The following is a 102,644-nucleotide window of genomic DNA, read 5'->3' on the forward strand; positions in this document are numbered from 1 at the left end:
TTATTGCCCGGGTCTTGTTCTTGCCATTGAGCTGGCTTCTGAGGACTTGCCTCACCCGCTGGAGGTATTTGGTCGTAGCCGCTTTCCTTGTTGCTAATTCGAGGTTGCCATTGGCCTGTGGTATACCGAGGTACTTGTAGCTGTTTTCAATGTCTGCTATTGTTCCTTCAGGGAGTGAGACCCCTTCAGTGTGAACTACCTTGCCCCTCTTAGTCACCATCCGACTACATTTCTCCAGCCCGAATGACATTCCGATATCACTGCTGTAGATCCTGGTTGTGTGGATCAGGGAATCTATGTCCCTTTCGCTCTTAGCATACAGCTTGATGTCATCCATGTAGAGGAGGTGACTGATCGTAGCTCCATTTCTGAGGCGGTATCCATAGCCTGTCTTGGCGATTATCTGGCTGAGGGGGTTCAGTCCTATGCAGAACAGCAGTGGGGAGAGTGCATCACCTTGGTATATGCCACATTTGATGGACACTTGCGTTAGTGGCTTGCCATTGGCTTCAAGTGTGGTTTTCCACATCCTCATTGAGTTTGCAATGAAGGCTCTCAGGGTCCTGTTGACCTTATACAACTCCAAGCATTCATTGATCCATGTGTGTGGCATCGAGTCATATGCTTTCTTGTAATCAATCCAGGCTGTGCACAGGTTGGTATGTCGGGACCTGCAGTCTTGAGCGGGCTACTGGAACAAAGATGGACGAGATGCGATATATATATATATATATATATATATATATATATATATATATACAGTAAAGTCTCGTTATATCGATATTCAAGGGAGTCCGAAAAAATATCGATATAACCGGGACTATCGATTTGTTTGCATGTAATTTTCTCAGTGCGTGCATAGAAATAGTATCGATATATCCGATATCGATATCGATATATCCGATATATATATATATATATATTTATATATATATATATATATATATATATATATATATTTTTTTTTTAACATGACAACTCTGAACCTCAATTTAACAGGAACTAGATATAATATTTGAAGGTTTTGTCCATTTTGCGGCTTCTGCATGTGCGTTCTGTGTGTGGTCAAACTACGGGAAATCAGCCTTGGAATGCTGCACATTAAAACACGGCCATATTGTTTCAACGCCATCTCAGCGGGGCTGATCTTCTTAGCTCACTCTTCTCAGCTAATCAGGAACATCTTTGGGCACTAATCTATGCACCCCTTGCGTCCTTCCGCCCATCTCATTAGATTAACAAAATGGCCTTGCGTACGCGCTCGTGCACACGCAGACTACCTGACCGCATTTGTCTTGAAAGGTAGTTAAACGTTATTGTTTGAAAGGGGTTGATTTCAAGGCACGGCACATTTTTGACAATCGGTGAAGCTCTTTGACCTTGTCACCGCTCACCCCCTTAAAAAAGACTTTTATGATAGTGATACTGAACATTTTTGAATACAAACAAAACTTCCCTCTAAATTTATTCTATGGTTATACAGTGAGACCTCGGTTGACGAACGCCTTGGCTTACGAATTTTTCGGTTTACGGACATTACATTTATGAAAATTTTACCTTGGCAGACGAACTATTTTTCGGGATACACACGGAGCTGCCACAATGAGTGATGTGTCGTTCGCGAACGAGCCCGTTCTCCTAACAAGAAAATGGTGGCCACTGTGTTTGTCCTCTATTCCCCGTCCCCAGTCTTCGGTTAAAGCCACGTGATTGGTCAAGAACACAGCAGTGGGGAATCGGGTTACAGACACAGAGAGAGTGAGGCCGTTCTCCAAAAAACAAAATGGCGGCTTCGGTTAAAGCCACGTGATTGGTCAAGAACCCAGCAGTGGGGGGGGGGGTGAACAAACAAAAGACAGGCAGACAGAGAGAGTGAGAAACCACACACACACACACGAAAGGGAGATGACAGAGCTTGAAACAAAAAAAAAAAACAAAAGTGTGAGATTGTGAGAATAGTAAAAAAATGGATAGAAAACAATTGAAATATGTGGGATATATGTTTTCTATCCATTTTCTCACTATTCTCACACTCTCACAGTTTTATTCAGACTCCACAAGTCATCTGTACACTTGATGCAAAAAGCTATCAACCTAGCTAAACAGATCACAATTGATGAAGAACTAGATACAATTATCACAGCGAAAGCACCTACAAGGGATTATTCCTCAAGATGGTGAAAGAAGCCTATGTTCCTCATCAAGTGTTTAATGCTGAGGAAACCGGACACTCCATGCCATCAAGCCATTAACGACCATCACAAAGGTAAATAAAATTACTTTATTGTACAGTACAGTTTATTTCTTTCATCATAATACTATATAGCACATTTATTATACATAAAGCAATGTATATTTTGTGTCGTTTTAAGGCTTAGAAAAGTAGAAAATTATTTTTATGGGGACCTGGGAACGGATTATTCTGATTTTAATGGTTTCCTATGGGAAATTAATTTTCGGGATAGACACTTTTCGCCTTACACACTCTGTCTGGGAACCAATTAAGTTCGTAAGCCAAGGTCCCACTGTACTTCAAGGTATTCTTCCTCTGTGTTTTTAAACAACCAAATAAAATCTATATACTCTGTATACAGTTTATTTATCTAATTTAATGAGCGTTATTACATTAGTAAACACATTGACTTGCAGTCTGAGGTGAGGCATAGTTATATATACAACACATTTTATACCTCAGTAAACTCCCACAAACACGACAACACACAAAAGCAGTTACAAACATAATTAACAACATTAAGAAGCACACCAGAGGGGGAAAGGTTGGGTGCAAAAATTACTTCCAGGACATTACCGCATATGTGTGTGTGTGTGTGTGTGTGTGTGTGTGTGTGTGTGTGTGTGTGTGTGTGTGTGTGTGTGTGTGTGTGTGTGTGTGTGTGTGTGTGTGTGTGTGTGTGTGTGTGCGTGTGCGTGTGCGCGTGCGTGTGCGTGTGTGTGTGTGTGTGTGTGTGTGTGTGTGTGTACAGCAAACATATGCAACCAAATTAAAGCCTTAAAGCTGGTGAATTGAAGAGGATTTGAAGCGGAGCGCAATTCATGGGAATTAAGCAAATTAGGTCTCCAATTAGCATTTGACATTGAATAGGAAGATTTGGTGGACCTGCTTCTCAACCCCCCCACACTCCTCAAAAAATAAATACAATTAATTTGCTGGATTTGTTCTATTTTTTCTTTTCAACAGTAGCCAAAATGGAACTGTATAGTGCCACTTAGCAGTTTTTTGACGACGATACTAGTGCAGCGTGTTCTACCGGAAACAAATTCCTTGTGTGTTCTACATACTTGGCAATAAAGATGATTCTGATTCTGATTTTTTTCTAATGAACATCATGCATCACTGTGATCATAACGCGTTCTTCTCTTCCCTTTCCAATTCTGTCACGTGTACCATTTGTTCTCCTGTGATCTAATTTCACACCAAATATTGCCTTATTGGAATATTCGATCATTTGTCTGGACTAACAAAGTTGACAAAAGTCAATCCGTAACCTTTAATCCTCCGTAGGCGGCGTGGATGTAAATGCCAATCATCAACCGGTCATAGAGGAATTTCACTATTGATGGGTTAAAACAAAGACATTAGATAGGCATCAGTATTGCAAAAGATTAATTAGCAGTGAAATATGTTTGCAAAACTATTTGCAAAGCTATTTAGATGTCATCAAAGTTGCCATGTATTGTCTGAGTTTGAAAACTTGATAAGAGAGTCCAGGAAAGGAAAGTTTTCTCTTCCAACTGTAAATAAAACTAGTATCTCAGAACCGAAAAGAATTTAACCTATTTTCTTTTTCCAGTAAAATACAGCCAAAATTTAAACTGCTTATACTGTGACCTTTGACACAGATTATGAACTATTGTCACAATAACCAATCACAATTGTTGTGCCTTTCCTTACTGGAGATACTGTCGCCATCTTGTTTTCTCATCATGTTCCAATTCCCCAATTAATTAGCAACCTCCCCTCTCTTCATCCTTCCCTTTTTCCTCAACCCCCCGGGGGCCTCCTCCCCTCTTTCTTCAGCAGTGGTAGCGGATTACGGTGTGTGATAATCTTCCTATTTCTTGAAACTGCTTGGGATTGTCCAGATTATCCGGACTCATACACTCAGGGGTCGGCTTTGGAAAGACCACCCCTCCCGGTCCCAGCCGCCGATTTGGGTCTCTTATGCAGCAGGAGATTTTGCATCCCGACAGCTTTTGACTAATTAGCATGTGACGACGGGTGGTGGCGTTAGCATCGGGCTCACTTTTCGTACCATCCGAACAGATACGCACACGCCCAAGCACATGCACATGCACATGCGCACACACACACACACACACACACACACACACACACACAGTCATATCATGTAAGTATTTATTGTGATATAATATGTGATATACTGTATAACCGAACAGTTTATGTTTTATTAAAAAAAATACAGCTAAGTGTAATTGTTACCTGTGATCATTGACAAAACATCATACAGTATACTGCGAATGTTTTATTTCTGGGTCTCTTTTTTTATTGGTTACTGAGCTGCAACAGAAGATGAGAACCACACAAAATTGAAAATAAAATAACATGCAAATGAAGAAAAAATAGTAATGTGAGAAATAGGCTGTTTCCTTCATGAATGGATTGAATTTATTTGGAAGACATCTTGTCATTGCCCATCAAAATCTTGGGCGTGGTACAAAAGACTTGCTCATTTAACCAACGACAAAAAAGTCACTGGGTGTTCATTAAGTCTAGACTCGCCACTCATGCATAGCCTACCATCTCCCGATGAAAATCGTTCAACATTGACAAGAGCAAAATGACGTGTGGCCCATCTTACATGAAAATTAAATCTTAAAGGACAAGCGACGTCACTTTTTTGTTTCTTAACTGACATCAGAAAAACGTTTTATAGCATCTAAAATACCCAAAACACGCAGTATGATATTTTTATTCAAATGCAAAACACCAATAAAAATGACTTAAAGTTTCCAAAATCTGCAAAAAAATGTGAGCTGCGAATTGGGCATTTTCAGAAAGTGCCGCCCCCAGTTCGTGACGTCACGCCAAGACGTCTTTCATTGCTGCAGAATCAAAACAATGGCTTCAGATTCGGAGAATATGCTTTCTTGTTACACATCCAGTTATAAATACGATTCAAATAGTTCTGAAGAGGAAAGCATACATGTTTGCAATCGATTAAAGAATTTATTCCGTGCCATTATGAGGCAACATTGACGGGAGATATCTCAATGAAAAAGAGGCACAAAATGGCGACCTCCTGTGGCCACCTCCGTTTCCACAGGCTGATAAATTCCTTATATGGAGCTTGGACGCCCTCTTCTGGCGGCTTTTGTGTGCAACACAAGGTCCCCAGACCAAAAAAGTACAGCAAAATACATTGACGTGATGGAAGGACCTACAATGCGTCTTTTTTTCGGTCAGGGGCGTTCCTTTAGTGATGTCACGTACGGACTCGTCACCAACTCAAAAACAAGACTTCCTGAATATTCAGCGCGAGTCTTAAAACTTAAAATATAGCTATATGCGGTGGAATCTTATTAAAATACGCTCAGTAGAAGTCATTTGAAGCCATTTTACAAATTATGGACACAACAATACAATACAATAGATATTGCTTTATATAGCGCTTTGTTACAGAACAAAGCCCTTAACATGGACAGCTAACATAAACAGGAAATAAAGCAGTCACAAAAATGAGGACTAACATGAGTACTTTTCGATCACTTTGAGAAATGCGTTTTTCGTTTAACTCTTTTAGTCCTACATCCAAATTAACTTTCCATGCACAGATATCAGAGTCCACATAAACACACCTTAGCCTAAAATTCCAGGGAATCAATATGAAATTGATCTTAATCCCATTAAATTGTAGTGACTAAAATTTCAACCTGTAGGTCCCGAGACATGCAGACCAGGGTGAAAGGCTGTCACTTGTCCACTTGACCAAGGCCAGTAGAGTCTGGTGGCCACGCAGGATAAAGGGAGGGAGTGCACCTGTGGGCAGCACCAGCAGGGCGCCCTCTGGTGGTGGGTTCCTTGGTACGGCAAGCCGAGGGACGAGAGGAGAAGCTGCCCGGCCGCCCTGCGGACCCTCCGTCGTGTCCTCCGGCAATGGTAGTCCCCGTTGGAAAAGTTCTCGTAGTTTGATGGGTGGATGGCCCAGAAGTGGCCTTTGCCGTTTTCGCTACGTCCAACTTTGATGAAGCAGTCGTTCAGGGACAGGTTATGGCGTACGCTGTTTCTCCAGTTTTTATCCTGCGTGCGCACAAGAGTTGCCAAAAGGGGTGTCACTAATACGAAAGAGTGGGGCATAAACGGGTGTTAAATTGATCTCCTTCGAGATGTCACCTTGCCTCGTTCTTGGCAAAGTTCGCGTGAGGATGGTGTGTCAACAACGAGTATGATCTCGACAAGACACGACACCCGGCGTTACTTTTTTAGCACGTCAAAGCAGCCAATCAAGCATAATCCAATAGAACCACCTCCAATCTGCCATACCACCCCGTGCACCTGCTAAAGGTTTGCAACCTAGCAACCAGATTACGTTATTTGCTAGTTTGCCAACAATGGGATTGCGCCTAATTGTCTCACCGTGCACTCGGACAACATACCTGTGCCAAGTAGGTTGCTCTGTTCGCAAAATTGCTTTAAGAGCCCTTTGCGATTCTTTTGTCATTTCAGGCGTGTTGCAGGAACCGGTTGTTGATTGTTTACAGCTTTATATATTATTTGTCCACAGGCAATGGGAAGAAAAGAATAAATAAACAAATAAACAAGCAAAAGAAATAAAATAAAATAAATTCACTCATTCACTGCCAGCCGTGACAAAAAAAAGTATCGACTCCTGTGCCAGGCTTTCCGTCATTGTCAATTGAATTCCAGGACCGACAGAATACTGAGTTTCAGGACAACATAAACATAAGCATTGGAAACCCGAGACTCCCTTCTTTCATAAAAATGAGTTAAATCCTAAATTATATGGGTCTGAAGTTATATGAGCTTGAAATGAGGGCAGCTGTCCAAAATACAATGCAATACAAACATATTGGTTTATATAGCACTTTAACAACAGCTGAAGCTGGAACAAAGCGCTAACATGGAAAAAATGGAAATGCTGCCCCCTTGTGGAAAAGAAAAGCCATTGCCAGAGGCCATGCCCACCGCTCTATCGGCACCCAAGCATGAAAAAAACAAAACCAGAACAAAGTAAAGCAAGCAAACAAGATAAATAAATAAACAAATAAATAAACAAATAAATAAATAAAACAATGAAATGGTCTTCCACTAGGTGGCAGTAAGTATCATTAAGCCACTGGCATTCATACCAATGAATAAGCCATTTCACACCAAGTACAGAGACCATATCATCATTTTGTAATAATATTTTTTGTCATAAGAACCTTTCAGAGGACGCTGAGATTTGTCACGTCTAAAATGCGCTGAATAAAGGTTGGGATCGAGAATGGCTGATACCTTGCTCTTGAAGTAAGGGTAGTGGTCCATGATCCACTGGTAGATGTCACACAGCAGCAGCTTCTTCTGCTTCGACGTCAGGATGGCTTTTGAGATGAGCGCGATGTACGACTGGTTGGGTTTTTCGTCAGACGTGGCGATAGTGGTAGTGGTCACCTCCCCCTCCTCTCGTTGCTCTCCATCCCCCTCTTCTCCTTTGATGTCTCTTTCTCTGGTCTCTGCTGACCTCTCCTGCATGGTGACCACCTCTTTGGGTTCATGACGATGGAGCAACGTCCGTTCAGACGTCGGTTCTCTCGTGGAATCTTTGGTTCCCTTATTGAACAGCAGGTAGTCGATGGTGAATCTCAAACCGAGTCGCTCTCGGTTGCTCCTGTCTTCCGTCGTCATCTCCGGTGTTAAATAATTTGCACTCATCACTGACAAATTGGATCTTTGAGATGATATGCGAAAAATTATTTTCAGTCTTTGGAAAAAGTTGGGCTTTTACAGCATGGCCCGATATCACACCCCTGGTAGCTCTCGTCCGAGTCCTTGCGTTGACAAGATCACAGATAAAGATGAGCCTCTCAACTGTCGTTAAAGTTGATGCGCTCATCGGCGACACGATCTCTACGGTTGGAAATGACGTCAGTCGGTCAGGTTACACTTGGCAACTTTTTCGAAACACCGAATTTTCCCAAAGCGTCGTCACCACTTCGGCTAGCCCGACTTTCCTCTCCTCCTAAATCAAAGTTGGGCTTCACACTATTTATATGACGGCAAATTGATCCCTCACAGAAAGGGGCAAAGGAAGCACAGGGGAGGTCGAGGTAGGGGGTCTCAATTTAGGCGGATTATTTTTATTAACCTAAGCAAATCTGTGTAATTACGGGAGATTAAACACTCAGGACTGCGAGAGACACGGAGCACATGGGATGCATGTTGTAGAGTCAAAGGCCCTTTAGATGCCACTGTTATCCTGTTAAAGTTGTTTTGTCCAGTTGGGGAGGCTGTCCGAAGACTTACTGCAATTACAATGGAGCAGTAATTAAACTTTTTTCCATCATGAATGTGACAAACTAGCAAATGACCTCCTAGCCTAAAAAAAGCGTGTAACAGAAAAACTGGACCAAATGGCTTTGAAATGACTCTCTCCAGCAGGAACAACTGATGTAGAAAATGTGCCATGTTTATTTATTCTCATCTCATCTCATTTTCCGTACCGCTTATTCCTTATTAGGGTTGCGGGGGTTGCTGGAGCCTATCTCAGCTGTCTTCGGGCACGAGGCGGGGGACACCCTGAATTGGTTGCCAGCCAATTGCAGGGCACACAAAGACATACAACAGTCACTCTCACACTCACACCTAGGGACAATTTGGAGTGGTCAATCTGCCTGTCCTGCATGTTTTTGGAGTGTGGGAGGAAACCGGAGGACCCGGAGAAAACCCACGCGGGTCCGGGGAGAACATGCAAACTCCACACAGGGAGGCCAGACCGGGACGTGAACCGGCGACCTCTGCACTGTGAAGCCGGTGTGCTAACCACTCGACTAGCAGGCCGCCCTGTTTATTTATTTTATTTATTTTTGTATTTATATATTTATTTATTCAACAGATGAAGAAAAAGGCAAAATACATCACACAAGGTATTATGTTCTTTTATTGGCAAGCACCAAGCGCCTATGCAGGGCGGTCCTGTATGGAGCCTGCATGTTCTCCTCGGTCCTGCGTGGGTTTTCTCCAGGTCCTCCGGTTTTCTCCCACACTCCAAAAACATGCATGGCAGGCAGATTGACTACTCCAAATTGTCCACTCCAAATTGTCCCTAGGTGTGAGTGTGAGAGTGACTGTTGTACATCTTTGTGTGCTCTGCGATTGGCTGGCAACCAATTCAGGGTGTCCCCTGCCTCGTGCCCAAAGACAGCTGAGATAGCCTCCAGCATCCCCCGCGACCCTCATGAGGAATAAGCGGTACGGAAGGTGGATGGATGGATGGATGGATAATTCTCTATGCATGTCACAAAGAGCAAGATAATCTTTATAACATATCCAAAATGTGTAAAAAAGCTGTAATTTCTGCACTCTGAACATTTTCATATTATGGATCGTAGATGAAATCCCTGAATTCACAGTAATTGTATATTTATATATATTCCAAACAGGTGTTTTTTTTTTTTCAAACATTCTTAAACTTTCGTTTTTGCTGTCATAATTAGTGGAATGTGTTGCGGCCATAAAAGGTAACACATACCTGAAAAGCAATAACATTTATCAGTTTGAATATTACATTTCATGTTGTCATGTATTCAAATGTATAGGTAGTACATTATTTTGCATTGTTTTACATTGATATGAACGCTGCCACGTGTGGCTGCCGCTGCTCACCAGCAGAAAAATTATCCTGACTGTGGAGTGTCCTTGAGTTTTTAAAGGCGCTTATAAATGAAATATATTATATGTTTAGCATATCAAAACTGCATTGGAATTGGGTATGCCTATTTTCTGCAAGACCTGATTTTTTTTGTGTATCTCTTGTATTAAATGTTTTTGTTGATCCAACCACGTAAAGCACTTTTTGAGTCATTTCGTGAACACTATTATTTAAAAATAAAATAAAATATACTTAAATATGTCTACATTTATTTGAGAAACTCACTATATGTGAAATGTAGTGTAGTGTCTGACGTGCGCTTTATCAGTCACTCATGGTCACTGTCCACACAATTTAGTCTGTCACGTAATGATGAATTAGACCATGTTGCCCTCTTCTGTTTCAAATTAGGAACATGAAGTGTACTTCTAGGTCCATTTTAAGCAGACTTGTTCGTCGTCCTGTCATCATTGCTGGGAGGATCTCTCTCTTGAAAAAAACAGACACAGCGATATTGATGAGACATAATAATAATAATACATTTCATTTATAAGCGCCTTTCAAAACTCTCAAGGTCACTTTACATAAAACACTTACTCATGCATCTTGATCTACCATGTCAAGTTCAGACCGTCGAAAGAACAGTATTGCTTTATTGACATATTCCAACTTTGGGCGATGGCAAAACAAAACACATGTCATGATATTCCTATCCCATCAATTGATTAGCGAGTGGGACTCGAGGGCATATCTTTGCCACGTACTGTTAAAAAACCAGGAGTGGATCTTCAAAGGGAGTGGATAAATACTTGTTTCTCTATGAATTCGTTTTAAAGGCACAAACATGGCACCCTTGAAATGCGACTTTAGGCACCTGGTGGCACGTATTTAACCTCGACTAATAAATGTTAGATTGCTGATTTCGTGCCTTCTCTTTACATCTTGAAAGTCACCGCAGACAAAGCGACGAGTCCACATTTCCAGAACCCGCAGTGGACTTTGAAGCTCGGACGGGATTCCATCGCACCATGCGACCTCGTCCACTTGACATCCCGTGATTTCCATCCATGACGGATTCAAACTCAAGCAGTGGCTTAGTTTGACCAAACCGCGACATTATCAACGCGTATCACCGGGAATATCGGAATATTGTCACCGGTCACTTCACGAGTGGGCACCGCGGCCTAATTTGGAAAGGAGACCCGTGTCTTAGTATTTTTTTAAAATCTTACACTGTCACCTTAAAACACTGTTGCCCTGCCCATTTAGAAAGGAGTGCTTCGGGTCCCAGCATGTCCCACTCGGCGATTGGTCGAAAGGAATTGCCACTCAGAGGCAGCTGGACTCCCCATTGGTGAAAGCCTAGCAGTCGGCTGGGACTCTCGCGGTACTGCTGCGTGAAGATGGCGGCCGAACTGGTGGAGGCGATGGCAAGTAGAGCCTCATTCGCTTTGGTTTAATGGGAAGCCGGTCGAGAGAGTGTGCGTCCCAACACCCGGCGCGGACGCTGGGAGTCTCGGTGGCTTTGTGTGAAAACGACATTAAAACGCGTACTGTCACGAATGTGGCGTAACAGGGTCGCGTCGAAAGCGACCAGCCTCTGTTGCTAACGTCGCTTTCTACCTAGTTAACTTAGCAAGTACGAATGGCATAGCTTCCTAGCATCACGCTGGCTCCAAAGAAGACGCCGAAAATGAATGATGGCCAGCCTGGCGCACTTGAGGTGTCTGTGCTATCACACTTGCTTGCGTTTCGAATCGCTTGCAGATAATATTAACTCGTGTGTTGTGCACTTCTTCTGCCAATCCGTGCACCTGTCAAAACGTTCGCTTGCCATGATTGAGCACCGAAGAGGCAGTTTTCCCAGCAGAGTTAGCCGGTTAGCAGCGTAGCTTCTATTGATAATGTTTAGTGAGGGCGCGTTGGATTGACCAAACAGTGTTCCTTTCTCCTCAAATAGAACAACCAAAGGCTGCTTTTGCAACGTGTTAGTTGTCTGTATGTCAACGCCGTGTACCGGCCGGTGTCGAGTTTAGCGCCTCTGTTGCTAACTGTTTATTTGTAAACACTTCTTGGTTGCTTTAATTTGTATGGGACACAGAGGAAGTAACATAATTACATGACGTTAAAACGTTTTTGACGCCATTGCATGCAACATTTCAATTTGTATATAAAAGCTTTTCTCTGGCTTGTGCTTTCTGTTGGAGATAAGTGAAGTTGCGTATGATTGTACGGAAAGTTGGAGTCGTCACAAAGGTGCGTTACAGTGCGCCTTTTTACCCTTTGTCTTTGCATATACAAGTTTGCCAGTGCTGTCCAGGCCTTATAATTGTGTGTCAAAAGCTGCACAAACATTGTTTTGAATCTGTGTTACCGATAGCGAGTTAAATTGAAGTTGGGTCTCAACAATTGATTATTTTGTTCATTAATTAATCTTTTGAAGAATCTTATGTGTAGCATACCCCAAAAGTTTCAGTTTCCATTTCTGTCCCCAGAACACGTAATTATTTCAAGCCACACATGTAACAGAATACGGAAATAAATTTATATACGCTAAGCTGTACATCAGAGAAGTGGAGTAATAGAAAAGTACTATCAACTATTTACAGCATCAGTAATGTTTGTTTTCACAGTCGACACTTTAATTCTGATTCTGACTTTGAGGTATGCAATATAAATGTTGTGAAATTATCTAACAGTAGGTGTTTTAGTTGTTTTTACATTTAGATTTGCTTTTAGAAAATAAGATGCAATCTTCGGTACAATGTGAACAAGAGCTAATAACTTGATTATCTTTCAATATTCTTATTGTTTTACTTGCTTTCCTGGCATTAACCTGCAACATTTTGTTCTAAAATTATCTAACATTAAGTGTTTTATTTATTTTTAAATTTAGCTTTACTTCTAGACAAGATGCAGTCTTCGATACAATGTGAACAACTATTATTTTTCAAAATTCTTTATCTTTAACTTGATTTCCTGGCATTAAGCTTCACCATTTTTTGCACTGATTCAGGATCAGATCGTTTTTTCTGTACCACACTACATTTCCAAAATTGCATTCATAAATTAACAATAGTCTTATGTGTAACACAGTAATAGCTACTTTAGAAATAAAGGGAATGTTCAGAATCAAGAATAAGTTTGTTTCTGAAATGTCAAAGGTAAACATTACTGATTAATGCCATGTGTGATTACCAGACTGCTTTAAATTCAACTTGTTGTCAGTTGCAGGTTATTCGAACCTTTTTCAAGAGGTGTGCTGTGAAAACAATGTAGTCAGTGTAAGAGATGAATTTGCCTACAGAAAGATCTAGACACCACTAGCCAATCACATGTTGATGACGTCGCCCTCCATACTATCAGTCTGTGTCACAGAAATGCAATTTTATGAAGTTACATGTTGTTGCTTTATTTTTATGTTCTTGTCATCCCTTGTGTGTGTGTGTGTGTGTGTGTGCGTGCGTGCGTGTGTGTGTGTGTGTGTGTGTGTGTGTGTGTGTGTGTGTGTGTGTGTGTGTGTGTGTGTGTGTGTGTGTGTGTGTGTGTGTGTGTGTGTGTGTGTGTGTGTGTGTGTGTGTGCGCGCGCGTGCGTGTGTGCGCGCGCGTGCGTGTGAGAGAATGAGAGAGAGAAAAACACTGAACATAATGTCCTTTCCTTTATCATTTGTTTAATAAACAAAGGGCCTCGTCAACTCCATCAAAGAATTTGTTTTGACTTTTCGGGGTAATAGTTGTTGCATTGTTTGTGCCCAGGTTGATTTTGTGTTGATTACCATTTCTGTAGAATGTTTTAGTGCCAACATGTTGAAAAAGAAGTTAAATAGTTGGGGCAAAGGTGAATAGTTAAACAGTTCATTTGCAGCTGCAGCTAGAATATTTCTCATTTTGCACACCCAAGCGTCCTCTTGAGCACCATCAAAGACATTCTTGTTTTTATCACTCATCTAATATCTTCTTATATTTTGTTCTCAATCCAGAACATGGTCAAAAGTTTCCGGGTCTCGGACCTGCAGACACTGCTGGCCTCCATGGGCCGCAGCAAGAGCGGCTTAAAGCAGGACCTGGTGGGCCGGGCTCTAAGGCTGGTCCAGACGGAATACAGTCCCGAGCTACTCAAGAACGTGCGGCAGCTGTACGAGTCTCGCTTTCCCAAAACATCTGGTTGGCTGGCAGTGCGGCGCCCAGAAGGCATCCCAGTTTCGTACTCTGCGCTCAGCTCGACCCCGTCTGCCCCCGCTCAGGGCGTTGAATACCTCAACGGCATTACCAAACCATTGGCCACTCCAACTCAGGAGGTCAAACTGGTGCCGCTGCCGTTCTATCAGACTTTGGAAACATTGCTTCCACCTACAGAGCTCAGTGAGTATACGCTTAAATCCTTTACATCCACTGCTTGCCTTGCTTAGGGTCTTGGGCTTGTGCGGTTAATCAAGATATGTGCGATTTTGGAGCAGATATTGGGGGGTGACATGACATTCATCGTCCTATAGCAACGAAAACTGTCTTGCAGTGGAGAAATTTACTTTTCACAGCAGCATCCCATTATGATCATGCATCCCAAGTAACCACTCAAGCTAGCTGGCTATCTATTAGCTATCTATTAGCTCGCCCACAGAAAAACTTATCCTGTGACTGTAAAGTGACCTTGAGAGTTTTGAAAAGCGCTTATAAATGAAATGTATTATTATTCTTACCAAGCCCAGGACTTCAAACAAAGTGCTGCTGCAACATTTGGTTTGCAACAATCTCTGCACCGACTGTCAGAAATGGTCACGGAGAAGTTCATGTGATTGCTCAACAACCTATTTTGACCCCACTGCAGTTTGTCAGGTGATCAAATCTTCAGATTTGATCATATCTTACACTCACGATTTTCACCATACGAGGTGGATCCAAATAGCATGTTATCTCATGTGCGTGTGTAGTTTACTAATGACAACCTTGTGGAGAGAGTGATCCCTGGTAGCGTTGGGGTTATGCTATGGGCATGGGTATGTTCCGGTGCATTGTATTGATGGCATTTTGAACAGAGATATGATGATGAGCGCCTGAGGCCAGTTGTCGTGCCATTCATTCGATACCATCACCTCATGTCACAGTTTTATTGTGTGTGGCCCTCTTGTGGCATCTTCTAATACTGTTGCTCGGAGCTGTCAAGCCAGTCAGGGGCCAGGGCTCGCATCTCCACCCTTTACATGGTACTGTAAAAGTCATTTCTATGGTTTTTTTTAAATCATGATGTAACAAACAGTTGAGCTGATACCTATTGGCACGGCATCTGTCCTCCTTAACACTGATTAATTTTCCTTCTAATGTCCTGTGCTGATTAGTCAAGGGGGCTGTTAAACTGTTCACCCCTGCCAAGTCTCTCCCCATCTGTACTTGAATAAAACTAGGGAGGGCAGAATAAAAACACTGTTGGCTACAGTGGGTGGAGATAGGATGTAATGAATGAATGATTGTTGTTGATGTATTCCTATTGATGTGTTATGACAGTTGCCCAGAATAACGAGAAACTGCAAGACAGTCAATGCATGTTTGAATTCACACCAAATCAAGCAGACCAAATCAGAAACGCAAGGTAGGAATGTGGAGCGTTTCCTATGCCCCACCCTCCCACATACACCACTGCCTTTTTTAACTTGCTCCCCTTGAGTCTGATATAACTTGTGGTCTTTGTTTATTACAGTGAAGTACGCCCGGGAATTAGATCAATCCAGGTGGTTCTTAGGTAAGAATCAACTGCCGTTGAATTTGAGCACTTTGGGTGTCATTTTCAGATAGTTAAAATGTGAGCCACCACATGCTTCTCATCGTTCACTTAATCATTCTTTGAAAATCGGCAGGTTTAGTTTCATTCTTATTCTGGGAGTGTTTTCTTTGTTGCAGAATATGTTACACAGACTCCATTGGGGTTCAAGAGGACCAATATCCTCCTAACATCGCCGTCAAAGTCAACCAGTCCTACTGTCATGTTCCAGTGAGTTCTGTATATAATGCGTGTCAGAAACATGACTGGGGTTTTTTTTTTAAGTAATGATTGTCATTTGTTTTTCAGGGCTACTACCCGTCGAACAAGCCTGGCGTGGAACCTCGTCGTCCTTGTCGCCCTGTCAACATTACTCCTTGGTTGCATCTTTCCACGGTCTCCAACAGAATCACTGTCACTTGGGGAAACTTCGGCAAGGTTGGCATCTATACACGATCCTGCCCATGAGAACTTCTGGTCCACCGCATACATGACTTTTGAACACATGCTTTCAGCGCTACTCTGTGGCGGTGTATTTAGTGAGGATGTTCACTGCGTCAGACCTCTTCGGCCAGCTCAAACTCTGCTCTGTCGAGAGCGCGGAGCGCTGTCGTGAGCGCAGTGAGTGTTAATCGCCGTCCATTAAAGAACTTTTTCCAAAATTGTTTGTTATAATGCTCGTACGTGTATTTATTTGTAGTTCAAGACAAGCTACGTTTTGACCCAGAGAGTGAGATTGCCACCACAGGCCTCAGGGTTTCTCTCATTTGTCCAGTGAGTATTGTTCTTTGCATACTGGGAGTCTCCCTTGTAAAATTGTTGATACATTTTGCTTGCAAAATAGTTGGGGTTCTCATAGAAATTGAATATATTGGCCTCCTCTAATCTAAAAAACACACCGCCAGAATACGTCTGTATAAGCTCTCAGTCGTACAGGAGTGGTCCATCGATGAAAAGGTTTCTTCAGCCTTCATCTGTACTTCTTTGAAGGTGTCGGACGGTAGTTTAGGCCCTATATATATATATATATATATATATCCCTACTGTCCAGACATGGCGGTGCCGGACTCTGCGATGATAGGTCCCTGCTGTCAGGTTGGGGGGAGCAGAGGACTGCTCCCTGCAGCTGCTCCACTGATAGTTCCTATCGTTCTGACTAACGACTGACCTGATTGCCCCACTTCGACCGGTATCACCTCATCAGCATTGCTAATCCTCTGTTTCCTAAGCGGGCTATTGTACGAACGATCCAAATTGAACATCGCACCACCATATCAGTTTAGTGAAGGATTTAGCTGTTTTATGAAAATCGCTTCTTTTACTCCCCTTTCAGACCATCTATGTTCTTTCGCTAAGATTTTAACCCCATTGTCGTCAAATGAGTGGTTGCTAGCTTTTAGGTGCATACCCGCCAGACACCGCCAGAATGAATGCTCAAGTGAAAATTGAACATGCTCCGTGAACAATGGCCACAATACTTACAGATTTTTTTTCCACAGCTGGTGAAGATGCGCATCGGTGTTCCATGTCGAGTTCTAACCTGCGCCCATCTACAGTGTTTCGACGCAGTCTTCTTTCTGCAGATGAATGAAAAGAAGCCCACATGGACCTGCCCCGTGTGTGACAAACCGGCGCCCTTTGAGCTCCTCACGATAGACGGGTAAGGTTGTGCCCATTTGAAAAACCATATTCTTAATACTTCGCTCAATTACAGTACTCATGATTAATTAGCCGCTTCGTTTACTGGTTTAATTGGGATGTGGTTTAAACCTCAAAATTATATCGTACTCATGACACTGACTTCATTTTCCTATGACAAAATGAAAATGTCAATGTCAATGTTTGGGCTAAAAACACTTTTTTAGCAAGATTTGTTTGCAAGAAGGGAAGAGCGATCTACAACTCAGTAATTGGCGGGGGTGGTGAATGTTAAATTTCATGCCGACTATTTGATTTACTATGTTTCTATTACTTTGACTTTCTGGAAAACAATCACAAATTACACACATTTGTTTGTGTACCAACTCATGGATGAAAATCCATCCCTTATGGTGCAAGTGTCAAAGTCAAGGCCCGGGGGGCAAATCCGGCCTGCGAAAGCAAATCAAACTCGTGAAATTCCATCATGCTTTCTAATATCCTAACCAAAATTTCATATTTTTGGATGTAAACCACAATAACAGTCATTATTCTTGACTTCAGATTTGAAAACTAGTTATTCATTAATTTGTTGTGCCCTCTATATGTAATATGTGGAGAGGATTAAACATTTTAATGGCTTCCCCAAACACCCCTGCCTTATGGGAAACTGATATTGTCCCTAAGGCAGTGGTTCTTAACCTGGGTTCGATCAAGCCCTCGGGGTTCGGTGGATCGTCCGCCACAGAGGTCCTCCCCGCAGTCTCGTCTGCAGTTAGTCGGCACAGTCATTGAAAGAAAGGTTCGGTGAATGAGCATATGAAAATGGTGGGGTTTGGTGCCTCCAACAAGTTTAAGAACCACTGCCCTAAGGTAATAATGGAAATGGAAATAATAATTTATAAGTTACATTTTAACAGTCATACAAATATGTTCAGAATCAGCTAAATAAACAAAAATAACTAAACAGAAATAATCAAACACTCACTCATTCACTGCCAGACGATGTGCAAAAATGTGTCCACTCCAGTGCCAGGGTTTTTGTCATTTTCACTGAAATTGCAGGAACCACAGAATATCGAGTTTTAGGAAGAATGGCTGTACAAAATATAATACAATACACACACACATTGATTTATATAGTGCTTTAACAACAGCTTAAACTTCAACTAAGTGCTAACATGTGCAAAAGGCAAATGCTGCCCACTCGTGGAAGGAAAAAACGTTGCCAGAGGTCTGACCAGAAACCCCCTGCAAGAAAAAACAAGACCCGACCAAATTCAGGAATGGCGCTCCATGTCATGCTTTTCAATTCCCAAATAAATTCGGCAATGGCAGTGAATGAGTTAATCTAATTGTACCTATCATCATGAACAATGAACCAAAATATTCCTTGTTTTTCTTTTAACATTCTAAATTGTCATGCAAGGACTTTTACCTCATCCTTCCCATAATGCCTCTTTTTGATGGGGCCACTTTGGAAAATAGGTGTCTCCAACAGCCCAAAATGCGCGTGTGCGAATCAACTGATGCGATGTCTTTTGAGGAACCACAAAATCTCACTTGCTAAATCGCCACTTTTGAGGAGTATTTTTCATCAAACAATTTGGTAGCATGTCCACCACATGTCAGGTGATTTGCTTGACTTGTCCTTGAGGATATTGTCATGCTGGAACGAGATGCAGCACTGCATCTGTTTTCGACTCACTCATGATGACCATGTTTTTGTTTCAGGTTATTGTCTGAGATCTTGAAAGAGACAAGCGAGGAAATCGAGGAGATCGAATACCTAACCGATGGCTCTTGGCGACCAATCAGCGACGACAAGGAGAAGGAAAAGGAAAGAGAACGCAGCGATACGCCAGAGTACTCGATGGTTGATATGTGTACGTGAAAAACACTCACTGTTTTTTTTCCCCACATTGCACCAAGTTTCCCAAAATGCACTTGAGGTGAAATTCGCAGATCGAGTTTGGAGCTTAACGTTTGAACTGTTTCACAAAAGTCAACAAAATAGCCATTTTGACGTTGATTCTAGGTGAAGAGCGAGTCGAAGAAAGAGCCACGGAACCTTGCCCAGTTTTTCCAGGGGCCTTAAAAATTGATTTGATGACAGTTCTGAATGTCTCGGCCATTGGGTTCAGAAGTTGTGGTCGAAAGCTTCACATAAAAATGAGTGGCATGTCCCTGCCAAGGGGGCGTCGTCCCTTGATGGTTGAGGCCATGGCCAATATTTGGGTTTGAATCATTCGATAGGAGTTCAGAAGGTTGAGAATCCACCCAGAGTCTGAATGAAATCATGTTTCAAAATTGGGGAAGGCTTTTTGATATTGCGCTCGGGGTATGAGTTTCACACTGGACGGTATCATGCAGCATTGGATGAAACTCGAGGAGATCCACACCGACATTCAGCCACTCCCTGGTCTCTTCTCCAGGGCTTATTCCACAGCCTCCCACGCCCATTTTATTAATTTACTAAATTGGGGCACTACTTTACTAGTTGGCCAGATATCTTAATGCCGGGAATTTTGGAAAGTAGGAAGTGATTGTGAGGTTGCCATTTTCTCAATCTTCCTCCCATGTTCTGATTTCAGGGGTTCCAGAGACAAACGGCCACTCGCCGGCCCACAGCAGCACGAGCCTGTCAGGCAAATCCGCAGGGGCGGCGGCGGCGGGCGTGGTCAATACCGGGCCCGCCGCGCCGCCCGGAGGAGTAGTGGTGGATCTGACTCTTGACTCGTCCTCTGAGGAGGAAGCTGGCGGGGGCGGCGGCGGCGATAGCGAGGACACTGAGGACAGCGCGGATAGCCCCACCCCTAAGAGGGGCCGATACAACTACGACAAGGACCTGGTCACTGCGTACTGACCCCCGGAGCTACTCTAGAACCCACCTCCCTCATGGATTTGACGGAGGGGTGGAGGTGGGGCGGGGGGGGGTGAGCACAGAGAATGGAACAGTAATATACTAGACACACTGACCCCCGCATCATCAAAAAAACATCACATCCTTTTAGCAGTTCCACACCCAGATAACGAAAACAGTCTAGCATCGTTAGGATTCCCGTTTGTTCTCGACTCAACCACTGGAAGCCAACCACTTGGCTGACCGTCATCCTGCAGCAAATATTAGTTCTGTACTTCCCTCAATGAGAGAAATTCAGCGGATCAACCCATCACCTCTAAACTTTCTTTTTCTTGTTGGACGTCGTCATCTTTGCCGTCTGATCAGGAACAAAAAAGCTGTTCACGCCACTGCGCGTTTGATTTTTGGCACATTTGAACTGTTTGCGCTTCTCAGTTCAAGGGGAAGTCAAGTCAAATATTTACACTCTGTTGTATGCGGCCCCACAATTGTAAACATGATTCGACGATTCATATCACGTTCATGAAAAATGAATGAAGGCGCAAAATACATATTCTATCCCAAGTCTGCATGGCCATTTTGCCACTTGTTGACTTCAAATGACATCATAGTTGCTTCAAGGGATCAGGTCACGATCAATCACAGCTCAGCTTGTCTCGTGACCAAACTTTGAAAACATTTGAGCTGCGATTGGTTGGTATCTGCGCCTTGATCAGATGTGATGTCCTTTAGAGTCATCACTCTAAACAACAAGTCAACACTAAGTCAACTAAGTCAACACTCAGTGCCAACCTGACTCCCTCCTGAGGTGGAATTTAAAAAAAAAAGTGTGTTTTGCTGTCCACAACATTACCCTTACTGCCGTGTTTGTGCGACTGGGCTGCGAAACATTGTCAAAAACATATTTTTGACTTTGTTGCCCCTCCAAAGATGGAAAAAAAGAAAATAAATGGCAAAAGAATAATCTAAATGTGATGCAAACCTCTCCCGCGGCATGTTTTTTGAAGTTAAGATTGAATCCATTTTAATTTTCAAATTAGTACATTAATCTGGATGTGTGATGCTTTCCATTTCCTTGATTTCTTTTTTAGTTTTTTAGATCTTAAAAAAAAACAAAAAACTACCTCAGTCATTTCACACAGCAGACTGATCGGAGACCGAGCAAAGGACAGCTTTTCTGAAACCCATTTTACACTGGAGATTCCCCCCCCCCCCCCCCCCCCCCCGCTTTTTTTTTGTATTTTTTAATTTCCATTATTTTTCTATGCAGTTCATCTTGAGTGGAATCTGTGCTGTCATCTGGCTTTACCTGGGAGATCCCGTTCCAGGAAATGGTTGAAGTATGGTAGCCTTTGGCTGTTCAGTTAGCAGAAGAGAAGCCGCTCTGCTTGTGCTTGTTCCCCTTTATGAGGAAGGATTTAAATTATTCACAAATGCTGTTATCATCTGCCCCTTTCTTTGCGTTCCTACCATGTCTGTTCGATCGCATTATTCAATTATTGAGTGCGGTTTGGACATTGAGCTAACTTATTCATACGACTTGACTATTTTGCAGTGGGTTTAAATCGTCTGACTAACATCGGTAAATGTGAGGAAAGTCCCCGTCTACCCATATTTCTTCAGTTCAGTTTGGATAGGACTTTAATTTAGGGCCCGGAGTTGTTTGCACACCTTTTGTTTGACTTTAAAGCCATTATGTCGTGAGTATCCATCCAAACACCTGCCACAGCACAAGGACCCGTGAATTGCGCTTAGCTGGGGGATTTCATTGATACTCTGCATCTAGAATTTTTGTCGTGCGCTGAGTTAAATCTGGTCTTCCAACTTGTTTTCTCGCCCACACGTCCAGGTTATATGAGGTCCCACAGGTGCACGTTTGCTTCTATGGAACTGAGCTAGATTTTATTTTATTTTATTTTATTTTTGGCGATGGTGGGAGGGTGAGTACGAGGGGCCCGAGTCTGGTTATGATGACAATATGTTGTGGCATCTCTTATGGTAAATACATAAGGTAGCATGGACAGATGCTTACAATCCATGATGTAAATGTTTTTGTTTGTTGTTTTTTTTTATATGTTCATATTAAAAGTCAATAAAATGTAAATGATATTTTTATTATCACGCCTCAAATTGTTTCCAGTTGTTCCGCAAAACCAGAAGGTAAGAATCTGGATTGGATACCTGGTGATGGAGAAGTGTGAGCACTTCAAAGGATATGTGGTTTAATTCCAGATGATCAATCTTCAAGATACAATTGTACAATTGAACAATAATCAAACTAACAGCTGTTAATTGATGTATGGAATTAAAGTCAAGTTCTTTAAAATGTGTGGGGTTTTTCTTGTGGTCCAGATGTTTTTAGATGGGTATTTCAAAATGGTGAGTATAGTTTTGCTTTTTTGAATGTTACTGTGCTGATGACTATTTTGTGCAGCCTTACTGAGCATCTTCATCTTTATTAAGTTCATAGAGTTGCTTGTTCTGTAGCCACAAGGGGACATAAGCCAGTGTCTTTTTGTGCCGGTCCCAAGCCCGGATAAATACAGAGGGTTGTGTCAAGAAGGGCATCCGACGTAAAATAGACGATAATCTCATACTTTTTAAAAGCCTGTAATCGTTGGTTCGCGGGCTACATTGTTAGTTTCCTTTCGAGGGCCTTTATGAATTTGGATAAACCATTAAAATGTTTCATCTCTGCCATATAGTACATACAGAACACACAACAAACGAATTAGTTTTCAAATCTGAAGTCAAGAATAATGACTAGTTGTACTAAATTCATCCTGTCTACTTGATATCTAATTTAAACCAGATTATTTTCTTACAGACAGTGTATTGTAGGTGTTCAAATACCTGACATGTTTCGGCGTATACTTCCGCCTTCGTCAGAGTGTCACGGATGTTGTTGCGACGCGCCTTTTTTTTCAGCTGGCGTTGCTATGAGGGCGTGACCTACCTGTCAGATCTGACAGGCAAGTCACGCCCCCCGCTGTCCGCTCGTCCCCGTCAGGATGCTGCTCCAGGTGGTAGAGAGCATGTAAGGTCCCTCATCCTTGTTGATGGTCCTTGGTTCTCGTTTCCGGATTTCAATAGCCTCCCTGATCCAGCGCTGACGTTTGGTTTCTTCGGTGCGGATGACTCTGGCCTTCTCCCAGTCCATGATGTGATTTTCTCTTTTGCAGTGGTCTGTGATGGCATACTGTCTCCTTCTCACACTCTCTACTACCTGGAGGGACGAGCGGAGAGCGAGGGGCGTGACTTCCCTGTCAGATCTGACAGGTAGGTCATGCCCTCATAGCAACAAGCAGCTGAAAAAGGCGCGTCACAACAACATCCGTGACACTTTGACGAAGGCGGAAGTATACGCCGAAACATGTCAGGTATTTGAACACCAACAATACACTGTCTGTAAGAAAAGAATCTGGTTTAAATAAGAATAATGACTGTTTTGTAGGTTATATATAACAATTTGAAATGGTTCCGACTTTAGCAAGTATCGTGGAATTTCACGAGTTTAATTTACTTTCACGGGCTGAATACAATGACGCTTGAGTTTGATACCCGTGGTTTACGTGAACAAAACGATTTTTTTTTTCTGTCACATATTACCTCCACGTGTAAACATTGCAACTTTATAAGAATACAGTACAATGACTTTATACAAGAAAAAAATATGAGAACGCTGATGTCATTTTCCAAAAGAATTATACTGGGGATGAAAATCCATAGAAGGCATGTGAAGACAAATCTAATCTATGTTTACAGAACACTGCAATATTATGAAAAAATGTTGTGATGGCAGAAACAAAACTAATCTTTTTTTCAAAGATACCAGCGACACGCTGATTTTAGGCTGAGATTTATTGCCACCAATGTTATTTCCCCATATATTTTATATTTTAAAATCATGTATAATATATTGTCAAATCATATATTGTCCATAATATATTATTCTTATATAGGTGTAATATATTGCAAAATATACAAATGATTGCTGGTTTTCATACATTGCAATATATTCAAAAATAACTTGAAATATATGCATTTATATAGTACATATAATTTGATATTTCTAAATAACGACCACCATATATTACTATGTATATTAGACAATATATTAGTGATGTATGTAGAAATATATGATACACTGTATTTTTATGCATGTAAAATTGTATGGAAATATATGTCACAACTACAAACAGATACATGTTTAATATATGATCAAATATATTGTGAATATAAGTAAATTATATGAAAACATAAACATGAGCATGTTTTTATGTTAAACACGAAACACAAACTGGGTGTATCAAAAGCCTCCTTTATTTTTCATCATCACAAAAAAATATGTTGAGTTGTAAATATTTTCAGTGCAACATTAAAACAAAGACATACTGAACCAAGATTACACACCATTTGCAACACCAAAACAGCGTTCACACTATAACTAAGTGGATATACTAATATGACAACATAAATAATATAGAGCCTGCATGGTGACTGCAGCAATTCTGTTGGCTGATGTGTTTCTTCTCCACTCTTGTTTGAGGATGAATGTTCTACAGAGGATGAAGCTCTCTTCAATGATCAACTTAATTGCAATGACGTGTCACTAAATATCAATAAGTATAGTCGTAGTGACTTGGATGACAGTGTGGCATCCATTGTTGAAAGTGAAAGAGAATCTTCCCTTTTATTTGACGAGTCGTGATGAATCAATACATGAAGAATCACATTTTTAAAAAATGGTCGTGAGCTAGAAAAGGACTTTATGGTGGTTCACGATTTACCCAATCTCAGAGTTTTCTACTTATACTTTTTGTTTTGAGACACAGACTCGCAGGCATGGCTCTCTCAGATCTCCTAGATTTGATCAATATTCACTGTCCAAAAAACGCACAATTAACCTCAAAGCATTTGTTCCTAAAAGCAGAAAGTCATTTACAATGTCATATTTTGTCCAAACTGTGAGTACTATATTGGTGACCTGGATGGTGATGGACAATGTGTTGTATGCAACACAACTTGGAATAAAAACAACTCACTGAAGAATGGAAAGTACTTCATATATTTGCCAATCCAAACATAATTGGAACATCTTCAAAGGGAAGATATTGTGCATTGTCTGAAGTCAAGAGATGGCACATCTAATTCTGACATTTTTGAAGATATTCAAAATGGTTGAATGTACTGTAATCTGAACAAAATTGGAGGCCTACTTGACTGTAGTCATGGATACTCCTTAACACTCGATTGTGATGGCGTGCTGGTTTTCAAATCGTCACTCTTTGGTATTTGGCCATTATATGGAATTGAAAATTAACTTCCTTACCTTGTGCGCAAAGACAATGTTCTACTTTTTGGCTTGTGCTTTGGTGCTAAAAAGCCAAATGTCTATACGTTTTTATAGCCATTCATTTCAGAGCGTCAAAAGTTGTCCACAGAGGGATTTCAGATAACAAGCAATGGCACTTTGGAACAATGTAGAATTGTGGGTGCTCTTATGATGTGTGATTCAGTAGCTAGGCCTATCCTATACTTCAAAACATGACCCAATTTAATGGCCAGTATGGATGCAGCCTCTGCATGCAGCCTGGTGAACAAGTTGAGAAAGGAAATGGCACAGCCAGGGTGTCCCCATGCAAAGATGTTCCAAAGTTTCCTGCTGTGAAATGTCAATTTCTTCACTGCGAGACGAATAAAGGTACAGTAATACCTCGGTTTATAAACGCTTTAGTTTACAAACTTTTCACCGTACGAACATTAAATTCGCAAGAATATAATCTTGGCATACAAACTAGTTTTCAGCAAACTAGCCTAGCCGCACGGAGCGCCATGATGACTGGCGGATTAATTTTCGGCGGAAGAACACCAAACCACATGGTCGTCGGACAGCACCACGGTGGATGGCGGACTAGTTTCCCACACCACTTTTTAGTGCAGACGTGGTTTGTTATCGAGTAGAGTACTTTTGCTGTTATGGGACCGAAAAATACCCCACCACAGGCTTGTGTAAAGCCGAAGACGACACAAAAGAAAATTACGGTTGAGCAGAAGAAGATCATCGAAAAACACGAACGAGTTGTGCGTTTGTGTGATTTAGTTGTCCCAGTACCATTACGCTTATGTCTGATAAATATTCCACATTTTAACTTCATATCTGCTGTCACTGCCTTTTTATCGAGCATCTTCATCTTTATTAAGCTCATAGAGTTGCTTGTTCTGTCGCCACAAGGGGACATTAGCCCGGATAAATACAGAGGATTGTGTCAGGAAGGATATCCGACGTAAAGGCTTGGCCAAAACAAACATGCGAATCAAACCTCTGAAGATGGAGGACACTGATTCGCTGTGGCGACCCATGAATGGAAAAGCCGAAAGGAAACGAAGAAGAAAGATTGACTTGCTCGTAAACTGCCAGGAATGCAGCGTCCTCTGGTTTTGTTGACCCAAAACGCGAGATTGCAATATTTCATTGTGGTATTGTTGTTTTTTTAATATTGTTTTTTCCTCTTAAAGATCTTTCAACTTGGACCATGTCCTCTCGTTGAAGTGACGGGCTCTCCCCGAGGGTGTCACTTGGGTCAGCTGCTTCCTGTATTGACGGACCAACACCTCTACTACCACTAGTAACGGACGAAAGCCCCGCAGCCTTGACACCCGGCCACAGTGGCCGTCTCCCCCACAGCCCGATTGTAACTTGACGGAAGAACGCCGGACGACCACCAGCAGCCGCCCCCGGTGCAACCGTCATTTAACGGGGGGAAACGTGGCGAACCACTGAGTCCTCGCAGCTTCCTTTTTCCGGTAGCACTAGCGAGGTGGCTAATGGCTAGCAGCAGGTAGATAATCTCTATAAGAAGCGTCCCAAAACAGCAATGCGCTTATCTCAACTTTTATAAACACTTTGAAAGGATTCGTTAATCAGAAACGCATTGGTATGTCACGTTTTAGCCAAACATTCGCCTGCCAGGGCTCGTGAAAGTATTTTTTTCGCTGACGTTAGCCAGCCAAATCGTTAGCCACCAAGACGCGTTCCTGTTGCTCGCTAGCGAACGAAGGAAAGGGCCACTTTGCCACAAGTGTTAGGCTTGGTGCACTTAAGTGCATTTTCTGGACAAGATTTGAGATTTTCACAATTTATTCCCTTCTCCCACTGAGATGGCCCCCAAAAAGAGACCGGTTCCGTTGAATATAACGCCCATTGGAGAAGGGCAGCCCATCTCGAACACCACTGATGCTGCAGCTGAGTGAGTACTCTGACAATGATTCCAAAATCTGTTCTACAGTGTCATCTTTGCGTCAAAGTGATTGGCACGTCTGTCTCGCAGTTCGAATCTCTGCTGTGGTTTAGCTGTGTTTGCATGTTTTCACCCGGATTACTCCCACATTCCAAAATCATTAATATATGCTTCATGCCACTCTCTATAAAGGGGATCAAACAGAAAACGACGCCAGAGTCATGCTTATCCGTGGTGCGGTAGTTTTCAAACTTTCTACCAAGCCCACCTAAAAAGCATGACTTAGCTCTGCATCATAACCATAATGTCCGCTAGTTGTGAATGATGTTAAATACAACTGCACTATACGCGGGCCCTGTCTACTACAATAGCCCATATAAATACAATTTCAGGGGTGGGTAATTATTTTTTTCAAAGGAACCGTATAAGAAACCGGCACCGTTGTTGATGGCCACATACAAATAGAAACCACGTTGAGACTGAAAGAACACAGATACAATTGATATATTAAGACACTTACATGGGATGGACTTCAGCCTGCTTTTTGCCTCTAATGAGGACAAGCACTACAAAAAATAGGTAAATTGGGGCTTTTTAAAAGTAATACTCATTTCCTTGCAGAGCAAACCTTGAGGCCTTACAAAAGAAGCTGGGAGAGCTAGACCTGGATGAGCAACAGAAAATGCGATTAGAAGCCTTCCTCACCCAGAAAGCCCAGGTTGGAGAGCTTAAGGATGAGGACTTTGACCCAATCTGTGAGCTGGGCGCGGGGAACGGAGGGGTTGTCAACAAGGTCCGCCACAAGCCCTCAGGGCTGGTCATGGCTCGCAAGGTAAGAATGAGCGAGCATGGACACTTTGTCTTGCAAGTGAACAGTACACCTTTCTTAGTCTAGACCCGACTTTAACATCGGTAGTGAGCGTGGGCTGATCTGAGATTTTGATGATAACGCTGATAACTCTTAAATAATAAAAATAATGATCATAATCATAAATCTCTCTGTACACACTCACACAGGATCTTTTCTTTCACTACACGGAAAAGATACACAGTAGATTTTTTTGCCACTCTATGGTGCAGTTGGGCAAATACATAGTCCCCATCAGCCAATTCCCCCTTCCTCTTATTGCATTAACTTGCTTCCTTTCCTACTCAGTTGATCCACTTGGAAATTAAGCCCGCCATCAGAAACCAGATCATCAGAGAGCTTCAAGTCCTGCACAAGTGCAACTCACCATATATCGTGGGCTTCTACGGCGCATTCTACAGCGACGGCGAGATCAGCATTTGTATGGAGCACATGGTGTGACTCGTTTACATGTGGCTGTCGTTTGTTTCGGTTTATATTCTGGATACTCAGATGTCCTTTCGCTGTAGGATGGTGGATCTTTGGACCAGGTTCTGAAGGAAGCCAGAAGAATTCCAGAAGAAGTCTTGGGCAAAGTTAGCATAGCTGTATGTATTCCGAGTCAATTTATTTAAATTATTTTGACCACAGTGTTAGTGACAAATGGCTTTTACATTCAGTCCTGCTGATTCTAACAGATGTTTATGTCTTTGTTTATGTTGTTCACTAGGTGTTGAGAGGTTTGGCCTACCTGCGGGAGAAGCACCAGATCATGCACAGAGGTAAAAAAAAAAAAAAGGTTCCCATGTGAAACATGGAAACGGGCCAAATGTACACACTCAAAGTGGATTCTCCCACCTAATTGTGACAAAATACGAGAGCATTAACTTGTCATTCGTATTACAATCATATTCTAGAAAAAGTTCACAGACTTGCCTCAGGGTGAGTGGTACTTCAGGAAAGAGTTTGTGAGCTCAGGCGGTAATTACCGCCTGAGCTCAAATATGATTATGAGAAACCTCGCCCCAGGTACCCTTCCCTCGCTCCCGCCCTCTCTAGCTTTTCTCTTTGTTCCCTCATTTCTTTGAGCCTTTGCTTCACTGCCTGTACATGACATTGGCATTGACAGAAAGTCGCGTCTTGGGCGTTCAACTTCATACCATATCCTTCACACAGAGTGGCAACCTAGGAAAATGAGCAGTTTTTAGAGGCACGTTGTTATCATAAATGTGGGGCGAGTTTCAAAATATATGACTTAATTTCTGTGCCTTTGCATCCTGGTTTGATATTTTGATGTCATAACACTCACCTGTACTGTTTACAGCAAGGGTGTCAAACTCATTTTTTGCCTCGGGCCACATTGTAGTTATGGTTTCCTCTCGAGAGCCATTATGAACTTGGGGAAACCATTAGAATGTTTAATAATTGTGTTGACATCCGACAATTTGGAATTTTGGTTCGGACTTTAGCAAGCATCATGGCACTTGACATGCTTGAATTGCTTGCGCGGGCCGAATAAAATGATATGGTGGGCCAGATTTGGCCCCCGGGCCTTGACTTTGATATCTGTGGTTTACAGGAACAGTTACATTGAATCCAATTCAGAAACGCATAGCTTGTTTCGAGCAGTGAATTAATTTGTGGTAAATGATATTCTTAAATCAAAGACACAAAGTGTACTGTATATGAAGGTATTCTGTCTTGTTTTTTTTCCATGGCCCACCCTTCACCTACCACGTAGATGTGAAGCCCTCCAACATTCTGGTCAACTCTCGCGGGGAGATCAAGCTGTGTGACTTCGGAGTGAGCGGGCAGCTCATAGATTCCATGGCCAACTCCTTTGTTGGAACGCGTTCATACATGTCGGTGAGTCAGCTCTGCGCCCCCACCCAGTTTCCTCTGGCCCTATCCCCACTTTCCTTCCCTTTCTTTTCTCACATGGAGTGCCACCACCCTCTCCCTTCTTTCTCACTCCCCCGCCAAGTGGCGAGGGCCATGCCCAGGCGAGTGTTCTTTGGCGCATATGTCGGCGACTGCGTTCTCTCTGTCTCTATCGCTGTTCCTTCTGCGACGGTTGGAGCAAGCGTCAGTCCAATGGATCACCCATTAATCTGCAAAAATATTACAACTTTTATAAGACATGTCTCTCCAACCTGACCTTGCGAACAAAATTCTTTGAATGTGTTTGGCAACAGGCCCGTTTGTATTCAGAGAGCATTTTTAGAATGGCAACCTGAAAAAAGGGATGACGCACGGACTGATGCTTCTTCTGAAGATCACGCTTGAATATGAACTTATAAATGTTGTTTTTAGATTGTCATGGGTTCCAAAAAAAGCTATGACAAGGTCATGTTTACCACTCCATTACATCACCTTTTCTTTTCGCAACACTTAAAAAGAATTTGGCAACTGAGTATCCTAATTGTTGCAGCTTTGAAGGTGGAATTATTTTTCATTCATGCTTGATGGACATTTGATTCGCCTTTATTAGTCTCGCAATGACACAACCACAATAACGAGTCTCCTCCTTGATGAATGTCGTGACCAAAAATGTTGAAAAACAATCCGTATCGGTTCCACATGATACACAACAACTCAAAGTGACAAAAGAAAACACAAAAACACTTAAAAAAAAGCCAGGCTCGTGAGAGCATTTGCTGACTGCTTCCTACTCAGGTGCCATCTTGGACATCATAATTTGTTCAACAGTCCGGGTAGTTGTTGTGCATTTGGTGGTAAATCCATAAAAGTAAATATCTAATGAACAAATGATGATCAAAACAACACCTACTACCCCGGGGATTTGGAATTAGATGAGCTACTAACGATCACATCAGAAATAGCAATATGATGTAAAAGAGGGAGACACGCCAAAAATATATTTTTTCAGGCAAAGCTGACGAGTTTGGGAAGCCTTTGGCGTCTACTCCAATTTTCCAGGTGGTTAATGTGCATTTTCACTCACCAAAAATGCATTTTTTTCAGTGTGGACTAACCAGCCATGACATAATGAGTTGCACAATATTTTGATCTTGAAAATGAGACCGTTATTGAATAATACACCTTTTACAAAGATAACGCTCAATTTTGGATAACATCGCCAGACGGGTCTTGTGTTAGGTTGTACTGAATTGTATTGCAATTGCAATGACAGCTGAGGAAAAGCATATGTATGTATATTCTTTATTTTTGACTCTAATTGCAGCTAGGAGGATGTTAGATGCAAAAAGTAAAGTGGTACAAGTGACACAACCACAACAAATTGTTGAATTAATACATCACTGTGACAGTTTCATTTGAATTTGAGCTTTTTTTTTGTCTCCGTAAAGCAAGACAGTTCAGATTGGTTTGTGTATCCCTGCCAGAAGTGGGCTGCTCCTTTTACTTCTGCTGTTATCCACTTCTCACCACCCTTCCAGGCCACCTGCTACTGCTGCCTTGTGTCTCAACCTTGGCCCAATCCCAAAAAAAAAAAAAAAAACCCTTTGACATATATACCCTACTGTGTGTTACCCCAACAGCCGGAGAGACTGCAGGGCACCCACTACTCTGTTCAGTCGGACGTATGGAGCATGGGTCTGTCCCTTGTGGAGCTGGCGATCGGCCGCTATCCCATCCCCCCACCAGACGCCAAAGAATTGGAGGCCATTTTCGGACGTCCTGTGCTGGAAGGGAGCGAGGGAGAGCCTCACAGCAACGTGCAGAGGCCCAGACCACCAGGGAGGCCCGTGAGCGGTAGCCAAATTGACTTTGTTTCTACACAAACGTATCCAGTGTGACGCGATTTAATGGGTATCTTTGGCACAGGACACGGGATGGACTGTAGACCAGCGATGGCCATCTTTGAACTTTTGGACTATATTGTGAATGAGGTCTGATGAAACCGCCACACACAAATTTACCGTTTATCAAAATACTGGTTTATTTTTAAAGGCTTTTTTTTCCTCCTCAGCCTCCTCCTAAATTGCCACATGGCGTGTTCACTAATGAGTTCCAAGACTTTGTCACAAAATGGTGAGTATTATATCTTTTGTTAAGATGAAACGCAAGGAGTGAAGTGGGTCATGCCAAGCGATTGCACTCCGCACATCTATCAATACATTGTGATGGAAATCCGGTTTTGAGGCTCCCGAGTCCCGTATACTGACTATACTATATATACTATTATGTTTTTATTGAACTGTCGGGAAAATTGGGGTATGGATATTTTGAGAAGCTGGTGGCAATCATCCATTGTCACATTGGCTCATTGTAACTTTATTTGGGTGACACCCTCCACGCTTTGCTTTCAAAGCAGAGGTACGCAAGTCACTACAGTAATCCCTTGCTACTTCACGGTTCGATTATCGTGGCCCTTGATGCACATTACAGATTTTTTTTCGAACCTAAAAAAAGGCCGCAAATGGCAGCGAAAGTCATTGTAGTACAGTACGATGTTAGACAAGAATCTCCTTGGTCCATGATGTTTGCAGATGACATTGTGATCTGTAGCGAGAACGGGGAAAAGGTGGCGGAGAAACTAGAGATGTGAAGGTATGCCCTGGAAAGGAGAAGAATGAAGATTAGTCGCATCAAGACGGAATATATGTGTGTGAATGAGAGGTATCCAAGTGCAAGAGTGATGCTGCAGGGAGAAGAGATAAAGAAGATGGAGGATTTTAAGTACTTGGGGTGAACTGTCCAAAGCAATGGAGAGTGTGGAAAAGAGGTGAAGAAGCGTGTCCAGGCAGGCTGGAATGGCTGGAGAAACATGTGAGGTGTGATGTGTTATAGAAGGGTTTCGGCTAGGATGAAAGGAAAAGTATATAAAACGGTGGTGAGACCAGCCGTGATGTTTGGACTGGAGACAGTGCCACTGAAGAAAAGACAGGAAGCAGAGCTGGAGGTAGCAGAGCTGAAGATGTTGAGGTTTTCTTTGGGAGTGACCAGGTTGGATAGGATCAGGAATGAGTACATTAGAGGGACAACTCATATTAGAGGCTTGGGAGAGAAAGTCAGAGGGGCCAGACTGAGATGGTTTGGACATATCCAGAGGAGAGAGATAGACTTTATCGGGAGAAGGATGCTGAATCTTGAACTGCCAGGCAGGAGACCGAGAGGAAGACCAAAGAGGAGGTTTATGGATGTTGTCAAAACATTTGCTCTGCTTTTTATGCATGTCCTGTACTGTGTTCCACTAAAATTGGCCTTATAAATATTTTTTGTACTCATACACGTGCATTACTAACACATGTAGGGTTTACTACATCGTAGTTTTTCGTCTATCCCGGGTGGTCACGGTCCGCATTAACCACAATAAATGAGGGATTACTGTATATACTTAAAGGACAACCGACCCCTCTCGACAAGTTGTGTCCATAATTTGTAAAATCGCTTCAAATGACTTCTACTAAGCGTATTTTACAAAGATTCCGCCGCATATAGCTATATTTTACATTTTAAGACTCACACTGAATATTCAGGAAGTCTTGTTTTTGAGTTGGTGACGATTCCTGACGTCACGTCATGGAAGGAACGCCCCTGACCGAGAAAGCGACGCACAATGCATTTTGCGGTACTTTGTTTGGTCTGAAAACTTCGTGTTGATCCGTGTTGATGGCGAAATTAGAAGGAAAACATAAATAACGCGATGGTGAATCGTGTGTTGCACCGAGACAACTATTTGATATTCGCTGACAAAAATTCCCAGGAGACAAATCAGCCCATTTCCACGGAGCTTTGGACATGTATGCTTTCCTCTTCAGAACTATATTCCTAACTGGATGAGTAACCAGAAAGCATCTTCTCGAATCTGAAGCCATTGTTTTGATTCTCGAGCAAAGCAAGACATGTTGGCGTGACGCCACGTGCAAGGGACGGGACCTTCTGAAACTGACCACTCCCAACTTCAATTTGAAGGGGTTTTAGACACTTTAAGTCATTTTTATTGGTGTTTTGCATTTGACTAAAAATATCATCCTGCATGTTTTGGATTAGATATCCCTTTATTAGTCTCGCAGTGGAGAAATGTACATTTCACAGCAGCAAAGTTATGAAAGGAGTGAATGTTGGGTATTTTAGATATTATAAAACGTTTTTCTGATGTCAGTTCGGAAACAAAAAAGTAGTGGCGGTTGTCCTTTAAGCATTGCTGTAAAACACATTACGGCAGGTATAAAGCTACAGTAGTGTCCGACCAGCAAGATGTCACTTATTTGTGGTCTCACAGACTGGTAGACTAACATCTGGGTACTTGAGGGTGTGGATGCAGAAAACATGCACAAGAAAAACTCACAGACTGGTAGACTAAGTTCTGGGTACTTGAGGGTGTGGATGCAGAAAACTGCACAAGAAAAAATGTTCCTCATTTTGACCAATGCACCGTTTTCAGTTTAATATTACTTATGTGTTTTGAGTGAGGACTGTGGTCATGGAACAAATTAAAGGCGTCTCTCAAAGCATCTTGGTATGTCTATTTTGGATGTGGTCTATATATTTTTTTCACCCAGTAGCCACTATTTGAACAATTTCTCTTGTTTCATGTCATGAAAACGCAATCGCTGTTATTGTTTTTCAAGTACAGTGAGACCTCAACTTACGAACTTAATTGGTTCCCAGACAGAGTGTGTAAGGCGAAAAGTGTGTAGCTCAAAAAAAATTCCCATAGGAAACCATTAAAATGGGAATAATCCGTTCCCGGGTTTCCATAAAATATACTTTTCAACTAAATAAGCCTTAAAACTACACACAACATACCTTAGTCTATGTATAATAAATGTGCTATTGTATTGTAATGAAAGAAATACACTGCATTGCATCATAAAGTCACTTTATTTATATTTGTGATGGTCATTTATGGCTTGATGGAATGGCGTTGGAGGTCGAAGGTCAAAAGGAATTGCTGTTTGGAAAGAGAGGCGCATTACATGATGACTGTAATTAAAGAAATAAACTGGGCTGTAAAATAAAGTTTTATTGACCTTTTTGATGGTCGTTGATGGCTTATGGAAGGAGAGTCACCTTCCATAAGGACTGTTGGTAACTTAATCTCTGGTGCTCTTCGGTCGTGTGCTTCCGCCGAAGATCACTCCGCCAGCCGTGGTGGGTGTGTATTATGAAAATAGTGCTTATTATAAGGTTTAATTTTCATAAATTTGACGTTTGTAAGACGAAAAGTTTGTAAGATAAGGTGTGTGTAAGTTGAGGTCTCACTGTAATTGACAACTCATAGCGGTTTGCCATGTCACATTTATGACCTTTTCTTTCTTTTTTCTTCTTCACAGCTTGATCAAAAATCCAGCTGAAAGGGCCGATCTGAAGATGCTGATTGTATGTAGTTCCACTTACCCTGTTTGCTTTACTCTCCTTTGTTTTAACAACCACCCGTGTTCCCTGCTGTTTCTCTCCAGAGTCACTTATTCATCAAACGATCCGAAGTGGAGGATGTGAACTTTGCCGGCTGGTTGTGCAAAACCATGAACCTCAACCAGCCCAGCACCCCAACCCGCAGCACTGAGTGAAGCGCGCCTGTCTGCCCTCCTCGAGTAATGCCCTCGTTACACCACTGCTGGGTCTTGCTTGCATATTTACATACATTCTCACATATATGCACACCCGCACACACACACTTTTCCCATGTTGTTTTTGGGCTTATAAACGGCTCCAGCTTCCTCTCATGTATTTGTTCACCAGCAGCAGCTGCAGGGCTCTCGAGTCGTCGTACTGTAAGACCACAACTTCACCTGGCCAGTGTCACTTTTCCATTCGGTTGCATGGTGGGGCGGGACGGTGTAACGCTTTGATTGGCACACTTGTTTTATATTAGCTATTCTCTATGAATCTTTTCTATGGCGATCGTTGATCGTAGCTGGTGGAGCTGTATTTTGATAACAGCGGCGATTGGCAAAAGAAGAATTTCAATATAGTTGAATTGAAATAGTTGTGATTAAGGTGACTGCAGCAATTTTCGTTTACGCAGACCCCTTTTGTCAAAGTAATGACCCAAAATCATCTGCCATTTCGGAATTACATTTGTCTGGGATAAAGCAAACGGAGAAGGGCACATTGATTTTTGTTTCTTTTTTTCCTGTTCCTTGGGTTAAAAAATGATCGCTCTGAGGATCACAAACCAAAGAGGATACTCGCACTTATCAATGCCTGATCAGTACCCCTCCTTTGTGTCGACACATTTATGATGAACCGTATATCAGTGCACTTTGGATGAAATTCAGTGCTGTTCCGTTGACATTGTTTCCTCATACATTTCAATCACACTCTCCTACAACGGGAAGTTAGGAATATACCACGCCTTTTAATGACGCTGAGAAAACAATGATCAAAAATGTATTCATGGGATGCTATAGCATGGTTTAATCTTTCTTATACTGTGCGTGTATTTGTTTTAATGGTGCGGATGATCAGCCGTTGCTTTGATGAGAACCCTCTGTGCTATCAATATGAATCATTTTTGTTCCCTAATATATTGTTTTCTTTGTTGTTAATCTGTACCTTTTCTCCATTGCTGCGGTGCGTTTTGGTTACGCTCCCCGCTGTGGTACTCCTAAAGCAGCCAGCCCACTTGGCACGTGTGCTTTTTGGTAAAACGTCGCTCATCTTTAATGCAAATTTCGGTATAATTGGACCGTTAAGTTTAAGGCAAAGATTTCAGTCGCACAAAAAAGGGTTCAACTGAGAATTGCGACCAGTGTTGGTTACACGCTTGTGGTGTTGCCAGCCTTGCTTGAGCACGTGTTACTTTTTTCTTCTATGCTTTTTTTGGCTGCCCTCTTCTTCGCCAAATCCTCAATGTGCATTCGTTCCCAGCAAAAATGAATGCGTCATCACTTGTATGTGTACAAAATATACAAAAACTACAGGAGTACTATTTTGCAGTCTTAATATACAACTTTTTTGATGTATGTAAATGACAAGGAAAAGAGTCATTTATTATAATATAAAACGTTGGATATGGTTCTAATGTATAAAAGGATGAAATAAAACTTATTTGTGAATGTAAACTTGTTTTAATGTGAATCATTACATGTGTGTTTCCAAAGGCATCTTTGGGATATTACGTGATTAGCTAGAAATGACAGCATGTTTGTTGTCCAAGCAATCTCTTTTATCAATGTAATTTTCTTGGCTTCGTGTGTGGAATTCCCAGGCTTTGTTTTGGTCGGTTTTCCATCTTTCACCCAATACCTTAATTGAGGACTAAATTGGTGATCCATGTGAATGTTTGTGTGTCTCATTGGTTCCAATTGACTGGTGACCACAACAGTTGCTCTTTGCCCTTTGTCAACTGGCCTCGGCTTTATTTTACCAAGTCCCTCATGAGAAGTGTTATACAAGATGATTGCATTCGCAATAAGTACAAGTAAACGTTTTGACTTTTAATGTTCACTATCCATGACCATGTTGAGTTTAATAGCCCTTTTAAGGTGTTTAAAGTGGCATTCACAGTTTTTCTGAGTGCAATATTTCTTTGGAAGTTTTTTTTTATTTAAACGGGAGGAACATAGTTGCTCTGTGACGTCATTGGTCGGCGGGAAACATTCTCTCCAGTATCGTCCCTCAGGTACTTAAACATATTTTCCACATTCTCATAATGACTCTTCATTTGGTCTACATATGAATTATGAAGATGCTTGTCAATCTAAAGCTCAAAGTAAATCTGTTGATGGTACGGATGGGTAACAAAATACAGTAGCCGTAAAAGGCGAGAAAGTGCTCTAGTTAGCATTCGGGAGTTGCTAGCTCACTCTGCTACTAGCTAGCATGCGGGATTTGCTAGCTCACTTTGCTAACTTAAATACTAGGTTTGATTTTGAGAAACTACATGATGTCATTGGTCAGCCAGTGGAGTGGTACGTGGACTACAAAATGCATTACTGTGGAATAAAATTCCACGGTCGGGAATCTATCAGCATTTTAGCATGACTTGCTCTCTCACTATGTCTATGTCACGACGGCTAATCTTAGACCCCGCCTGGGACAGCCAACATGCTGTCATAAATATGACACCACAATAGCTAAATTAAGTTATTGGGTGTCTTTCAATCGCTAATTTAAATTCCGTTGACCTTAATTATAAGATATATATCCCCGAACAATTGAAGTTAAAAATATTGTGATATTTTCCCCTTGTCGTCAAACTCCTGAGATTCCTAAATGCGTCATCTTCTAGGACAAAAGAACGGTAAGAAGTCTTATGAAATCTGTTTTTGACTTTTGACACTGCATTTTTATAATCATCAAAGTATACTGGGTTGACTAGTATGTGCCTAAAAAAGAAATCAAAAATAGACGTGATTGTTCTGCCGTTTAATTTGGTTGAAAAATATCATGAAATGTATTATCCCTATTGTATGGAGTATTACATCCACGGTGAAAATTTAAGTAATAACTACAATGTGGAATTAAATTCAAAATCTGATGATGATATGGTTAAAATCTTTCTTTTTAGCTAACATTGGTTGGAAAGATGTCATGATTTTTATTAAATTAGTGGAATATTTTTGAAAAAAAAAAAAAAAAAAAAGGTTATTTTACATATAAGAGACCACAATATAGTGAAATAGTTGTGTAAATGAACCTCCTTATTTCACTTGAACATAATTCATTCAAATCAAGATGGTTTGATTATAAAAACTGTTTAGGCATTCAGATCCTTGTTTGAAAACAGCTAGTTATGCAAAACACATTGAACAATTGAATGTACATTTAAGTGTTGAGAGGACCGAATTAAGTTCCCCCGTTAAAGTAGTGGTTAATATCGGGTTCCTCCTAATGTTTCTTCTAATATCCATGTACTGTATCCCTAACTTTTTGAAAGTCCTCCGTTTATTAAAGGTTGAGAAACAGGCAGAAAGCACTTCCAAGTCCAAGTAAGAGGAGCAAGCTTATTTCTTCCAACTTCCTTTTGTTCTGCGGATATTCAGCGCCCTCTAGGTACAGGTTGTGCAATTGCCTTCGCATAACATGTATGGTAGACCAATGGGACACGTGGTGTTAAAAATGTGTTCGATATGTTTGCTTAAACGGGCATTCAAAGAGGGTGTGAGAAAGCTCTCTCTTCGCTCCACAATGGCTGGCTTGCACTCAGTCAGGGTGGTATGCCTGTGTAGGTGGGCGGCAGGGATGTGGCGCAACCTCAAATGCTTTGCGCATTTGCACATGAGGCACATACTCCTACACACAAATGTCTTCTCTGACAGCTCACCTGTTGGAGCTTGGCAGGTATTATCAGCAGCGAATGGGGACCGAGCCTGGGAATGCAAAGGGGCTCGCTGTCAGCCCCCGCTATTATGTACTGGAATCTGCCAAGGCTTGCTTTTGGGGTGGGACGCCATGACCTCAGGCAGTGGGATGAGTGGGTGCGACTTCTCGCAATAGAAGAGGAAAGGAGTAGTGGTTAAGGAAGGAGGACAACCTTATTTAACCTTAAACCACACATGATCGCAGCCGACCGCTCAATGTGAAAGTACAGCTCGGGGAGACACGGGTTAATCATTTGTCTCATTGACTTTATGACTTTAGCAAGTGTCCACTTTGAAGACGCGGGAGAAATTTCCACTTGACTTTTCTGCTCAGGGGCGGGAGGGAGGGATGAGGTTGTGGGGGTGGTTGCGGGGCGAGGAGATGGAGGCTGTTTCTTTAAGAGCGAGGGTGAGTTAGGAGGAGAGAGAGAAAGGGAGGGACCTCTTTGCCCTCCAGAAACCAGGAAGGGAATTGAGTTGATCTGCTGCTGCTTGGTTAGCGCATACAGGGGCATTAAGACTGCACAATAGTGACAGACAGGGAGAGACAGCCACAGAAAGAGAAAGAGAGAGAGAGAGCTCCGGAGCGGAGGCGAGCGGAGGGCTGCACTAACCCCACAACAAGCAGAACTACGGCTATCGCAGGTGAGCTAAAAGGCAGCCTGCCATCCCCTCGCTGGCTGCCCTGGGCCTGTCAAGCAGCAGGGGGCGGGGGGCATTGGCCAGAGGAGGAGAGTGGGAGGAATGAGGGAGGAGGAGGTAGTGGATGGAGGGGGTTAGGGGTGGCCTGGTCTGTGAGGTGGGTCGCCTGTTAAGGTTCCTCTTTTTGACAGTACTTCCCTCTGACTGCTGGAGAATCCTCAAAGTTTATAGTTACGACTTTTCACGCAGGTGGACACACTTATAGGAAGGGGCGCAGAGAAAGAGCAGGAAGTGCTATGAATTAATAGTTAGAGGCAACTTTTGTGACAGTGCGATGCACAGCGTGCTTCGTTGTTGTTATTTCGGTCAGCAGGAGTTTGAGGTGTGTGTGAAATGTCATGCCGCCGTGAGCGCATGTCAGAATCCGCCATTCACGTTTGGGCACTTCATTTGAATTATTATGAACTATTGAATTATTTTTGGTCATGCCTCATCTATACTTTTACTACCTGGAAGTCCGCCAGCGACACACTCTAGTGTATAATTCAGCCCTGGGGTGCTTATAATAAAACAGACTAGGAGAGAGTGGGGGCGTGCGAGGGCTGAGCGACCTGGGGCTCGTAGTCCCGTGCCAGGGCTCCAAAACAGGTCAACTGGGATGCCAGAACTCTGTATCCCAGAGTGCATTGCATGTGGCAATCCAGGAAAGAAGGCAACCCCCAGCCTATCCTCGCGAGGAGGGGTGGCGTGTGAGCGACTAGCGGGCCAATGAGTGGAACCAATGCAGATCCCAGTTGTGGGCTGAAAATAGAGGGGGGTGGGGCCGTGATGGTTGCTGGAGGGGAAAGGGAGGAGGAGGTGGTGGGGGAGGGGGGGTCTGTTTGTGTGGGATCAGGCAAGGGCTTGCCTATATGACGAGGGCCACTCGCAAGTTTCCTGTCTGGTAAAGCTCAAACCCTGCCCAGAGAAGCAGGCAGCTGAGCTGGCTGACAGGTTTGCAGGGGACCCAGGACGGGGAGGGGGACTTACCTCTATTCTGTAAGCACACTGAAACACACACACAGACACGCATTGTCTTGAGAATTGAGTCAGGCAGGAGGGATGGAACCTAAATCATCTTGCCAGTGAAGGAGTTCAGAGTTCTTGACCCACTTACACGTGAATTGGAGTAAGACAAATAGGTCAATATGCTGCACTGCTTCTTTTCATGCAGTTTTTATTTCTTTGAAAACATGTTCGGATGGGGTTCTCTCAGTCATGGGGGGAACTTGGAAGTTGCAAATGATGGATCTGTTACTCGTAATTAGTTTCTGAATTTATTTGAGACTCACCAAACCAACTAAACAAAACTCGGGAATTGTTGAAATGGTGTTTTTTGGGGGTCGGGGTGGGGTGCTGACACGCTCACATTCTATCATCTTGCTCCAAGCTCACCTGCCCCATTTGGGATTTTAAACACCATGCCTCACGTGAGAATGAGGCACACTTTAGTTTGGCTGGACGTACTTGTTGGACCTGTTTTTTTTTTTATGTGGCCACAAAGAGGGTACTTGAAGACGCCCAACTGTTTGGAAGCAGTGTGGTATGCTTCTCAGAAGGAAGCAGCAAGGACATTTTTCCCTTTATCACTCAGTGCTCAATGTCAGGGCATACAATAGATACTGCCATGATGATTGTCCTGATTCTATCTACTCTTATGCTACTTCCCAAGGTGTCGCTTTGGACCACACGTGCATAGTTGGCTCAAGCAAATCCCACCAAGAGGTTAAACTAGGACGCCATATGTGTTGGTGTGCGCAAGTGTGCATGCATGCATGTGCGCCTGTGTTACCAACAATAGATTCCAAGGGAATTGCAGGGGACTTCAGTGGCTGTGGGTTGGTCCAAGACACCACCCATCAATTTGGCGGTGAGGCTGAATACAGTTTGATATTCTTGTATGTTTGTGTCGCTACCACGATAGCCCGAAACGAGCAGCTTCCGAATGACTGAGAAGGTTTTCCCGATGCCGCCGTGGCAGTTTTAAAGCTTTTTCATCTTTTTACACAATGTAATTTTTGTATGTAAATGTGATGTGTGATGATTTCCATTGTCGTCCATCCTCCAAAATTAACACCAACCCCCTTTTCCTATTTCCACATGTACAGTAAATTAAGTATGTTAGACAGCAGCTAGTGCAGTGCATTACAGAATGCTCAAATTTAAACTTGTCTAAGGAGGATGTTTGTGAATAAAAAGTAATCAATTATGACAATTATTTTATTTGGTGTGCAAGTAATGTTTATAGTAAGAGTCCCCGCTGAAAAACATGAATAAAACGAGAAAAGTTGACACTTTTGAGCAAGAGTGAAAGATACCACTGCTTTTACCTTTCACACAAAACACAACATAGGCGGGATCTAAGATCAACTATGGAAGGCAACCCACAATTAGATAATTAGATGCGTGACGTCAGCATCTGATGTAACAATTACTGTCACACAACAGGGCAGGAGAAGGAAGTTTTGGGTGGCATTAAACCAGATTACGACAGACTTTGAGGTTCCGATGGTGGCGGCATAACCCAAATTGCTCCCGCATTCGGAAAGAGCAGTAATGTATCGCTAACCTACACAATATGTCATAATTATGTTAAATATCTGGCAAAAACCTGACCTGTAAAACACTCATTTGAAAAACAGTCAGTCTGGCGTGCCTTCCTGTATTGCGTGACCCGTGTATTCTTACGAGGCGTACTGTTCGTAACCTCAAAAATTGTATGCTGGGAATGACAAACCAAGGACCCAATGTTATAGTTACAATATGCAATTCTCAAAGGCATGAAATTACTAGGTCGACTTGGTCTCCCCCATTCTCTGTCTGCATTTCATATAAAATAACGGCCTGAAAAAAGGCGGTTCATTCGTGTTTTGAAAAGAGCGACTTGTTAAAAAAAGTGTTAACCTTGAGGGTGTAATAAATGGCATGTCACAGATGCAGATCTTTTATTTATTTATTTTTTTTCCATTGACCTTAAAGGACAACTGACGTCTCCGGACAATTTGTGTCCATAATTTGTAAAATGGCTTCAAGTGACTTCTACTGAGCGTATTTTACAAAGATTCCACCACCACATAGCTGTACTCTACGTTTTAAGACTCGTGCTGAATATTCTGAAAGTCTTGTTTTTGAGTTGGTGACGAGTCCTCACCCTACGTCACTGAAGGAACGCCCCTGACCGAAAAAAGGACACATTGTAGCAGTCCTTCCATCACATCAATGCATTTTGCTGTACTTGTTTGGGCTGAAAACTTCGGGTTGCACCAAAAAGAGGCAGAAGAGGGCGACAAAGCTCTGTGTAAGGAATTAATCAGCCTGTGGAAACGGGCTGATTAATTCCTTACACGGAGCTTTGTCGCCATTTTCTGCCTTTTTTAGTGCTACATTTCCCCCCCCCTATTGCCTCAAAATGGCACGGAATAAATTCTTTAATCGATTGCAAACATGTATGCTTCCTCTTCAGAACTATTTGAATCATATTCATAACTGGATGAGTAACAAGAAAGCATATTCTCCGAATCTGAAGCCATTGTTTTGATTCTCCAGCAAGGCAAGACATCTTGACGTGACGCCACGAACAAGGGGGCGGGACCTTCTGAAACTGGCCACTTCCGGGTCAATTTTTTTGCAGATTTTGGACACTTTAAGTCATTTTTATTGGTGTTTTGCATTTGACTAAAAATATCATACTGCGTGTTTCGGGTATTTTAGATGCTATAAAACGTTTTCCTGATGTCAGTTAGGAAACAAAAAAGTGATGTCGGTTGTCCTTTAAGTCACACAACTGTCAACAGAAAACATCCACTGTAGAACCATCAGGAACCCTTTGATTGCATTTTAGCAGCAAGAATTGGCAGCCATGTGCAACCTTTAAGACATTATTTTACCCATTGAAATCTTGGTCAAATTTCCAATTACGCAGTCTCATTTTCCCATTTTGATGCAACTCCGTAAATGAACATTGTGTGCGTGTGTTTTTGTTTGTTTGTGTGCGCGTGTGTATCTGTGTATGTTTTAAAGCTTCATACCAAGCAGAGTCATTTCTTTCCTGCTGCGTGTGAATTCATGCAAAGTCATAATCGAATAGCTTCAGCAGCCCCTTCCCTCTATGCAGTCCTACGTCTTCCCTTGTGTTGTTTGTTTGGTTCCCCCTAGTCAGCTGGTCGGTATAGCACGTCTGCTAGCCACACAGGCCCCTCTGTTGTTTTTCTGTTGTTGTGCTTGTGTCTAGGGGCCGTAAAGGGGCTTCTTCTGTTCTCTTCTGGGACATTTATTATTAAGAGGGAAATGCAACCTGATCAAATTAGGTTGAGCGAGAGAAGCTTGGGTTGTTTTTCAGGCTGGGGGTCAAAAAAGTCTTAGTTTGTTTTATATATATATATATATATATATATATATATATATATATATATATATATATATATATATATATATATATATATATATATATATATATATATATATATATATATATATATACACACACACTGAGCGAGTTGCTTGTTCTGTAGCCACAAAGCGACATAAGTCTTCTTGTGCCGGTACCGAGCCCGGATAAATACAGAGGGTTGTGTCAGGAAGGGCATCCGACGCTTGGCCAAAACAAACAAGCTGGTGCCAAAACAAACAAGCTGGTCAAACCTCTAAAGATGGCGGACACTGATTTGCTGTGGCGACCCCTTTTAGGGAAAAGCCGAAAGGATAAGAAGAAGGTATATATACATTTACATTACATTATACATTTTTTTTAATGTTCATTGCGTGATGCAAAAACATGCATTCATTAAAGGCTCTCATCACATACCCATTGCCTATTTGGATATTGCTAAAATAACCCGCTCAGAGACCACAGCCGCCTTTTAATTAAGCAGGTCGGCGGAGTGGTCAAGACGGCGACATGTGACCAATGTGACACTGTTGATGTTGATTTAGGAGAGGAGATGGGTGGGTTGCGTTTGAGGTTGGCACGTCACAAGTGGACGGGCGGGGCTCTTAGCCGCTGGGCGTCCTCAGCGGAAGAGCGGGAGGAGAGAGGGAAGTGAGGTGATGCATTGCTGCTTAGATGGAGTAACTGTACAGCCAAAGAGGGATGCTAGGAGAGTGGGGACAGAGGGATTGAGCAAGCAAGGAGCTGGTCATCTGATCACACAGTGGCTTCTATTACATGTCTGTTATAGGCTTGTAGGAAAAAAAAGCCCTCCCCGCTTGGTCTGCGTGCGGCCTCGCTGGCCCGCCAACGTTTTGAAACCATGACTTAAAATTTGGTCACACTCCCTAGCTTGTAGCACAGTTGGCGTCAAGGAAGCGAGCGTCGTCTCCATACACAGCCCTACAAAAAAAGAGCATCCTGCGCATCAATCCTGAAGTTGTCATTTTTAATACGCCATAATCAATGTAACAGTAGCATGGAACCTCCTAAATTCAACACAATCCGTTCATTGATGCTGGCTGACTTTCAAGTTCTAATTTCAAAGCGGAAGAGTGATCATCCGCTGCTTGAAGCAACCAACTGTGATGGTCAGGAGGATGAGACAAACTATTTCCCATATGATGTGGTATTAATTTATTGTCAGATTCAAAGATATTATCGCTTCAGAAATCCTTTGAAGAATGAAAAAAAATTGGTAGGTTCGAATCTTAATTTCCATGCAATTGTAAAATGAAGTTATACTCATCCTATTGTCAAGACAATAGATTGCACAAGTCTTACCTTCAAGGACAATGTTAATGTGGTTTACGTCACAAATAAATCTTTTTTTTAATCATTCTTAATTGTGCCAGTCGGAAAATAAGTAAATGGTGTTTCCATACCGCGATTAAAACCGTTACCATACCGCTCTGAATGCTTACTTTATGTCTTTGTAAAGTCTCCACACCGTCTTCAGAGGCGTGTAGACTTTGAAGTTAATCGCTGTGTAAAAATACTCCACATTAAAGTCACACTGACTGACAGTCATGTAATGGACAAGGAAAAGGAAGGTGTTTGCAGAGAAATGCTGTCACCTAATGACGATTTATAGATACTGCTGGAATTTATTGATTCTAACTTGTCTTGACTACTGGCCGAAGAAGTCAAATAGTTTCTTATTTCTTAGGATCCATTTCTGGTGTATTGCCACAACCGTTTTGTGGTGAGATCACAAAAAAATGGGATCAATCTTTTGAGATTCTTATCATGAGTCTTACATGACATAATCTATGATGACGGTTTAAAGTTTCGTTTCACTTTTGAGGCGTGTTTCACCGCTGCTTACCTAGTGGTAATGCTATGCTGGGTTTGCATGAGGGCAAAATAGCTTCATAACCCCCCCACCACCCCCCTGCTTACTCAAATGAATCTTTGCCCCACCTCTAGGCGTTGAGCTCTCCTCTAATTGAATCAGGTTTTACCAGCTAAACGAACAGGATCCAAGTTTATCATTGACATCTGAGCTGGATTCCAAGGCCTTCGTACTCTTCTCAGTTGTGAGTTAAATAAGCGGGCCTCACCCACCACCATTTCACTCACATTGTGTGTTCATCAGCACTTCCTGCTTGGGCTTGCGAGCGAACGAACGCCTCAAGACTCTGAGCAACTTTCGCAACTTCAGTTTTATCAGTCGGCCACCCTCTTCCTGCTCATCTCCCAGTAAGACCAATCACGATTCCTTCCACGAGTCTCCTACCATCCGCTAGTCACTTGGTTGCTGTGACACTTCTTCAAAAATCTTCTTTTCTTTGACACTGCCGCCTCCACTTTTCATTGTCAGTATCTTTTGCTATCCCGTTGTTGCGTTGACCCAGGTGATTCCCTCGCGCCTGCTGTTATTTAGCGATGAGTTCAATTGGGGCAGCAAGGAGGTGTTTGACTTGGCGTCTATTACCCAGTGTTTGTAGTTGATGTCTGTTAACAACTTAAGACCCTGCCGACAATGCATGAGAGAGTGAAAATCGGTCTATTACTGTTGTTTACTTGGAAGCAAACTTACTTTGGTGTCCAATTATTCACTTACGTTTGCACTCTCAAGCCTCGTGTGCATGCCGAATCTCAAAGATGTAACAGCAGATGTTACATTTTATCAGCCTGTGACTGTCATGCAGAACCAATATATTTATATGGTAGTCAGCACTACCATCCCGTGTGATAAAAGTCGAAAATTGTGTTAATTGTATTGTCTCTGACAAGGCTCAGGCAAAATTGCTGGCTGGCTCACACACAGCCACGCACACACACACACAACACAGTGCAATCAAGTAATCTGATGACATCACCGCGGAAACGTCGGGTGTTGAACTTCACACACTTTTACACAATACCAAACATTTTGACTTTGATAATTTTGTGGCCTGTTATTGGCTAGCAACCAAATTAGGGTGTCCCCCACCAAGTGCCTGAAGACGGCTGGGATAGGCGACAGCACCCCCTGCACCACCCGTAAGGATAGAAGAATGAATGAACTTAACATTAGTTAGTAAATGATGTAAATTCCTGTACTGAAATAAAAATGTATAGATCAATAAAAACAATTATTAGGTTTATATTGATTAATTCAAACAATTATTATAAAGATGCTAATTGGAGTACAAAATAGATGTTGAACAGTATTAAACATGAGAACAGTTTAGGATCATATTAAAATGTTTTAACTACAACTACATTTAGATTTTTAGGTTTTAGGTGACCTGAAAGCTGTTGTTTATTATTTCCTATTTGCCGTGGCCAAAATAGACAAGATACCGGATGCTAGCGGCTGAAATTAGTTTCCTCTCCAGGGTGTCTGCACTCTCCCTTAGTGAGTGAGTAGAAGCTCAGTCGTTTGAAAGGGTTGATCTGCTAATCCTCAGTGTTGAGAGCAGCCATCTGAGGTGACTCGGGCATTTGATTGGTGGACCTCCTGGACTCCTCCCTGGTCAAGTGTTCCGAGCATTTCACATCCACAAAAGGCCCTGCGTTTGAGTCGGGACTCTGGGGAGACACTAGGTCTCCCGGCTGACCTAGGGACATCTTGGGATCTCTTGGGAAGAATTGGAAGAAGTCCATGGAGAGAATAAAGTCTCTTCCTTTCTGTTGAAGCTGCTGCCCGCGGATAATGCTAGCTACCGCTCCCGGTGCTTGGCGCAACACTAGTTTACACACGGGCATTGTCCCAGTTGTCACAGCTCTGATATTCCTTTCAAATATTTCCCATGCTGATTTTTTTCTCTCCCATTTCACGCCGGTGCAATTCCTAAACATGAGCAATCGGAGCAAATACCGGTCGTATGAAAAATGCAGTTTTTATATTGGTGTATGCAAGGGACTGTGGTTATATTTAAAAAACATAATGTGCTATTTATCGCACCCTTCACAAAACGTAGGCCACTTTACGCAGTAAATAGAATAAACAAGACAGGACACCAATCATCAAAAAGATCTGCATAACAAATGAGTTTCATGGAGATTCTTAGAAAAATTATGAAAGCGTAATTAAGAAGATAGATTATCGATTATTTTGAATGATATGGTGCCTCATGTCCACTGAAACCTTGGGATTTCTTCCAAAGACCTAGCTGTCTGTTTCAAAGACATCGTAAAATTCTCAGGCTCAACATTTTGCCTCTTTGTTTGTAGGAATGAATGTTGTTTTGACAGAGACAGACTGTTTAAGTCAAAGGGTTGTAATCAGTGTTTCATATCAGGTCGAATACGCGGAAAGAAATTGCCATGTGACTGATGTGTGTTGGATGCTAAAAACACAAGTCACTGTCGCTAATGAGACTATTGTCATTTCATGCCTAAAGTGTAAACGGGTCCTGCAGAGCTACGGCATGTGCATAGAAGTTCAGTGACATGACGAGGGATGAAGCAAACGAGTTGCAACTGAGCTTGTTCCTACTGGTGTTTTGACTTGTAAAGCAGAACACAAATTCTCACGGGTTGAACTAAAGAATCAATCCTTCCTTGGAAGCCAGAGCGAGAAGGATGCGGACTGACACCGTCCCACGTTGGCTTTCATGACCTGAAATCATGAATTAGTGATGGGCAATGTTCAAGCCACAAGGAGGTGCTGGGATCAGGTTGGTTGCGGTGTGTTACTTTGTCCACCTTAGGTCATATGGGGATAGGTGGCTGCGGCATGCAGAGGATCTCTCTCTGTTTCTTTGGCCCTTACTTCGTGGGTGCGTGCGTGTGCGCGCATTTTAGCTATTCTCAGCTCGCCGTATTTCTCCCTGCAAAGCCGCAACTTGGGTCAGCTCCTGTATGGGCCGAGGATAACGTTTACACAAGCTCGCAGCCAGAGCCCGGACGAGTGCAGTTGCCTGAAGTCAGGCCTGGATGAGCTCACGAAGATCACTTGTCACCTTCAGAGCACGTGATCGTGGGCCCATTGGCTCTCTCTCTCTCTCTCTCTCTCTCTCTCTCTCTCTCTCTCTCTCTCTCTCTCTCTCTCTCTCTCTCTCTCTCTCTCTCTCTCTCTCTCTCTCTCTCTCTCTCTCATCAACTCTCTCATTTTTTTAATTTTTGTCCTCTGTTTCCTCATGGTCACCCTCTCCATATTCAGATGAGGCCTCCTCTAATACTCTTGTCCTGTCAGTCTGTCTTTATTTATTTTGAAGTGACAGTGTAGTGCGCCTCCCGTGGGAGGGGGACAGGGGCTGATTATCATGGTATTTTCACCCGCATCATAAAACCTGTTTTTAATTGAGCACACCATCAATTTGGACGCTCGAATTTTGTTGCCTTCCAGAAATTGCCTGGTTTATCATCTGAGCAAAAGCCCGGTGAAAAATATGCCGTGAAGTTCAAGTTCGAGCTGCCTGCAACCACCCCCCTCCCCAGTACCTCACAAGGGCTAAATTCAGTGAGCAGCGAAGGATTAACTCGTTCTTTGCTTCAGCTTTTTATGGCCTTTTAGCCATAGTTGAAGAATTGCACCATAAATTGGGTGTAACGGGAAAACCTCAGCATGACCATATGCCTTGTCACTTGTCATCGTAGTCAAAGTAAAAAAAGAACAAACCTGGACGGCGTTGTAGATAGGGATGAGTTGTTGGCACGTAATGTATGCCTCATAGTTCTGAGGTTGGGGGTTTGAATCTGACTAATCTCAGGCTTTATTGTGAAGAGTTTGCATGATCTCCCTTTGCTTCTGTGGGTTTTCTGCGGTATCTCTTGACTTCCCACAATCCAAAAATATCCTTGTTTGGTTGTTTGAAGTTTCCAAATTTTCTTTATTGCGATTATGAGTGTGAATAGTGGTTTTCTATCCTGTATGTGCCCTGCGATTGACAGGCAAACCAGTCCAGGGTGTTACCCCACCTTTTTCTACATAAATCAACTGGAATTGCATTTTTTTCTAAAACCTTGCACACTATATGTTCATTAATATTCCATTCATTGTGTTGCTTTTGGAATGATCATGCCACTATTTTAAATCTACGAAGATGCCTTTGCAAGTGACCTCTGACTCTGAGCAAAAAACGGTCGGTTCTAGGGGTGCCGTTGGGAGAAGAGTGCAAAGACAGGAGGGCAGCGCGAAAGGTAAATGCAGGTGAACAGGTGCGAGGGAGGGAGGCAGCCAGGTTAGGCAGGTTTGGCGTGGAGGAAGTTGCTGCAGCATGCAAGCATACGCAGAAGCTAATCTGCTGTACTGTCATTAGATGGCTTGCTCATATAGAGTGTCTAACCCCCCCCCCCCCACCCCCCATCTCACCCCTGCTGCCTCTCCCTGGCAGATGGAGAGAGGAGGGTGGGCGGTGGATGTACGATACTTGTTTGTGTGAGTGCGTGTGTGCATTATTGATGTCTCTGTGATGGCACAACATTGGTGTGTGCCCATGTGAGTGCGTTGATACAGGAATCAAGGGTGGTTTGTTCTGCCGAAACAACCCCCCCCCCCCCACTGCCCGGGCTTCAGTCGGTCATTTTAATCCCCCCACCCCTCCACACGTGAGCAAGGGGACAGCCTTTCCTGAAACTTGGCACACGGTGCAGGGTGGGGTAACCAGCTCAGACCGGATTGACAACCTCCCTTTTAATACTGTTCCCTCGCAGCTTGTTGCGTGTCCTCTTCCTCTTCCTCGTGGAGTTTTTTCCACAGGGTCCACCGTAGCAGCCCCTCCGTCCTTCTCGCTACTTCTCTCTCTCCCTTTTATATTATATACTACTTATATACTTCCTTCACCTCCCTTACTCTCTTTTGTGGCTCCAGGCAGACAGCCCATCTCCCAGCATGCATTTTGATCCCCACTATCGTCTGCCTATCCGTCCTTCACGACCTCCCGCACGAGCGTGCGTGCACACCCGCACACTCTTTCATCTCTAACTGCTTCAAACAACAAAGTGCATGGAGAAAATGTTATGTTATGTTATTTAGTTGTTTTTGTTCTTTTGACTTCAAGACGGCGAGAGTGTCTGCCTTTCCAGCAGCTCCTGTATTTTGCTTTTCTACTTTCATTTCTTTCATAACTTTGCTGCTGTGAAATGTAAATTTCTCCACTGCGAGACTAATAAAGGCAAATCAAATCCAAAAGTGATTCAGATTGCATGACTGTGTCTTGTGTGTTCTATGATTTGTCATTTTATGTTAACTGCTCTTTTGAGGGAGGCGCCGGCACCCGCAGCGACCTCTCTCCTGAGGAAAGAAATTTACCATATTTTCTGGTGTATAAGGCGCACCGGAGGATACGGCGTACCCCCAATGAATGCTGTATTTATAAAGTTTTTCCGAATAATGTATGGAAAAAGTTTTCCAAATATCATATAGAAATATATAAGTTTTCCAATTATACATTACGAGGCGCTACAGTAGAGGCTGGTGTTACACACGACTTCTTCTACAGGGGGGAAATAATGGAGTCATGGCTGCTGACAATAGTTGCGAGACCTGTTATGGCTTAATATTATTTCGCATATAAGGCGCACCTGCTTATAAGGCACATAGATATCTTTTGAAGAAAATCAAGGCTTTTGGGTGCGCCTTATACCAGTGTCTGAAACTCATGACAAAAAGTTAGTGGACACACGGGCAGACAACTCTGACCTTTTAACCCTTATGTTAACCGTTTTCAGAGGCCTGAATATTTGCCTTTTATACGATACACTACAATTGTACAAAAGGTATGTTATTCAGACAGCATATGATCAAGCATGGTGGTGTTTGAAGCTCCTGCATTTCATTTTTCTTTTGAGGCTCAAATTGTTATACGAAATGAACTTTTGGCTTAGGAGTGACACAAAACTAAGTGTTTTCCTTTCAGAATATGTGTCTATTCTCTCTTTTTGTCACATACAGTAAAGTCTCGTTATATCGATATTCTTGGGAGTTAGAAAAAATGTCTATAACCTGTACGGTCGATATATCCGTCCTGTGCCAAACTGCATTAACAAAAGCCGCCAAAAGAGGGCATCCAAGCGCCATATAAGAAGCGGAGCTGGCCATATGAGCTTACCATTTTGTGCCTCTTTTTTTGGGTGAGAGATGTTCCCCCAATGTTGTCTCAAAATGGCACATATAATTCTTTAATCGATTGCAAACATGTATGCTTTCCTCTTCAGAACTACAGTGTATTTGAATCATATTCGTAACTGGATGTGTAACAAGAAAGCATATTATCCGAATCTGAAGCCATTGTTTGGATTCACAAGCAATGCAAGACGTCTTGGCGTTAAGTCATTTATATTGGTGTTTTGCATGTGAATAAAAAGTGATATTGGTTGTCCTTTAATACACAGTATGGAATGTACAGTAATTTTCAAAATCATCACGCTTCAGCAGACAAAACAAGAAACATTGTTGCAAAAAACGATTGCATTATTCGCAACTATTGTCAGCAGCCATGACTCCATTATTTCCCCCCTGTAGAAGAAGTTGTGTGTAACACCAGCCTCTACTGTAGCGCCTCGTAATGTACATAACACAACAGGGAAACTGCAACGCTTACATCTTACTGTATTATGTATGCAATTTAAAAAAGTCCTCAATCTTCTGCTTCTCATTTTTACCTTTTAACACACACAGTTCAATCTCGTCTGCTACACACAAGCTGGCGTCTGCTACATGGGAGCTGGTCACGTAACAAACTCACGTGACCAAGTCACATGACCAAGTCGACCAATGGCGCGACCGATACAGATTTCGATAATGGTGGTACTGTATAGAAACCCCTAAGCAATTATCGATTCATCTTAAATATCTTTTGTATCGATATAAACATAGCAAAATGGCTGGGTGAAAAAGAGCACCATCGTAACCGGATTATCGTAAAAACCACGAATCGTACTAAACAGAACTAATTATACATAAAAAGACTAGAAATGTGCACGGGAAATGAAAATAGTGTCATAATAAGCAGTATTATCAATATAAACGATATCGATATAACGAGACTTTACTGTCGTTTTGGCGTTGGTTTTGAAGGAAACGTGTGAATGGCATTGAGGGAGGGGCCTTTTCTACTGTATAACAATGTTATGATGCCATGAGTCTTTGATCAACCTTTTTTTCAGATTTATCAAAACGCACTTTCATATTGCTTCATCCATCCAACCAGAAATACACAGTAAGACCTGCTTCTGCTGACAGCGCCTTTCATATATGACCAGGGTGATTTCATTTGGGTGACTGAGCTTCGACTTTAGTTCTGACTGATGACGTAGCTTTCTGGTCTGGAATTTTACAATTGCCTTGTTGCCTAGTCAATATTTGGCAGACTTTATTTGGAAAGGTGGTAATGCAAGGCAGCTGTCAAATCTTCAGCTTTGATGCCATAAATGGATGACGACTGAACCCGATTGGTTTTGTTTGCATGATATTAAGAATGTTAGCGCACTTATTTGTTGGGATCAATTGTATTTAAGTTTCTTGTATAGATATTAATGTGCCTGTTTTCTGTCTTTCTCCCCCTTCAGACAGGAAGACAGACGGACGGCAGGACGGATACACGGGTGGGGGCCGTGTTAGGCGGCTCGGCGGCAGGCTGGTGGAAGATGTCGTCCGGAGCCGGCGGGAGGGGAGGGAGGCGGCTCAGGGGGACGGTAGGCAGCGGAGGTCGAAGAGTTGCCGGAGAGGCCGAAGAAGGCCCCGTGGGGATCCCCTTCCCCGAGCACAGCGCCGACATCCTAGGTAGCCTCAACAAGCAGCGGCAGAGCGGACTGCTCTGCGACGTTCTGCTGATCACCCAGGATCGGGAGTTTCCGGCGCATCGCTCCGTTCTGGCGTCCTGCAGTTCCTATTTCCACAAGCTGTTCACTTCGGGAGCGGCAGCCGACCAACGCAACGTCTACAACATCGATTTTGTGGCGGCGGAGCCGCTCGGAGCACTGCTAGACTTTGCCTACACGGCCACACTGACCGTCAGCCACAGCAGCGTGGCTGACATTCTCGCAGCCGCACGCCTCCTGGAAATCCCACCCGTTCAGGATGTCTGTACACACTTACTGGACACCAAAGTGCTCTCCCCGCCGGTAAGTTGCCATTCTACCTCTTCAAGTTTATATTACAGAGAAAGATTTTATTTGTCATTTTGTTAGGCAACGCTTCGAAGATTGTTTCAGTATGATCAAACTTGGTGACTGAAAGCCTTATATAAAATCATTTTTATTTTAAAATATAAAATGCAGTTCACTGTAGGGTTGAATTATATATCATTAAGTATCAAAATGCAAACATTCATGGCACTACTTCATGATAGTTTTTTTTTGTTTGCTTAAGCGTTTGACCTAACGTTACCAGAGTTGTTATCACAATAACATTTCTGAATCTTCAAATCTAATTTTTTTTTTTCAGTACCCCCCCCCCCCACCACCACCACCACCATCTCTTCCTCACATCTCAATGTTAGTCTAAAAGAAAAGCATTTTCGTCAGATAAAGTTCTCTCTTTGAAATAAGTTCGGAGAGTGCATCACTAAACCAAAATACGTTTGGGAGCAGGACAGGGGTGGTCACTGCCAGAATTGTATGATAACAGTCCGGGCTTGTAAGTCTTTCATCATTCAGCTTGACTGGGCTAATGTCAGACGTCTTTATGTATGGATATGGTGAAATTGATGTCTCGCGCATTCAGAAAACAAATATGTAGCGCGACAGATATGGAAAGTAGTTGAATTGAAATAAAATAAAATGTAATAAATAAATAACACTGCATGTTTTTGTGTTAAGTCATGCAGCAGGATGTGATTAAACTGACCATAGTGTTTGTGTATCTTGAGGTGTCTCTTTGTTTTCAATCCTATTTTATTGCTAATTGATTGATTAATCTGACATTTTTCCACTTCCAATATAGTTATATGCCTCCCTAGTCCAAATCAATTTTTCAAAAACAGAAACATTAACTCGATTATGAGTCAGATTTTGAGATTCTAAGTAGTTTCCAATCTCTAATAAATTGACATTCTAGAGAAGTTAATTTCCCAAATGGCTCTCGTGGTCATCGTGTAATCACACTTGCAGAACCACCTAAACAGCGGATGCAGTTTTAATTTTGAGTATGTTGGACGTCATTTATGGACTGTAGCAATTTAGGACAACATGGGACATTGGGGAGTTTGGTATTGTTATCAGCAGTTTTTCAGTTGTGTTGGTCAAATGTCTTCCATTGTGTTTTTATTTTATTTTGTAACTTGGAAGTGGTACCATTGAAATCGGTAATGAATTTCAAAGACTAGTAATGATCATTTAAAAAAATAATTCATGCCACTGACTGTGTGTGTGTGTGTGTGTGTGTGTTTTCAAACCAGAATAATCGTTTACCCAGAAGATGTGATTTCCTCGTGTTTCGCCCCTTCATTAAGTGGTGTAGTCAACCCCCGTCAAGTTCACGTAAAGGCAGTTATCAGCGGCTCCCACCATGCCAAACGCACACCCACGGCCTTGGGCCTCGTTCAACGCTTACTCATTCTGAGCCAATTGCTTTCTTGTGCGTAGGAACCGCACACTGTTTTTTTCCGGGCATATCTCAGCTACATGTCCACATAATCTAATGTTGCAACATGCAATTGGCTCCTGTCTACCAATGTTAGCCCAAACAATCTCTGCAGCACTCACTCACTCACTCACTCACTCACTCACTCTCCGGACCGGTTCCCACCGTCCTGACCAATTGGAACTGGTTCCGACCGGTTGGAATAGGTTCCGAACAATTCCCACAGGTTCTAATTGGTTGGAAGAGGTTGGGACCAGTCGGGCTGGTTCCAACTGTCCGAAAGCTCTTCCATTTGGTTGGAACCGCCCTGAACCATATTGCTTTTCAAAATGTACAGTACTGACAGCCAACCGGTTCCAGGTGGGAACCGGTCCCATCTGCCCGGAACCAGTTCCAGGCAGTCGGGAATGGTTCCAGCCAGTCGGGAACAGTTCTAACCGGACGGAACTGTATTGCTTTCCAACACGCACAGTACTGAGAGCCAACCGTTTCCAGCCGGTCAGAACCGTTTCCAGCCGGTCAGAACCCTTTCCAGCCGGTCGGGACCATTTCCAAACGGTCGGGACCACTTCCAACTGGTTGTAACTGCTCTGACCCGTATTGCTTTCCAAGGGGTACAGTACTGACAGCATTTTCACAGTGTACTGTGACATGTTTTGCTGTTCATTATTTGTCGAATGTGTACGCTTGAAGATATTAACACACCCAACCACGACCATATTGGGGGCGGCGATTCATTTGTCAAACTTACTGTACAGAATATCTGAAGTCCATCTCCCGTCTGATCCTTTTCCAGGCGGGCAGTGAGCAGCAAAACAAAGATGCGGCGAGAAGCAAAGGAGGAGGCGAGCTGGGCAACCAGGGCAACCAGGTGCTGGCCCGGGAGTTTTTGGAGTATTTCCAGCGAGGGGCGCACTGGGGCAGCAACTGCAGCACGCCAGAGCTCAGGGACCTGCCGACGCACCTGCACTTTAACCACGGCAACGGAGGGACCCCCAGCAACGGCGTGCCCGGTGGCCGCGGTGAGTCCTACTCCCCACTGGCCCTGGCTTTGGCCCAGGCCCCCATCCATGAGCCAGAAGAGGAGGAAGATGAGGAAGAGGATGACGAGGATGGGGAAGCGGTGCAGGGAAACGGAATGAGCCTCGGGTCATTTTACTGCCCTCCCTCCCAGAACGGGCACTTCTACCTCCCCCCCGAGGCTCGGACGGGCAATAACACGCCAGAGGCGGAGGAGGCCGCCCTGCAGCTGATGGATAGGGAAAGGGGCTCGGCTAGTGCCCTCTTGCAGCAGATGATGGACTCCATTGAGAGACAGAAGCAGCGGGTGGCGGCCGGGGAGGATCCGTGCGACGGCGATGACCCGGACATGGAATTTTACTACAATTACTTTAACAGCACTCATCTTGAGGACACGCCTTCCGCCGGCATGGCGGCGGGTGTTTCGCCGCTGTGGTTGTCACGGAGCAACGCCGGCCATGACAGAGTGGGCGGAGGGGAGAGGGGGGTCGGCGAAAGGGGTGGCGGAGAGAGGAAGATGCGCTCCAAGGCCTTTCAGAAGTGCCCCATATGCTCCAAGGTCATTCAAGGAGCGGGCAAGCTCCCCCGCCACATCCGAACACACACGGGGGAGAAACCCTATGAGTGCGCCATCTGCAAAGTGCGCTTTACCAGGTAAGCCCAATTACTGAAGCCACTGCACCGCGTCACGTGTTCAAACACTTTTGGACTTGGCAAAGGACCTCCTCGAGTGGGATGTCCCTGCGGATTCAAGAGTAGGAGATTTAGGCTTTGCGTTAAGGGGCCAACGCGGTGTTTATTTTTGCATTGCTTAGCATCCAGACATATTCCAGCTCCAACATGGTGATAAAAGTTGCTTTTATTGTGGTGTTCTCTGAAGCAAAGTCCTGGACCTGTAGCGTAGGGGACCTATAAAAGAAGGCTGTGGCTGGCTGGCGTTATCTTGGAGGGCCGCTATAAAGTTCTGATACAGAATGAGGGGGTTATGGGCCCTGGATTGTGCTTCAATGTGGCCATTTGAACTTTTGATCACTGCCCGTGTTGATTATTGCCCACAGAGGAGTAGTTTATACGCCCCCGCTCTTCTTGCTATGTCGCTCCTTTACTTTGCGAATGAAATTGGACTTGTGCCGCGCTCAGATAAATGTGAGGGGAGTTTAGCGAGACACTGACTGATTCCCCTGTATTAAGGAGGCCCGTCTTTTCCTTGAAATCCCTCCTGTAATTAATCAATGAGAGCACTCGTGCTTGAAATAGATGCAGTGGGCCTCAAAATCCCACAACTTGTGCTGGCACGAGAGGTAGGGGAGACTAATGTGAACTGAATTGGCCTCATGCTTAAATTTGAACAGCAGTGGGAAGTGGGTTATTTGTAATCTTAATCCTGTTTGATCGGGGTTAGTAGTGCCTCACACTTGGTTATCAATCACTCTTGTCCTTAAAAGAATTCAGCTCTGTCCGTGCTGGTATTAACATGCGTTTACACACCCGGTTATCTTAGATTTACAGCAAGGTTTGCACGAATGGTTGTCTCCTTGTTTAGAATGAGTGCTGCTAATCTTTTTAAATTCCTTACGTTGTCAAATGGCGGTGGGGGGCACAAGAGCCAGAAGAAAGTGTCCTTGTAATTTAGGTCAAGCGGGCATGTGACCTTCGAGGCTGCCACAGGGAGTAATTTTGGAGCTCAGCCTGTGTGTAAGAGTATTGTACCACGATGTGCGATAGCTGTGCATTCAAAACGCTCGTGGCCCTCTTTCCTCACCCGTGTCGTGCTAGTCGCAATTGTCGCTTTCCTATAACCGTCTTGGATGTCAACCCCGCCCAAAAAAAATTGTCTGTTTGAGGAATGCTGTGTTCAAAGCACACATACTGACTGAAGTTGAGCAATTTACAACATTTGATCTTTCAAATAGCCTGCAATTAACGAGTGAGTTGCGCATTAGCATCATCATACAACAGTTTCCGTAAAAACTCTTTTCTTTTAATGGTTTTATATTTTGGGCTTTTAAATGTTTTTCCATAGAAATATTTGCCATCATGACTTTACGACTGCATGAGCATGTTATACTGTACTCGGTATGCGGCACATCCCCTGTTAATGGTGTGACGTGTCAATTTTCTCTGTGTGCTTTTGTTTTTGTTTGTTTTTAGTTGCAACTCGAAATAGTGGTTAACTTCATTCCAGACGCTAAGAATGTTTGCTTGATCTGGAGTTTAACTTTGAAAAACTTAATTCCCACTCGTTTGACGGCGGTTTGCCTTCCTCCCATAAAAAAATGCCAGGTAACAGTGAACGTTGGGCTTTATTGTCAGGCTACAGTTGTGCCCTTGAGTGCAATTACACAGATAAAGATGCAGACTTTATGATTTGATTTGAGTCGCCCCGCTTGACATAACAATTTGGGGGCAGGCAATAGGGAAGTGGTCTTTACACCACTGGTTGTGAACCAAATTTTTATTCATTAAGCCAAAATAAAAAAATACACATTTACTATGTTCCGTATTTTCTGCACTATAAGGGACACCGGATTTTAAAGCACACCATCAGTGAATGACATTTTAAAACATTTTCCAAAAGTAAGGCACACCACCTTTTAAGGCGCTACAGCAGAGGCTGGGGTTACATTATGCATCAATTAGACAACAGCTTTAAAAGTCAAGGCCCGGTGGCCAAATCTGACCCGACTTGTCATTTTATTCGGCCCGTGGAAGCAAACATGCTTGCTGAAATCCGAACCAACATTTTTAATTGTCCATGTAAACAACAATAAACAGCATTATTTTTTACTTCAAAGTTGAAAATTAGTTATTCATTCATATTGCCGTTCGCTCTATGTGTAATATGTGGAGGGGATTAAACATTCTATTGGCTTTCCCAAATGCATAGTGGTCAAAAAAACAGTCAGATGCTGAATAAACACCCCTAAAAATCTGGACTCACTCCATCCATATTGTAAACAGCAAAACTATTCCACGGTTTTATCAGTTTATCACAATACAATAATGAATATACATTTTTGAGATTACCAATCTTTCCTTTAAACTTTTGATGATGAGATACCCTTTGTCTCCCATTGGAGAAATTCCTATTTCACAGTAAAGTATGAAAGGAAAAGAGAATGAAAAAGAATACATAGAAAAACAAAATCTAGGAGCTGCTGTAAAGGCAGCCACTCTTGCAGCGCCATCTTATAGTTGAAACAGCAACCAAAAACAAAATAATCAGAATCAGAATCATCTTTATTGCAACACAGAAGACAGTTATTTTATGTTTTCGTGAAATGTTTTGGCCTTAAATTTTTCATAAAGATGATTTTTTTTGATACACTAAATACAAAAACAAGCAAAAACCGCTAAATTGTCCATTTCTAATCATGTCAAAAATGGAAAATTGTGAAATAAGCAAGACAAAATTCCACCTTGCAAAGTAATTTTAAGAAATTATTGAAATGAAACGCCTTTTTTTATATCCCAGCATGCACCACGCACTACTTATATGGCAGGAAATGGAGTCGGTGGCTGTCATTGCGAGACCTGTTGTGGCTCAATATGATTTCACATTTAAGACGCACCAGCCTATAAGGATCATCTTTTGAAGAAATTAATGAAGGCGTTTGTGTGCACCTTAAACACCAGAAACTATGGTAATTTAATCAGAAATCAGAAAACCTTTAATAGTCCCACAGTGGAGAAATTTACAATCTACAACAGCAAAATTGAAATAGGTGGGGATGAGGGGCACAAAAAAAACAAGTACCGCATGTACAAAAAAAATGACAGAAGACTGAACTGTACAACGGCAGAAAAAAGTTTCACAAAAATAATTTTGTTGACATTGTACGAATCAATAAATTTATATATTTCTGAAGTGTATTTCTTTCGACATTATTCTAATGTCCCTTCCTTCTTCCTTCCAGGCAGGACAAGCTCAAGGTTCACATGCGGAAGCATACGGGAGAGAAGCCTTACCTTTGTACGCAATGCGGGGCGGCCTTTGCTCACAACTACGACCTGAAGAACCACATGCGCGTTCACACCGGCCTGCGCCCCTACCAATGCTCCAGCTGCTTTAAGACTTTTGTCCGCTCGGACCACCTGCACCGCCACCTCAAGAAGGACGGCTGCAACGGCATCCCGTCGCGCCGGGGCCGAAAGCCTCGGGTGCGAGAACCAGGGCTCCTGGATGCCCCGTTGGGCCTGCTGAGCCCCGGCTCAGATACTGGCCTGGAGCCTCACATCATCAAGGGGCAACAACTCTCGGAAGCTCTCAAGTCTGAGGTGGAGCCGTCCCACGTGCACAGCCCACATCTAGTAGGGGTGGCCGGACCCTGAGACAATCTCTTAAGAAAATTGACGGACACCGTCACCTAACTCGGCTCCACCAGGAGAAAAAAAATAGATGGACTTCAAAGAAAATATATAGATATAAAAAAAACAAACTGCATATGGCTCTATAAAAACCAAATCAGGGTGTCACAAAAAATTTAATCTGAACATTTCTTTCTCCTTTTACTTTGGGAAACAAAGTCGACGTGAAAGCAATTGAGTCTGTTTAAAGAGCAACGAACACTTCGAATCACGCACCCGCAACATCTCCTTTCTGGGCCATTTCTTTCTTATCATTAATAATAGGGGTTTTTATACATTGACAAAATGTATAAAGGACACTAAGAAACTATGCAGTTGATTTTAGGTTATTAATTCTCGGGTGAGCTTTGAGCAAAGGTGTCTGAGCTCCTTCCGGCTGCTGTACGGGTGAAGCGAGGACAAATCTTTCCCAGAGAAAACAGCTTTTTTTTGTAATTCTTTTGCAGGTCTAGAGATGTACAGTTACCATAGAAACAACGTTGCCATAATATGGCATATGCAAGGAAAACTTGCCACACTTGTGATGCAACAGCTCGCTCGCTTGCTTTCTCTCGCTCTCCAAATGTTCCTGAAAGAGTCATAAACAAGGGTTTGATTGAAGTGTTACTTATGCGATAACAAAAAAAAAATTAGCGGGAGAATCCATCATTCTGTTTTAGCGATTGAGTCGAATCCACATTGGTGGGGGCTCCAGGATTGCAGGATGAGGTAGTACGAGGCTTGCTGTTTTTAAAACGCTCTCGCTGCCCTCACACCTCTGCAATGTCATTTTTTTCCTGTCTTAATTTTATTTTTGTTCCTTTTTGTGTTAGTTGACTGGGTACTTGACACTTTATAATGTATACATTTATATACAGCATGGGCTAATATGACATCCCTGTTAACAATTCTGGCCTTCTCGTGGGCCGGATGTCGTATTTCTCACAGCGTTGGTAAACAACTCGTATGAATGTTTGTTGAGCGATGGTCTGGGGTCACCTGAGGGGAGATGGAGGAAAGAAAAAAAACTTGACAGTTCCTGCCTAAAAATGAGTAGTTTGAAGTGATTGAATGAATGTGCTTCGCTTTGTGCAGTGTGTCCTTGTGTGAAAAGGCGCAGGTTTAAGGGAACAACAGGGAGACCGAATGAGAATGAATAGAACATTCAGTAGATATTGAAATACTTTTTTTTACCCCTATGCTTTCCTTTTTTTGGAACCTCACAACCTGGACGATGTAGAAAGCAGTAAATACCTGCCCGTGTCACGGGGGCCAAATAGAAGTGCAGCTGCAGCTGGTTGACGGGAGGAAAAGGGAAGGGAGGCGGCTCTCGCCATGTCTGATGCATTCCAAAAAAATAATCTCCCACAGCTCAGCCACGTTTTCATGCAGTGGGAGGGAGGGGGATCAGATCGCGCCCTCCCACCCCCTTCCCCACGCACTCTGTGGACCTCTAATTCCCTTAAGGGATATGATTATAATAGAGCCTGGCGTTACCATGGGTGCGTGTGTGCGCGTTTGTGCATGTGTGCGTGGCAGCCAGGGTCCCTCTGGCCACATCATCAGTGTGTGAGTCAGTCCCGGCCTGTTCAAACATGCACCTTGAGCTGCAGCCTCAGCGCACTTTTCCGTCTCTCCTCAAAGTCACGTTTCCACCGAGCACTCCGGTTCGTTTCACCGCAGTCCAGTATAGACGGACGGTCCGGGGTTACCTTATTCGTAGAAATACCAAAGTTATGAATGGCAGGAATTATATGTCAAACAATTTAAAAAATAGTGGTGGCTTGAGCGACGCTCTCGGAAGCAAACGGTCTAAAACACTTTTGTCGTCGTCGAGTACTGAAAAGTGGAACTGTAAAGTCGAAATACTGTCATAACCTGAAAAGTTCAGAATCGTACTGCTTGGTGGAACCAAGCTGGCGTCATATTCCAAATTTGCTGATCTTTTAATTTAGAGATGGGCATTTGAATTGATTTCCTCATTTGTTCTGCTTTTATTGTAATGAACAAGAGCGAAAAAGTATCCCAAACTCCCATTTCTGCATTTTGAGAAGTTTTTTTTTTTAAGTTTTATAACCACAAACGAGTTGACCCGGAATGAACGGGACAGCCCAACACTCCATTTTAACAAGATTTGTTTCGACGTCAAACAATTGATATGCCCATCCCTACTTGGACCTATCCCCAAGTTTGCCCCTCCCCTTGCCCGATACCAGATCATCTCTCCTGTATTCCTCCTGTCCTCAATTGCACCTTAATCAGAACGAGGCAGGCTCCGCAAGCACTTTGTTACAACACAAGGGCACTTTTGTTCGCTAAACGGGTACTTGAGAGAGAGTGGGGGGGAGTTGCATATGAGATCGTCCCTTTACTTGGTGTTGGTAAATCAATATCCATTTTTTAAACTTTACTTTGATGTTTTACGACATTCTGCTAAAAACAGACAAACAAAGAAAACTAGTGGTTGAGAAGAAACCCCCGGTTAAAGATAATTCATGTAACTATTAGCACTTGAAGTTAGCGCTTAGCGAGCTGTCTAAATAAGTGTCTTTCGGTAAAGGGGAGAAAGTTGTTTGTTTTGCGCGCTAGCACGCTTTGCTGTGTGGCGGACTGCAGGGTCTCGGGATAAGCTTGTGTCAACAAAACGTTGCCCGCCCCCATCTGTTCCCCAACTCCCCTCCTCAGTGTGCGATGATAACGGGACCCCCAAAACACCTCATCGGACAGTCGCTTGTTTACTTCACACCTCCCTTGGTGCATATTTGCATAAATCTAGGGTTCACCCCACGCTGGTCATTGTCAGCTGCTGTCCGGGCCTTGAGTGTACTTTAATATAAAACATTCTTAGGTCGCCATCTTCATTCAAAAGAAAAAAGCAAACCGATGTCTGTCTTTAGAACAGACCGAAAACAGTTTTGTTTTATGACAACCTTTGAGCCATCAAAACCTTTGTACATTTAGACCTTTTGTTTCCTCTTACAGTCGTACGGTGCTTTCACACTTGACTTCAAACTCCTGTTTTCATTCCAATTGCTACATGTTTTCCCGAAACAGAAGAGTTGAAAACAGTTTGGCTGGTTCACGAGAAACGGGGACTAATTTTACTCAGTTATAAACTGGTAACGAGCCAGGAAGCAAATTACAGGTGTGAAAGCATTTCGGACGATACTTGTACCTGTGCTGGTTCAGAGCCGAGAGGCTAAAAGTTGCACCGGTTGCTCGAGGTAGGGCGTCGGGGGGTTTTGTGACCATGCGGTTGCGCCATTTTGAAAGAAAAAAAAAACACTTATGCTTAAGAATAAACAAAAAGTCAAACCGAACCAAGCCAAGCGCCGGTTCAGAACCAGCACTGGTGCCTTCTCTGTGTGAAAGTGGCTTGGTATGTCACAGGTGGCAGGATGTCAAGTTTTTTTCTTCTTTTTCTTTTTTGGGCTTTGCTTGAAGTTGTTACTCGACAACACCACTCCCCTTAGGAGTGGATGTGGGTGATGTCGACTCGGCCCGCTACTAGGCCACGGTTGGTCGTGTGTCTTTTCTGGGATTTTCAAGCCTGACATCACTGGAAGTGGTGCTTTAGCTGTGGCGTAGCGCGAACGTTTGCACTAACTCTCAATGTTTTTATCCTGCTTGGGTGAAACGACCTCAGAAAGGCCACCAGGGGAGGGGGGCTGGGTCAGTTCCACCCATTAGAAGTAATCTTGCATCGTATACATGTGATGTATACTTTGACTAATACCAAAGGAGAACAAAGATACAATATTTTACGACGTACCCGTTGAATTGTTTAATCATTAGCCTTTGAAACCACGGTGAATCCCAACTTGTGTGTTTCTGTTTGGTAAAAGATTCAAAATTTTGACCTTGGTTGAAAAACATTGGGAATGGTCCTATTATGAAGGCCGTGCATTGTACAAAGATCTGCAACGCAGATGAGATGTATGTAATTTCAGTCAAACTGATGAATTATGAATTATTTTATTTCACCCATTGAAAAAAAAATGTTTCAACGCTCTGTGATTGTGAGCCTTCTGGAGGCCCTCTTTGACCAAAACCGGCATCTTGTCCTTCATTTATTTTATTTTTTTCTCTCTTTCTCTCTGCTTTGTGTTTTCAGACCAAACTACAAGCTGACGCTAATCGTGCGGATGTTTAAGCTTTACTTGAATTAATTTATTGTTTTTATTCTTGTTTGTTGCTAAACTCAGAGACTCAATGCAATGCGACTTCTCTCATTCGTGCACCTTGACTTTTTGTTTATTCTCTTATCAAAGACTATTTTGCTGAATATATCTGAGAAAGCCATAAAACAACACCAACGACCATGATCAATGTTTTTCTCTTTTAAAAATGAGATCAGTAGACTGTTAGGGAGTTTTGTGGGGGGGGGGGGGGTAGCTTTGTGGCATGTGTGTCAAAACAGAATCTTGATGGCACTTATGTAAGCTGCCTTCAGTACTTAGTGGGGTGCATCGGGCCTGAACAGAAAAGATGCGCTGCCCCAGAACTCTCAGAGTATGTTTTAATCTTAAGGAACATTTGCCTCTTGTAAGCTCAGAGGCCACCATCAGATTTCAATGAAATTTGGGCCAACTCCAGATCGGGAGTTGGCCCTGCACCCTCAAAATTTAAGAACAAACCTATTGCGCATTAGGTGTTCGGTTTAAGGAATTCTGGGCTCAGATCCGAGCAAAATGTAAACCGCCCATAGTTTTAAAGAAAAAATAACGGGCAGAGGTCATCGGTCACTACTCCCAAGAAATTAGGGGCTGCTCTGGGTCTTGTTCTGTCATTCACAAACTAAGGCTAGGCTGCTCCCCCCCCCCCCCCCCCCCCCCCCCCCACCCCAGCTCAGCTTCGAAGTGACAGAAAGCTGTTCCAAGTTCCCGGTTCCCTTAGCTCTAAACTCCACTCCTAACAGAATTTTGTACCTCCTGCTTTTTAGCATATACATGTAGAAAGAGCTACTGCGGGTGTGGGTGAAGGTTTTGAGTTGTCATATTTTTAGGGTTAGGGTGGCGTGAGTTTTGGGAACGATGTGGTCAAAACGTCCAGAAGATACGGAATGTTGCGGGTCTCCTTTTTTATTTTCGCCTCTTTGTGCAAATACTTCTCAGGTGGAAACAAAACACTGCTCTATGCATTAGGCTTTCTTTGTATGTGTGCCACTGCGCTGATTAGAAGACACAAGGAAAAAGAGGGGCGGAGCTTCTTATCAAGTATGATATTGATTTCATACCTTTAGTAAGGAAGCCGTCTGGTGAGTCTCCGCTTTGAAGGGTATCACCGGGAAGTGATACCCGTCATGCAGCCACTTAAAGCAAACATTCCATCACTTCATACTGTGATATCCCCCTTTCATATTCCACACACGTGACGACTTAGCTTTTTTTATGTTTTTATTAATCTTCCTCTCAGCTTCTGCGATTGTAAACGTTAGCACTTTGCGATATAAAGCCATCCATCTTCCATTATGTGTTTTGGCGTCCTTTTTTCCTTTTGTCGTCGCCTCGGTGACGCTATTTCAATTCCCCATCGTGAGAAAATACACTTGAATCATTTCGTGGATGATGGACGGTCGTATCGAACGCCCTTCGCGTGCTTGCTTATCAAGGAGGAACGTGATTGCTTCTCATTTCGGGAGACCCTTTCGAAGCTGTGCTGAATGTCGCGTAATACGGGGGTGGGCAACCTACAAGCCCGTCAGGTCATTTGATGCAGTCTACCGTACAATCCTAAAAACGAACGCAACCTCAGTTTTTAGGAACCAGTTCCCCTGTACAGTACAAGTATGGATCAGGTATCCGTCTTGAGCACTTTTTTTGCAAATCAGCACAAAGTTATTGCAGTCTAGTGAGAAGAACGATAATGATCACAACACAACCTGGGAGATTAATTTAGATAATAGGCTATTTATTTTGAGCAACGTCAAATGGTTTCTGTGTGACGTTTCCCAGTGCTCAAACTGGGCTTTAAAATAGTAAACACAAGAGTCATGTCATGCACCAAAATACACGACCGTGCAATATCTGAATACCAAATGTATAACAAATTATGAGTTGAATATTTCGAATGACGATGTGTAGTTTGTTTGCTCAATGTGACTCTTGTTTGCTGATTTTTGCTCCACTTGTTTATGAAGCTGCAAGCAGGTGAATTATTTTGGGGCAGAATTTGCACTTTCTGGTGATGAAAACAAAATGTATTTGAGACCACTACATCCACACAGTCGAAAATCATGTAATTCCATGTTGTATTTTTTTTTCTTTTTTTTTTTTTGTAATATATCCAAAAATGTCTGGCATCTGGTTGTCTGGTTTAAACAATATACAAATCTTTCTAATAAAAAGAAAAACAGTGGTTCCAAAAGTGGATGGGCATGTTTTTGTTTGCTCGATTTTACCAAACTATTCTGTTTTGCGCCGCCAAAGCAAATATTTTAAATTAGGAAAAAAACTTCTGGTACATCAGCAAGCATCATTTCGATTCAGTGAATATTAGCCAACACCGCCTTAATCAGATGCCATGTATTTAATGTGTATATTTGTCTTTGTTTGTGTCTCTGTCTAAATACGTATGTGAACATTCTACACCATAATATATAACTGGAACCCCTGAATTTACTTCTTTTGAGAGAGAGGAAGTAAAACCACACGAAGGGTGCCCAAAGTGTACACAACCTCTTTCTGACAAGGGATGTGGCAGAGCTCAGAAATAACGTTCCAACTCATGTTAAAATAACACTCAACACATAAACTACCTCTGACGAGGAAGGCTTTTTCCTGACATTTTTGTCGTCATGTCTTAAAAGAAGTCACTGTTTGCAGCTCTCAAACCAGCAGAGGAAGCCAATTGTTCAATGCGTCAGTTAATAGAAGGATACAAAAGACATTAAATACACTCATGGAACAGAATGAAAAGCTATTTTTTAATATTTTTTGTCCCTCTCAGAAGTTTTGGAAGGATAGTTTTAATTTTCAAAACGAATGTACTGTATACTGAAAGAATGACAAGCCTAATCATAAATCTACTTATACAGGGACATCTGTGCGTGGTTAGTTGAATACAAAGCTGTTGCACTTGAAAGAGCTGATGAAAGAAACAATAATTTTCAAACTAATTAAGTCAAGTTGGATAATTTCCCATGGCATATCTGGCAGTCTCCCAGCACAGTTGTTGGTAATCACTGGCCTAATGAGATCCAGCACAACTCAAACTTTGCTTTTTTTTTATAGAGCTCTTTATGAACAGTCACGGCTGCATATAAATTGCTTGACACAAAGTAAAATTCAGACATAGAAAGGATGTTACAATTTGCATGTAGCTGTTAGCGGCATGTTTTCAACCTCCATGTATGAATTAATGTAGAATGAAGTGTTGTTCATATTCTACTGAACAGTCATACTAATTTACTGTGGTTATTCATACATTTTTCCTCTTTGCCATTGCCAGAAAACAAAAACAAAAATCCAAAAGAAAAATCATGAACCTTCTACGATCACCTGGATTCTCCCATACAGATCGAGAAGTGGTTATCTTCACAAGAGAATGACTAAAATCAGCAAACTTTTTTTTTTACATCCGAAGAACATGGGTGCCAAACGTTTGTACACTGAAATACAGTAATAATTTTTAACAATAAAATAAAGCCAAAACAAAGTACAAGTCAGTGTTACGATTTACATACAGTAAAGTCTCGTTGTATCGATATTCAAGGGAGTCCGAAAAAATATCGATATAACCGGGACTATCGATATATCCGACCCTGTTTGCATGTAATTTTCTCCGTGCGTGCATAGAAATAGTATCGATATAACCGGGACTATCGATATATCCGATATCGATATAACGAGACTTTACTGTATTTGCGTTTTTTCTCTGCCAGTAAAGTAGTAACAATAATTTTCTTTTTTTGTAGTCGCCCAATCTCAAATTCCATTTTAATTTATCTCAACATTAATGTATGTTCTCTGTAGGGCGGCCCGGTGGTCCAGTGGTTAGCACTACAACTTCACAGTGCAGAGGTCGCCGGTTCGCATCCCGGTCTGGCCTCCCTGTCTGGAGTTTGCATGTTCTCCCCGGGACCGCATGGGCTTTCTCCGGGTCCTCCGGTTTCCTCCCACACTCCAAAAGCATGCATGGCAGGCAGATTGACCACTCCAAATTGTCCGTAGGTGTGAGTGTGAGAGTGACTGTTGTACGTCTTTGTGTGCCCTGCGATTGGCTGGCAACCAATTCAGAGTGTCCCCCGCCTCGTGCCTGAAGACAAGTGAGATAGGCTCCAGCACCCCCCGCGACCCTAATGAGGAATAAGCGGTGCGGAAAAATGGATGGGTGGATTATATTTTATCATGTTTTATTTGTTATGGTCATTCCATCATTTTATATTTGTATTGCTGTCAATCTATTTAATTTCTTTGTTTTTTTTATTTTATTATAGATTAGATTAGCCTTTAATAGTCTCACACTGGAGAAATCTACATTTCACAGCATCAACTATAAAAGGAAGAGGGAAGGAAAATAAGTACAAAAAACGAAATACATGTACAGGAGCTGCTGTCAAGGCAGTCACTCTCGTGGCGCCATCTTTAAGTCAAAACAAAATAACAAATACAGTACTGTACTGTAATATGACACACAAAGACACAGATTTACGTCCTGTTTTAGTATTTATCATTTTTTTTCTTTCAGGTTTATATCGTTTTTTTTTTGCTATTCTGTTATTTTCTCTTTTTCTGTGACAGAGTTTAAATCGATTTAAAGTCCAATCCAAAAAGTTTCCCGCCAATCGGATCAGAGTGTGACGTCACTTTTGAACAGTGTGGAATCTAACCGCCAGGTGGCAGTGTTCTCTATGTTCAGATCATTAGTCGGAGGAAAGTCACAACAATGTTTGAACGCTGTCTCCTGTGCCTTGAATAAATATTTGTACCATCATTTCCACATATTATTGAAAAAAAGCAACATTTAAGTTCTTATGTTTTGTGCCATACAAGAATGTGACTGAAAGTCGAATCGTATACTGTGCACTTTATAACATTTTATTTTGGTGTCCATTTATATGCAGTGGACCACCCTGAGGGGGAGCGTAGTTGGAAAACGGCCAAATCTCGTTGTCACTACGACTTCCTGTTTGTCTCACACCATCTCCCTCGGGCCATCCTACCAGGTTAGAGAGGTCACGGAACATCTCATTAACCCCCACCCAGACATCCCACACGTTTTACACACATACATATACACACTTGATAAAATAACAACAATAAACCCAACCTAAGTTTAAGTTCCTTATTGTCACACCTGTTTAAACTTAACTATAAAACTTGATGAATCATATTAGAATTACACATTTTGTTTTGAAACAAACAGTGTAACATAAATAAGTATGATAGCTGAATGCTAAAACAATGCAAAAACACCATAGTAGGCTAACGAAACTAGCATCAATGCTGCGGTATTTATGAACCTTTCAATTGGTGACTCTCAAACCTTTTCCATCAAGTATCAATTCCAAAAATATGGGATTTTTCATGTACCACCAAACTGACTAACTTTAAAATGCACTTGCGTCCATGTATGATATGACCTTAGTTAGTTGGAGCTCTTATTTGTACTCCAAGCTACTATAAAAAACAGCATCTTTAAAGTGACAGGCAATCACACCCCGAAAAGTACAATAAAGTAATTGCTTTTTTTGGCTGTTTTTTTTAACTCCGCCAAGCTGTACAGCAGGAGGTATTGCTTTGACAGCTGTTTGTTTGTTAGCGGGTTTACGCCAAAATGACACGGTAATATACTCCCCCTCTACCACCTCCCCCACCCCCCACAGCCCCCACATCCTCTCCCCCCCAAAAAAAAAATCTCGCAATATTTTCTCGAAACTTTGGTTCATTTCATTGGATTGTATCCACTTACCGCTTCAGGTTTGTTCTTTTGTGTATTTTTATTAAAAACTAATATCCTCTCAGTATAATATATAGTATACCACAGTGTATTCTGGTATTATTGCGCATTTCTTGTTTGAATATTTATGGCTAATCATATTCGGGCATTTTGTTTGTCTTGTTCCTTGTTATCCTTTTTTACACCTCTTCTCAAAGCAACAATTATTTTAAAAAACAAGGATATATTTACTCTTCAATTTTAAAGGACAACCGACACCTCCAGTTAAGTTGTGTCCATAATTTGTAAAATGACTTCAAATGACTTCTACTGAGCGCAAGATTCCACGGCATATAGCTATATTTTACATTTTAAGACTCGTGCTAAATATTCAGGAAGTCTTGTTTTCGAGTTGATGACGATGCCTGACGTGACATCACGTCAGGAACGCCCCTGACCGAGAAAGCGACACACGATGCATTTTGGGTACTTTGTTTGGTCTGAAAACTTTGTGTTGATCCGTGTTGATGGCGAAATTAGAAGGAAACCACATAAATAATGTGATGGTGAATCGTTGCGGTAACACCATACAGAAGTTGACACAAATTCCCAGCAGACAAATCAGCCCATTTCCAACGGAGCTTGAGCGCCATCTTGTGCATTTTCTGGGCGCTACTTGGGGGCCTGACGGCTCGAATTTATACGGAAGGACTTATTTAATCGATTGCAAAAATTTATGCTTTCCTCTTCAGAAGTATTTGAATCATATTCATAACTGGATGAGTAGCAGGAAAGCATCTTCTCCGAATCTAAAATCTCTGAAGCCATTGTTTTGATTTTGTGACGGTGTATCCTGGCGTGTCGTCACAAACTGGAGGCGGGACCCCAATTTGCTGCTCATTTTGTTGCAGTTTTGGGACACTTTAAGTCATTTTTATTGGTGTTTTGCATTAGACTAAAAATATCAGCCTGCGTGTTTTGGGTATTTTAGATGCTATAAAACGTTTTTCTGAAGTCAGTTAGGAAACAAAAAAAAATGTGTCGGTTGTCCTTTAAGGACCTTATTCGCAGTTGTAACTTGTTTAAAAAAAGATGTGAATATGATTTTCCCTCATGAAAATATTTTTTTCATTCACTTCAGGAATTAAGGGGCAATAACTTTATTCACAGGGAGTGACGACTACGCATGCACACGAACACACACACACACACACACACATGGTAGCTAGCTAGCTAGCTAGTTTATGAGATGGTGTTTGAACCTGTTGTCCATGTGTGGTCTGCTCCATCTCAAAAATTAATCGTGATGTTTGCGAGCCACCTTTTAAAACAACACGTGTCCGACGTTGACTCCGACCGTATATGGATCAAGCGGACCGCCGCCATGCATGAAAGGGGGGCTTCTATTTTGTGTGCTTTCCATCCAAGTGTGTCGCGTCACTTGCTATGCAGGCAGAGAAGCATCATTAAGCCAAATGAGCCTCTCACTGCCCCCACAGTGAACACTCGGAGGCAATAATGTCGAAAACACACTTGCATACGTGCACGGTAGCCTCGTTCTCAGTGTCGTACACCTTTCTCCAGGGGGATATAAAAATCCCCTCGGCTTGTGCGTCCCCCTCCGAACTAGTACTTTCTCTCGGGCTCTGTTTTGTTCGCATCAGGTGCTTAAATGGCTCAATATGATAATAATTAGACAGGGAGCGAGACACGTGTTCTCTCTTATGTTGATAAGGGACATTGAACTTTAACCCCCTCCCAAAAACTCCCCCCCCACCTACAGAGCACCCGTTCCATACGCCTCGAGCCAACCCTATCCTCGTCTTGTCCAGCTCTCATCAGGAAGAACCGTGTTAGCGGGTGTGTTTGTGTGAGGAGGGAGTGGGGGAGGGGGGGTTGTCGGTGGGCCGAGTCCAGGCCTGCAGCTTAGCCTCCGGCCAATCGCCTCCTCCTCCTCCTCCTCCTCCTCTTCATCCCCAGAGAACAAGAGCGCTGAGGTGCCTTTAAACCACTGCGGCAAAAAAACGGGATGAGGTGGGGAAGCGTTGGGGGGGTGCTGCAGTCATTAATATGCAAAAATGCAAATGAGAAGGTAATTAAGAGCCGGCACTCTCCGGAGGCTCTTTGATTGCTAATGAATTTTAATCTGCAAGGAACGAGGGGGGGGGGGGAGGGGAAATGGAAAATCACCAGAAGATGACAAAATGCTGAAAACAACAACAATAAGAAAAAGAGGATCTTTGTCCAAAGTGATTTTGATTGGATAAGATTTTATTTTTTTAACGAAGCAAGTCGACTCCACTGTCATATCCTCCGGCTGTTCATGAAACAAAGATATTCATGCTCTCCCTCGATTATGTCGCTGAACCGGATATTCTGTCTCACGTTTGTGTTCTATCTTGAATGAAAAATGCAAGTTGTAGCCTCATAAATCGTTCACTGTGAGAGCCAATCACAGTTTGGCGAGTATTAAAAAAAAAGTCATTGTGATCAGAAGATCCGTCCAATCTTGAAAAACAACTTGCTTATTTACGGGACAGTCGAGCACCACTATTTGAAGGAGATTGGCGCTCCACAAATAGCCACAATTGAAACTTTGGAACTCACTTCCTCCCAACATTCGTAACATCGATTCCCTTCCCACCTTCAAGTCCCATCTCAAAACCACCCACCTATTTAAAATTGCATTTTCTGTGTAGCTCTCTCTCTTGTTTCTATTTATCATTGCATTTTATTTATTGCATTCTATGTGTGATTGTATTTTATTTATGATAGTACCTATGCTTGTCTGTGACTGTAAAGTGTCCTTGAGAGCTTTGAAAGGCGCTTAAAATGTAATGTACTATTATTATTATTATTGAAATACTTTGTACATTGGGAAAAATAATAATTAACTCATTCACTGCCATTCATGAATGTATCCGGAAATTAAAAATATGACGTGGAGCGCCATTCCCAAATTTCTTTGTGTTTTGTTTTTTCATGCTTTGGTGCTGATAAAGTGCTGGCGATGGCCTCCGGCAATGGTTTGTTTTTTTTTTCCTCAAGGGGGCAGCATTTCCCTTTTTCCATGTTCGCGCTTTGTTTTAGCTTCAGCCGTTGTTAAAGCGCTATATAAACCACTACGTATGTATTGTGTTGTATTTTGAACAGCCACCCTCATTTTAAGCTCAGATAACTCCGGACCCATATAATTTACGAATTAACTCGTTTTTTTCTGATGAAAGAAGACAGTCTAACGTTTCTTACGCTGCATTGAATGTTTATGTAGTCCTAAAACCTAATATTCTGTTGGTTCTGGAATTCAAGTGACAATGACAAAAACCCTGGCACTGGAGGGGACAGTTTTTTGCATGTGTCTGGCAATGAATGTGTTAAAAAAAGAGATACATATTCAATACGTGAAAACTGGGAAGTGCGGGGGCTTTGTGGAACAACATCTGAAAGTTATGGCCCACCACTTATGTTCAATTGATTTATTTGAACACTCACAGGGACAGCTTATGTTATTAGGTTACAGGGTGCATTAAAGAGGTGAACATATTTGGGGTACATATATCTTTTATATTTTCCTACAATGAGCTTAAACTGAAAGAAAAGCCTGATGGATTCACCCAGGAGGGGTTCACCCTGCAAACTGATGCCTCAAAAGTACCTCGAATTATAACTTCCTCACTTCATCGACACAAACCATTGACATACCTATAACATTATTTCATGATATTTGGAAATAAAATGTTTTTGGTCTGACATACACTCTCCAAAAAAAAAACAAGAATTACTGTGTGTGTCAGTTACAGCAAGTTGTTTTGCAGCTTCAGTGGAAAACGTAACACAAGCTACTTCCACTCAAACACATTTGCCTGTGTAATGCTCTTGCGCGTGCACACACACACACGCACACACACACACACACACACACGCGCGCGCGCGCGCACACACACACACACACGCGCGCGCGCGCGCGCGCACACACACACACACACACACACACACACACTTGCACACACACTTGCACACACACAAACACTGCTGTTATCGTTGTTGCTGCACTGCTCCCACGAACACTAACAATCTCTGCTTGATGGCCCCTCCTCCACCAGACCTCACATCTATCCATCTATTCCCCCCCCCCCACACACACACACGCACACACTTGGCACCCAAGCACCCTCTGCTCCCAGGCAGCCCTGACATGACATGCCCACTTCAATTGATTAAGAGTCAATTGTGCTTCTGATCTGATTGTTATCGTGCACACAAGAGCACAGCACGCTTTCAAGATGCTTGGAGTTTGCTCCATTTTAAATCCAAAAAGCGGTGTATTCATTTTTTTGTTTAAATTTAAAAAAAAAACTTTGAATCGATTCATTGTTTTATTTATTACTCATTTTATATAAAAAAAAATATGAATGATAAAACGGCATTTGAAAAATGTTAATTCAGGGTGTCATATTGACTACATCAATTAATTGAAAGGAAAACTACTCTTGATGAAAAGTCATACAATCCAGTTAATATTTTCTTAAATTACATTTTAAATAAATTAATCGGATTATTTCAATTGAAGTAAGTTGGAAATTATGTGATGGAAATAATATTATACATTTTCCCCCGAACATGATACAATTGTCTTCAATGAATAGGATATTCTTGCATTTTGAGTGTCTTCACTTCATGTCCCCCCATTTTGGTTCAATTCACATTGTTGTTTTTTTACGTCTGCTGTTTCAACACTTTTTTTATTCCTATGCTTTCCCCTTTTTTTCTTCATGTCATTTTTAAAAAATGTTTGCTTACAAAGTGTGTGTGTGTGACTGTCGTGTCCTTGAGAGTTTTGAAAGGCGCTTATAAATGAAATGTATTATTATTATTATTATTATTATTATTATTATTATTATTATTATTATTATTATTATTATTATAAAGTAATTGGATATTCCCCTAAAAAATAATCCAATTTGTAGACATCAAAGATGTTTTTGTCTTGAAGTCTTTAAAATAAATAAATACATGAATAAATAAATACACGAATAAATAAACAATTGGATAAATACATTCCTAACTAATTGGATGAATAATTGGATACATAATTAAATAAATAAATAAATGCACAAATAAATAAATGGATAAATACATTGCTAACTAATTGGATAGATAATTGGATAAATGGCTAAATAAATAAATACACAAATAAATAAATAAATGTAGTAGTTGTTACATTTTAATGGTTATGTGCATATACATTGATTATTTGGTTTGATTTCGCACAAAAATTAAAAACAAAATGCCCTCATAATAGCAAAAAAATACCAATATGCTGATTAAAAATGTTTTTTTTTTTCTTGATTTCTTTGCAGATTCTCTGTCAACCAGTTGATGCTCTTGGGCCTCGTTTGAATCTAGGTAACAAGACATCTATTAATTGTATGAATTTGTTTTCTGAAAATGTTCAAATATGACTAAGTCCCATTTACGATCACTATAATAACAATAACGTTATATTATGAACGCATAGATTTTTGCAAGAGTCACATATGATTTACTTTCATAGAGCCTTCTAGAAAAATTAGTTTGACACCTGTATTTTTTCGCATATTTAGTGTTACTGTTAAGACGACCCATGATGGCTTCCAATAATTTAAATAATAGTTTTTCAAAATAAAACCTCAGCTTACATATTGATGAACATTGTGGCCGAATTGCTACTATATTTTTAATAATAATTTCAAAGTCAACAATTTCTTCTGGTGAAGTGTTTGAGAACCACTTGTTTATGCTGTATGACTTTCTGCAAAAAAAAAACTCACAGAAATTACTATCCAATTCCAACATTTTAGAGGTTAGTTGAAAGACAATTGCTTGTTCAAAAAGGAAAGTGATTCTTTTTTTTGTTTTTAAAGAAGATTTTCATTTTAGTTGGAATTCAAGATGGCGGCCTGACGGTGGCCAGAGTGGATTCGGTCGTGTCTATGTGGACAGAGGCAAGGTAGAAGCTATTGTCAAACAAGAGCAGACAGAAACCACAAAGATTGTTGATGTACTTTTTCCTCCACTAAATAGATTGTTGATTTGCTTTGTCTTTGCAAGTGCGCACCGCGTCTGGTGTGGAAGTGCAGCGTTTGCGGCGGATTAATGTCAGGGACAATCCCTCAAACTCATTTTCTTTCTCACTATATGCGGCTCAGTGGGAATTACAATGTGTGGAGAAGGCAGGGAGAGAACCGTGCATATATGCCGCCCTGTTTGCCGTGGCGGGCTGACTTTGTTTGGAATACTTGAATGATACGCCGTTCTCGCTTGTTCCACAAACAAGCAGGGCTGTTTTCTTTTTGGGCTGTTTTGCTGTGGGAGAGTCCATGGACCGCCTTGTACCTTGATTGTTGTTTAACACGTTGAAAATAGTTGTTAAAAAAACAAAACAAAAAGTCTTGCCAATCAATATTTTGGAAAAATAGGAACCAGTGGTCATTGAGCATTTAGCGCAGCACAGCACAATTATCTGTTCCAAGGAGTATTCTTCTTCTTTTCGGCTTTTCCCATCAAGGGGTTGCCACAGCAAATCAGTGTCCTCCATCTTTAGAGGTTTGATCCGCATGCTTGTTTTGGCCAAGCTTTTACGTCGGATGCCCTTCCTGACACAACCCTGTGTATTTATCCGGGTTTGGGACCAGCACAAGAAGACTTATGTCCCTTTGTGGCTACAGAACAAGCAACTCACTCAGTCTAAGGCACCTAAACACAAAATGGTCTGATGGTCGTTGATGGCTTGATGGAATAGAAGTAAAAAAAATCTTGTGTATTGATATGTAAATACTGGAGATCGCAGGTGTCAAAGTCAAGGTCTGAGGGTCAAATCTGGCGCGCCACACTATTTTATTTGACCCAAGAAAGTAAAACAAGCATGTCATGTGCCGTGATGCTTGCTAAAGTCCAAAATTTCAAATTTTTGTATGTAAACCACAATAACAGTCATATTCTTGACTTCAGATTTGAAAGCAAGTTATTCCTAAATTGTATGTATATATGTAGTATGTAATATGTAGAGGAGAGGAAACATTCTAATGGCTTCCTCAAATTCAGAACGAGAGGAAACCGTAACTTCAATGTGGCCCGCTGCAAAAAAATGACTTTGACACCCATGCTGTAGATATTTTTTAACATAGCAATCAAATAAAATATCTGGACATAAACAAATGGTTTTACCCTCATACGTTAGATACTTATCACTATTTTACCAATTTTGCTTTGTATATGGACCATATATACTGTACAAAGGCATCCAGCACATTTTTGTCGATTTTATCGCAAATTCAAAATGGAGATTGCATTACATTATGATAAGTAATACATAGATTGACTTGTTGATGAAGGTTTCTTCAGCCGTCATCTGTACTTCTTTGAAGGTGTCGGACGTTTCGCTTTTTATCCAAGATGCTTCTTCAGTGAACTAAAGTCTCACTGGTAGTTTAGGCCCTGTATCTACCCCGCTTCGTACTGATGTCACGTTTATTGTGAAACACTTGATCACCGTGAAAACTATAAAGGACACTGAAACGACAACACTACAATAAGTTCGACAAAACATTCAGTCATTAAGGAAATTAATAAGATACCGTGTGCACCTCATTAACCGAAAGTAGATAAACGTTGACATAGACTTGAGACTGTCGTTCTCTATCTAGCAGTTGTTCTGCTTCTGTCTCTCGCATTAGTCTCATTCTGTCTGTCTCGCCTTACTCGCTTTTATCGAAACACATGACACGGAAGCGGAAGTGATAATGACAAACATTATAAATAAATTATCGTAGATGATTTTTAGAAAAACACACATATAAAGGTTCGCATAGAAATGTTGAACACTTTTACATAACAAGTCCAAATAAATTATATTTTTGTTGTCATGGCAACTGATGACAAGATACCTGCCAGTTACAGGCCCTATATATAAATCCCTTCTGTCCAGACATGGCGGTGCCGGACTCTGCTATGATAGGTCCCTGCTCTCAGGTTACACTAATTTTTGCCTTGGTTTGAAACCAACAATTCTGAAGATACTAAAAGGAGAGGAGTAGTAGTACCTTCCATTGCAGCAGTTTCTGAAAAACTACAAATTGTCCTTTGGTAACACAAAATTCCTACTTATTTCAAACCGATAAACACTTTAAGCCAAAAATGAGTGCATCCAAAATATAGGCTGCCAAATGAAAAACAAAGTAGTGTAGTTTATTCAAAACATTGTTAGAATGAAAATTGTGAAGAGCAATACATAGGGGAGACTCAACAAATTATCAAAAAAAGACTATCAACATCGCAGGGATAACATTAATCGGCAGTACATATGCACCTAAAAGCTAGCAACCACTCATTTGACGCAATGAGGTTAAAATCTTAGCGAAAGAACATAGATGGTTTGAAAGGGGAGTAAAAGAAGCGATTTTCATAAAACAGCTAAATCCTTCATTAAACCGTCATGGTGGGGTGAGGTTCAATTTGGATCGTTCGTACAATAGACTGCTTAGGCAATATAGGATTAGTCATGCTGATGAGGTGATACCGGGGCCAATTTGGCAATCAGGCCAGTCGTCAGTCAGGACAATAGAAGCTATCAGTGGGGCTGCAGGGATTAGACCTCTGCTCCCCCCAACCTGAGAGCAGGAACCTATCATAGCAGTGTCCGGCACCACCATGACTGGACAGTAGGGATATATATATATATATATATATATATATATATATATATATATATATATATATATATATATATATATATATATATATATCGGGCCTAAACTACCAAAGGACTCTGTAGTTTTTCAGAAACTCCTGCAATGTAAGGTACAATTACTCCTCTCCTTTTAGTATCTTCAGAATTGTTGGTTTCACACCAAGGCAAAAATTTGTGCAACCTGAGAGCAGGAACCTATCATAGCAGTGTCACCATGTCTGGACAGTAGGGATATATATAGGGCCTAAACTACCAGTAAGACTTTAGTTTGTTGACGAAGTTTCTTGGATAAGAAGCGAAACGTCCGACGCCTTCAAAGAAGTACAGATGACGGCTGAAGAAACCTTTTTATCAATGGAGCACTCCTGTACGATTGAGCGCTTACACATACATGGATTGACTTGATTCAGATTTATTACTGTATTCAATAAATGTATCAAATTTATCAAGATTTCTGTAGTTTTTTTTGTCCTACTCTCTTGAAGTTGCTTTTGAGCTCAACAAGCGAGCGAGTCACTCATTTTCTTGTCAGTTTCAAAATTATTTTGCAGATGAATTACATTACATTTCATCGCAATGGATTTGGGGAAAAAATGAACAGAAAGCTTACTTGAACATCAAAACTTTACTTGGGGTTAATGGGAGGCACTTTAACTCATTCACTGCCAGATGATGTGCAAAAATGTCAACTAGAGGTTTTTGTCATTGTCACTCGAATTCTGGGACCCACATAATATTGAGTTTTATGACGACATAAACATTCAATACAGCGTGAGAAATCTTAGAATCTCTTCTTTCATCAGAAAAAAAGAGTTAATTTCTAAATAATATGGGTTAGGAGTTATAAGAGCTTGAAATGAGGGCGGCTGACGCTAGCTAAACTAAAAGCTATGATGGACAGCCCCTCCCACCCCCTCCTGCCCACCCTGACAGCACTGGGTAGCTCCTTTAGCCAGAGACTATTACACCCGCGCTGCAAGAAGGAGAGGTACCGCCGCTCGTTCCTACCGACTGCTGTCAGGCTTCACAATTCTCAATGATCACATGTGAAAAAAGAAAAAGGAAAAAACTGGACACTTGTAAATATGGGTTGTTGCAATATATCAAATGCATTTCTTGATTCTGCACTATGTACAGTTTTTCTTATGGAACGGTTTTGCACATTTACATTTGCACAGTATACAGTTGACACTTTATTTTGTTATGCTTAGAATATCTTGTTTTCTATCCTTTCACCCCCACCCCAACTCCATCCCTTTTCAATTGCTGCTGTGGACTGAAAATTTCCCCATTGTGGGACGAATAAAGGTATTCTGATTCTGATTCTGTACAAACTACAATGCAATACATATTGGTTGTCGGACTTTGTCCATTTTTGTGGCGGCCCCAAACCAAACGGTGATGGAAGAACACAGGATGGATTCGATGACAGCCGTGTAGAAATGTTGCAGCACCTCCTGTGGCAGGCCATGCTTCTTTAGCACACATATGCAACCACATTCTCTTAATTGCTTTTACTTACGCTCATTTATTTATTTATTTATTTATTTATTGAATGCCAGTTATCTGTCACATAATGGTGGGGTAAGTTTTAAAACAACTTATCTTGGTCTCGGCTCGCCAATCTGGACACACAAACTGAATTGAACTACTTAGTAGAAACAAGACTATGACGTGTACATTATTATGATAATGCCAATGTACTATTCGCTTTACTTACTGTATGTGAAGTCTTAATTCACCAAGTGATATCGCCACTTGCTGGCCTGGCATGCACATGACGCCATTTTAAATGCAATTTTGGAAGTCAAAATGACCTGGAATCACTTGCATGCCATTGTCACTTGAGCTTAGGTGGAAAAACAAAACAAAACCAGTCGTAGGTTTTTGCTCCCCATGAGTTGGGCTGTTTTGCTGCTGTGAAGAAGAAGGGCTGCCAGGGGGTGGGGGAGGCTTGGTTTATCATGAGCATAACAGATAGACCCTCCCGCACCCCAGCCCCGCCCCCCTTCCACCAGCAGTCCCCCTCCCCTTCAAAGATAGACTTGGAGCGCGGGCATGAAGCCAACACTATCAATCCATCCGCTCCTCAACCTTCAGTCTCCCAACTCCTACTGGGCGACAGCTTCCAGTTGGAGGGGTCATGAATCACACCTGTGCCGCTTGTAAATAAACACACGCGGAGTGACATGCGAACCAAAAGAAAAAAAATAGCATCCACTGTGGAGTGACACCCCAAACTCCTGGCTTAGTTTTCCCCCCTTCTTTCTTCTTTCCACTAGTGTGATCACAAACCTGCTCGCCTTTTGCCCTTCCCCCACCCGAGGCCTTTTTTTAAGCCTCTACTATTACACGCTGTGAGGGGGCTCCGAGTGGAACGAGGCGAGCGGCTCGCCTTCGCTGTGCCTTTTTGTGGGCCGCTGCTTCCGCGCCGTGTTTATCCTTGTGTGAGATGAGAGCCGGCGATGTGGCTTGGCTGCCGCAAACGTGTGTAACGTGAAGGCAGGTAGCCAGCGCCAAACACAGCCTGCAGGAGAAAAAAAAATAATCAAAAGACAATAACAAGCTTTGTGTAGATGCAGTAGAAGAATTTCATCCAAGGAACTGGCGTTCACAACTGGCACGTTTTGGCTATTTGAAAAGTGCTTCTTTTGTAGAAATTGAGGCAAGTGGACATAATTGATTAAAAACGGAATGCTTTCGGGAGGGGTTCTTGAAAAAATACACCGTACAAAAAAGAACATTCTAAGTCGTCGTCGTTTTGTTGGATTTCGTGCCAACTTTGCATGCAATTAGGAGAAAACAAACACGTAGCGCAGGAAGCGATTTGTACGCCACCGTGACACACTGCTGCGACTTCCTATGTAAGCCTAATTGAAAATATGTTTACATCCATAAATATAGCATCAATATGCACAAATATATAACTGGCCTGCCAAACATATGCTAATTTGTCTTGTGCATCTGTTGTTAATTACACGTATATAAAAGCACGGGGAGGAACCACAAAGAGTTGCTCCCTATTGAGCCTTTAATCGGCCACTGTGCCGCCATTATGCTCGGGGATTAAACGACGTGCTTGTCTTCTTCCTTTGCTTTGTCTCAACGAATAACCCTGCAAAGCTTTTTGACGTTGTCATGTGGCAGGTTAGCCCGCACAGAAGATGAAACAACAGGGTTTTTTTTTTTATCTGCTTATCGAGGAGGTCAGCAGGCACTCGCCCGGGCCCACTTTAGTTGTGAAACCTGCTAAAATAGTGACACTTTCAACTTAAAGGACAACCGACGTCTCCGGACAAGTTGTGTCCATAATTTGTAAAATGGCTTCAAATGACTTCTACTGAGCGTATTTTAATACGATTCCACCGCATATAGCTATATTTTACGTTTTAAGACTCGCGCTGAATATTCCGGAAGTCTTGTTTTTGAGTTGGTGACGACTCCTCACGTGACGTCAAAAAAGGACTGTCTCCTGACGTAAAAAAGATGCATTGTAGCGTCTTTCCATCACGTCAATGTATTTTGCTGTACTGTTTTTTTTTTTAACTGTGTGTTACATCCAAAAGCCACCAGCCGAGGGAGTCCAAGCTCCATGGAAATCATTTATCAGCCTGTGGAAACGGGCTGATTCATTCCTCACAGATCGGTGGCCATTTTGTTGCCTCTTTTTGGATGAGACATTCCCCCTCGCCCGTTTGTCTCAAAATGACACGGAATAAATTCTTTAATCGATTGCAAACATGTATGCTTTCCTCTTCAGAACTATTTGAATCATATTCATAACTGGATGTGTAACAAGAAAGCATATTCTCCGAATGTGAAGCCATTGTTTTGATTCTCCAGCAATGCAAGACGTCTTGGCGTGACGTCACGAACTGGGGGCGGCACTCTCTGAAAATGCCCAATTCGCAGCTCAATTTTTTTTGCAGATTTTGGACACTTTAAGTCATTTTTACTGTTGTTTAGCATTTGAATAAAAATATCATACTGTATGTTTTGGGTATTTTAGATACTATAAAATGTTTTTCTGATGTCAGTTAAAAAACAAAAAAGTGACGTTGGTTGCCCTTTAAATGTATGGAAATTTGATTCCTGGTGTATTATTAGTGCACAGGTCCTCTTGAACTATTATTATTTGCTTCATTATTTATTTATTTTGCCAGGCGCCCCGGTACTCACGTGGGTAACACGGCCGCTTCACAGTGCAGAGGATGTGTGTTCAAGACCCGGTCCGGCCTCCCTGTGTAGAGTTTGCATGTTCTCCCCGGGCCTGCGTGAATTTTCTCCGGGTCCTTCGGTTTCCTCCCACATTAAAAAGAAAAAAACATGCATTGCAGGCTGATTAATCTAAATTGTCCCTAAGTGTGAGTGTGAGAGGGAATGGTTGTTTGTCTTTGTGTGCCCTGCGATTGGCTGGCAACCAATGTCCCCCGCCTACTGCTCAAAAACAGCTGAGAGAGGCTCCATCACCCCCCTCCCCCTGCGACCCTAGTCAGGATAAAGCGGTCTGGAAAATGGATGGATGGGTGGGTTTCTTTTGCCTTTAGGGATCCCTCATGCTTGAAAATTTACCAATCTTTATGTGTAGTTATGTATTCAAGGTCACTTGTCCAACCCTGCATATACCACTCAGTTGGGCGAATTACAGAGCCACCTAACGGGTGTATATATATATATATATATATATATATATATATATATATATATATATATATATATATATATATATATATATATATATATATATATATATAGAGAGAGAGAGAGAGAGAGAGAGAGAGAGAGAGAGAGAGAGAGAGAGAGAGAGAGAGAGAGAGAGAGAGAGAGAGAGAGAGAGCAAGGGCGAGCGAGATATTTTCTTTTTAATATTTGGTACAAATCAGATTGTTATACTGGCGTGCTTATTTCAAACCATTTTCACAAACCTCCCCAAATGAGCTTCATTGGAAAGTTTTTCCAGTTATCCCCCCTTTCGACTGTCTAATATGGGCAGAGCACAGCACGATTGATGATTTTTAAAATTCACACCCCCCCCAAATAAAATAATAAAAAAATTAAACAAGAAGGCACGGGGGCTTGCCTATCGCTTCTTGTGGTTCCAATTTTTACCATATCCAATCATGGGTGCATGAAAGGAGAAGCCCCACCTTCATTCTCTTGTGTTCATATGTCACTTTGCTTTTATAGTCTTCATCCCATGTGTCTATTGAAGATGAGCAGCATCTTTGTTTTGTGTGTGTGTGTGTGTGTGTGTGTGTGTGTGTGTGTGTGTGTGTGTGTGTGTGTGTGTGTGTGTGTGTGTGTGTGTGTGTGTGTGTGTGTGTGTGTGTGTATAATTCTTTTTCTTTGCCCCTTTGCCCCCCTTCACTGCCTCCCTGTTCCTCATCCTGGCTGCCCTTGTGCATGCTCTCCATGTCAGACCCAGCTGTTACTACAAACTACTTGGAGGGCTTACAAGCCTCATTGCTAATACTGACAACGGACGCTATTCTTACTCAAAAGAACCAGGCAACGTCTGCTGGAAAAAGTGAGAATAGCAGTCATTCCTCTCCACGGGAAAAAAAATAACGGTTTTCCGTTAATCAGATGTCATGTTCTGATGGTGAATCTTGTTGATGAAGATCTTCCAAATAAATGGTATTAGATGAAACGAAGATGCCCTTTTTATTATTTTCTGACCCATGTGAGCGCCTCTTGTCTTCTTTGTGTGTATGTGGTGTGTGTTTGTGAAGGTATTTATGACCCATATGTGCGCTTGTTCCGAGCGGTAACCCCATTACATTCCTAAGTCTGTCCACGGGGCTAATTAATGCGCTGTGCCTTCACCCAGGGGACACCCAATGGATTATTTACCTATCGGTCCTATTGACAGCTACCCCCCACCCCTCACCAGGCTTTTCCCCCTTCACTGTGCAAACAGATAATAACGTCAGGCGGTTGAGTAAAATTTGCATATGTTGGGTCATATCCATCATTGTATTTTCACAACGCACATCTCATAAGTGGTTACTTAGATTAGCGTCTCCTCAGTAGGAATTAATACAAATCTAAGGAGAAAGATGGCATATATGGAGGGTTGGGGGTACACAAAAAAGTAGAATGTGTTGGTTTTAAAGAAGGTATGTACTGTATTTTCTGCACTATAAGGAGCACCTTAAAGAAAAGAGGTGTTCAAAAGCGGACAATGCGCCTCATAAAGCGGTGCACCTTATGTATGGAAAATGTTTTAAAATATGGAATTCATTGCAGGTGCCCCTTATAATGCGGTGGAAAATGTTTTTAAATATGTCATTCGTTGAAGGTGAACCTTATATTTCAGAAAATACAGTATTTGTTTATTTTCCATTCACATTTTTACTTATTTATTTATATGTATTTATTTTTATTTGCATTTCTATTTATCTTTTTATTCATGCATTTATCTTGTTATTTATTTACTTACTTAGTTGTCTAGTTATTTATTTATTTTTACCAGTGTTATAAAAATTGGCAGCAAGCTAACATTTTTTCCCTACAGGATGTCTGCTGTTATTACTGTAAAAAATAAATAAATAAATAAATAAATAAATAAATAAATGTTTCAGGGACGTCAAAGTTTTATTGCGCGAATGGCTGCCGCTGCTCACCCGCACACAAAAAATACCTGCCTGTTAAGTGTCCTTGAGAGTTTTGAAAAGCGCTTATAAATGAAATGAACATTATTATTATTATTATTATTATTATTATTATTATTATTATTATTATTATTATTATTATTATTATTATTATTATTATTATTATTTATGTGTGCCAATCAACTACTTTGAGCTACATCCACAATGTCTGACAATTTCATATTGCAATCATAGACCATTAAGAATACAGAAGAGTGCTTCTACAACCTCCAAAAAAATCCTGATTTATGAACTATGTGTGCGCCTCTTGGGTTCTATAGTGTAATAGTGGGCATTCCTGACCTCAAATCCATTGATCTGGTTTTAAATCTTGGTGGGGACAATAACAATTCTCTCACTAACTTGGAATATGGTTGAATTGACTTGAATGCAACAATTACTTAAATAATTCACATTTTAAAACAAATTGTGCACAATTGATGAAACCACATGCCCTCCTCAGAGCAGCCATGATGCAGTGGTTTGCCCACTCTGGATGACAATGGTCCATGTCTAACTTTTGGTGGAACTTTCATTATTTGATTGAATTTCTGCATTGAATTCCACCGTAATAAGCTTATGAACACTGAACTCGTAGTGGGGGGTGAATGGTTTGGTTACATATTTGGAACCAGGTTTCATTGACTCATTGATGTGTAAAAATGTGTCCATTCCAGTGCCAGGGTTTTTGTCGTTGTCACTTGAATTCAATACCCACAGAATATTGACTTTTAGGACTACATAAACACTCAATACAGCATTAGAAACCTTAGATTCTCTTCTTTCACGCGAAAAAAAAAAGTTAATACCTACATTATATGGGTCTGAAGTTATATGAGCTTGAAATGAGGGCAGATGTCCAAAATACAATGCAATACAATACAGTGAGACCTCAACTTACGAACACCTTATATTACGAACTTTTCATCTTACGAACGTGAAATTTATGAAAATTAAACCTTATAATAAGCACTATTTTCATAATACACACCCACTACGGCTGGCGGAGTGATCTTCGGCGGAAGCACACGACCAAACACCGCTCTAGCCGGCGCTACTTTCCACACCCCCTCTCATTGAATGCACACGTCGATCGCCTACTTGGAGCTTTTTGCTGATAATTTTACTATGATGGGACCGAAAAAAACACCACAGGCTCGTGTTCAGCCCAAGAAGACAAAATAAAATCACCGTCGCTGAGAAGAAGGAGATAATTGAAAAACACGAACGAGGTGTGCGTTTGTGCTATTTAGTGGCCGAGCACGGCTATGCTAAGTCAACCATTGCTACCATTCTCCGGAACAGAAAAAACATCAAAGGTGCGTCTGTTGCAAAAGGTGTTTCCGTGCTCTCAAAGCGACGGTCTCGGGCAATTGAAGAAGATGAAAAACTTCTGTTAATTTGGATTAACGAAAAGCAGCTATCCGGCGAGAGTGTGAGTGAAACTATTTTATGAGAGAAAGCTCGGCTAATTTACGCCGATATCGCCATGCGCCAACCTGGAAGTTCGGCGCTTATTGAGGATTTTAAAGCCAGTAACAGATGGTTCAAGAACATCTGAGGAGGAGATGGCTGCAGCATCAAGTGAGCTCATAAAGGCAATGTTGGCAAAGTGGAATGATGTGCAGGCTTTTACCGAACAGTTCCATTCAGAAAGAACTGTAGCTATGACAATCATCAACATGATGAACAATAATGTGATACCTCAGCTTTGTAAGACCTTACAAGTCAGAAAGCAACAGGTGTCAATTAAGAGGTTTTTAATCAGCAAAAATGATAAGGAGTTTCCAAAGAAGCAAAGAAGAGAAGCCACACCAGAGGTTAAGTTACCAACAGTCCTTATTGGATTGGATTGGATTGGATATGCCTTTATTAGTCTCACAGTGGAGAAATTTATGGAAGGTGAATCTCCTTTCATAAGCCATCAACGACCATCAAAAAGGTAAATAAAACGTTATTTTACAGCACTGTTTATTTCTTTAATTACAGTCCTCATGTAATGTGCATCTCTTTCCAAACAGCAATTCCCTTTGACCTTCGACCTCCAACACCATTCCATCAAGCCATCAATGACCATCATAAGGGTAAATAAAACTACTTTATTTTATAGCACAGTTTATTTCTTTAATTACAGTCCTTATGGAATGTGACTCTTTCCAAACAGCAATTCCCTTTGACCTTCGACCTCCAACACCATTCCATCAAGCCATCAATGACCATCACAAATGTAAATAAAGTGACTTTATGATATTATGATACAATGCAGTGTATTTATTTCATTACAATACAATAGCACATTTATCATACATTGAATAAGGTATGTTGTGTGTAGTTTTAAGGCTTATTTAGTTGAAAAGTATATTTTATGGAAACCCGGGAACGGATTATTCCCATTTTAATGGTTTCCTATGTGACGAACGCTCGAGTGCTAGGAGGCAGACCTCGAGCGACGGAATCTTGGTGATAGGGAAGGACCCGAAATACACGGCGTGACAGGCTTGGATGGATCAAGAGTCTTTACTGGAACATGCATCAAATAATAACAAAACAGGGAAGAGTGGAGGAAGATAACTGAATGACAGCAGACCTGGCAACACGGAAGTGGAAACAGCAATGACCAAAAATACTCCGACGGAGACGGTAGTGAGCGCGAGACAGATATAGTCAGAAGGCACCATCAGTGAATGACAATCAGCTGTGGGAACCCAGGTGAATGATGATTGGAGGGGCCGTCTCCCAAGATTGGCGGAGGAGGTGACAGGAGGGGCGGGGCGCGCCCCGGATGGCAACGAGATGTGACAGTGCCCCCCCCTCAAGGGACGCCTCTCGGCGGCCCACCAGGCTTGGATGGGTGAGCCGCATGGAACGCCCGGGTGAGGGATGGGTCGAGGATCCAGGAACGTGGGACCCATTGACGTTCCTCAGGTCCATAGCCCTCCCAGTCGACCAGGTACTGCACTCCTCTGCCCCTGCGCCTGGAGTCCAGTATCTCCCGCACGGTGTAGACTGGTCCGTCGTCCAATATCCGGGGGGGAGGTGGGGGGGCGGGCGTGGGGGCTAAGGGGCTGGTCTCCACTGGCTTGAGGAGGGAAACATGAAACACGGGGTGGATCCGCATGGTGGGTGGTAGCCGGAGCCTCACCGAGACCGGGCTGAGGATGGCCTCGATGGGGAAGGGACCCGTGAAGCGTGGGCCCAGCTTGGCCGAGGACCCTGCCAGCCGAAGGTCCTTCGTGGATAGCCAAACTTCCTGCCCGACCTGGTAGCTGGGTGCTTGCCGCCGATGGCGGTCTGCCACCCGCCGGTTCCGGGATGCGGTGCGTGACAGGGCGTCCCTGGTCTCCTTCCAGACTCTGTGGGCCCGTCTGAGGTGATGATCGATAGACGGGACCTCCACCTGGCCTTCCTGTGTGGGAAACAAGGGCGGCTGATAGCCACAGGCGGACATGAATGGGGACCGACCTGTGGCTGCGGAGACCAGGGAGTTGTGGGCGTACTCCACCCAGGGTAGGTGCAGGGCCCACGACGCCGGGTTGTGGAGCCACACGCACCGGAGGGCCGCCTCCAGGTCCTGGTTCTTCCTCTCCGTCTGTCCGTTGGTCTGGGGGTGGTAACCAGACGACAGGCTCGCCGATGCCCCTAGGGACCGACAGAAACGCTTCCATACCTTGGACACGAACTGCGGTCCCCGATCCGACACGATGTTCGTCGGAATCCCGTGGAGACGGACGACATGGTTAACCAGGAGTTGAGCCGTCTCGGTGGCGGACGGCAACCTGGTTAACGGAACGAAGTGGGCCGACTTGGAGAATCGGTCCACTACGGTGAGGACGACCGTCTTGCCACGGGAGGGGGGAAGGCCTGTCACGAAGTCGACGGAGATGTGGGACCAGGGTCTGGACGGAACCGGTAGGGGCTGGAGGAGTCCGGCCGGGGGCTGGTGGGAGGCCTTTCCACGGGCGCAGGTCGGGCAGGCCTTCACAAAGAGGGTGATGTCCCTCCTAAACCCCGGCCACCAGAACCGTTGGGCGATGAGTTGGATCGTCCTGTTGACCCCCGGGTGGCAAGCTATCTTAGAGGTGTGCCCCCAGATAAGCACCTCAGTGCGTAGAGGGGGGGGGGACGAACAGGCGATCCTTGGGACAGCCCCTGGGGATGGTGGTAGTTCCCTGGACTTGTTGGACTTTTCTCTCAACCTCCCACCTCAGGGCGCCCAGGATGCGCTGGGCCGGCAGGATGTTGGCGGTGGTCTCCTCCCTTTCTGCCGGCTCATGGATACGGGATAGGGCGTCGGGCTTGGTGTTCTGTGACCCTGGGCAGTAGGTGAGAGAAAAGTCAAAACGGGTGAGGAAGAGTGACCATCGGGCCTGCCGTGAGTTAAGTCTCTTGGCCGACCGGATGGCCGCCAGGTTCTTGTGATCCGTGTAGACGGTGAAGGGGTGTTTAGCTCCCTCAAGCCAGTGTCTCCATTCCTGCAGGGCCAGGACGACCGCCAGCAGTTCCCGATTGCCGACGTCGTAATTGGCTTCGGCGGGGCTGAGCCGGCGGGAGAAGAAGGCGCATGGGCGTAGCTTCTGGTCGGTGGGAGAGCGCTGGGAAAGGACGGCCCCTACTCCGGACTCGGATGCGTCAACCTCGACCGTGAACGGGAGCTCCGGGTCGGGATGACGCAGAACAGGGGGGTTGGTGAAGGCACGACGGAGGCGGTTGAAAGCCCCCTCAGCATCGGGAGTCCACCTGAAAGGGAGCTTGGTGGACGTGAGGTTAGTGAGGGGGAGTGCCTTCTGACTATACCCGCGAATGAAGCGGCGGTAGAAGTTGGCAAACCCCAAAAACCGCTGAAGCTGCTTGCGCGTCTTTGGGATCGGCCATTCCACCACCGCCTTGGTTTTGGCGGGGTCGGCCCTGAGCTGCCCCTGCTCCACAACAAACCCCAGGAACGACAGAGAGCGGACATGGAAGTCACACTTCTCTGCCTTCACATAGAGCCGGTTTTGCAGGAGCCGCGCCAGGACCCGTCGGACGTGTTGCCGGTGTTCTTCTGCAGAGCGAGAAAAAATGTCATCAAGGTAAACAAAAACAAAAACATTGAGGAAGTCCCTGAGCACATCATTTATCAAATTCTGGAATACGGCAGGCGCGTTCGTGAGCCCGAACGGCATCACCAGGTATTCAAAGTGCCCTAACGGCGTCTTGAAGGCTGTTTTCCATTCATCCCCCTCACGGATTCGGACCAAATGGTAGGCGCTGCGAAGATCTAATTTAGAAAAAATGGTGGCGGACTGAAGGGGCGCAAAGGCCGAATCCATGAGGGGGAGAGGGTATTTGTTGCGGATGGTGATGTCGTTCAGGCCCCGGTAGTCAACGCATGGGCGCAGGGATCCGTCCTTCTTGTCGATAAAGAAAAACCCTGCGCCCAGCGGGGAACGCGATGGGCGAATGAGTCCTGCCGCTAGAGAGGAGTCTATGTAAGTGCTCAGGGCTTCCCGTTCCGGTTGTGAAATGTGGTAAAGTCTGGAGTCCGGTAATGGAGCCCCTGGCTGCAAGTCTATAGCACAGTCATACGGTCGGTGGGGCGGCAGGGATTGGGCGTTGTCTTTGCTGAACACCTCCCGCAGGTCGTGGTAGCAATGTGGCACGCCTTTGAGGCAGATAGCCTCGGGCGGGCCACCGCGGGAGGGGTTACGCCCTGCCGTAGCCGACCGTAGGCAGTTAGCGTAGCAGTAGGGGCTCCAGCCCTGAATGTTGGGGCCCTCCCAAGAAATGGATGGGTCATGGGCCTTGAGCCAGGGGAGCCCCAAGACCAATGGCGCGTTCCGGGAGGGCATAACAAGAAATTGGCGGTGCTCCACATGGTTGCCTGCCACTCGGAGCTTAAGTGGGGCCGTGAGGTGGGTGACCCGGGCTAATAATCGGCCATCCAGGTCGACGATCTCCTTAGGGGGAAGGAGATCTATAAGTTGGCAGCCCAGCAGGTCGGCCAGGTGGGGGTCGATGATGCACCCGTCGGCCCCCGAGTCCACTAGTGCCCGCACTCTTTGGGAGCTGGAGGGGCCAAATAGTTCACTCTCCAGCTCCAACCGTGTGACTCGTGTAGTGGACTTAGCCCCCAACGTATTCCGTTTCGGCGGGGACTTACATTGGCCGTGGGTCCTAGGCTGGGGGCCTCGGGTGCGACGAGCCCTCGGGTTGGCGCGGTCGTCTCCCCCCCCTATCACCATAGGTTCCAGGAGTCCCTCCTGGGGCTGCGCGCGGTCGCTGCCGGGTGTGGTCGACTGAGGTCGGCTTCGGGGTACCTCGGGCCGTCGGTCGCTCAGCTCCTTTCGCCGCTCTCGAAGACGATGATCCAAGCCGATGACAATCCCGACGAGGTCGTCGAAGGTGGTGCCGGCGTCGCGGGTAGCCAACTCATCCTTTAGGTCGGAATTCAAGCCGCGACGAAACACCCCCCTCAACGCTCGGTCGCCGTAGCCGCTGCCAGCGGCCTGGATCCGGAAAGCGACGGAGTATTCTGCGGCCGAACGGGCCCCTTGGACGCAGTCGAGGATTCTCCCTTCCGCCTCGACCTCCGTCACTGGATGGTGAAACACCCGGCGTATCTCGGCTACGAAGTCCGGATACGAGGCGCACAGCTCCGGTCGGGACTCTCGTACCGCCAGCACCCATGATTCGGCTTCACCCGCGAGCAGGCTGGTGATGAAGGCTACCTTAGCCTCATCGCTAACGTAGGCGTCAGGATGTTGTTCAAACACGAGCGCACACTGCATAAGGAATTGAGCGCAGCGCTCGGTTTCGCCTGCGTAGCGTGAGGGTTGGGGTAGCGGGGGAGTGCGCCTGCCCACGGGCGGGGGGGAAGGAACAGAGAGGGTGGCGATGCATGTTTCCATCTCCTTGAGGCGTTGAGCCAGCGAGGTAGTGGCGTAGCGCATTTCCTCAATCGCCTGGGCCAGCTGGCTCGAACGCTCCGCCTCTTGCACAAGGGCGGTAAAATACCTGTCATCGCCGGCGGGGTCCATGGGTGGTCGGAGTATTGTGTGGCCAGGTGAATGATGATTGGAGGGGCCGTCTCCCAAGATTGGCGGAGGAGGTGACAGGAGGGGCGGGGCGCGCCCCGGATGGCAACGAGATGTGACATCCTATGGGAATTTTTTTTGGAAATACACACTTTTCGCCTTACACACTGTCTGGGAACCAATTAAGTTCGTAAGTTGAGGTCTCACTGGACATGGAAACGCTAACATGGAAAAAGGGGAAATGCTGCCCCCTTGTGGAAAATAAAAAATAACATTTCCAAAGGCCATGGCCTGTGCCCTATCGGCACCCAAGCATGAAAAAAACTAAACCCGAACAAATTCGGGAATGGCGCTATCCATCATATTTTCAATTCTCGAATAAATTTGGCAATGGCAGTGAATGAGTTAATGTACAATTTAGACTATGGAGAATGTTTAGGGCTACTCTACCGTATGCCCCTCCCACATTTATTGGTGGCTTTCCACAGTGTCATGGGTCACCAGAATCCAGTGATCTCGGCTCAAGGTCTCAGTAGGACTTCAACTGTTTTGCCATTTAGTCGAAACAGGGTTGGATAATTGTGTCAGTTACAGAAAGTGTTACTTTTTGCAGGAAATTGAGTGGCACCCATTGAGACCATATGTTTCCTCCCACTTTGTGGGTTTTCCTTTTGTGATGGGATGGTACGCTAAAAAACGAGGACCATTTGGTGAGCTTGACACGAGACAAGACTATACGGTCTTATAGACCTCATTATTTTAAAAAACGCTCGCACAAGTGGAGGATGTGAGAAAGAAATCTCTGGCGTGCATTCATTTTGGTTTCATCCTTGAAGGCAACTACAAAGGAATTAAAACTGATGAAAGAACGTTTACTTGAAGCGTTTGCTTGTTCTGTAGCCACAAGCCAGTGTCTTCTTGTCCCAAGCCCGGATAAATACAGAGGGTTGTGTCAGGAAGGGTATCCGATGTAAAAGCTTGGCCAAAAAAACACATGCAAATCAAACCTCTGAAGATGGAGGACACTGATTCGCTGTGGCGACCCCTTCAAGGGAAAAGCCGAAAGGAAAAGAAGATCGGGTCATATCCACACCGATGGATTCTTACATCAAGTGGCATTGGTGAGCTGTGAAATGCTGTATGTACACTGTTCACGTGACCACGATGTTGTGTTTGTCGAGGGGAAAACAAAAGAGGGGCTGTCTGAACTTCCCTCAAGCTTTTTTTTGCCCTCAGGCTGCAAGCAACAGCTGTCCAACACCAATAACTTTCAATAAAAGTGGGTTATCGTGTCTTTTCATGCACAGGGAATAGCATTTGGGTACCTCCACGGACATGTAATTGTTTTGAAGATTGTTGTCAAAGGAGGAGAGGCAGAATTTCCAAAAAAGGGGGGAGGAGTGGTTTTTGCATTGATTGTTGTATTGTTAAATGTTCCAATATTAGGCTGGGATCCTCTTGGCGGCTGAGCTAGGAAGAGGCCAGTAAGCAGGGACACGTTGGTTTTATGGTGTTCGGACACGGAAACAGGAACAGGCCTTTAATGCCCACATTAAATCACACTGATCAACGGAAAATTGTCATCAGAGTCGGCTTTGTGTGTCCTTACTTTATTGTAACACACCATGTTTTTGAGATATTTGTTTTCTTTTAAGTTTGAATTTATGGCTATAGCTATCAATATGTTACATGTTTTATCTAAGATCCCATCAGTTATTGAACATAAGCCTTAATTTATACATATGACTAAACACACGACTATATTTTTTTAAAGTCTTATAGTTTATTATTGAAATGAAAATGAATTGCGCCAGAAAATAAAAAAAGTGCCGATTCGGAATTAGCTAAAGAAATCCTAATCTAGAAAATCTACTCACTTGCTTACTCATTCACTCACTTACTTGGACTGATGAAAAACAATTGTAAAAAGGGTATACGTATATGTATACATATAAAAACATTGAATTAATAACGACAATTAGAATGGGAGAATATCATCATACATTCAAATGTAATATTTAATGATATTTTCCTGAGGCAATTGTGGACTCGTTTCATTTAATACTAGTTAAAATAGTAATGTGGAAAATTCTGGATCGCTAATTAAAAACAGTAATAAAACATTAGGTTAATCCAAATCTATTTATGTATGAATTGTGGAAGAGGAGACGGTCACATCTAACAAAATTAAAATTATGTCAGCGGGCATGTTGGAGCCCCCTTCAGCCAGCCTCCGAGAGCACACGCACACGCAGGGAAAGTGAGCGTCAACAAAAAGGCGGGCGCTACGTCGTGTTTTCAACCATCGAGTGGCCGAACGCAATATCAATCAAACATAGGCGCAATCCCATTGGCGGAGCGCTTCAGCATTTATCGTGCCATCTCGTTGAAGCTGCTGCTGTGGAATAGCAGGTAACTTTCTTGCTATAGCCTTCCGCTGTGCAAGGTAGTGCGTGTAGAACTCTCGCGTTTGGATGGCCGCAGTTAAACCAGACAGAATATCGAGATTCGCTTTTAAACAGTCATCGCTCCGAGGTACCGAAAACGCGAACAATCGTGAGTCATTGCGGGCGAATGCTGCCCGTCTACGAAAGGCGTTTGAAATCGGACACCGCTGGGGTTGAGGGCCTCATTCCGCGTGCGGAGGGATACGTTGTTGCGTCTGACAATGTGGACGGAGGAGGTGAAGATGTCTACGAGAAGAATGAAATCATCCCCTCAGTTGTAACAGGGAAAAAAGGAGGAAGACGCCAGATTAAGCGAGTAGAATAGATTTGTTTGCACACAGACTCGAGACACTGGAGCAAACACGTGGAGGCGGACACTTGCAGGGCGAGCTTTCCGGGACAAAGAGGGGGGCAAAGACGTTCCACGGCGCTCCAATGCGTCTGGTGCGCTGAGCTCGAAATTCTCCTCAACTTTTATGTTTTTCCCGATCGCCGCTGTCCGCTTTTTCTTCGCCGCTTTTGGATAGCCGACACCCGCCGAGGAGAGGTAAAACAACAACAACAACAAAAAAAAAAACAACAAACACTTTCTTTCCCGTCACCTTTCACCCTCAAAAGTTGCACGAATTCGACGGCTTTCTACCCCATTAACACTAGCGCAAGTCGCCTTGTATTTTTCCGAAAAGTTTTTCGGGAACGTGATTTTAAAGCGACTACTTGTTTTATTTTTTGGTCTACTTTGACGAGCTAGCTTCGTGCTAACCCTCGGCTTCGATCACTAATATTAATGAAAAAGACATGTAAAACATTGTTCTCGTTTTGTGTCTTGTTACACCGTGTGTTTATGCTAGTTAGCATTTTTGAAAACACAATGTAAAAAACTTGGCGAAGCTGTTTAGGTCAACTTTACGTTTCGGGACCACCTCTATGTATCCCCTTGTTTCCAAGACAAACTTTCCATCAGCTCTCTTTTGGTTGCCTTTAAAACATTCCTGTTTGGGAGTGAGTGGCCACCAGTGAGACTTTAAATTTTATTGCACATTTGGCAGGAAATTCCTCTCTCTCCCACCCCCACCGTCTCCCTACAGCCCCCCTTCTTCCCCCATAAGGCGACTTGAACCCCAATATGAGCGAAGGAAGTGAAAAGTTTGGTCGCCATTCTCCAAATGCGGCCTCCATCTTCTATTTACTTGGCTTTACCACATCTCCAAAAACAAATGACATGAATGGATTCGTTTTGGATGTGACCTTATTTATACTGCCCTCTGCGAGCTGGTTTGCAATTCACTGAATAAATCTTATCCAAAGTGGACTAGATTGAACATTTCTGGTATAAACTGCCCACTTGAGTCAGAGTTGAATATTTCGCTTATGAAGCGCTACTAACTTGTACTAATATACATTGTTCCTCAAGCAGTTCTTATACACCACAATAAAATGTATCTACGGGGAGGGGGGACACTGAATGATTTCAAAAACTGTCTTATTCACATTAAGGATTTATACAGCTGTTTCCTCAAGGTTCTATTTGTTTCTGTTTTTTTTTGTCCCTCACACCATAACTTGTTTTATGGTTTCTTGGGCTTTTGTGGGGGCGCTGACACAGACCCCCAAATCTGCCTGATTCAAATATTGATCCATGAGTAGGCCAAGATGACATTTTGTTAAAGCAACCCCTCCCCTGTGTTCCATTTGCCTGAGTCAATGTCGTGCAGTGCTTGGGTAACATTTGAGAAGACTAAAAAGTTGGGACAGGCACCGAGAGGCATGCTCCTGGCTTGCAGACACTTAGATCAGTGTGTGTCTATGTGTGCACGTGCGCGTTCGTGTTGTCACTTCCTTTTCATTTCCCAAGGTTAAATTAGTTCCGCCTGCCCGAGTTCATGACACTTGGTGTTTCCACATTTTATGTTATGGTATGATATACAATGTTAACACTTTTGGATGTGCTTTCATTCAAATTGTGTATACAATACATCATTATTTATATAGTGTATTCACAGCAGCTGCAGCTGTACCAAATCACTGAGATTTAACTTCCATTCAAATGCACCCCCTCTTTGGATTTCAACATGTTTTGCCATCATTTAGCCTACAATATTTTGTTTTTCTAGTTTTCTTAAAAACACCTTATTTCATGTGATGGCCTTATTACAAAAGAGGCTGTAAAAGCACACCACCTGTTGGTGTCCAAGTGCCCCCTAGTAGGACCCCTCCACCCAGTCTCGTCCGCATTACTTTGCCGTTGCCTCTGATGGCAGCTCAATCTAAGGCGACAAAATACAAAACGCTAAAAAAATCAGGAGAGATACTCGCTGTGTAGTTTGACAAGCTTCTCATCTGTGTTTACATATGCTAATTTGGTAATGACGTGTTTGCATATAATCGTTAGCCCTGCCTTTCAACATGATTTCCTTGGGCTAACAATGGTCCCAATTATCGCTGTAATTGTAAAGGTGTGCATTGCCTTTCATGTGGCTGTGATGGACATATGGCTGTGCTGTTTGTAAGAGTTCTATTAAAAAAACGAACAGAGTGGGGTACAATATTTGTTATGGAAGCGCTAAATGAATGTAGACACTTGCGTTCAGTATTGCATTAATTTTTTTAAATAACCCCTAATTATTTTCCCCCAAAATTCAATCTAACTATATATATATATATATATATATATATATATATATATATATATATATATATATATATATATACTTCTTAGCTGCAGTGGATTTTTTTTCTCCCACAGTGTACGCAAATGTCACTGTGTTGAAATAAGTCGGTACAATGGTCCCAAAGCAGGGTGAAAGTAAAAGACAGAAGGTCAGCAATTTGGGATAATTTCACACTTCAAATGAGAAAAATGAAGAATATAAAGCTGAACAACTGCAGTCCAACAGTTCAAAAAGTACAAATGTAAATTAAAGAAAAAAAAAAACAGAATCAGCCATCGTGCCAAACATTTGGTGATGTGCACATCCCTCACGAGGCAAGACCCCGCCATGAAAACCATCCGCACTCAAATTCACAGATGAATTTCATCATGCAAAAATCAATTTTTATTCCTCAATGTAGCGATGATCTTCAAATACTTTATTGGAACTGTTCGATTGGAGAAATATATATATATATATATATATATATATATATATATATATATATATATATATATATATATATATATATATATATATATATATATATATATATATATATATATATATATATATATATACACACTCGACCTTTTCACATTGGGAATGATGATTTGTTTGTATTAATAGAAACTATGGAGAAAACAAATTCTAAATCAAATTGTCGCCTAGAAAACATTTAACAGAGCAAGTATTGGTTGAAGTCATCTTTTAATTGTCATACAGTCTTTTCCCCAAGACAATTAATTCATCAGCTGTGGAGGGCGAAAGTAGTGTTTTTTTCATGATTGAGCCCTTGTTGAGTTAGCAGCTTGGATAGATTTGTTTGACGCGCGTTGGCTGCATCAGTCGTCAATGTGACGTTGCATCAGATTACGTCACCAACGTGCAGTTGTCTTGTAATTGACTTATTGTTGTTCCTCGAGGCGCGTTGCGCTGAGCACCCAGGACAGATACAGTATGCGTGTCCAGTCCTGCTTTTGTTGCTAGGATACCACCATAAGTCCCGTATTTGTTTTTAGTTTATTTTTGAAAAACGAGTTGATAGTTTTTTCCCTTTTCCGCGCAGTGTGTCCCGTGATAAAAAGACAAAGTAAACGAATATTGCGCTCTCGCCGGGGAATCGTCCTTGAAGTCTCCCGCCATCCACCACCTGTTACCAAGTCCCAGATTTCAATTTTTTTCCTTAATAACTTGGATTGCTTTGCAAATTGTCCAAGCTTCAGCACTTTCTGCTGTAAATGTTTGTATCTGCCGTCGTATTTCGAACTTGGCAAAAAAGCCCCCCGCCCCTCAAAAAAAACCAAGAACTTGGTCACTTGCACTGATATCACGGGTTTTTACGAAGTCACGTGTGATCTGTTCAATCGGATGAGTACCGTATTTTCCCGTGTATAAGGCGCACCCCCAATAAATGGGGTGTTTTCAAACTCTTTCAGTATATGAGGCACACGCAGATAAGGCGCTACTGTAGAGGCTGGGCTTACATTATTTTTATTTTGATGACAAACATGAAAATATAAATTTTAGAATAATACAATGTTACAAAAATATTCCAAGGTTTTATCAGTTCATCACAATACAAGAATAAATATAATTTTCAGAGATTACCAATCTTCCTTCTTTAAACCGTTTATGTGCCTTAAGGGTTTTCATGGAATATTTTGGCTTTAATTTTTTTCAGAAATAAACACAATATTTTTTTCTTGAAACACTAAATACAAAAAGAAGCAAAAAAATGCCACATATTTCATTTCTAAACATTGTGCCAATAAGGGAAAATTATGGCATAATTGTGAAAGAAATTCCACCTGGCAAAGTAATTTTAAGGGATTACAGAAATTAAATGCAGTTTTATATATCCCAGCATGCACCATGCACTACTTTGATGGAGTCGTGGCTGCTGACAGTCGTTGCAAGACCTGTTGTGGCTCAAAATGACTTCACAAATAAGGCGCACCAGCGCATAAGGCGTAGGCTCATCTATTGAAGAAAATGAAGGCTTTTACACCGGAAAATACCAGAATTTTCTGAATTCATCATGCGTCGACATCCCCCGCCCCATTCTTTTTTTTTAGCAGTTCATTCTGCTGAGCTATGTCACCCTTGTCATTGTGCTTGCGAGTGCCCTTATCATCATTTATTAAAGTCCTGTATCTGCAAATCTCTCTCGTAGGGTTTGTTAGAGACGGAAGGTTATGACCGAGCAGCAGCAAAGAATGGCTGCAGTGGGAACTGACAAGGAACTCAGCGACCTCCTGGATTTCAGCGCGGTAAGAGAGTGGGAGTGCAGTCGGGGTGGGTGACACCGGGAAGAGTTGGCCCACGCAAGTTGGGAGATGTCGGTGACAGGAGGAGGCGTTTCCGCCGGACGATATCTTGAATTGGTCATCTCAATGCAGGTTATGAGAAGTAACGCACATCTGTGTGATTGGAGGAAATGACTTTGTTGGGGTTGGTCGATGGGGAATCGTTACGTGCGTGACTTGTATTTTTATTTTATTTTTTGACAAATGCTTGCTGTGGGAAGCGTTTGGTGTTTTCAGTCATACTCGACCGATTTATTGTTTGAAGTTTGGTTTGAATATTTGAATTTGAGACTGTGTGGATAAAAAAAAAATGAAACTAACAAAAGTAAAATGGGCGGCACGCTCATTGTCAAGCATGAGGCCAACTTTCCACTGTAATTGTGTCCACAAATAACTTCCATTTTAATGCTGTGCTTTATTGCCGTTTCACAGTGGCACCGTGTCATTTTCTTGTTACTACGGTATTTCACATGATGTAGCTCTTCACTCCACTTCTAAGAAAAGGAAACAACACTCCCCAAAGGGAGCGTCTCATTAAATCATGCAATTCACCATCAAAATGTCCTGATTGATCGTCCGCCAATTTATAACGGCAGATGTTCCGTTGACTAAATATGACTGATAATTGGGTGAGAAACTGTCGAGGGTTGTACAAACAAGTTTCCTCCTCGTTTGTTTCTTGCTCCTGACACCCTCCCAAGGTTTGGATGTGGAAGAAAGCGTGTGTTCGATGTGTCTGAGGCTGCTGTTACAAGACCTAATGGGATCAAAATGGTTTGCGAAGACCTGTTATGTTGTTGTGCCAGCTAGCACTGATTTACATGCCCTACTTTTATATATATATATATATATATATATATATATATATATATATATATATATATATATATATATATATATATATATATATATGCAAGTAAGCAAGCAAGCATCAGTTTTTATTTCAAGGGCCAGCGGTTACGACAGTGGACATCAGGTTACAGGGTTAAAGCGTCAAAATTGACACCGAGAGTTCCAAGCGCATGTTGATGTCGTTTATTAGTGGAAATGGGATGTGTGAAGTGTGCCCTCTTTTGCTTTTGTCAGAAATGCTTTCTTCCCCTTTTGTCATCCCGCAGATGTTCGCGCCTCCCGTAGCGAACGGCAAAAACAGAACAATGACTCTCGCCAGCAGCCAGTTCAGCGGCGCAGGTAAGTTTCAAAGCAAACTTTTAAACACACAGGCATGCACACACACACGTCTTGGCAAAATGGGATTGGTTTAGTTTTTTGTTTTAAGTTTGACTTAAAGGACAACCGACGTCTCCGGACAAGGTGTGTCCATAATTTGTAAAATGGTTTCAAATGACTTCTACTGACCGTATTTTAATAAGATTCCACCGCATATAGCTATCTTTTACGTTTTAAGACTCGCTCTGAATATTCAGGAAGTCTTGTTTTTGAGTTGGTGACGAGTCCGTACGTGACGTCACGAAAGGAACGCCCCTGATCGAAAAAAGACGCATTGTAGCGGTCCTTCCATCACGTCAATGTATTTCGCTGCACTTGTTTGGTCTGGGCACCTCGTGTTGCACACAAAAGCCGCCAGAAGAGGGCGGCCAAA

At 42.7% G+C, this 102,644-nt stretch overlaps 5 protein-coding genes across 11 annotated transcripts in view; 4 read left to right on the plus strand and 1 right to left on the minus strand.

The window, feature by feature from the left end:
- Positions 1-4,624: 4,624 nt before the first annotated feature.
- foxq2 (forkhead box Q2) lies at positions 4,625-8,185 on the minus strand. Of its 2 annotated transcripts, XM_089001141.1 has the most exons (3): positions 8,009-8,185; positions 7,499-7,931; positions 4,625-6,280 (listed from the first exon to the last, which is right to left on the minus strand). In XM_089001141.1, exons 2-3 carry the CDS (start codon positions 7,913-7,915, stop codon positions 5,909-5,911), a joined length of 789 nt encoding a protein of 262 aa, XP_088857267.1. In that variant the 5' UTR covers positions 7,916-7,931; positions 8,009-8,185; the 3' UTR covers positions 4,625-5,908. The 2 variants fall into 2 exon arrangements, with proteins under 2 accessions (XP_088857267.1, XP_088857266.1); XM_089001140.1 differs by having other exon boundaries at positions 7,499-8,185.
- A 3,034-nt stretch (positions 8,186-11,219) lies between these two features.
- Positions 11,220-22,219, plus strand: pias4a (protein inhibitor of activated STAT, 4a). Of its 2 annotated transcripts, none has more exons than XM_089001245.1 (11): positions 11,220-11,281; positions 13,832-14,213; positions 15,351-15,435; positions 15,544-15,585; positions 15,744-15,834; positions 15,913-16,041; positions 16,119-16,224; positions 16,304-16,377; positions 17,103-17,263; positions 18,976-19,127; positions 19,836-22,219. In XM_089001245.1, the coding sequence occupies exons 1-11, from the start codon at positions 11,255-11,257 to the stop codon at positions 20,105-20,107; spliced, it is 1,521 nt and encodes a 506-aa protein (XP_088857371.1). In that variant the 5' UTR covers positions 11,220-11,254; the 3' UTR covers positions 20,108-22,219. The 2 variants fall into 2 exon arrangements, with proteins under 2 accessions (XP_088857371.1, XP_088857370.1); XM_089001244.1 differs by lacking the exon at positions 11,220-11,281 and adding an exon at positions 11,290-11,574.
- An 856-nt stretch (positions 22,220-23,075) lies between these two features.
- On the plus strand, positions 23,076-37,188 carry map2k2a (mitogen-activated protein kinase kinase 2a). Of its 3 annotated transcripts, XM_089000649.1 has the most exons (13): positions 23,076-23,141; positions 23,287-23,484; positions 26,624-27,354; positions 27,967-28,177; positions 28,502-28,648; positions 28,723-28,800; positions 28,923-28,974; positions 29,934-30,058; positions 31,714-31,927; positions 32,000-32,064; positions 32,145-32,206; positions 35,455-35,500; positions 35,581-37,188. In XM_089000649.1, the coding sequence occupies exons 3-13, from the start codon at positions 27,266-27,268 to the stop codon at positions 35,689-35,691; spliced, it is 1,200 nt and encodes a 399-aa protein (XP_088856775.1). In that variant the 5' UTR covers positions 23,076-23,141; positions 23,287-23,484; positions 26,624-27,265; the 3' UTR covers positions 35,692-37,188. The 3 variants fall into 3 exon arrangements, with proteins under 3 accessions (XP_088856775.1, XP_088856776.1, XP_088856777.1); XM_089000650.1 differs by lacking the exons at positions 23,076-23,141; positions 23,287-23,484 and having other exon boundaries at positions 25,166-26,946; positions 27,266-27,354; XM_089000651.1 differs by lacking the exons at positions 23,076-23,141; positions 23,287-23,484 and having other exon boundaries at positions 25,170-26,946.
- A 2,713-nt stretch (positions 37,189-39,901) lies between these two features.
- Positions 39,902-66,195, plus strand: zbtb7a (zinc finger and BTB domain containing 7a). 2 transcript variants are annotated; one of them, XM_089001119.1, is made up of 5 exons: positions 39,902-40,074; positions 41,783-41,980; positions 53,981-54,535; positions 56,791-57,668; positions 60,932-66,195. In XM_089001119.1, the coding sequence occupies exons 3-5, from the start codon at positions 54,059-54,061 to the stop codon at positions 61,344-61,346; spliced, it is 1,770 nt and encodes a 589-aa protein (XP_088857245.1). In that variant the 5' UTR covers positions 39,902-40,074; positions 41,783-41,980; positions 53,981-54,058; the 3' UTR covers positions 61,347-66,195. The 2 variants fall into 2 exon arrangements, with proteins under 2 accessions (XP_088857245.1, XP_088857244.1); XM_089001118.1 differs by lacking the exon at positions 41,783-41,980.
- Positions 66,196-96,058: 29,863 nt separating this feature from the next.
- Positions 96,059-102,644, plus strand: part of tcf3b (transcription factor 3b) — a 32,100-nt gene continuing 25,514 nt past the window's right edge. The window contains exons 1-3 of one of the 2 annotated variants that reach the window (XM_089000772.1): positions 96,059-96,628; positions 100,909-101,005; positions 102,160-102,232. In XM_089000772.1, the coding sequence (XP_088856898.1) occupies positions 100,931-101,005; positions 102,160-102,232 (148 nt within the window). In that variant the 5' untranslated portion in view covers positions 96,059-96,628; positions 100,909-100,930. The remainder of the gene's footprint in view (positions 96,629-100,908; positions 101,006-102,159; positions 102,233-102,644) is intronic. The other variant, XM_089000771.1, reaches the window with a different exon arrangement.

This window comes from Hippocampus bargibanti, linkage group LG07 (genome assembly GCF_051943395.1).
Source record: "Hippocampus bargibanti isolate YZ-2025 linkage group LG07, ASM5194339v1, whole genome shotgun sequence".
In the NCBI taxonomy this organism is placed as follows: Eukaryota; Metazoa; Chordata; class Actinopteri; order Syngnathiformes; family Syngnathidae; genus Hippocampus; species Hippocampus bargibanti.

Bases quoted from the DNA above. Each gene is read 5' to 3' on its own strand.
- foxq2 (XM_089001141.1), bottom strand. From the start codon at position 7,915: ATGAGTGCAAATTATTTAACACCGGAGATGACGACGGAAGACAGGAGC. The intron at 6,281-7,498 runs GTATCAGCCATT...GTGCGCACGCAG, and splicing joins ACCCTTACTTCAAGAGCAAG to GATAAAAACTGGAGAAACAG.
- pias4a (XM_089001244.1), top strand. From the start codon at position 11,545: ATGAATGATGGCCAGCCTGGCGCACTTGAG. The intron at 16,225-16,303 runs GTGAGTGTTAAT...ATTTATTTGTAG, and splicing joins GGAGCGCTGTCGTGAGCGCA to TTCAAGACAAGCTACGTTTT. The intron at 16,378-17,102 runs GTGAGTATTGTT...TTTTTTCCACAG, and splicing joins GGGTTTCTCTCATTTGTCCA to CTGGTGAAGATGCGCATCGG.
- zbtb7a (XM_089001119.1), top strand. From the start codon at position 54,059: ATGTCGTCCGGAGCCGGCGGGAGGGGAGGGAGGCGGCTCAGGGGGACG. The intron at 54,536-56,790 runs GTAAGTTGCCAT...ATCCTTTTCCAG, and splicing joins CCAAAGTGCTCTCCCCGCCG to GCGGGCAGTGAGCAGCAAAA. The intron at 57,669-60,931 runs GTAAGCCCAATT...TCTTCCTTCCAG, and splicing joins TGCAAAGTGCGCTTTACCAG to GCAGGACAAGCTCAAGGTTC.
- map2k2a (XM_089000649.1), top strand. From the start codon at position 27,266: ATGGCCCCCAAAAAGAGACCGGTTCCGTTGAATATAACGCCCATTGGA. The intron at 32,207-35,454 runs GTGAGTATTATA...TCTTCTTCACAG, and splicing joins CAAGACTTTGTCACAAAATG to CTTGATCAAAAATCCAGCTG. The intron at 35,501-35,580 runs GTATGTAGTTCC...GTTTCTCTCCAG, and splicing joins CCGATCTGAAGATGCTGATT to AGTCACTTATTCATCAAACG.